Source organism: Fundulus heteroclitus, chromosome 7 (assembly GCF_011125445.2).
Source record: "Fundulus heteroclitus isolate FHET01 chromosome 7, MU-UCD_Fhet_4.1, whole genome shotgun sequence".
In the NCBI taxonomy this organism is placed as follows: domain Eukaryota; kingdom Metazoa; phylum Chordata; class Actinopteri; order Cyprinodontiformes; family Fundulidae; genus Fundulus; species Fundulus heteroclitus.
The window spans coordinates 22,386,292-22,522,712 of NC_046367.1; the positions used below are offsets into that span (position 1 = coordinate 22,386,292).

The 136,421-nt window shown below is 39.3% G+C and overlaps 2 protein-coding genes, 1 long non-coding RNA gene and 1 other non-coding gene across 6 annotated transcripts; 2 read left to right on the forward strand and 2 right to left on the reverse strand.

Moving 5' to 3' along the window:
- Positions 1 to 7,220: 7,220 nt before the first annotated feature.
- Positions 7,221 to 20,139, reverse strand: lrrc58b (leucine rich repeat containing 58b). Its single transcript, XM_012875092.3, has 4 exons — positions 19,251 to 20,139; positions 10,556 to 10,684; positions 10,144 to 10,421; positions 7,221 to 8,769 (listed from the first exon to the last, which is right to left on the reverse strand). Exons 1-4 carry the CDS (start codon positions 19,718 to 19,720, stop codon positions 8,576 to 8,578), a joined length of 1,071 nt encoding a protein of 356 aa, XP_012730546.2. The 5' UTR covers positions 19,721 to 20,139; the 3' UTR covers positions 7,221 to 8,575.
- A 922-nt stretch (positions 20,140 to 21,061) lies between these two features.
- fstl1b (follistatin-like 1b) lies at positions 21,062 to 56,937 on the reverse strand. The gene is made up of 11 exons (XM_021322834.2): positions 56,771 to 56,937; positions 56,595 to 56,651; positions 34,776 to 34,877; positions 34,528 to 34,657; positions 33,330 to 33,362; positions 31,428 to 31,558; positions 28,774 to 28,892; positions 26,855 to 26,967; positions 26,116 to 26,226; positions 25,915 to 26,009; positions 21,062 to 22,308 (listed from the first exon to the last, which is right to left on the reverse strand). The coding sequence occupies exons 2-11, from the start codon at positions 56,649 to 56,651 to the stop codon at positions 22,267 to 22,269; spliced, it is 933 nt and encodes a 310-aa protein (XP_021178509.2). The 5' UTR covers positions 56,771 to 56,937; the 3' UTR covers positions 21,062 to 22,266.
- A 23,509-nt stretch (positions 56,938 to 80,446) lies between these two features.
- Positions 80,447 to 84,806, forward strand: LOC105934892. Of its 2 annotated transcripts, none has more exons than XR_004931378.1 (4): positions 80,447 to 81,085; positions 81,454 to 81,561; positions 84,142 to 84,214; positions 84,592 to 84,806. It is a non-coding gene; the product is annotated as an uncharacterized LOC105934892 (transcript). The 2 variants fall into 2 exon arrangements; XR_004931379.1 differs by having other exon boundaries at positions 84,145 to 84,214.
- Positions 84,807 to 90,873: 6,067 nt separating this feature from the next.
- LOC110369315 lies at positions 90,874 to 111,546 on the forward strand. 2 transcript variants are annotated; one of them, XR_004931380.1, is made up of 4 exons: positions 90,874 to 91,231; positions 91,323 to 91,413; positions 110,991 to 111,063; positions 111,441 to 111,546. It is a non-coding gene; the product is annotated as an uncharacterized LOC110369315 (long non-coding RNA). The 2 variants fall into 2 exon arrangements; XR_004931381.1 differs by having other exon boundaries at positions 110,994 to 111,063.
- The last annotated feature ends 24,875 nt before the right edge of the window (positions 111,547 to 136,421 follow it).

The following is a 136,421-nucleotide window of genomic DNA, read 5'->3' on the forward strand; positions in this document are numbered from 1 at the left end:
AGTACATGATTAGTTTCCAAGTCATTCCCTAGTGGTTAATCAAATTGTGTGTACCTTATTGTAAAGTGTTACCAAGCATTCAATTCAATTCAATTCAATTCAATTGAAATCAATTTTATCTATATAGTGCCAATTCATGAAACATGTCATCTCAAGGCACTTACCAATGTCAAATTCAATCAGATTATACACATTGGTCAAAAGACTCTATCTAAGGAAACCCAGTTGATTGCATCAAAGTCCCGACAAACAGCATTCACTCCTACTGAAGAAGCATAGAGCCACAGGGAGAGTCGTCTGCATTGTCCATGGTTTTGCTGCAATCCCTCAAACCGAGCAAGCATGAAGTGACAGTGGAAAGAAAAACTCCCCATTAATGGGAAGGAAAACCTCCAGCTGAACCAAGCATCTGTGTTGTCAGAAAAAAAAACAATCCCAAAGCCTCCCAGCTCCTCCACTGTACCTGCCACAAGCATCGTCGTGAAAAGCTCCATCTTGGGTTCATCTATCTAAAGCACACAGTCTGAGTTAGAGTCCCAGTAGCGTTTAACAAACTCCACATGTTCACATATGTGAGTGAGACAGAAAAGGCTCTTCATTGACATACTTCCCAAACAATCAGTTAGCAGTAGATAGTAGGTGTTTAATGGTTGCTATATGGACTGACCCTAGGATGTCCCTCTTTGCTGCAGTTCTCTGACGGGGAGCTTTGGAAAATGTTGTTGTTGTTTGGTTTACCTCCCTTACCATCCTCCTCACAACACCTGCTGGCAAAATAAACCTTGCCTTGTCACAGTTCCTTATGGTCTTAAGCCTTTTAATTATTGTTCTGATTGAAGATACAACCAAAATTAGGTTCGTAGCTACTTCCTGGCGTAAATGGCACGCTGTCTTGTCTTTCACGTTTTGACAAGATCCTGTAAGAGACGGGGTTCTGTGTGAGGTCATATTCATAACCTGGGGAAACAGATCCTGGGTTACCAATTAAGAGCTCCAGGACACTATGATCAATTATTACTACAAAAAGACTTCAGCTGTATTGTTTTAAAAACCTCATTTATTGTAGGTTTTTCACACATCGGTATCAGGGATGCTAACAGTGAAAGGCTCTGCAGTTGCAAAATTACAAAGTACTCAACATTTCGAAACGACCTTTGCAAAAGATGCTTTTGTAACTCTCTGTCAAGGTGTTTTATAGGCAAAGTGAGGATGTACACAAAAACAGTGACATACATGGAGAAGAATGGACATTTTCAACCCTGTGTCTTTTTTACTGGTTGCTATTTCTCCGCTGCCCCTCCACCTCCTCCCAGCTGAGGGTGTAGCGTTTCTCGCTGAAGGATTAGCAGAATAACTTTAAGGACAAGGCTTGATTGTTGTCAGGGTGTCTGCGGTGTGTGGCTGTCGCATGCAGCGAGGGGTGACTTCGGAGCTGGTCATGTGTGAGGTCTGGCGTGCGGGTCAGTGCGCACTGACTAAGTGAGCTAATAAGAGCCGGTATGCCTATGACTGGGGCCGATAAGAGGATTACAGTATCAGTGCATCAAAGGGTTTTCCTGCAACACTGTGATCACCTGGAATACTGTAGGTATTGTTTCCGTTGCTGCAGATTTCTCCCCTCTTTGCTTTTTCTGTCACACCTGAATGTCTCCAATCATCAAGGTAAAACTATATAAAAAAACACATCATGAGTTATTCATTAATCCAGTGATGATTTCAGTTAATAATAGAAAACCATTCCAAACCAACCCACTATGTGAAAAAGCAATTGTCTCCTAAACTTAATGGCTGGTTGTGCCACGCTTAGTGGCCAAAACAGTATTTTTGTGGGTCTTTTCCATCACTGTGGATAAATGTTTGCTCACCCTTTGTTTTACTTGTTTTAAATCAGACTTATTGGATGGTTTTTATGTATGAATGGTTGGGGTCATGTCACAGCCTGTACATTTGATGTAGTTGTAGTCTTCGACTAGCCCAATCCAAAGCTTTCATTTTTTTGGTTTTTGAGTCATCCGGTGGCTGAACATGTGATAAAATATTCTTTTCTAAAATACTTAGTTTTATTCCAGGTGCAGTGGGATGCACCTGGAAGTACCGTCTTTCAATTATGTTCTTTTGGGAAATGTAAGAGGGGCCTTTGGCTTCTCTCTAGTCACCAGTATTTTCAACCATAAACCTTTATTAGTGAATCATGCACCTGACTTTAACTGAGGCACAGAAGGTCTGCAGTATGTTAGATGTTGTTCACGGTTCCTCTGTGACCTCTTGGATGAATCACCAAATGAGCTCTTGTTGTAAGTTTGGTAGGCCATCCACTTTTGGGAAAGTTCTTCACTTTTTTTGTTCATTTTTCTCCATTTCTGCATATTGGTTCTCACTGTGGTTTGTAAACCTCATTCCAGAAAAGACAGACATCACGGACTTTCATTCTCACCTGTTCTTGAACTTCTTTAGAGGCATGATGTGCTACTCTTTCAGATAGTTTATCATACTTCATGTTATCAGACAGGCTCTTTGTAAGTGAATTATTGAATATAGAAGTTTGGCTTTTATCAGGTGTGGATGTGGCATATAAAACTGAACTAAAAATGTGGTTAATCAAAGCAATGTTATCAAAGCGACCAGTGATCGGGGTAGCATTTGTCCGTTAAAAACGGAAGTCGTTATTTTGAAACAGATCCTTTGTATTTATTAAAGTTATGTTGGATACACATTTTTGATGATTTGCAACATCTGTTTCCCTAAAAAAAAAAATGTAAGGGGAAAGTTTTTGACAGCAATATGCGTCCCACTTTTGATGTAATCCTAGTTTCCAAGGTGGATGATGATAAATTATTACATTTTCTGTGTAATCAAAACAGAAGGTGATGTGACCTTCCTTATCTGAACACCACTGCAGCTCACCTTGACATCTCAGGTTGCACTTGTAATGTCCTTTTGTTTAACCATCAAGCTAAGCCAAGTGGATGCAGAAGGGTTCACAAGGATGCACAGGCCAGGGAGTGTTTCCTTGGTGCCCGAAATATTGAGGGTGAGAAGGGAAACAGTGAAAGAACCCAAGAACCAAGGGGTGATTTGGCTAAAGACCACTGAAAACAAGATGTGACAACCCTAATGCACCATCTGTGCCAGTCAACCTAAAAAGAAACTGCGAAATAAAAAGAAACTCAGAAAGCGGAGTAAATGGGGGAAAACCGCTGAGAGAAAAGGAAACAAATGAGTTCTGGTTCTTGGCAGGAAATGTAAAGGGATTAACGGACTGTGTGAGGTAGAACAAGCTTGTTCTTGAGTCTATTAGTTCTGGGTTAATGAAAAGGTCAGACTGGAGACTAAACTTCATTTACAAATGAAATCATTTAAGCCAGTAGGTGGTCACTCATGCAAACACGCTGCCTTATGAACAACACCCAAACATTTCTTCATGTGCTTGTGGAGTGGGCTTTGCTTCTGGACATCTAAATTAGAATCTGGCGAGCATGGAGGCTTCATTAAAACATCCAACAGTGTTATTGCGACTTCTACCTTTGACAGGTGACGTTGCTATGCAGGGTGCAGATTAGTCTGCAAAAAAAGGATACAAGAAGAGCTGTGTTACTCTGGATACGTGAATGCTTTGTGCAATTTTAAGTTGCCGTTTTCAGAAACGTCTTAGTTTTGAGACGTTGCATAAACCTGGCACACAGATTCATGGAGTTTTTCCTGTAAGGAGTCAACGAGTCTCACACTGTTAAATATAGTACCCTTTAAAGTATTCACCCCCTTATTCATTTTGTCACACCCTAACCACACATTTCAATGTATTGCATTAGATTGAGCAACGCAAATCCAGTTCCAGCAATAGCCTTCAGAATTCACTTAAGAGTCGACATGTGTGCAAATGAATCTATAAATATGGCTGATCTATGAATTTATCAGAGGTTTACTACAGAACATTAACAAACATTTTCAGGCCCAAGGAACGCAGGTCAGGAATAAAGTTGTGGAAAAGTTTAAAGCAGGGATAGGTTCGTCAACTTTATCCCAAGCTTTGAACATTTTACAGAGTGCTTTTCAATCCATCAGCCAAAAACGGAATGATTAACAGCAAAGCTACCAGGAGATCGCCATCCACCTAAACTGGCAGGCTGGTCCAAAGGAGTATCAGCAGCCAGGAGGCTGACTGTGTCTCCAGAGGAGTTCTGTGGACTTTATGGCAGAGTGGCAGAGAAATCCACTATTAAAACAAAAAAGTGGTCCTGTTTGCCACACACCTTCCTCTCTGTCAAACATGGCGGTGGCATGATGCTGTAGGAATGCTTTTCTTCAGCAAGAAAACGAGTCAGAGTTGATGGGAGTATGGACGAGGATAAATACAGGACAAGTAAAACACCCCGATTTAAAATTTGTTTGCTGATGCTCTGCATTCAGTCTGGTTGAGTACTGGATTCAACAGTGTTTTTAAGAACTAAAACAAGCTAAATTAAATTCTTAAAGGACCTGAGAGTATTTGTAACTGTCTACCAAGTCTTTCATTAATTACGATCAAAGACACATGGTGTTAAGTACCAACATTTCAGCATAACCTTTCTATGCATCTGATACAGTCACAAATGTAGCTTCACTGCCCGTTGAGCTACAGATGTTTTAAGTTTTATGGCTTGAGGGCTGCAAGTTAAAAATGAAACAGACTGCAGTTTTGGAACATCACCGCTAAACTTGCATAAAGGCCAGTTAAATGTTCCAGCATCGACCTGACATTACCTAATTTCGTGTTGCACTATGCAGATGCTCAGTCTGCGCTGGTGAGGAATCGGTCACCTTGTCACTCAATGCTTGGAGTGGCTGTCATGGCAGGGGACTCTGATCTATTTCCTTGAGGCAGATAATTTTTGGACCAAATGGGGACACTCAGACTGTGCACAGGACTTTTAGTTTGAGATTAGCAAGGAAATCATTAGATCAAAAAGAGGACAAAAGGTTGTCATGATGGCAAAAATTACCCTAACAGTAGTAGGGGACAGTTAATGCCCTTCATACAAATAAGCATAGAGTTGTTAAGGATTATGAGATTAGAGAGTTGGAACTGCAGTTGCCAGGGAAATAACTCACAGACACTGAGGACTAGGAGGGGGACATACTTAGGTTGGACAAAATGGACTAAGGAAAACGGGTCAGCCTAGTCACTTCCAGAATATGGTGAGACATTCTCCAATGTCATGTGAAGAACACTCATACAGTACATTCCCTTGCAGGGGAGTACAAACTAGGTTTTATATAACGCTAACATAAGAGATTATTGGGGAGTACCACTTCCTGATTTTACCCACCCTGCATTGTTTTATGTATGTGATTCCAGTACTGAAGCTGTAGCATTCCTCTGGCTTGTTATACTGATGTTAAAGTATCATTCCTGTCTCAAGAGTAATTTCTTACTAAACTCTACAATAAAGACCACTTTTACAGGATGAGGAACATGGGAGGACCTTAACTGGATACGGTTAATTCTTTACAGAATATACAATCAGATCTTTTTATAAGCTTCATACCACTTTATGCTTCATGTAAGCGATAAGGATGATGCTACACAAAATGTACGTCATGTCAAATGCTTAGACCCACATAATGTATTTATATTTAGGTATGTCCACATGGCTTCATGAGAAAATTCAGGCCAAACTACGACACTGTGTTTTACCTGGCTCCAACATATTTGGACATTCAATACAAGTTTTAATAATGTCGGAAAGTTAAAAATAAACAGTGTGACTGCTTTGCAGAGTAATAGGCGTCACATGTATTCCCTTAAAGTTGCTAAAAATCACACACAAACATCACATCAGGTCTAGGTCATTAGAATATCATCATCCGCCATTTTAAAGGAAGTTTAAACCCTGGACATTTGGTTTGGTTTGTCTCTGGCTGTTGGAGAACCAACACAAGTGCAAGATAAAAGGAGGAGTCTAAGGTTGTTGCAGCTCTCGAGTCTGCCAAATTTCCCAGGTCTGGTCATGCAACCAGGCGTCTGTATGCTGAGGGGGTAATTCAGCTGTTTGAAGCAGACAAGATGCAGAACACTGGTTTTTGATGATGGGAGCAGGAGGTTAAAGAAGTCTACAAAACAATTACATCTTCGCTGGTCCTATGGCAGTTTCTTGCTACTATTGGTGTTAAAAGTGCACGCCTGTGCAATCATACAGCGACTGCAGCACTAACCTCTGCGGTGGCGTGGATGACAGAATCACTTGCTATTAAAAAAAAACAAAACAAAAAAAAAAAAAAAACATGGAGGCTACCATAGACTAAAGTTTGAGAAAGCGCTAGCAAACATCAGGACTTCTGGAATAATATACTCAGGACAGATGAGCTTAACTTTTCTTTGTCTTTTTTGAAGACTAGAACAGAGGACGGGTTTAGATGCCACCAAATACACCATTCCAGGTAAAGAACCTCCGGCCATCTGAAGCATGGAGGGGTCATGATTTGGGGATTTGCTGCAGCAGAACTTGGCCAACTCACAATTAGAGATACTAGACTGGGATGCTGTAGGGCAACTTAAAACAGGTTGTACGTACCAGGATCCCACAAACATCTCACAGCTGAATGTGAGGAGTGGAGCAAGCTTTGATCAGACAGACGGCAGAGACTGCTAGATGGCTACAAGAAGCATCTCACTACAGTAAATTCAGTCAAATGGGGAAGGACTAGTGATTCAAACGGGGTAAGGTGCCCAAAGAGTTTGAACTTGAAAACACATTTTTGTTCATATCTTCAAAGTGACTAGCGTTGCATTTTACTGGAATGAAATCAGTTTCTTTAACAAACACATGCACACCCACACAAAAAAAAGATTAGATATCAAAACATTAACAACCCTAATAAGGAATTAAATAGTTAATAGGGTGCCCCGATTGTTTTTTCACACCATCACTCAAGGCAAGATTATTGGTGCGTCTGTGTGTTAAGGTTCTTTTTTACTGTTAGTTTTTTTTTTAGTCCTGAAAGTTAACTTCATTACCTACCTGGATATTGTCATAATTTAACAGTAAAATATGCTGTATAGAAAAAAACAAAACAAAAAAACAAAGCAGTACAAAAGAAGTGATGGAGCCCAACTATCCACAGAAAGTAACAAGAATATACATTTTTACTCATTGTCTTTCATAGTCCTAACGCTACAAACTTAAATATGTATATTTTTTTTTTTCACATTATCCAGACTGTTGAATCAAAATTCATTAGCATTTAGAAGACATTAAATTGCTTTATTGCTCTCCAGTCACTTACATCACGTTAGGAGTAAACTCACATACACTTAACAGATCAATAAACTCTTAAGTGCAGACTATACTGAAGGACATTTAAACTGTAGTTTGAACATTATAAAAACGTTTGTATAAAAGCTCATTTTGTTATAAAAGGTTACTCGTTTTCCACGGGTTAGTTAAAAATATATAACATATTCATTATGATTCTTAACATTAGGTCCATCACATTCGAGGGTGCATATATGTCACAGTTTTTACAGCTCTGATTAATTGTTAAGGATCAGCATTGATAATAAGGCACATCGCCAAAATGTTGGTGCGCTTGTAACAGAGTTATTCTGTTTTCTTAAAAATAAAGAATAAAAATAAAAATAAAAGTAGGTGGGGATGAAATTTCTCGAAAAAGCTTTTTTTTTTTTTTTTTATTGTAAACAGAAGACCGTCATTTAACATTTGTGTTATCTTAAAAAAAAAAAAAAAAAAAAAAAAAAAAAAAAAAAAAAAAAAAAAAAACCACACAAAACAACCCAATGAGATTTGTCTGAATGCACCCAAGAGATGGCCAACAGCCCTAAACACACCAGAGGGCTGAAACCCTTCAGCTATTGTTTCCGCGCTCGCATAGTTTTCCCTGGTCCGCCCCACATTCACTTCCTGTCAGTAAGCCTGTACAAGCACACTACCATACGACCGCGTTAATATAATATAACAAAGCTTCTTCGTCAGCCCTGCTTCCCACCCATGGTGCATCAAATGATCGCACTACCGATAATACTACCGAGCTTAATAACAGGTGGGATATCGCTACGTTTAAATCAGGTCATCCCCATCATTTCAGAACCAGAGCTTCAAAAAAACAAAAACAAATATTTGACCGCACATTTTGATCATTTGGTTGCATAAACAGCAGCAACAATTGTCTAGAAGAACAGATTCAGATCCAAAATAAAAATTAGAGTGACATGTTTACTAAGAAGACTTGTGTTGCAACAACTTCAGCCCTTTAGTGCTTATAGTCCAAAGAGTAATTTTAGCGCCCCCCAGTGTCCAAACACGGGTTGAAGAGGTTGAGACTCGGAAACCCTTCTTTTAGTCAGGGATTAAAGTGATGAGCAGAAAAACAGTTTTTCAAATAACGGATAAAAAAAAAAAAAAAAAAAAAAAAAAAGCCACAAATTGAAGCTTTCCCAGGAGGAGAGAAAACCCTTTAATGTTCTGTGCGTATATGGAGCCGAACGTAAAACCTTTACTGGATTTGTGAGTCTATAGATGCGTGTGCAGCAAAGTCTGAAGCAAGCTCCGCTTTTTTCCTTTCGGATTCTGTGTCGGTTTTATCCCAGCAGGACCCTCTGGAGGCGGTCTGCGGGCACGCTGTTCTCTTCCTCGGACTCGGCGTCGCTCTGAGGGTTGGAGCTGCAGGGGGACGTGCACTCCGGGGAGCACAGGTAGTGCATGAGGGGCAGCCGGTACTTTCCACAGAAGTCAACGAACTTGATCTGTCGCACGCATGAATCAAAGTACACACCTGGAGAGAGACAGAAACAAAGTCACATGTACTAACGTGCATCAAACAATCTGCAGTTCAATGTTCAAACGCCTTATTTAATTTCTACACTCAAAGTTTATTTATCTTTATCTTTTTGTTGGAATCTTCTGTACATTTGAGTACAAAATATGGACTCAATTATAATTGAGGCTCATCTGTAGGTGCCACAAACCATTAAAAACAAAGTGATGCTTAAATTGGCTTCTTGCTTTCTGAATCGGGACCAAAATTGGTCAGAAAATAAAAGTCAGCTTCACTTCAGATCTCAAACTCTCTTAAGGATCTGTTTGTGAACATTAGTACCAATAGTTTATAGCATATATCCCCCAGAAGGCAGTTTAAATGCTGTGTTTAATGTCTTGGATCCAGTTAAAGAACTACAGGTCCAGTTTGAACGGAATTTTATGTAAAGAGTCCAAATATGTAGTGTGAAGAAAAATAAAAAGAAATAAATTTGCCTTTGATTTTTTTTAAATCAACGTGCATGCAATTTTGTGTGTTAAAAACCCCAAATACTGAGGAATAAGATGGTAAATGCTGATGCGGCCAATCAAAGATAATTTAAATAAGTTAAATATAGATAGATAGATCCATTTTGTTCACTAAGCATTATTAGATTATTGCTCTTTAGAAGATAGAGGTAAAAAAATAATAAAAAAAAAGTCTGAAAACCAAATATTTTCTAATCTTAATTCAGCAAATTCTAGAATTTACAAGACTGGGCAAGTTCTCTGGTGATTATGGCTCCATCCACACTTACTTCACATCAACATCATCAAAAAGGCTTATAATAAAATGCATCTTTTATTCCACCTGCATCGTATCCCAGTGGAACATTTACTAAACCCAACCTTTAATGTTAGTAAATTCATTCAGCTGGAAAATACATCACATTAAAAAGGAAATTTCTAACCAGAAATCAGAAACAAAGTTGAAAAAACTAACGTTTTCTATAAACCTGCAGCAGGATTTCATCTAAACTTGTTGATCAGTTTTTAGGGACTGTCAATTTGCAATTTTTTTACTTCCTGTCCTCCTTGGGGTATAAATCTAAAATGACGGAGGCTTATTTCTCTTAGCCGCACTACAAAAATGGGAAAGACAAGAAACAGGGCATTCAACTTTAAGAGCAGAATGGCCTCCTGTGGCCACCAAGTGTCTATAGCAACCATCTAGTGACCAACCCCCATCTGTCCTGGAGCTAAAATTAAAACTTTATGAAAATGAAACGATACTTCAAACCAAAGCACAAACACAAAAACAACCCTTTTTAACAGGATTTTTGCAGCAGTTACAAACTTCCATTAGGTTAGAAACTAATAAGGAGGGGGTAAATAAAAGTGAAATTCATACCAGCGCATTTGGGATTGGGGCACTTGCTGGCAAGGTCCAAATAGCGCTCCAGGTTGGAGGGCATGTCGCACGGAGAGTAAGGAACATTTCTGCTCTTAATGGTACGTCCCGCCAGCTCTAGCAGCGAAGGAGGGTCGTAAATCATCTCTTTGACGAAGCGCACCACCAGAGGGTTGCCTCTAAGGCTGAGCTCCTGCAGGTGCACCAGGCTGAGGATCTCCCTCGGCAGGTAGGTGAGCAGGTTGTTGTGCAGACTTAACGACCGCAGGGAGTGAAGCCTGGGAAAAGACAGGGAGCCACGAGATGTCATCTGCAAAGTTCAACTGCTGGAAGAGGCACAAGTCAGATCAAGTGTTCCTTGACAATAGATAGAGCGGAAGCTGCTAAGAGGATGCAGATCTGCTGGGAATACCTGGCGAGCTGCGGAGGCACACTTTGGATGCGGTTGTCACATAGCACCAGGTAGGTGAGGTAAGGCAGGTGTGCCAGCTCAGGAGGAATGTCTGAGATGAGGTTCCCACCCAAATACAACATCTCCAAACTACAAATGAGACATAAATAACAGAGCGTTTATTTCTCAGGGGAGGAGAGCATCCAAAAGTTAAAAACACCATAAATGGTTTTAGTGTTTTAAGAAAAACAGTGTCACATCTTTAGTTTTAAAATGAGAAAATAGCCCAGATAGACCTGCTAATGTTTTTTTGTTTTTTTTCCCCAAGATGTCCACCTTCACCATCTGGATTTTTAAGAAGAAATGTAGCATTAAAAAAAAAAATGGTGGGCAGTAAGAGGAGTTTGGTTTGCTGCTGAAATTAAAATGCATTGACATTCCACAAGGGGGCGCCAAAGATGCATGAACTTATGCTTCAGGATCAACATGGACCATGCCTCCTTTAAACGGGTCTGCAGACTTTGTTTCTAATATAGTTTAAAAAACAAAAAAAAAAAAAAAAAAAGTAATGGCTGCTTTTTCCTGTGTGTGTTTATCTTCACAGCTCCTTCATGATTGTAGGGAAAAGAACAGGCATTGAACTCAGTAGTGATAACCTCCTGACCAATCTGCAATAAGGCTGACTTTGAATTGGGGGGAAAAAAAAAAAAAAAAAAAAAAAAAAAAAGGGGCCTTCTTTCATTTTTGGGAATCCTTGCAGAATCTGTGCATAACCCTTCCCTGATGAACCTGAAGTACACGGCTTCATCAGGACAAGGCTATAAGCTGCTGCTTCCAAACCGCATTCAGCTTCCGGGATAAAAAAGAAACCTGAAAGTGCTACGGCTCCTTCCAGTTGTAACTAATGACCCGTTTGTGTTACGATGACAACAGCTGCGAGGTTAATGGAGGTATAGAATAGATGGGGGCGGTAATTAGGACAGGCATGGAGAGACCTATGGATGACTAGTCAGCAAAAGTAAAACGGCCTGACCATCTGCCTGCAGGAACTGATGACACAGCATGTGCTGGAGAGGAGGCCATTATGCGTCCTTGTGGCAGAGCAGCGTACAAGCCCCCCCGTTCTGCTTTATGCTGCGGAGACACCCGGGCTCTACTTGCTGCCCACGTCGACGCTGAGAAAAACGATCCCATTAAACTGAACACTAGTCGGATTTGCACCAATACTCCTTAAACACTCAGAAGCTTAAAACAACATTTAACTTACTGAAACTTTTATACAACAAAGATGGGAGTTTTATCCATAAGCCATCACAGATCTCAACAAATAGTTCAGAACGTCATAAAATATTTGTTTTGCCTACATAATTGTAAAAGAAACAGTTATATTACACAGATAAATGTCTCCTTCTCTGCAGTCCTGCTTCTAAAAACATGACCTGTAATAACAAAAGGGAGCAGGGAGGCTTGCCTAATATTTCCCCTCAAACCATTGTGCCAGCTTATATAAAAATACTTAATGCCTAGTGAAGATTGTTTTTCCTATTTTTAAACAGGACAGAATTCACTGTGAGGACGATCTTTCTTTGTAACTGTGCTTCCAACACAAAATAGAAATCCAGGCTACGCTGGGAAACTGCCATCTTTGTATCGATGATGATTTAGAGACGCGCCGAGGAGTGGGCTGGTACCTCGAATCGCTCAGTTTTCAGCTTGATCGGACACAGAAGAGCTGGAAACCAAAGGGGGAAAAAATACTGATGATCCGTTGAGATGACCATCAATTACCAATATTACTGCCATCACAGTTTTTTTTTTTTTTTTTTTTTTTTTTTATATATTGTGCACGCTAGGGGTGGGTGTTGCCAAAGAAGTCACGATTCGAACCACGATTATCATGCCATGATACGATTCTATCACAATACATCATGATACTTGAATTATTGCGATGTATCGCAATTCATTGTGATATTTTCACTAGAAAAAAAATACAGCCATTACCAGTGGCTGACTGGCTGGGTATGATCTGGATAGTGTCTTCAATTGATACATACCGGAAAGAAACTGAATTCATACATAGCTGTATTTATTGAAACGACTTTTGGAGGTATTGCCATGAAAACAAATATTACTATTACTGGACACACTGACAAAAAGTGCTTAGGATTTATAAAACTTAAAATAAGGATAATCAGTGCCGTTTACATGGCCCCAGTGGTCCTTTAAACCAATGAAGTTGTATTCCACTTGTTTCTGGCTGATGTTCGCCAACCACTAATGCAATTTTATTTATTCATTTTTTAAAATTAATAATCGATACTTGCCGTCAAGAATCGATGCAGTAGATCGAGAAAATAAGAATCGCGGTGCATCGTCGTAACGATTATTTTGCACACCCTTAGTGCACCCCAGAAAGGAGAAATCTAACACAAAACTCTGCTTGGCGCATCTCTGAAGTCAAGCAACACATCTGGGCAGTATTTAGACCCCGCTTCCATTTCCTGCAGCTCAGACATCCGGTCTACCGCTTGGAAAGAGGAGAAAATCCCTCTCAGGTTATTTCAGCCTCTGCAGACCAATGGTTCACCGTTTACCATCTGCTAGCCAGCTGTAGCAGCAGCCTAGATAAAAAAAAAAAAAACAGACCACATCAGTGTGTTTGAGGATTTAAAGCTAGCTTCTAGAGCTGAACGTGGCCCCATATAATGAGATTGTTGGGTAGTTGCATAAGGGCAAAGGCGTCACAAGTATAAAAGGTTTATGCAGACCAACACGCCTATAGTATATAAAAGAAGGTGGGATGGCTTAGATCAGAGGTCAGCTCGCCCTTTTTACCCTCCACGTGTCTGATAAATAGTTTGGAGGTTTGATCTTTGTTCTGGTGTTGGGTCACTGACTGTCTGTTAAACTCAACACAGGATAAGATAGAAACCGTCTCATGACTGGCTGATATCCACATCTTCGAAACGCAGAAAACAAAGGCAACCAAGTTTAAAAAGTTACACACGCTTCCCCTCTACGAGTTGCTTTAACAACAATTTGGTTTTCCTTCATATGAACTCATGGTTTACAAATATATCCGTCTATTTGCTGCACATCTTCCTTTTTCCTCAGTTTTATTTAACAATACCTTTTATTAGTCAATACATTTTGATATAATATTCTCTGTGTGCTATAGGGAATAATACATCCTATGATCCCGAAAGGTTTACTGGGATTTTTTTTCAAAGTGTCGAGATGCTGACAGACGATTCTGACCCGTCAAAGCTCAAACAGCTTAATGTTAATTTATGACCCAACCGTGAGGAACACACAAAGCAGATCCCAGACGTGTGTAACCGCAGCACCAGGACAGCTCACGGCGACGTACGCCACATCCTGCACCAGAGTGCAAACCACTTGGACCAGAGCCACGCCATAAGAACTTTGGCTTTTTCACAGGTCTGCCTAAAAAGTGGATCAGACAGCTGCAGCTGATCCAGAAATCTGCTGCCCGCATCCTCACTAAGACAAAGAAAGTAGAGCACATCACCCCAGTTCTAAAGTCCTTACACTGGCTCCCTATATCTCAGAGAATAGACTTTAAAATCCTTCTGTTAGTCTATAAATCCCTGAATGGCTTAGCACCTAAATACATCACAGACGTGTTATCAGTGTATCAACCATCCAGACCACTAAGGTCTTCTGGCTCCAGCCTGCTCTGCAGAATCAGAACCAAACATGGAGAAGCAGCATTTAGTTGCTATGCTCCACTTATCTGGAACAAACTTCCAGAAAACTGTAAAAGTGCGGAAAGCCTGAGTTTCTTTAAATCAAGATTAAAAACACATTTGTTTAGGATTGCCTTTGACTGTTCTAGTTAAATAGTTCTACTGTTCTTAATGTTCTTTTTTGTTTCTACATTCTATCCCCACTTGCTTTTATTCTGTTTTGTTTTACTATATTTTAATCATGTAAAGCACTTTGCATTGTCTCTGTACTGAATTGTGCTATATAAATAAATTTGCCTTGCCTTAAACCAAAGAGGAGATATTTAAAAAACACGACTAAGATCAGCAAGCATCTAACTTCCGAGGAAAAACAGCTGAGCTTACCTGTAGCCGTGAACTAGAACACTATTGACGTTAGCTACGGCAACGCTCCCGCAAACAGAGGAGGAGAAGCTGATTACAACTCTCCTCAACACTGGAAAAGTGACGACTTGGACCATCAAGAACGGCCAGATGATCAGTCAGCCAAATGCAGACGTCCAAAACCTTATCAAGGCCTGGCAGCCTAGTTTAATCCATTCTCACTATATTGTAGGGGTGTTTCTCTGTCAAAAATCGTTTTACACTCACATCATAATTGCACTGTGAACTGATAGAACCCGTCAACCCCTGTTGTTAACCTAATCTCCCTAACAGGAAGTAAACAATACCATCTGGTAAATCAAAACAGCAAATATCACCAAACGAAACCCCTGAAATCACTTCCCATGTGTCTAGAACCAGATGCGCCCCCTGCACTGCCGCCCTGGGCGACTGCCCATGTGGGCCGCATCGAGTGCTGCCACCGGTTAGAACGGCAACATTAACAGATAACAGCGCGACTGCTACCGGTTAATGCGACCCGGTCCATTAAGTAGGTCAAACAGCGGGCCCGGTGCGAGGAAAGTGGGTTTACAACAGCTTGCAACAGATGACGCAGAGTACAGTCAACATAAAAGCTGACTGTGAAAAATAAAAAAGACACCTCATCAAAGCAACGCGTTCAACTGCTTTTCGTACGTCTGCCTTGCACCAAAACATGACAGCCAGAAGATAAGCGAGTCACAATCTGTTCGGTTCAGAATGTCCTGCCAAATTTAAGCTGAAATAAGCTTTTTTTTTTTTTTATAAAGTGTTTCCACTTGCATTACAAAATGTGAAATGACTGATCCGGCCTTCCATTTAGTTTTGATGACTTATGGGGATTTTACTTCTTCCACACTAGTTTTGATGCTTTGCTACTTAGAATAAACAAGCAGTTGAAATCTCCGCAGTCTCTAAAATCTGTCAAAGAAAGTTCTGATGAATTTATGTCGTCCCTGAAGCCCCGAGTCGCTGCCAATAGAGCTGACATGAACCCACAGCGATGGGGCGCTGACTAAACTCTGTGACCCCAGTGTCGTCCTTTATGCTAGGCATGAATGGGGCCTCTTCTCCCTCAGCGACAATCCATCCCAGCAGAGGTGTTCACAGGAGCTAAAACACAAAGCAAGAAATACAAAACTGTCCGCATATCAAGAGTAGATGCTGACTGAAATTAATCGGCCTATCGACAAACTGGCCAATGTCTGTCTTTTTAGGTGTGGATAATCGGTTTGACACGACGCCCTCCACTGATTGTGAAACAGAAGCATCCCTGAGCAGCACAGCGGCGCTTTATAAACGCAACGATGCGCCACGGGTACACCTCAGAGTGACATTATTAGTCTGAGTAATAACTTCTGACAAAACACCACTAAGGCTAGGCAAGGCAGCGTGAACGGCCCAATTCTGACCTTTTCACCCGCCAATAAATCTGATTTGTTTTTCAAAATGTCTGCTGTCTGAAAGTCATGTTGCATTTTATCTTTCTCTCACTATACATCCACATGCAGTAGTAGAAGGTCACCAAGTCTCTTTAGTAGGAAAAATAATAGTTGTAGGTCAAATTTTCATACTTTGAAATTTTCTTCTGGCTGCTTAAACTTCTTTGACTGCTACTTGGCATCTTACGCATGGGAAGTGGAACCCCCACCACCATTAACCAATATCCAACTTTATCCATCATTAGCACTAGATTAATGGAATTAGAGGAGGAAAAAAATCCAAGCAGCTTCAACCATTTCAGCCAAAAACTGTACAGGTTTCATGAGAAGGAAAAGGGCAACATTCTGATCCCAGGTAAGAAAACATTTGGGCAATATAAAATAAGTAGTGTTGACCTAAACTATTGGCAATCGGCACCCAGAATTAGAAAAAAAAAAAAAAAAAGTGATAAGGACTTGGACTGGACATAAAATCGATCGATAGAGGTGTAGTGCAATAGAGAAAAAAAAAGTCAGTAAAAAGTTAAATAGAATAACAATTTTCCTTCCTTGTGCCTTTTATCCATGTAGGTTAATACTACAGTCACCACATCCTCCCAACCAATAAAATACAGACCAAAGAACGCCCATCACCAAGCTCCGCCCCCTTCAGCAGTTACGTGTTTTTGTTTTTAAGCTCGCAGTGTTGGTACAAAGTTTGTTGAACAAAAGGATTCAGTTTGAATTCAGTGTTCTTCATTTAAAAATATGTCATTAAGCTACAGCATAAAATGGTCATGACAATTTTCTTCTGAATTTTTTGATTATTTTATCGATACGCTTTTTTTCCCCCCCTGCACCGTTCAGCCCTAATATAGTCAATAGAAAAACACCATTGTCATATTGACGTTTAATCGAGAGGAAACATCCTTTTTAGACAAAAGGAATGCCCCCATGGGGGGCAAAAAGAAAACAGTATTCTGTATTTTAATGAAAAAAAGTGCATTTTAAGCTGACTGCAGACAGATTGCATGATCAATACAACTCAAAGTGTATAATGAATCACCACAATGATTAATTGTTCAAATTCACTTCAGTTATCTATATTTTGTTTTTCTATGTTGAAATATTGCTACAACTACACAATATAGGAAAAGACACCAGTTGTGACATGCCTACTTTCTCCTTTCCTCTCTTCGTCATCTGTGCTTTCTTCACTCAAGCAGTAATTTATTAACCTGACTCTAGCCAGACGGATTTCGCTCCGCCTAGCTTCACTCACATCCATCTGGGACTGATCCATAGGAATTGCCTTTTTTGAAGGCTGGGCCTTATCAAAAATCCTTGCATATGATTGGATAAGCCACTTGTCTGTCATCTTTATCGACGTGCCATTTCAACCACTCACACCGAAGCTAACCCGTGACGCTGTGAGAGTGACGCAGGAATTTTATTTTATGTTTTTTTAAATATGTTTGCGGCTCTAGTGGCACGCGTTTTATTCACAGTGAGCTGACAGGAAGAGGGGGGAAGACAGGCGGCAAAGTGCCGCGGGTCGGAGTCGATCCCAGGACGACCGCGTTGAGGACTAAAGGCCCGGAAAACAAAACTTGCCAAATCCGGTCGGGAGAAGGGTGAAAACATTGTTTCCACCAACAAAAGCCTTCAGAGCCGTTCTTTGATGTTCTTTTAATGAAACAATATTAGGTAGATGCGAGCCGCCATTGTTGTCTTAATCAAAACAGTCTCACGTCACGGTCGCTTCTCCACTACGTCACATCTATGAAACTCCAGCCCTGCGTCACGATTGGCTGGACAATAAAATTGGTTGGAGAAATCACTCTCTATGGGAGATGTTCCAGTTGGATGTGAGTGAAGCTAGGCGGAGCGACATACATATGGCTAGAGTCAGGTTAGTTATTTATGTCCTCGCTGAACATCTGCTGCCGTGAGATTCTGTCCAGCTGGCCAAATATTACATTATAGTTATTAATTATTGCACTTCTCCACTGATATTGGAATAATAATCTTTAACAATTTTCAGTTTGTTGTGAGATATGTTCCTCAGGCTTTCCTTTGCATCATTTGTGATTTAAAAGCAAAATTTTTCTGTTATTGTGACCATTTGTCATTTTCTACGAATAAATGCCCAAAATGACATTTGGAAGTTACTTGAAATGTCATGTATTTTTGAATAAAACAGAAACATTCTTTATACTGAAACGCAAACATGCATACAAACTAAACTTTGAAGTCTGTAAGCAAGGCCCCAGACAAGCCAAACAATAGAAACCAACTCCAACATTCCTCTTTCACTGATAGGCACAATGTGCACTGATGTTACTAGAGGACTGCTAAACCAAAGAAAAGAAAAGCTTAGTTTAAAAATGGACTATCAGACGTGCAACAATGTTTAAAAGACATACATGACGTCAAAAAAAAAAAAAAACAAAAAAAAAAAACAAACTGAAACAGTTCAGTCAGCATGTCAAAACATGCCTTGCTGCAGTCTAAGCTAGAAACAAAAATAAATATTTGGTAATAATTGTAAAAGAAAAAAAAACCCCCTCTCACTTTTTGTAAAAAACAAAAACAAATTTTTTTGTAAAAATACATAAAGTAAAAGAAAAAAGAAATAAGTGTATAAAACAAATTGTAACCTACAAAAAAAAAAAAAGTAAAAATAAATATAGCAAAAAAAATAAATAAAACTTTTTTTGTAAAAAAAAAAAAAAAGTATACTTTTTTTTGTAAAAGTAAAGTTTGTTTCTGTTGCAAAGTATATGCTGTTTTGTACAAATCTGATCTTACTTCCAACCATTGTGTGCGTGAAAGGGTAATTCAAGGCATTTATTGATTTAAATATCACTTTTTTTAAGGGTACTTTTCCCTGGCATTACTTGCTAATCAGTGAGAGGGGCATTTAAAACAATGGTCAACAGAGAAACAGCACGTCCAGGTCCAGAGTTCTGCTGCAGCTAAATAAATCCTACTTTAAATAAATAAATCCCACTTTAAAGGGAAACACAGCCCCTGTGGATTCTGGGAAATAAGGAGAAGGGGGAATGTGCAGACAGTCTGCAGCAGACTGGCGCGGCATAGGGACCCACTGCCACACCGAAAAGATCACATCAGTGTGAGGGATGAAGCTAGTTCTGCTAGCCGAGCGGCGGTGCTACCGACCTGGTCAGATGCTCGATCTCCGAGGGGATACTTTTCAGCCGGTTTCCGCCGACGGAGAGCGACTGCAGCCGCAGCAGCTTGGTGCACTGGAGCGGGATCTCCTCGAAGCGGTTGCCGCTAAAGTTCAACACCTCCAGCTGCAGCGAGCCGAACTCCTTGGGCAGCGAGAACTCGTCCAGGCGGTTGTTCTTGGCGAGGAGCGTCTTCAGCCGGCCGAGCCTGGTGATGCCCTCGCAGATGGCCGTCAGCCCGTTGTTGCTGATGTCCAGGAACTCCAGGTTGGAGAACAGGCCCACGGACGAGGGCAGCGCGGCCAGGCGGTTGTAGTTGAGGAAGAGCTGCCGGGTGTCCCTCTTCCTGTCCTCGCTAACGCTGTCAGCGTCGAAAGTGTTCAAACTCAATCGTGAGAAGTCGAGCACACAGTCTCTCACTGCCGCTGCTGCCGCCGCCGCTCCTTCGTGGCTCTCCATTTTGGCTGTTTTTCCTCGTTGTTTTTCCCTCTATCCGCGCTCCTTACCTGACGTCTTCCCGCAAAGTTGGAGTTAGCTCCTAAACTTTTGCACTTTAAACGAAGAAGGCATCCCTGTCACCGCACGGGTCGCTAGTTTAACGCAACCAGCCGCTGCGGCCAGAATTTAACGACGCTAAACGCCGTGCGACCCTCTTACGGCGCCGCCTATCATTCACCGAACTTTTACTTCCGCGTTCGAAGATTGGCTGATGACGGCCATTGAGCCCGCCCACCGGAGCGCTGATTGGCTGCTGTTCTTGCCCGTCGGATTACAAAAGTAATTGAGTTATATACATTTACCAGGTTTACTACGACGGTTTATTGATAACTCGCTGCTACGCAAAATCACGCCAGGGCGTGTTATTACCGCCACGATGAGGTTATTTGGTTTTGCAACAGTGGAACAACGCCGGTCTATGATCCATCACACCTGGGGGGGTAAGCCCTCTAGTAATTATGCAACTCCCTTCTGCTGTTGCATTATGCAATGCTCTGCAAATTTACCCAGTGGAGGAGAGACCTGTATGAAATGGGATGTGGTGCAAAGAAAACAAATGGTTGCAAAACGTGCATACTCACCACCATTTCATGTTTTTAATACCCAACTGTGGCGTATACACAGAGTAATACTAATACTTTTCAGTGTAAATTGATAAAGGGGGCACAGAACATAACTTTGCTTTGCATTATGAATGCCAGTCCTTGCCAAACCTCACATTAACATAACATTTTAATTATTTAATGTCCTTTTTTCTGTTTATGGGGGGAAATGAGGGTGTGTTCAGGGTCATGTGCAGTGTTAGATGTCTGCCAGACATGGCATTTTGCATGTGAAATGTTTGTCTCATATGAACAGGGCCTCTTGCAGTGTCCCCTGCAGCGTTTGGGTGCCTTCGTCCTCTGAGGGAAAAGTGTCCACGAAACATGACGCTGCACTATTATATAGCAATCTGCAAACAGAATTTATTCTAATGTTCTTTTAACGACAGCTTTGTCCTCGCCTCTGGTCCATAAAGGTCAAGATTGGTGGTAGTGCTGACTAATAGTGACTAATAGGTAGTGCTGACTAATTAACTAATGTAATTGTGATGCGTAGCCAAAGCAAGGCAGGTTCATTTGTATAGCACATTTTAGTACAAGGACAACGCAAAGTGCTTTGCACGATTAAAACATTGGAAAATAATACCAGAATAAAAGCTCCAGCAAGATTTTCTTTCTCCCTTTTTTTTTTCCATTTCACAGTGTTTGAGAATAAATCAATAATAAATAAAGAGCTCAAAACAAACAGAGGAAGCGGTGCTGTGGTGTAAGGGCTTTATTGGCATACATTCCTTACAGTCTGCACTTTTAGTGGAATAGAAAGATGTAGCTAACGCCTAATAATGCAACATTCACACATCCATTTATCAGACACTGAGTTACAAAGCACTCTCATCCTTTTTAGAGGCCGATACTGTTCGCAAGTCTAAGGCACTGGTGTGTATTGGTCGACGCCTCAGTTTAGATACAAATGAGCGCAGAAAACAAAACCTACTACTTTCAGCTTCACAACACACACGCACATACACTCAGCCACACACGCACCTTATTTGCACCCGGATAACTAGTTGGTCTATGCTACTTCAGCTGAGGCTAGTCCTTCTGGTAGTGATTTTTTTTTAAAAACACAGGTATAGTGTTGTTGCTGGGTCCAGAGTAACGTTTTTACCTGGAAAAGTTTGTACATCATTCATCGAAACACTTCATCAAGGCTTTGGTTTTAGTTTTCACCGCGTAACGCTCAGATCAGCTCTCCTCGAAGGCGCAGCTGGTCCCAGGAAAAGACGGACAGGGAAATGTTCAAACGACAGTCAAAGGAAAACTCGTCCAAGCATCACATGGGAATAAGGTGGGTTCCAACACAAGCTAATAACACGCTGTACACAGAAAAATGCCGCAAATCTATGATTTAAAGCATAAAGCCAAACGAATTTCTGCTTTGCGGTAAACTAAGGGGAGATCCGACGAAAGAAAGAAGTGCAATGGTCGCAGCAGTGGCCTGACGCGGCAGTCTGTGGCAACACAACTGAAATTACAAGTAGCTTTAAAACCACTTGAACCAGTTACCCTCACTTTAACAAGTTACTAACTTTACCACCTTCGAAAGCACTTATGTATATATCCCAAAACAGCGACAACTTCTTTCTGTTATAGTAAATGTAAAAAAAATATATAAAGATAGTAGTAAAAAAAAAAAAAAAAGCCCCAGGTCTAGTGTAGGGGCGCAGTAATACAGTCAAACGTAACAGCACTGAACAAAAGGCGATCTGTTTCCAATCAGAATGCCTTTAAATCTAAGAGACACGGCAAACACTTAAACACTGTAAAAATGTAGAATAATTAACATATCAGAGAAACATAAAAAAAAAAAGTCAGTTTGATAAAACTTGTCCACGAGGGAAATCAAGTATCAGAGAAGGGGGTGAGGCCACTCATCTTCTTCTTTTTTTTTTTAAGTGTCCACACTTAGACTTCTTTTGTGCTGCTCTTCATCTTCTCAACTGTGTCCTGTTTTTAAAGACATAAAGAACAAGACTGAAAAACAAACAAAAAAACAAATCGAACAACCAAACGAGCATATTTGTGAAAGCATGCAAAAAAAAACAAAAAAACTTGGATTTATTTTTTCAGGATGCAGTTCCTGTAAGATGTATTCATCTATTCTTCATAATCATTTGGGGCTTTATTTGAAGACCTGTGTTTTTTTTAAATGTGGGATGATAATATTACATTTCAACCTAATCATTTCTAAGAACAAGAAGACGGCACTCATTTTGCAATATCTTATGTATTTTCTCCTATCCGCACAAGGCCAAGTTATATAAACAGGCTCAAATATAAACACACACACACCCACTAGTGTCCTGTAAGAACGCACAATTACGTTTTAATCATTTCACCGTTAGATGAATGTAACTTTGTAAGAAAGTTGAATAAAACCCAGCAAGCAAAAACATCTCCTGCAACATACTATGTCCCTTTGTTTACAGCAAATTGAGTTTTACATCTCTATAAAAAAAGGGGAATGAGCTGACCAAAATCTAAGCCCTCATTTAACTGAAATCTGCAGCTGTCCACATGGTCAAACCAAATCTCATCTGAGAGGAAAGTTTTTATTATAGATGGAAGAAAAGTGTTATTTGGCCAGAGTGTAACGATTCAGGCTGCTGCCAGACTTTTTCTTTTCCATGCCTGTCCTTGATGCAATCTGTGGGATCAGGTTCACCTGTTCCTCATTCGATCAACCTCCAGCTACATCTGTTATCTGCTGCATATATAGCTCACCTCACTCCCTACCTCTTCGCCAGATTTATTCGACCGCATTTGCCAGTAGAGAGCCAGCGGTTCCTTCCTAACTTCCTGACATTGACCGTTGTTCTTTGACCACGGATTTTGCCCTTTTGCCTAGCCCTTGATGGATCTCAGCAAATTTGATTACCGGACAACGACCCCTGCTCTGCTTTTGGGCACATGATCTTTTCCTGCCCCTTATGGATGAGTGTTGCCTTTTTGCCCCTTTGTGTGACCTTTACCTGTTTACTGGTTCTGTCTTGGGTTCTGGAAATAACATTAAAGGAGTTTTTTTTGTTCTGGGTCAATTTGTTTTAAAGTTATAGACTGAAGAGTCTATAACTGCTTGTTTTGATTCTTCATGCAACGCCCGTACTCCATCCGGTCAAAGCCCTAGAACTCTCCTTTTTCCCTGCCCTCTATGAGAACATTAAAATGACTGCTGTTTGGAGAACTTTTAGTGCCTCCAAGGAGAGTCCTGAAGTTTCAATAAACCTTTTTAATGTACTGTATCTATCCCTGTGTTTTGTCTTTACAAAGAAGAATGCTTGGAGGAGCTATGGAGACATTTTCAAATCAAATTACACTACACCCACTATCAAGCACAGTGTTGGCAGCGTTATGCTGTGTGGTTGTTCTCCTGGCAGTGCCACTGGGGCATTCGTCAGGGTGGATAGAATATTAATACGGGCGAGCTATCTCCAAATTCTTCAGCTGGATGGTTAAAGCTTGGACACAACAGGGTTTTCTAATAAGAAAATGACACCAAAATGACATCAAAACAGGTTTTGGAATGAAAAAAACAGTCGAGCCTTCTGAAACAACAAAGACATCAACCTTCATAATGTGTGGACTTGATCTCCGGCAGGAAACAAATCAATTTGCATGAACACTATTGTTGCTAGCAGCACTGTGGCTTCCAGTGCATCCCTCAATGGAAATTAAAGAATTTGGTCTGTATGTAAATATTTTACCCTGTATTTGTAATTTATGTCCTCTGTGCAAATTAAAGAAAATCCGCAACAAATTAAGAAGTTGTTCAGCAGTTTCTGGTTATTAAAAAATTATTGAAGCCTTTGGCCCCCATGTGACATGGCAGTAAAACAGGCAAGCCCATACATGACGGCTTTGTTCTCGCAGGGTTTCAATAATAATATTGAAATTTAAAAAATAGTATTTTGAACAGAAAAAAATATTAAAAGTTCTTAGTCATAACATTGATGCCCATGTGTCTAATATCATTGATCATTGGGGATATTCAGAATCATATTCAACATTCCACTTTTTTGTTAAAATAGTGGCACTTTATGCATTTACTTATTTTTTTAAGTTAGTTTGACGTAACACAAGTGAAATGAAGCTTGTTCTTAGCTGTATAGTCAAAACTAGTTCATGGTACCATTGTTATATTAGCATTGTTATATAAGCAGGAAGCATTGTTATATTTCCATTGTTTACGATGGCAGGGCCCGCCATTTTATTTCACTAGCGTGTTTCACAGCTTGTGTTTAGTCGCACTTTAAATTCGGGTCAACTCGAGATGACTGAAATAAAATCAAGTTTTTAAAAATAATTTATGTAATCTGTCTTTATGAAACAAAAGGGGGGAAAAAAATTAATTACCTGGATTTTGTATAATAAAATCAGGGATTTTATAATCAGGATATTTTAGCCTAGTGCTCTCCAACTTTATCGGAAAAATGACTGTGGTTTGAAGGTGAATTTGGAGGGCATGTGCCAAAAACGGTTCCCTCAGAGTGACATCTATTTGCCGTGGCCTTACAAAGTGCCCCCTCTGTGGGGTACAGAGTACGTGACGTTAATGACTCAGCAAAAGCCTCCAGTCAGATCCCTGCAGTCACCTTCAGAGAATCAGAAACTCTTATGCACAAGCAAGTGCAGATATACCTTACTGGCATAGCTAAAATAACATTAAATAACATTTTACTAACATGGAATAAGTAACCTGTGGTTTAATTCAACTAATCATACTGAACATCAGAAGGCTGCAGGAGAATAAAGAATGATCAGGGAAGATTTTTTATCTGATGTCTGTTATCTGTTTCATATCTGTAGTCCAGGTTTATTACTCTAATTGAGGCGACATCTCTTTTTCTCCCAGCTTTAGATTTATTGCTTCACTTGATATGCCTGTGGTGATAAAGCTGCTGATACTGAGACTCCCCGCTGCACTAATGTGTTACGTTGGCCCATGGTCACATTAAAGCTCACTTTAACTAGTTCCTTAGTGCATCATGTTGTGCTGGTGGAGAGGTCTGCACTGCAAAAAGGGAACTAAAAGTAAGAAAATGTTCTTGAAATAGGTGTATTTTTCTTTGATTTGAGCAGGTAAATAAGACTATTTGCCAATGGAATAAGATTTTTGCACTTAAAATAGGAACAATTTATCTCCATCATCTCATTTCAAGTGCAGGATGTCTAATTATCTTATTTTAGCGGTAAAAATACAAATTCCATTGGCAAATAATCTCATTTAGCTGCTCAAATCAAGGACAAATACACTAATTTCAAGAAAACTTTACTTACTTTTAGTTTCCTTTATTGCAGTGTGGTCCAAATGTCCTTTGTCTGGAAACAAAACTAAGACCACCTGTTGTTTAATGCACACTAAGTTCAGAGTGTATAGTAGGCATAGTCCGGTCCTGTGAGCAGCTGTTTTTGGGACTGTCAATACGACATTATGAGAAATACTAAACGATGGAGGTCATTTTGTTTCAGAAACGACCTGTGATTTTAATAAATACAGTCACTCATATGACACAGATGTTATCGTTTATAGATTTCCACATTACAGATACAGACCTGGTGTTTGTTGAGCTCAGCCACCCGCAGGTTCCACTCCTCCTCCGTCATCTCTGCTCCAGGATCTGCCAACTCATCCACTGCCGCGTGTTTGTCTAGACCGATCAAAAGAAGAAGAAGTCACAAGAGTCGCGTTTGCTGGTAGAAACCATTCCCTTTTAACTACTCCCAACGATTTTGAGCAATAAACTAGATCATTACCACCGCAGGTCATCGCCGTGCAGACCCAGTTTCCGCAAGCGCAGACGCAGCGGTTGCACTCAACCTGGGTCTCCGCTCCGTCCTCGTAGGTTTCGTCCTCCAGGGCACACTCTGTAGAAACGCACGGAGCAATGAGCCAAGAGCGCAGATTGTAAACTGCTGCAGAGTGATAACAGAACAGCATCGCAGATATCAGCTTTGACAAGAACGGCTTGTCAGCATGTGAGGACGCCGTATCGTCCCGCTCACTGCAGCATCCACTTTTAGCTTAGTCGCCAATGTCGTGAGATAGCCATGAATGTCAGCAAATTTGGCTGCCAAAGATGAGGACCATGAGGTTTTTTTTTTTCTGAAATCATTATCACCAGAAAAAAAAAAAGTGGATCTAAAACTTTCAGAACTCTTGTCATCTAGTGAGCGAGTGTGCACTGAAGCCAGAGTTTTTGAAAAGCTTGTCAGTAAGGCAAAATAATGTTTGCATGCGTTTAAATCTGCTGTATCCACAGGGTTCAGTGCTCCACGCTGACTGGCTGACAGAGTAATGCCTCCGCTTCCTGTGAACTTTATTCCACATATATCCGCAGCAGATGACCGACAGAGCAGACGGCATTCCAGATTCTTGAAAGGGGGGGAAAAAAATAACCGGAGGCTCATTTTCGGGGTTATTTTGGAATCCGTGAGCCTTCAGTGTAACGCTGTGTTTTTTTTTTTTTTCCTCAAAGGATCTCTTTAAACTCACTCTTCTCTGGTGGGTTGAAACTAGGCTTCAGACAGTTGAGGAACTCATCAAAGTTCAGCTTCCAGTCAGCGTTCTCGTCGGAGAGCTCAATGAGGGCGTCGACGCAAAGGCTCCTGGGAGGATCAAACCAGAATCCAAACATAGACAAAAAGATATCAGCCTTCACAGACAAATAATAACAGAGCCTGATTACAGTAGTTTGGAAATGCATTGATGTGCCTCGTTGTTAATCACACTACAACCACAGATTTCAAAGTGTTTTACAGAAACATTATGTGATAGATCTGTGTTGTCAAGTGATAGAAAATTATATATGTTTTTATTACTTTTACAAATATAAAATCAAATGGGTGTAATGTGCATGAGTATTTAGCACCCTTTACTCGGATAACCCTACATAAAATCCAGTTAAACACACTGTCTTGGGAAGGTATGCTCCCATAATCTATCTAGGTATAATTTACTCCTGAAACTGTGGTCTGCTGTTGTGTCCAGCCCGCGTGAGTCACACTTTGTAGAAACACCTTTTGCTGCATTAACCTATGCAGGTTTTTGTTGTTATGCCTCTTATCAGCTTTGCACATCTAGAGATGGACATTTTTGCCAATCCTCCTTTACAAAAAACCCAAAGTTCAGCCAAACAGTTGGAGTCTGTTTAAAGTGCTGCAGCTGGGCTCCTGACTCCTCTTCTTATGCAGCTTCATTGGCTCCCGGGTTTATTATAGACTGCATTTCAAAATCTAAGTTTTGACTAGGAGAGCTCTGCATGGATAGACACCAGTGTACATCATTGGGCTATTATACCCCTACGCGCCCACTAGGGCTCTGAGGTCCATTGATCAAGACCTGCTGATTGTACCCCATGCTAAATTTAAAACTAAAGGAGGCAGTTTTTTATTCTGTGGCTCTGGAAGACTCTGGAACTCCCTTTCTGTGAATCTGAAATCTGCTTTTGTTTAATTTTATTCTGTGCTTTTAATCTTCGATTGTAAAGCAATTAGTGATTTTTATCTAGATAGGTGCTATATAAATAAAGTTTTACTTACTTACTTACTCATTAACACAAACAATTACCTGAATAGTGATGTAGAGATAAAGACAAAAAGACAGCGGCATACTCGGCTATCTAAAACTAAAATACAGTAAATAATAAGCTCTATTTTTAAATAAACCAAAAAATTCACATATTGCACATAAAAATAATGGTTTATTTATTTTGTTTATTAACTTAAGTTAACAATTAAAAAGTTTCAACATAGAATAAGCCAATTTATCATACATTCTTAATGTTCATTTGCACTGTCCAGCCCAAAATGATATTGTTATGGGTGAAGATAAAAATATTAACATCAGGCTTTATCCCTGACCTGTCTGCTGTGTTCCTTGGTCTTCATGATGCTCTTTTCTTCCAAAGATGTTCTTTAACAACCTCTGAGGCCTTCACAGAACAGCCGGCTATATACTGAGATTAAATTAAAGCGGACAAGGGGACTCTTTTTGCAAATTAGATGACTCGGGGGTATCAGAGCCGAAGAGGCTAAACACAAAGGGTAGACACACTTTATGCGTGTTTTAAAGCGGTACAACCATTTAAAACCAGCAGTCTGTGGCTGTAACGTGACTAAAATGTGAAAAGGTTCAAGGGTATAAGTTACAAGTTACTGGAGATGCAAAGGTTTTCATTCTGCAGAGTACAGATGTTGATGCCTCTGTAGCTTACTACACGTGGCTTTGAGTGCTGCTCGCGCTGGTTTTGTCAGGCTTCGTCGAGCTGCCTTAAAATAGCAGCACAGCAAACATAGTCTGGTTCAGGGCACTACTACAAGAGCAACACCTAGAAAAGAGATGTGGTTGTTCTGATAATCCGACCCCAGCGCACCCACTTATGCAAGCGTGTGAATCAACAAACACCCACTGACCTCAGCAGCTTGTTGCTCTCCACGTCTGCGTAGGACTGCAGCTCTCCGACCGACTCGTTGTGCTGGATGAATTTCAGCAGCTCAGAGGAGTCCAGCAGAGAATCGCCGTTGTCGTATGACTGCAGAAACATCAGTCAAAACAACAGCAAAGGCACGATTAATCCCAATGCATGGCCTTGTGTGATCTGAGATAAGGTATAACATGTCCATTGCTGTAAATTCTTAGACGCATATGCTTTAATTCTGATTTGAAATAAACACGCAGCCCCTTTAAGCAAATGCCGTGTTTAAAGCACGCTTGTTCTCATTTTCTTAAGGATGAGTGGGTTGAAGCTCCTTCTGAATGATATCAATTACTTGCATAAAATTGGATCCATGCACCATAACATTGTCAGCCAACATAGCAGGTTTTGTAATACTGTTCCTGTCAGTGCAACGTGACAGAAACAGAGCGAGCGGTGGCCTAGTGGTTAGAGGAGGGTGCTTGCGTCCTGGAGAGGCTGCAAGTTCCTCTGTTCCCACAGGCTGCCACTCTGGGCAAAAAAAAAAATGTAACTACACTAGACTTTTCCTGTTAGTGTTACCAAATTAATTTATAACAAAATTCAGAAGTTTACATATACATACCCTTAAAAAAGTTGGAAAAGCCCAGCTGATGATGCTATGTCTTTGAAAGCCTCTAGGTTAGTATACAAATGTCCCGCAATCACGTTGTTCAGGAATAAGACAGGTTCTGCCTTCTATTAACGAGTTTACTTATGAAATGTCAGGATCAATCCCAGGGCACAAGCAAAAGACTTAGTGAAGATGTTGTCTAAAGCTGGTAGGAGAGCAGTAATAGCCACAATGAAGCACGTCCTGTACCAAAATGGGCTGAAAAGCTCTCAGGAAAGTAAGAAGCCATTACTCCAAAAGCAATACACAAAACCAAATTACAGTTTGCAAATGCACTCAGGATCATATTTTTCATTCTCAGAGCAGGTCTGATAAAGATGAAATTATTACTGATGTTTAAAACATTTAAATGAAAAAAATTGGAAAGTTTGCAAGGCTGAAAACACCAGCTTGAGACATCTTACTGGGGGGGGGGGGGGGGGTTTGTTGCAGGAGGGACTGGTGCACTTCAAAAAACAGGTAGCCTCATGAGGAAACTACAGTGAGAGGTTGATTGAAGGATACCAAAGTCCCAAGTTAAACACTTTACACCAATGGTGTCCGAAGTCGGTCCTCAAGGGCCGGTGTCCTGCATGTGTTAGGAGGTTCCTGATTCATCACAGCTTAACCTAATGAGTGCTTAATTGGTAGGAGAGCTTGATAACAGACTGAAGCTCCATCCGAGCTCCTGTTCCTTTACATTTCATGGGGTCAACAGTAAGAACTATCATGGGGAGGAACGGAGCTTCGGACTGCTGTGCCGATTTCAGATAGCCTTAAACTCATACATGTCATTACGTGACGGAAACGCACATGGATGATTCTAGTCAAATCCAGGCCTACAGCCTTCTGAAAATGAACTATAAAATGTGCGCTCTCTTCTCTCCGGACACTTTAGTTAATATCCGTGAGATGGGCTGTGCTTATATGTTATGTCACACAAAGGATTGCAGGATTCCTTATAGCTCCTTAACCCTGATAAGGGACATCGCAAGGTTCTTATGTAATAGTAGCTGTGAGAGGAAGCATATAGGCCCCTTTTCCTTTCTACTTTTCCTCAGCACTTCAAATTGTTTTGTTACTTAAAAGCATTTTATAAATAAGCTTGCCTTGCCCTACCTCCTTCCTTACTGACTGAACTATTGGGACAGCACTTATCAAGGCGACTGCTGACGCACTCCGGCTTTGGCTAAAGAGTGCTTACCCAAAAAGATGTTTTTGGATGGAGCCTGAGAAGATAAATCATTCATTTCAATTAGAGGTGTTGGAATAGGGACAGATATAAATCGTGCAGGAGACCGGCCCTTCAGGACTGGAGTTGGACATGCCTGGTTAAATCAGTTTAAAAGGATATTCTACCAAACACTAAAGAAATGTATGTAAAGGTATGAATTCAAGTCAGTTAAAAAAAACATTTCCTTAGTTTTTGTGGGGTTTTTTCCAAATAAAAATGAATTTTGAAATTCTAAAAGGCTAATGTTCAAAAAATAATCCATGTATTTTATACGGTTGACATAAATATCAAGTATTAAATGTATACAAGGTATTGCAGCATTGGTACGCTCAGTATTTGCCAAATAGGTGACTACCGTTCATATCTATGTAAAAGCGATGATCTGAAAGCAAGATTGAGATTATGTTTATTGAATTAGTCATGAAAACAACCTAATTTTAGCTCATTTACCCAATCTAGATAAGAACACAAATCAATTTTGTTTCTAACAAACTGTTCCAAGAGCCATCTGCTCTTAAGCTTTGATGTAATTTCAGTCAGTTCATTAAGACACGGGGGTCCTCCTCTGCAGAACAGACATCCTCATTAAATAAAATTATAACCAGCTAACACGTCTGAAATGCCTGCAACAAAAATAATTAGATCCAGTGTGAGTCAGAAGGTGTCGGGGAGGTTGGGGAGAGCTGAACATTACAGTTGGACATGAGAGACACGAGCAAACAGACGACGGAGTAAGATCAGTGCTGAGGACAGAGAAAAAGCCCACCTTGAAGAATTTCAGGAGGGTTTCAGAGAAGTTGGATCCCTTGGTAAACCAGCCGTCTGGGACGACCTCCGTCTGCAGCCACTGGATAACGCGACCCCTCAGCTCGTTGCGGTCAGCGGCGTAGCACACCACTGCAGCAGAGGATAGGTTTCCAAAGGTCAAAAAGGTTTAATTATCCGTGAATGATAAATGCTATCTTCAAAGCGTTTTCACAGTTGACTTCTGTCCCTTTCCATTAAACGTTAAGCTAAAGAAATTGCATTTTACATAACAGGCATAACGTAACATGGAAGTAAAGATCCCTGAAATTAATTTTCATATTGCGAGAACAAATTTACACACAGATTTTTAAAAAAAAACTAATAATAGTGCTGCCAGTACTGGCATTCCTGCTGTTAATACTCTGTACATCAACCCTTTGCCAAAAGGTCAGCGTTTCGTCTTATTCTGTAACATTTCACAAGGTTAGTAGCTGCAGGGAAAGGGCTCTTTGACCATTCCCTTTATACAATCTCTCTATCGCGTCCGGAGTCCGGGTCCTCTCTCAGACAGTCTTATCTTCAGCTCACCCCATAGGACAATTTAGGTTTTGGGACTTAAATGGCTATGTGAGAAAATTGATTTGTGACTTGTGAACCACTTTGGTGGGAATTCATTGGTGGGATTTGGATCACTAAGCTACTGAAAGATACAAAGATGACCCATTTTCAGTTTTCAAATAGAGTCCTTTAGATCTTTGTTTTAAAAGTTTGTGTATTTCAAAGGTTACAATCTCTTCTTACAAGGTTCCACAAATCTTAGGAAGACAATAAAGCATCACGGATCCTCCACTGTACTTAACAGTGAACACAAGCTGTTTTCTTATTGTTTTGCCTAAGACTCACTTGAGGACTTCATTGCTGAAAAACTAAATATTAAGTCACATCTGACCAAAGCACACAGCTCCAGGTAAACTCCCAAAAGATGTTTACAGTTGAAACCATGAGCTTACATGCTGTCTAATAGCAATAACCATATGGTATATATACAAATATACACACACATTTCTCTTGAAAGAATAAAAAACCTGTTTATTTCCCACCAAATTTAGATATGTATTTTTAAAAGGCTGTATATTAAGAGCAAACAGAAGTTAACTTCCTCATATGGTTGCACAAACTTGACCAATAAAGCAGATTCTGTTCTGTACAAAATACAGGAATATACTTGTGTAACAATCATTTCCCCCTCTCTAAGTTGCCTTTCAGCCAATGTTAGTACAGGAATCATTACGTTATAGATAATGAAACTCTCTTACTAATTTCATACTTGGTCTTTTTACTTGTTTAGTCTGATTTATTATCAGACAGTGAAGTACAATGTATGTAAACTTCAGGTTTCAACTGTATGTTTCCTATAGAAGAGCAGAAAAAAGATTTTTCCTGGCTAAGAGAATGTGCGCTCTGGTTCTTGTTATATTTTTAGGGAAACATGAATTTATAGATAAATAGTTCATACACATTTAGAGCCCATTTAAATGATTTAATATGAATTGCTGCTGTGGAAAAAGAAGAATTTATTTGAAGTATTTTTACATAGCCAAAAGATCCTTGGGCTCAAATCCCAGCCTGGGGTGTTTCTGCATGGAGTTTGTACGTTCTCCCTGTCCACATGTGGGTTCTCTCCAGATACTCCGGCTTCCTCCCATGGTCCAAAAGGTTAACTGGTCTCTCCAAATTGCCCTCAAATGTTTGTGTGCATGGTTGTGTTGCTTTGTGATGGACTGGCGACCTGTCCTGGGTGTTCCCTGCCTCTTACCCAATGACTGCTGGACATATGCTCCGATGGATGAATTTTTACACATCTTTACCAGGGAAGCCAATAAATATGCAGGGTGGTGGATGCATACAAATACCAACTCACCTGGGCTGGCAGCTGCTTTGTCTGTTTTCTTTTCTAAAGAAGATTGGAAAAACAGAAACAAACCAGAACATGTCAAACAACAAGCAACATCCATACACCTTGATGCAGATTGGTGGAGAGGAACTTGGGTGTGGCTGAACAAGGAAAGATAAAAATCTGGGGGGAAAAAAAGGGTCAGAGTGACACATCAATTTTGAGAAGCTGCTTTGGATCGTCTGCCTCGGATCAAGGTTCAGGTCAGCAATAAAACGATGATGCTTCGTCGTGTGACAAGTGAAAGGTTCACTCAAGATAAGACGCCGCTGTTTAGTGTATTAATAGAGCTAAAGCTGTGGGCGTGATTCAGTGCAGCGCTTGTGTGGTAGCGTTTTATATTACACTACGAACCCACTCAACTCCCATTATCAGGGCAATGAATATGTGCCAGTTCAGAGATCAAACCTGCTGCTCACTTCATTAACCGTGTGCACAGCTGCCTGCAGCTGCACCACATGCAAGGTCTGCTGAAGAGTGCCGTGCAACCCCGACTAATCTTACACAAATAACTGTAGTAAATCTAAAGCGACGTACGGTGCATGCAGAGCGGTGTTTCTTCTTTGCAACGTATATGTATATTGTATGTTAAATGCTTTAAAAACTAAGAAGTCCCACAGCCTTCTGTGTATAAGTCAACCAACAAGATGCACTTCGATGTACTTTTCTTGAGTTGATAAAAGATTTGATATGTGCTAACTGCCATCTTGAAACGTGCAGAGGAATAGTTTTGTAATTCCTTCGTTTACTGCTAAAGAACCTAGAGCACATTGTTTTCTTTTATGTGTTATGGTCCTTAGAATATAAATAAGAATTGGTCAGAATCCGCTGGCCAGCCTTTAAAGAAAACCAGACATCAAAACTGATGGGGAAACGCTGAATCCAATTATCTCCAATTTGAATAAAATAACGTTGACTGAGCATTAGAAAAGAAATATGTGCGGAGTGCGGATTCAAACTTCATTTTATCAGTAAAGTATTGTATTTGAGGGACCAGTAAAAGACTGTTACATCAAATAGAAATATTCATAGGTCTGCACACAATAAAAAAGTAACATTTCACCAAATCGATTTTAGGTGATGATGGGATTATTTTCTTTATAAAATAGATGTTAATTTGGCAAGAAAACAACAACTAAAGCTTGTGGTTTGTGTTGTTTTATACCTCGGCAATGTCCATCGTGAGCCACTTGGATCTTCAGGCCGCTCAGACAAGCGTCTCTGTGGAGCTCGCAGTGGTTCCTGTAGGTCTTCCCATTGCTACCACACACTGACCTCTTGTGGGGCTTACAACTCTGCAAAGTCAGGAGCGCAGATATCAATAAAAAAAACTAAGCAAAAAAACCATTTAACTCTGTATTTGTAATGTTTAACAGCGCTGCCACATAGTCTAGATACTCAAGCAGTATTTACCTCAATGCAGAGGCAGCTGGGCTCCCCCTTCTCGTTGACGGTGCACTCTCTGCCGGCCCCGCAGAACACATTGGCGCACACTTTGCCCTTGCTCTGCAGCTCCTGAATGAGAGACACAATGTGGAACATTTAGCAATACTCTCTGCTTTCGCGCACTGGGTGGTGCTGTTGCGTTTGGAGGAAGACGCGACGGCGCTGAGAGGCGCACCGTTTGCGTTAGGGGCACAAAACGTTCAATTTGTTTTTTAACAGCATGTTAATAAACTTGATTTGCTCCGCGACAGATATACTGAGCCTTTATAATTTGCTTCACAGATGCTCCGAGGTAAAACAGCTTTTGAAAAACTCACGATAGACTAATCTCATGTACATACAATACCTTAGAAAAGTATTGAAGTATTGAGTATTTTTTCTAAAATCCTTTCATTTTCAGTTGTTTTCTACTTTGTGTTGGTCTGTCACATGGAAATCCAAATATAATTCATGCATGTAACGTGGCAAAATGTGAAAAAGGTTCAGTTGGTCATACTTTTGCCAGTCACTGTATACGTTTTTTTTCCCGTTTTCTCTATGAAGATTATAGTAGAAACGTAACAACCGAGATCAGCGGGATGTCACAGCTTTGCTAAAACGCCCAAATGTCTTCACTTGCAAGCAGTTTCTGTCATTTCCTCATGTGTATATATTCCTTTCATTTGTCGTCTCAAATCCCTGCTCAAGAACATTGCCGGCAGGCTGAAAAAAAAGAAAAGAAATGAGGTCACCTCTGCTGCAGACCGACCAATCACAAGACCAATCACAACTTTACTTGTCAGTGTGTGTGTGTGTGTGTGTTTATGCAGGGTGTTTCCACATCTGGAGTCTGAGCTGTGTTTTCCTTTTCCCATACCCTGAGAAATCTTTTCTGCTCTGTTTGTCTCCAGACTACACCCTCCTCCCGCGCCCCCCGCTCCTCCTCCATAAGCGGCTGTTTCCTGAACGAGCGAAGCGTAAAAGTCGATGCTCTATAGGTGTAACGACACGTGAGACGGATACCAAGTTTCCATGAGCGAGAGTTTATGACAGCCCGGCTTGGTATGAAAAGGCGGATTGTTGTCTCAGAACAGCGACAAGCTGTAATGATAAAGGCAGAAAGGAGGCAGTCTAGGGGCAGTCACATGCAAGCATCACACTTTAACTTGAAACTGGTGAGGGGATTTGCTCAGTTCCATCCATAGTTCACAAACACACACACACACACACACACACGCATGCACGCACGCGCAGAAACTTGCTCTCATAATCTGAGGTCACGGAAAATCTTCAAAGCGATCCGTGTGGCCTTGAGCATGCTGGACTATTGGGTTTGCTCGACACGGATGTGTTTGAGGCCTGTTGAAACCTGCGGAAACACTCCCAGGGTCATGAATAATGGAGGAGCTCTTCGGATGAAGCTGCCACAAGCGTACAAGTCTGTCTGTCCTGTCTGAGCAGAGGATCCCTGACATTTAGCTAATGAACACAGACGCCGTTGATTATTCAAGTGGGTTGTTGCCATAGTGAGCACATGTACAAGCTCTCGTTGTGGAGGTTTTACAGAACTTACAGCCCTGTTGATATGAGGGCAAACTGTGATCACAGCAACATGTCAGATTTTGGGACTGACACGAGTCTGTAGTGGGGCTGGGCGATATGGCTTAAAAATTAAGGCTCTGATTTTATCATACCAAAAACGATTAATCAAGTTTTTTTTCTCCTCCTTTTTGTGTCACAAAAGAAATGAAAGGAAGTATTTTAAAAACTTGCTTATAAGGCAAGCGTGTCGTCTGGGAGTTGACCTGAATTCAAAGTACAACTAAATACAAGCTGTGAAACATGCTTTTTAAACAAGATGGTGGCCCTGCAGTTGTAAACAATGAAACTATGACTAAATGTTTGCTGCTAGAGGTTTTACACAATGAGCTAAGAACAGGCTTCACTTCACTGGTGTACCTTAAAACTAACTTAAAAACAAGTAAATAAGTAAATGAGTAAACTTAAGTGCCTCGTACTATTTTAAAAAAGTTTTCTCTTTACAGTATTTGGATAATATATTTTCCTAAACATATATCCAGCATTATATGCTATCCTCTTCATGGAAGCCCAATGAGTGCATTGCCAAAATAAAATAAAGATTTTCCAAAAATTGTATATAAAACATTGTACATTTGAATTGTAAATTAGTCTTTATATAACAAAGAGGGAAAAATGACTGTTCCACATTCACTAAACAAGAAATGGTGCTCATAGATCCTGACTTTTCAGCTTTTCACTGTGCGTTCAAGAACAAGCAGGTGTAGCTTTTCCTTTACATGCACTATTTTATTGTTAACAGTCTTGTTTCTGGGGGAGTAATTGAGGGGTGATTTGTTTTACCTACGTGGGACCTTATGAACATACAGTAGTTGTTTATATACTCCTAAACATCTGTTACAGCAACCAATTTTTGCTATCATCTGTGATCTTCCGTGTTCTTTCCACTGATTTCAGAAATTAACAGCAGCACCGAAATGCTAAAGTTGAATTTAGATGCACAATACCAGGGTTTTTACACAGTTCTCATTTCAAAATTACAGATTATTCCTGACACAGCTTTTAAAATACCTTCAGACTAGGTTACACGGTGAGGTTTTGGCCTTTCTCCATACAGTCTGTATAGTCTCCGTGTTCATGCATGGGTTCTTTCCTGGTACTCCGACTTGGTCCCAGACTCCAAACATCATGTTAGGTTAATTGTATGAATGCTGTTTGTCTTGTGCTTTCCCTGCAATGAACTTGTGACTCTGGGGTGTGCTCTGCCTTATGGGTTGCTCTGCCTGTGGTCTGTTAATGTTTTCACCTTGAGGCTTGTTTAGCCTTAGAGCCTGTTTTCCTTTACTGGTTTAGCTTCGGTTCAGTATTTATGTTAATGTACAGTCTGGTATCTGTTGGATTTGTTTTTTGTCTGGTTAACGGACGTTCTTATTATTTTAGTAGTTCTGTTAGACCATTATGTTATACTTGCCTTACTTTAGTTCGGTAAACGATCAGTGTATTCTTGTACTGTTAGATTTAGTTAGCTTATGGCCTTTATTATTTATGGATTTCTGTTTCATCTGTTCCTTCTTAGTTTAGTTAAATTCTTCCCCATGTCTGGCCATTATCTTGTTCCCTGTTAGGTTCTGTTATTTCCCGACTCTTGCCACTTCATTGTCCCCCTTTTCCCACAGCCTAATTGTCTTACTCAGTTCACCTGTTCTTAATCATCCACCTATTGTTCCCTCCATCTCTTCCCATATAAGTTCAGTCCACTCTGTCATTCACTTTATCAGATCCTCCGTCATCCAACCCTGCTCTGGTGTTTGTGGTACCTGTGATCCTGTAAGACTGTTTTTTTTTAATAAACCCTCATTATCTGCAACATTGGGACTCCCGAGCTCTTACATTTTGGTCCAACCACCTCAACCCTGACATTAGGCACACCGATCTGCGAATCGGTGCGTGTGAGTTAGTGAATGCGATTGGGGGAATGTGGCTATAGTATAAAGCGCTTTGAGTGGTCAGTATGACTGGAAAAGCCATATATAGGTTCAGTCCATTTATATTACGAGTACATATTTTTTTTATCCTTTCTGTGCTTTTCACAGTTGCTTGCAACTTGGTATTGAAATAATGCACTGCCACTTAAATCCCGCTAGGATATCGGTACCAACTGCACCAGGCCCCGCAATACGAACATAAAATAGATTCAAGACAGTAGATCTAAACATGCTGGAATGCCACGTTGCAAAAACAAACCACATCTTTGCAAAGGGAAGTCCTTTTTAAAAAGTTCTGAACCATCGAAAGATGCGAGTGTGCAAGAACAAACAGCAGCTCTCTATTGCATTTCATTGGCAATAGAGAGCTTTAAATTTGGTCTGGACAAGGTTGTTTGTGAAGACCACTTCTCGCGGACATGTTTTATGACGACATGGATATAAAGATGTCTTGTGCCAAAAAAAAACGCCACACAAAGGCACTGCTTATATGACTATTAAATTACTATGCTTAAATCCTATAGGAGACTAATGGGATGACCTACTCTTGTGGGTCCACTAGGTGGCAAGCAACCCATTTCTGTCAGGGACATTGATGGAAACGTTTCTAAGATTGCAGCCGCGGCGATAAGTGTATTGAGTTAGAAGTGTGTAACTTGCCCTGTTCAATAAAGCTTCAGTACAAACTTGGATATTGTGGACATTACGTTTATTCCACAATATGCACTGACCAGCAGAGCATCACTTTCATGCACGGGATCGTTTGGCTTGTTGTCGCTGTCACTTGAGTCCCTGTTTTTGAACTCTGACTCCCGAGATTCATATTCAGGCTCAAACATATAAGGTTGGATGTCATTTGAAGACATTTCTGCCATTTTGCACACAGAATTTACTGCCTTTTGTCAAATTAAGGCTTGTGAAAAATGCCGACTGACAGCTTGCAGTACAATGGTGTGTTGATACTCTCCTTGGTGCAATTTCTATGTCACTTCCGGTTCAGTTAATAATGGCGATGCTATAGGGTTGCTTATAGTCCGCTATTGCAAATAAGAATATGGCACGTTGTACATGAAAATGGTTGTATACTTTTGTTGGACTTTAATTATCTGAAGATATACAAGGTATAATCCTTTAGATAACGGGTTTGTATTTTTATGTCAAGACAATAATGCTGACAGAAGCTGAAAACTTTCATTACAAACCAATGTATTAATGTCACAGATATCAAGCTCATTTACAGCGATTACTCCTCACTGTTAATTATTTCACTATACCATTGTCTCAAAATGTCTTGCGCTAATGAAGAGGACCATTTGTTATTTATAATAACTGTTTTATTATCTCGAGATATTAAAGCTCAAATATAAAAAGGTTAATTCCACCCAGAAATCATGGCAGTGATGCTAGAAGATGGGTTTAGCTTAAAACATCCATCAAAAGCCTATTTCTGTTATTTATCATCCCCCAGTGACAACAATACTGCATGATGAAACTGACTGCAACACAATAATTGCTCGTTTTTACACCAGAATCACAAGTGTTTGTTTTTTTAAAAAGACGCCTGTCTCTTAAAATAACAACATAGTCAGCTCATGGTGTGGGTAAACATCACATCCAGGAGGTACAGTCATTCCTACAAATACAGTAGTCTTTTTTAGCAATTTATATTTTTAGTCAAATTTTGAGAAAAAGTAACAAATATTTTTCCATATCAAGCATTATTAGCAAACTTCACAGTACTTTTCAGGATAGTGTAAGTTGATGCTTCTTATATAAGGAGTGTTGGTATGTTCTGAGCTTTCGGCAAAGCCTTCAAGTTTTGGTTTTCTTTCTGTTTAATAAATACTAACATGAAACTTTGATTTTGTTACCTTCAGAATAACTTGGAAACCTGGTGAAGATCAGATTATTTATACATACAACCTTAAAACTAGCTCAGGGTTTCCTTTGTTTTTACTAAAACTTCACATAAAAACAAGATCAGAGTCACTGAAGTGTGACTTCTGCTAAAGGTACAAAATTCTGGCATCAATAATCTTAAATCAATAAACCACTGCTTTAGTTTTTTTTATGTCACTTAAATGAACACTAGGGACACTTCTGAGTAGTAAAAGTCTTCAAGTCTTCATTAATCTCTGTAAAAACACCGCAGCAACTCTAATATTTGCTCATTCTGCTACCCAACCAAGTTTATGTCCCCCGTCTTCTTCTGTATATTTGATATGTTTGCAGCTTTTTCATCTTAAAGCCTACTTTCCTTTCCTTTAGATAATTCTAATTATATGAGTGTTATTCTTAAATGTAGTTAGGTATTCAAAGTTGTAGAAAACATACTAAAATACGGAATATTTAAACTGAATTGACCCATATGAACTCTCACAGTTTTGCCCTGTTAATGTTTATAATTTTAAAAGGAAGCAATTTGTCAAATGTAAAGCAAAAAATATTTAATTTAAAAACACTAAGGCATCCTCATTTCAGAATAATTTTATAAACTGATCTACTACTAAAACTTAGCACAAAAAGCTGTAGTTAAATGTTATTATTTCAGTCAGGAAACATTTGTCCCAATGTTTGCCAAAAACAGTTAAAGCCTCCTCTTTATAACGCGTGGATTTGCAAGTTATAATAAACCTAAATGTCAGTACTGGCCTAAAAAGTATGGTTATTTATTAATATTTGTCTTCATCCTAAAGATAAGGACAGAATCATATTGGATAAAGCTAAAGACATAGGCTAAGGCAGAAAAACACCAACAAGTTATTGGAGATAAATATTAGATGAATAGCTTTGGTGAAAAGGATGGCTTTTTTTTACTTGAACTCAAACGTAAAGAGGAACAGAGCAGCAAAAAACTCCGTGAATACCACACATATGCACCTACATGTCCTAGAAATTAATAAAAGATTCGGTCCTTAAGGACTCATGATTTCTGCACCAATGACCCATATTTTGACCAGCGCTGTCCTCCATCATTTATGCAGGTTTTCTAAAGGTGAAACGTGTAATGAGTCGGAGAGATGAGAAGGTTGTTAATGAGTCTTTTCAGCTAGCTTGAAAATAAACCTGTGAGCCTCTGCATGAAGGACTAATAGTGCCAAAGGTGCACGGTGCTCAAAATGCCTACAGACTTGTTGCCACAAATTGTCAAATTGAAAAAATAGTCACAGGCGACAAAATAGTATTTTTTTTTTTATTAAAAAGATCAATGAAATTATTGTGTGTGTGTGTGTGTGTTTTTTCCTGTTAAGCAACAAAAAGTATAACAAACAAAGTTGTTTGTTTTTAGTAGAAAAGGGAAAATAATTTTAGGAAAAAAATATCGGCCAATCAAAAAATAGGCATTTTTCTTTTGAAAACTGCTTGCTATATTTTGCCAAGTTTTATTCATGGATCTGCTTTGAAGTAAAAGTCACATCTGAGCAAAAGTCACTGGATATCTGGGTCCTTTTTGCCATGAACTTGAAATTAAATCCAAAAAGCGTGCAATAGAAGACAAATACTTTGTGTTGTACTCAACATTTTTCATTTTAAGAAGAGTTTTTTTTTTAAATATCTCACATTAGTAAAATATTTCACCCTAACAAAGGGCAGCAAGTGGCCCTCTAGCCGCACTTTGGACACCCTCATATTAAGCTACAGTTGGCAAAGCCAATTAAGCAGCTAATACCAGCTTGTTATACTCATCTTACTGAATAAGGAGCAGGACGATAAAAAAAAGATAAAACTACAAAAATACAGCTAAATTTAACAGGTGTTTATTCTATATCCTTAAGGCATTGTTTCACACTAACAATAAGAAATGATGCAGCAGTGAATTAGTACAGTACTTTTACTTTAAGTTATCATCCCATGAGATTCTCATACTTGTCCATGAACAGCTTTCAGTAGATCTCAGCTCTCTTTCTATTCTCAACCTCACCACACAACCCTTTGGAAAAGGTAATCTGAATTTAAGACCTGCACAACCCTCTTTCCTCAGCAACTCACACTTGGGTGCAGAATAATTCAGACTTGATCTGTTTTAATGTTTCTTAGGTAGATCTCTCTAAAGCTTTTTTTTTTTTTTTTTTTTACAATATCAATATTAGATTCATCTGTGTGCTTGTAGAGAGATATGTGTAGCTCACTGTGAATTAAGAATGATCGATAGGTCCATATTTCACCTACAGACAAAGGAGCAGAACCTATACTCTTCTCCTACCCTTTGTACAGACGCAAACATTCATCAAAATGTTTTATGAATGGTGATTGCAGGACTCTCCATAATCATTATTTTGAAATACATTCTTGAAAGCATTATTATTAACCTGATCATCAACAGAATAGACACTGGGAACAAAGCACAAACAGAATCTGTACCAAAACAGTTCCAGCCACGGGGGCTCGCCTCCTTTACTCAGAGTAAATTATGTCCTCCACCCTTTTCATTTTAATCATAAAATATTGTTGCTCAGTGGATCATAAAATAACAATAAAATGGTCCTACATAAAACAAACGCCCTCATGCTAATTACTGACTGTACACACGCAGAATACATTGCTCATTTCTTCAACGTTCTAGCCATTTTTAGAGTAAGCAGCAGGAAATCATTTAAAGACTCGAGAAGATAAAGACATTCATTTTTTTTTAACCCAGTGAACCTTCCCTAAAGAGCTTAGAAATGAGTCGGGGGAGTAGGATAAGGGAGCTGGAAGAGAATGAAATGGGGGCTGTGATTGGAATACCAATGTTGGGAAGGAAGAAAAAGGTAAGGACATATGAAGATTGAAGGGATTTGAGTCCTGCTGCTCATACATGAACCTTAGGCAAGCCTGGGTAGAAAAAAAAGAAGCCCTGACTGCTGACTGAGATGGAGACTGTAAAAAAACGCAAGGAGAACGAAAACCAGGCAATTACACAACTGGGGGAGAGCCTTTGTTGTGCGGTTACATTTTTAGACAAACATACAGATCAGACTGAGTTATAAGGCTGATTGATCAGTGTGTGCATGCTTTGTGCATTTATGTGTGCATGAAGGCAGCCGATCAATGCTTCTGTCCTGAGGAAGTCGCTTCACAGACGCCATGTATTTGTTCCCACAATGCACCCTGCTCATCATTAGCACAGAAAACATTGATCTGTTGACTGTGAGCATTCGGCTGCTCCAGCAAACACGATAATGATAATGTTACTTGGAGGGAAAAAAAAAAAAAAAGCTCATTAAATACTAAGTGCAGGTCTTACATTGATGAAAAAGGCCGATTTAATCGACTTAAACTGCTTTCTTTTGGCTCAGACAGCAGAATGTCATTTAACAAAAACCATTTCAACATAAATTCAGCTTGTTCCTTTCACATAAACCTTTGGAACAGTATTTCCACCCTTTAAAAAAATTAGCGCATTGTAAACACAAACTTTCTATTGAATTTATATTGATGTTGTGTGATCAACACAAAGCGGTGTGTCTCCTTGTAGAAAACCAATGTTTTCTACAATGTTTTCAAAACATTTTATGAATAGAAATCTGAAAAGTGTGGCATACATTTTTATTCAGCCCCCTTTACTACTAAAAAATATAGCTCAACTAATTGGTTTGAGGTTGTCGTGTGCATGAACAAACATTGACAGAGCACATCATCCTAAAATACCATCCCCATAGTAAAACATTGTGGTGACAGTATTATGCTGTGGAGATGTTTTTCGTCAGCGGGGACAGGGAAGCTGGACAGAGCTGACGGGAAGATGGATGGAGCAATGCTGGAAGAAAACCTTTTCATGCTTAGAGTGCGGGTTACTCTTCCAGCACCACATATTTTTCCTCTGCTTCACAGTCAATAACTACTTTGTGCTGGTCTATCAAATAAAAACCCAATAAAGTCCTTTGAGGTTTGTTGGCGGGACAAGACAAGATGTGAAAATGTCAAACAGGATGAAAACTTTTGCAAGAACTTTTATATGTAGTATGCTTTTTTTTCTTAAATGATTTAAGACATTTAAGAAATGTCTTAAATCATGGTGGAAGCTGCACAGGATTACACGTCTATGGAGATTTCTGGGAAGCTGCAGCATCCCTACATAATATGAGATATTTAAATCCTTGATCTGCAATAACAGAACCAACTGCATGTGTGTTTCAGACTATTGCACCATCTTCAAAGTGATTCTGACTTTTTCTGTTTTTTATTTTGCTCTGCAAGATCATAATTTTGATAAATACTAAATACTATTTTTACATATAGAGTGTTTTCTGAAGCCTAACTAGGACAAATCTGGATCCAATAGATGATAATTATGCACTATAATTTATCCAAACTACAAATGACTATTACACTGTGTGATATACCGCTGAAAGACATGCATAAAAATGACTTCTCAATAGTAGAAACTATAAGACTGTCAAGTCAGGACAAACACATCAGCTTATATCTATTTAAAGACGTTAAGCCTCATCTTTGTCATCAGCAAAACCTTTAACAACGCAAAAAAAAAAAAAACGGAAGGAAAAGGCACATCTCTGTGCATTTGGTTATTTTTACAACTGCTGAGAGATTGCATTCACATGAAGGCCCAAATTTCAACCAGCAACTAGCAAAAAAGAAGATCTCTGAAAATGATCTGGTGCAAAGATAGAGCTATAATAGGGTGAAAAATAGAGCTGTGTTTGACATCCATTTTACAACTAAGATTGGTTTAAAAAAAAAACATGATGTCTATAGATATATTGTCAATAAAGCATGTAGTTATCCATTAAAAACTGCTGTTTATTCTCATAAGTGATTATTATTTCTATTACAAGCTGTGGTGACTGGTCTTGACAGTTTAACTCAATTTCTTGACATACACTCGTTTTTTTTGTTTGTTTGTTTGTCTAAGTATAAAGTATTCAATATGAAAATAAGAAATATTCTAACAAATATTAATGTCCCATCATTGGGAGGGGAGGGAGTACAATTAATCATGTGATTTAAATGCTTATGGCATATTGACATAATTTTAAAACAAATAAAACCAACTAAAATAGTAATATGAGATGTTTTTTCTTGCCAATAACCTATTTAGTTCGTAAACATGCAATTAAACGCTTTGCACTTCTTGATAGTTCAGTAAATGTCATTATGCGCCCTTAAGTTCAATTCTGTTTAATTTGACTGATCAAACCAAACAATTTTAATCATCCTCATGCTGAAAGAACATATCTACTGGTAAGTAGCCACATTTAAGTCAGAGAATCATAATTTTTGTTAACTAAAATTTCAAATTGAATCAGTATTCAAGTTCATTTTTGTGAGTTTCTAATTTTTTTTTTCAAACCTGACCTTTTTGGGTAAAAAAAAGGAGCCGTGTGTGATGGGATGTTTTGAATCAAATAATATTTGCTAGAGGGGCATTTTACATCTACTTTAACAAACCAATGATAAAACTTTATATATTCTGCTCACATTCAGCTGAATTTAAACAAGAATAAATGACTCCAATAAAGAGTCATTTAGGTTTTTATCATCACTGTGTTTTTTTTAAAAAATTGTGTAAACTGGCCGAAAACAGAGATCAGAACCGAACCCAATAGGTATAGGATGTGCAGTAATATAAAATCTTAGGTTAATATATAATTAACCGTTAGGTTGTTATTGTAAATAAGAATCTTTGTTTGAGTAACTTAAATAAAGGTTAAAACATTTACTTGTACAGGTGAGCTGAAGATTGTAAACATTATTAAAACTGTATTAATCATGATTAATGATTTAATAACTATTAATTCCACCAATCATTAAATATAATAAACTACTAAGAAAAATATACATATTTGCAATGGTTATATAAGTACATGGGTACAAAATGGAAGCACAACAGGATGAAAAGGAAACTTGTGGATATCAAAAGCTTTATTTTTTTACCAGATGTGTTTTTTGTTCCCTAAACACAAGACAATGTTTGTCACATTTAAAATCAATTATTTTATCACAAAAGAAAATAAAAATACATTTGTGATGTGGAAATAAATGTGCAGTTTTCCAGCTGTACATTAATGGCAAATAGAAAGAACTCTGTATGCAGGATTGAAAGATATAAATGATCTGGTCTTAACCAGATCCTAAAACTATCCAAATCCGCCTGAAAAGTGTGCAAAACTACGCATTACATGTTCCACCGTGTCATGATTTATTAAACAAAGAAGCCAAAATGTGAAGTCTGCAGAAAAACCACACACAACCTAAAAAACCTTAGATACCAACAACATAAAACCCATAAAATGTAAAGGGCCTTTACTTTTTCCTTTTAACCATGACCATACCTTCAATGAATCCAAACTGAATGAGCAGAAAAATAAAACGTATAAGAGACGGAAACAGGCAAGACTTGGGAGAACGAGAACATTGGGTGGGGGTTGCATTCCTGAGCAATGTTTTGCCTCAGCTTATGTCCAACACTGTTCATCTTGATCCAAGAACTCCTCAGAATCTGGGTCGGATCCTGGAGAGGTGCCTCGGCTCCACCCCTCTGCAAAACTTCCCGTTATTCCCAGTCCATGACATTAACCCCACCCCCCCACCCCACACCTCCACCCCTTCAGCTTTAAACGATCCAAAGCCCTGAAGCTTTATGAGACATGTGCTCATGCTAACAGAGGACAAGACGTGTTAGGGGTTAAACTAAGCCACTCAAAAAAGACATTAAGACCTCCCTCTCACTTCTCTTTAAGCAAGATTTACCAAAAGAGAAGTAGAGCACAGCCAAAGTAAATAAATAAATAAATAAATACTTTGCACTCTCTGAACTACATTCCAGTTTTCTCCTTTAAGGAATTTATGCAAGCTTGTGGCCTAATCCATCACACATGGGAGAAACATGACAGGACTATCATCCGCTCTAGTTTTCAGTCATTACAGAGAGACGTGGCTCAATAATTTACATTCCTACTCTCCCAAACGCTTGGGAACTGAATCTAATGAACAGCGTCTTCGCTCGGCTCATCTTCTGTATCAGGGACCCACTTGAGAACCGCCGTACAGTAAAAGTCTTCAATCAAACCTCAAAAATGACAGAACCCTTCGACATGCTTTCTGTGAGCTCAAACTCCCGCTGAGCTTTTTTATGGATTAAACGACACCTGACTGGCAGAAAAAAACTGGATCCGTCCTTGGAATAATGAGGTCAAAGACGTGAGGACGTTGCATTATCTCAGCAGGCGATCCTAGCCTTGCTCTCTTGGTGGGCGCCAGGTTTGAGCCGAAACCAGCAGAAACAATAGCGCTTCGGGTAACGAGCGATTTACACCCCCCTTCAGTCTTTTCGTGTCTTTCTTCAGTGTGTGAAAGGAATGCAGCAACGAAACGGGATGATGTCACCCCCGGTCTGGAGCCTGTTATTTTACACCCACCCAGGACCCGGTCCTTTTTTGGAGCCCCAAACGTGGTGACTAAACCTCCAAAGAAAAGGCCAGAGAAACTGAAACGCGGCATGAGAAAAGAGCCATAACACGATAAATGTGGAAACAAAGGCAAAGAGAGAGACAAAAGAAAGCAGGGGATAAGTCACAATCTGGGGCTGAGCCTCATCTGCAAGCAGTTAAAATGTCACCAGAGGACATAAAAAAGAGCCCTACCCCCGTCCCTGTTTACCCTCTTGCTCCTCAGCTGTCCCTTTTTTTTCTGCATCTCCTGTCTTTAAGCCAACAAACCTACATCTCTCTCTCTCTTTGTCCCCAACTTTCTCAGCACCCCTTCTGATACTTTCTAACTTCTGCTGTCTTTACTTCCCCTCCAACTTCAACTGACTCTTTTTTGCCATAAAGAAGGTGAAGTGAGGGTGATGGGGAGGGAGGGCTGCGGCTCAGACTGCAACCAGAGGAATGAAAATGTCTGCCCTCCTCTCTGAGGCCAGCGTGAGGGGCTAATGGCTAAAATATGTTTTCAATGGGAAATGCCCCTGTTTACAGACTGCGGGGTGGATTAAACAGTTGTTGGCCTGTAAGAGTGCGCCATACCACACATTAATCCTCTGCAATGTCAACACAATGCTTGTTGGGCAATTTCCAAAGTCCAGTTTTTGTAAGCTTTAACTTTAAATACAGAACTACACCCAATCCCAAAAACGTTGGCAGCTATTAGAAGAACTTTTAAAACAAAGAACACATGATTACAGAAATGTTCTAATCTGACGTTGGGACGTCTGGTCACCCTAGCTTTGCTGCACCACATTCAGCCTTTTTCTTATCTGTTATCTCAGGCTCTCTCACAAACTGAATTAAAAATATGTCCTGATGTGTCACAAGTCGGTTGTGCAATTGAATTTATTGTTTAATTTCATTGTCTAAGTGATCCCAAAAATCTGATTAATCATAATAAATACATATTTTTTGTATGACTAATTCAAACATATGCTCCTTTTTTGTAACATCTTCAGTCTGATGCACACTTCCAGCCTTTTCAGCTAAACCAATGCCCTTAGGGTCATGTTTAGAAAGGTCAGCCATGAAGACACGTGTTGCACAGAGAAACGTTTATAAGAGGTCGAGCCAGAAAAGTCTGAACTATGGGGTCTACAAACTCACTACAGACTCTGCTGGGAAACCAAAGCTGAGCTAAAAAGCTTCTAAACTGTATAATTATCTAATCACGCTTTGATGCTACAGTCATTGTTGGTGGATTACAGTTCCGGATACGTTAAATCCCATAATTGTAGTCTTATACAGGTGGGGTGCAAAAAGCAGTATTTGGTTATGCACCATATGCTATGCCATTATGACCACTTATAAATAGCATGACACTTCTGACCCTGCATTAACATTATGCTCTGCTAGAACAACGTATATCTTTCCATTCACTAGATCTACATTTCTGTATATTAATCGCACCCATCACAATCAAAGCAGCCCCTCTGGAGCAAGACAGTCCGAATTGTTCAGGCGTGGCTCAAAATACACAACCAAGAGCCTTAGGGGATCAGCTGGCTCTCCAAACTCTCCAGACACCAATTTGATGGGGTCTCGAGCATCTGTGGGAGGTAAACCTAATCCCCCAATCAACATGCCCCAAAGCATCTGTTCAGAATGTGGCTGTAGCCACACAACCGATCAGTGCTCCTTTGTTTAACTAAGACAGGCAGAAGGGGTGGCGGGGTGGGGGTCGTCTACGTTCTCTGTACACAGAAATTAAAGTAATTAAAATGCCTGACATTTTAGTGTAAAAAGCAAAACACTTGGAGTCAGCATTGTTGGCAGATAACACACAGTGTGCAAGCCTGAGCAAATGAGAAATTAACACCTCCCTGCAGCTCGTCGGTGTTGTACGTGAGAACAGCGGGGACTATTGCTTGCATCATCATTAGAAGGTAGATAGTTTGCATAAAAAGCGTTGAATTTTTCAGATTTTACAGCCATTTTGAAAAACTGCATAAACAAACACACACGCACACAAATACACAGTATATACCCATACCTGGGTGGTAGGTGGCAGAAACTTTAACGTTAATATTACATCAAAATAAAAAATATAATAATAAAAAAAAGCAAGAACATCTTTAGCATGGTGACAGGTTCTCCCAAAACAAATCGAGCTTGGGCCTTTTGTGGACAGAGTTATTCACTTCCTTTGATCGTGAAGTTGTCAGCACACGTTTAAAGTTTAATAGAGGCAGCATCAGGACAGAGCGAGAGGGAGGAAAGACATGCTCCCGTCCTTTTGTGCATTTCAAGGTAGAACACAATCGAGGCCACGTGTGTAATGCACCAAAGGTAGGACCTGATAATTCAGCCGAAACGCAAAAGAGTGGTTTAAAAGATTTATTAAAGCAACAGGTGTAGGGATGCTGGAAACCAGCTGGCACGCACCCAGGAACCACTGAAAGGAAAGAGGACAGGTTAGTGGCTGTTCAACACACGGTGGTTTGTGTGCACACTGAAATGAAGCCACTAACCTTTCTCGTATCCGGGGTGTGGCAAAGAATCCAAGCAGTGGGTTCAGGCGGCTTGCTGGTTGACCACTTAAGAGCTCGTTCTTTGGGATGGTGACAGCTAGAGAGCTGAGAAACAGCGCTTGGGAAATCCAGGCAGGAGGCCGGCGTCGTACACAGATAAACAGAGGCAGGCGGAGGTTCCAGAGGGTAAGGCTGTGACATTACAACGTGCTCAGGCTAACCGAATGGAGCTTTTAAGTAAAAGGTTCCTGTTGCAAAATATCCGTGTTAATGTGGATAATCGCAAAGTGTAAGACAAAACAGACGCAAACATTAGAAACCGCTTTTGGTAACACTTTATTTGAAGGGGTGTGCATAAGACTGACATTACACTATCATAAATAACTGTTATAAAGTACATCTAAATAACATTTTAAAGTTTTATAATTAGACCTGACATATACATGATAGGTTATTGTTTCTTGGTTAATGTCAAGTTTTCATGACAAAGACATTTTAAACAACGTGAACTTTGCATTAAAAATGTCACAACCTACTGAATGACACTTAATGACAACAGTCATAAACATTCATAAAGACACCTTCATGTTTATGATTGTGTTAGTCTTATGCACAGCCCTTCAAATAAAGGGTTAAACCCCATTAAAATTGATTTCCAACATGAAACACATTTAAACGTTACAACAACAAACTTCAATGCATCTTGTTGAAGTGTGAGGAATTTTAACACTGCACACACCGTCCCAGCGGTGATCATGGTAGTGGCAGCATCGTGTTGTGATGATACTTCCCCTTCAGCGGGGACAGAATAGCTCGTCAGAGATGAAGGACGATGGACGGAGCTAAATAAAGAGCGATCAAGGAAGAAAGCCTGTTTGAGGCTGATGAAGACTAGAGTAGTGCAGCGTCCTAAAGGGACATGAGCATAGCCTACCTATACACAGCCAAAAACTATTTTTCTTTTCATTTTTTTAAACACAGAACATGCCTACACGGTCAAAATGATGTCAGTTATTTTCATAAATGTCGGTATCGGTAAATTTTTGGTTTATCATCCCAGCCCAGCTTGTTCTTTTTTCTTATGTTTCCATTGCTGTTAATTGTGTGTATCTCCGTCTGCGACTCTGCCTTTGTCACATGTGATTTTCCCTATTATGGAACAATGAAGGAATCTTCTTTTAAGCTTTTTATTCGTAAAAATGTGAAAGCCATAAATACTCCTACTCTACTTCACTATTCGACACTACTTTGGGCTGATCTATCATGTAGAAATCCCAGTAAAGCCCAGTGGCATTTGTGGTTACGACATAAAATGTGTAAATTCAAGGGATCTGGGCACTTTTGCTGAATGCATCATCGCCTACCTACTGAAAATGGCTGCTAAAAGGTCGGGAACACCATGACAGAGTGGAAAGTAATTATTTGGTTATGGACATTTAATTTCCTTTTTCTCCATCTCTGTTTTTGATGTGTTCATTTTAGCTGAGTTTCTTTATACTAAGCATATACACACCATACTGAAAGTGTTTAAGTGACTAACTTTGAACTTTGTTTCTAACCCTCCACTTACCTTTACTCCATCTTTTATACCCATTCAGACACTTTAGTGATCTGTCATTTGTCTGAATATGTATATACATGTGCATGGGATAATTTCTGAGAGAAGCTCCTGTGAGTGCGTAATGATAAGACACCGGTACAGCTGGTAAGCTAAATAAGGACTCCTTTGAAGTCAAGCCAAGAATGAGGAGAACACAGACTCCAGGGACACGACACAAAGCACCAACCCACCGTTTTTTCCTCCTCACGCAGCCAAATCTTACCTCACTCCCATTCTCCCCCTGTGATAATTGCCTGACAGCGGCTCCGTCTCCTCTCTGTTTAACATCATGCTATCTCACCGGCCACCCAACACAATTCCTGCTCGGGATCCATGACGGACTGTTGAGCTCCAGTAATTAGAGCAGGCTGTTACAGAGAGAGGACAGAGCGTCCTTCTAATGCTCATGTTCTGTCCACCTAGGCAGATGTATATTTTTAGCCCACCTTGAGTGGGAAAGAACAACCATCAACATGTAAGCGTTGTTGGGTGCCCGCACCATAGGCCACAACCTATGGTGAGAACCTCTAAAACAGCCAGCTTCTATTCTTCGTCGTCCTTGATGAAGGAAAAGGAGAGTGGAGCCTGTGTGCTTTCCTCATTGGGCGTACTTCCTGCTGAAATCTGTTTTCTTTCCCCCTCTCTAAAGCACTGATAACAAAATTAACCACTGTGTCATTCCACCCCAGTTTCCTTCCACCCTACAGAGACACGCTGCATGCCATAAAAACAGCAATCCTAACGTTTCTCTCCCTCTATTTATGCGGCAGTATGTGTGCACGCATGTCCCCTGGGGCTGCAAACTCTTATGACTTCTCCCTTCTCCTGCATCCGACCTCCTTTACATATCAGACTCCCGGTGTGCTTTAGTGAAACATCAACATTTTATCCATGAGATGCATATCTCTCTGCCAGCCTGCAGACAAACACACACACACTCGCACACACACACACACACACACACACACACACACACACACACACACACACACACAGAGCTTTGCATGAGGCCCGACCCTGGCCACCCAGCCACGCTGCATTTCTGAGCAGCTTATCTTCAAACGCAGCAATTTCTCACCTCCAGAAGCAAACAGCCATTCTCCTTGATAATAAATGACGAGCTCGTGTCCTCGGTTGCATAGCCTATGCTCATGCCGATAAATAAAAACATCAGTCAATGCAAAGAAAATTGTATTTTCATCCATTATTCAACACTCTTTTTTTCCCCTACTTTCTAGAAATGTAACACCTATTGTCGTCATCTGAAAACAGCCACAGCACACACCCGCTCCCATTACGCTCCTTGCTCTGAGGGGACTTTGCTCCAACTTGCTGACCTCCTTCGGACGGAACGCCGGTATGTCAGTCCGGGCTATTCCCACGGCAGTCAACAGGCCATATATTATCAAGGTAATTGCCTCTGCAGAATGGATGCCTTTCTAATGCCTCCTCATTTGCTGCATTCAGTACTGCCTGCTGCGTGCTCCGTCTCCTCCATGCCGTTCCTCACAGGACACAAGCATGAATTCGATAAAGGCGGACACGGAGGAGCATTTAGCAGCCAGCAGACGGGAGACGGGAGATAGAAGAAGCAGCGGAAGGTCAGGAGGGAGGGCAACCGCGCCAGACTGTGAGCGATCCCGTTGCGGCATGTAGTCAATAGTTGAGATTCGCGTTAATCTATAAAAATAGACTGGAACAACTAGTGTTTAGCTGCGAGTGGCTGAAATGTCGAGACTCTAATTAGCCAAAATGTTCAGCGATTATTCCTCCTGCTTGTGGTTGTGCATGTCAACAAAACAGTCAGCACAAAGCCAGGTGTTCAAACAGCTGTGTGCTACGAGGGTATCGCCCCCCCGAGTGCCAACTGGTGGGTGGGATTTGGACTTCTTCAAGGAATGTGTTGGAAAATACAGTAACTCGATTTCTTGTTAAGCATTTTGTAAGAAGACCCACAGTGATAGCATCCTAATATAATGAAAGTAACAACAAAATGATCAGAAAACATGATCGTTTATCTAATAGATGGCTAAAGCTACTACTTTTCATGGGAAGCTAGAACTAAGCTACAAAGAAACCAACCAAGCTAAAGGTTTTGGCTGTAGGGATCCTGGCAGCACCTGACTGTGATGAAGTGTAAACTATTAATATGGGCCCAGAATGTGTACGGATGTTTTCATCATTTAAAGCACTTTGAATTGTCTCATTGCAGAAATGTGCTATACCAATAAGCTTTCCTCTCCAGAACAAAAAAGTTGGTTGCTTTAAGTTTGACAACCTGTTGTATCTTGCGAGAAAGGAAATTGAGTTGCCCTATTGTGGTACCTCATCAACAAATATATATGGAAAAAATTGTTTTGAAGAAGTTTCAACAAGGGCTGCACAATATGACGAGAACATGTGGTATTCAATAATGTTAGTGAATTTCCTGACTGCAACAGGACGTTTGGATCGCCACTAACTGCCCCATTGAAAATTCACTTGAGGAGTCATTCAGGAATTGTGGAGCATTTTTAAGATCCCACATAGAGGTTTCCTCCAGTTCAGGCAATTCATCTTCAGAATATTTGTCTCATTTTCCCAGCAACTCACTAAGTCTTAATCTTTAATACCTTTGTGTGTAAACAGACTGTGAGCAGGATTCCAACACATTTTTTTTTCATGTCAGCAATCGAGATTTCCATTTTGCCTCCCAGAGTTCTCAATATATTATGAGATTTTTTTTTTTTTTTAACAGAAGCAGCAAAAAAAACTTCACGGACGGACGGACGGAACTCGATTCCAATGCTGACCTCAGCATTTGGGCCATATACACCTCTTCAAACAAATGTTTAGGTTTTATTTGTTCAAGTTTGCATTATAACACTTAAACATGTTTTTATTACTTTCTTATCGTAGTCCCACTTCCCGCCGCTGATGCTGCAATTATTATTTCATCTTTAGACTCTACCAAAGAGAGGAAGTTTTCATTTCACCAGCTTTCCAAGCCAATAGATTCAGCTGAAAAAAAAATATTTTTTCTACGTTTCATCCAAGAAAACACATATTTTAAAAATCAACAAACTACACCTATAAAAGTCACCTAGTTGGTCAGAGGGCTTAAACGCTTTTCCTTTCATTATAAAAAAGACAGATGTGGCTGTATGAAAACATTTGGGGTAGCTAAATGGACAAACAGCAAAGGCTTTAAAACAAATGCACACCACCCATCACTGTAATTAAGCTAACACTGTTTTAAAACTACAGTTGCCAAGCTAACAATATGACTGTTAAGCAGCTGACTGCGGGCTAAGGATGGGCAAGTATCTTAACATGTAATGTTGTTGTGAAAAAAAAGATTATGATAAGAATTAGTAATCCAATACTAACAATAATGTAGTCTAATTGATTATGTTTGCAAACCCAGAACAATGTTTTATTGATTGTGATTGCTACTTTTACTGCTTGAACTATCCTTCCACCTTAAATACATGAGATCCTCAATGACTCAAAATATGATAGAATGCAATCATTGTGTAATGCTAGAAGGACAACTTCACTCCTATATCAATGTTATAGGGAAAATTTGATAATCTATCATACAATGATAGATTTATACCCACGGAAATTGACACAGCTTTAAACCCTTTGTTATCATCGCTTTTATCCTCATTACAATAAATACAGCAAACATTTTTATCAAAATGTAAGTCATTAAAATCGATCCATAAAGAGCAGAACAACAAATGTGGATGTTACTCTGTGGAAAATTCCTGTTTACTTAAAAACTACCATCAAATCAGCGTGGTGTGTTCCATTTTTAAAAATATTAAAATCGACATAACAATAAATAAATGTTAGGTATAACATTATTCTAACTTGTATTCATTTTGCGGCAACAGAAATAACTGTTTTTTTTTTCCTGTTTAGAACAAAAGCAATTAAAAAATACGCAAACACAAAATACACATATTTGTAATTGCTTTTGTTCTAAATAGAAAAAAAAAACACCTGGAAACTGTGATTTTTGCACTTATTATCTTGCTGCGTGGCTCTCATCCCGACCTTTGCCTCGCTGGAACTTTACCCATCCAGTTCAGGCTGCTTCCCCCTCTGTGTAATAATTACTCAGATGTTCTGCTTAGCGCTGCAGTGTGGTACCCAGAAGGTGAGTTTTTTTTTCTTTTGGCTCATGAGCATGATGCTGTGTGACCCACCAGCACAGTGCCAGTGTGCCATCAGAACAGCTGGCAGCTGGTTTTCACAGCAAAACATCCTACAATATTGATAAAGAGGATCAAAAATCCCCCTAAAAAGCAGCCCACCCATCTATCAGTTTATAGAGCTGCCTGCCACTCCTGAGTCACTTTTTTTTGTTTCATGGGAGCTTTTCCAGAGCTGTTTACAGGACAGCTGACCATAGGAGGAGCCTGGCTCAGAGCCAAAACAAGAAAGATTTTTTTTTTCCTTCCAGTTTCACAATTATCAGAATGCCTCTAATGAAAGGCAGCGCCAGTAATTGAATCAAACCATTAGAGTGCAGACTGGACACAGTTGTGGCTTTATTGCCACTGCTGTAAAGTAAATAAACAACCAAATGGCCACAGGCTCATTTTCACCTAGCGCATTAGTGTTATTTGGACAAATTCTGACTTCTTCCAGATGTGCGCAGGCAGCGCTGTGAACAAAAGCCCCTGCCGTGCGTCTTTACTTGAGGGGCCGTTCCAAAAGTGGGGGAAATGCCAATGTAAGAGCGTCGTTTCACAAAGGCAACACCAAGAAAAAGTTAAAATCTTGAAACTTACCTCGGCTTTACACATGGCCACGGCCAGCAGGAGGAGGACAGCGACGCTTCTCAACATCTGGAAGCAAAAGAGAGAAAAAGTGAGGTTGGGTTTGGTGGAGGAGAGAAACGGCACAAAGAAACGCGTCTTTCCGTTTGTCAGAGCGAAAACTTGAGGGGAAATATTGGCTTGCGCACCGTTTCGGTCAAACAGGAAAAGCGGCTCCGCTCAGCAAGGAAGAAAAGTGGGGCTGGTGGGGATAATTTATCCGGATGGAGTCGGGCTGGAGATCCGCAGTTCGAAGAAATTCGAGGAGAGCCGAGGAATTCCTGCCAGTCCGCCCGTCTCCTCCTCCTCCTCTCTCACTCACCGCTGCGGCCAATGAGAAGGCCCGGAGCCCAGAGAGAAAACTAAGGAGGGGGAGCCAACAGACGCGCAGAAAGTGGCTGCATGCTGGAGACTGGATGGGTATTGTTCTCTGACTTTGGTTGGCCCCATACATTAAGATGTGCATTATTTCTGGTGTAAGACTTCAACATGGATCGTTAAAGACAGAAAACTCTGCTCAGCGCGGCACGAAATGCCAAGAACCAACATTAAATGGGCAGCAAAAATAAAGAAATAACAAATAACGATAATAAAAAAACACAACTCATTGGTAAAAAAAAAGAAAAGAAAGAAAGAAGATTGAAGAATCAAAAGTTTGTTGGACCGTGCGCAGACATTTTTAGGGCAGGTGCGCAAGTCTAAAATAAAAAAGGGGCAACCCTTGGCAAAATTGTTCTTTAAAAAAACTCAGTAGGATATTATTAACTTATGCTTAATTATGTTTTAATCCAATCCAATCCACTTTATTTATATAGCACATTTAAAAACAGAAAAAGTTTCCAATGGGCTGTGCGTAACAAAAAATAATAAAAATGTAATCGAATTAAATAAAATAAATAAACTAAAAGGATACAGAGGACCACACAAATACGCGGTGTTAAAAGGCAAAGAGTAAAAGTGGGTCTTAAGACGAGACTTAAAACACTCCACCGTAGAGGCAGTCCATACATGGAGGGGCAAAGTATTCCAAAGTCTGAAAAGGCTCTGTCCCCTCTGGTTTTAAGCCTCTGGTTTTTACACAATCGATACACAATCAATACACATAATCAAATAGGTTATCAAACTTATGAAACTGAATGAATAAAGGCAAAAAAGGCAGAACAAGGCAATATTATGTATGCATGCTTTTTAAAAACCAAACAATACAAATATCAAAAATATTGTTACTTAAAAAGTTATCAAAACTCTGAATAAATGAAATTGTCAGTTTTCTCAGTCATTTGTTGTTGTGTTTTGGGCTTGCTGGCTGTTGATTCCCTCTGCTCCACTACACTCAGTTAAGTAGTGGAGCAGCTTCACCTGTGCTGAGCTTAATCACCTGTGTGGTTTTCACCTGCAACTCGGCCTTTATATACCTGCCATCCACAGCCAGTCTCTGCCAGATTATCTGCAAGCTTTGAGTGGGTAGCTGTCCAGGGTTCTTATCTGCATTGCTTGTTTTTCCCCCTGTTTTCTCTTTGGAATCTCCTGTCTCACCTTGCCATTGCACCTCATCGGCTCTCTGGACACAACCTGGACTGTTTTTTGGTTGATCCCTGCCTAGTGCCTTGGACCATTCTTCCTCTTGCTGCTGGCTTTTTGTGCCATGTCTCCTATCGTGTGACTGACCTGTTTTCTGCCTCCAGCCCAGTCGGCCTGTCGTCGCCCGCTGTGAGCAGACTGCCGTCAACTCAGTCTATTTCCTGCTCACCCTGGACTCTGCCTACACTTCGTTTTTTTAATTTGTTTTAATTTGTTCAATAGATCTATTAAGCGCAACACCATGTCCGGATAAATTGTCGGGTTTTCGTTTCCAGAGCATTACAGAAATAAAACATCCAATACAGACTATAGGATATAACTATTTATAATGAAGACGAGGCCCTCCATCGAAGGGACTAGGATTGTTCAGGTAGGATTACATTAATAATGTAGCATTACCAATATCAATTTACCTCACCAGACTGTCATGTAGCTCAACCTAAAACCTACCTGCCATTTCACATCAGAAACCCACTTTGGGCAGTTCATGTTAACAATGGGTCTCTTATGCCAATAAATCAAATAGACAGCACAATAACATTTTACTATTTATTAATTCTTTGTATGCTTCTCTATATCATAGAGACAGCAAGAGTTTGGGAGTTTGTCCTGTAACGGGCAGGTTGCTGGTTTGATCCCCCACTCCGACTGTTGTGTCTTTGGGCAAGACACTTCACCCGAATTGTCTCCTGGCGGTGGTCAGAGGGTCCGGTGGCACCAGTGTCTCGCTTCTGTCAGTCTGCCCCAGTGCAGCTGTGGATACTAACATAGCTCACCACTGTCAGAGTGTGAAAGTGTGAATGACTGACTGTAGCGTAAAGTGCTTTGATACAGTGCTATACACATACAAGTCATTTACCATAGAGCAGGGGTCTTGAATTAAAATTGCAAAAGGTCTGCATGGGTGCCGTTACTCCCAACGGAAGTCTGAGCATTACAGCAAAAACACTAAATTGTGGCTTTATTATATAAAAAAAACAGTATCATAAAATCTTTAAAAATGTTTTTCATTCATTTTGTTTTACATTTTTAATGCAGAAAAGTAGCCAAGTTCACATTATTTGCACCATCATAACTTTCAAAAATTTCACAAACTTTCCTTAATGCAGATTTAAGAAAACACATTTGTTTGTAAAAACATCCAGGTAGTCTCCAATCTTTGGGCATCTGTCAAGCTTTACTCTGCAAACCGAGAAAGTGTCATCCACTTTTATAGCTGTCCTTGCATCGCCTGCTCAAAAACCACCTGTGGAAAGCAGTAGTAAACAAAAGGTTTTATGAGCTTCTTTGTGGTTTTGAAGGAAATCTCCTGCATCTGCCGTCAGCTAATTTTTAGGCCGCCGTCCCATCTCATGTTTAACTGTATGGAAAAAAGTAAGTGCTTTTAGCGGGTGAGACACCCAGACCCACCCCTTTCTTTTTCTTTTACCGTAGGAAAAATTGGGCCAACAGCAATGTGTTGTGGTTAGATTGTGGATTGCACAAACACTGTCATTACCTGTGTCTCTGATGCTGCGGCTCAGAGAAATTTGACCTGCAACTCAGTACCGCACTGTAAGACATTTTCATAATGACATAATAAACATATTTATAACGCCAGGCTCAGATTTTGGTATAGGCAATAGGGCTCACTGCCCTGGGGTGCATGGCCTTCGGGCCACTGGGATCCTATGGGAAAAATCTGTTATCAACACCCGACACATTTTCTGTAGCTTATTTTGCATGTCCATTCAATGTGGAATAGTGCATTGTGCAGAGCAGAAGCACATATTCTAAATTAAAGGGCAACTGACAGTTTTTAATGCAAGGAAAGGTTAATTGTATTGCACATTTTAGTGACAGGACAATTCAAAGTGCTGTCCATGAACAAAAAATAAGAAAAGAAAACATTACGGAGGAAAGCACGTTGCAGTTGAATAGTAACAGGAGGAGAAGATAGTTTGGACTACAAACTTAATCTAAAGTTGTAGTGAACTACAACAGTTTAACCTGAACATCAACATTCAAATACAACTCCAAACCAATAGGTTTTTAACCTTCACTTAAAGGGACTCAGAGTTTCAGCACTTTTACTTTCTTCTGGGAGTTTGTTCCAGATTTGTGGAGCATAACAACTAAATGCTGCTTCTCTGTCTTTGGTTCTGGTTCTGGGTATGCAGAGTAGGTTTAAGCCAGAATACCTGAGTGGTCTGGAGGGTTGATTCACTCATAACAAGTCTGTGTTTTATTTAGGAGCTAAGCCATTCAGTGGTTTATAGACTAAAATAAATATTTTATTCTCTGAGATACAGGGACCCAGTGTAAGGACTTTAGAACTGGGGTGCTGTGCTCTAGTTTCTTAGTCTTAGTGAGGACGCAGGTATGATCGACTTTTTTGGCAGACCTGTGAAGACACCCTTGCAGTAATCAATTTGACTAAAGATAAAAGCATGGACTTTTTTTTTTTTTTTTTTAGATCCAGCTGAGACATTAGTTTTAATCCTGGAAATGTTCTGTAGGTGATAGAAAGCTGACTATTTAATTGTCTTTAGATGCCTTTGAAGGTTCGGATCTGAGTCCATCACTACACCCAAATTAGCAGAAGAAGCCAAAGCAGCTTCTGGACTCTGGACTGCATTAGAGTTCAAAGTCTATAATATATTTTTTATGTGAGTGGAGTGGGTCTAAGTTTGAGTCTGATGGTGTCAGGAGTGAAGGTAGAGGAACAGAAGGATTTGTCCCAGGGAACCATTTTAGCAAGAACAGCCATGACACAGCCCTATAACTGTTTCATAGTAAAAAAAAAAAAAAAACTAATTTCAGTTTATTTCAATTTTCATTTATGTGATGGATAGCACATAGCAGTACATAAGTGTGAAACAGAAAATATATATTTTATTGACAAATAAATAAATGAAATTCTGCATTCGTATTCAGATGCCTTTACTCCAACACCCTTCAAATCCACTGCAATCAGGCTATAGAGTTGATCTGTGTGTCACGTAATCTCAGTATGGATGCAGCTGTTCTGTGAAGGTCTCAGAGGTTTGTTCGATAATCTCCTGTAAGGGAACCACAGAAATGTGTGGCATATTGGGGTGCATAACAACAAGCAGACGCTATCATGCGCACCTGTTATTTGGGATGCATGCCAAAAGAACAAACAAAAAAACTTTCCTGTCATGCTATGTTAAATGCTATGTGTGGAGCTGCTAAAAACTATTAGGACTTTCAGTGGAACCACATGCATTGGTCAGATGAAGCTAAGATTGTCCTTTTCTGCAACAACCACAAATTATATATATATTTCTAATTAAAGTGTATCTTACTATTCCAGTTTTTTTTTTGTCTGTCACAACTTTCTGATATTGTCGGATATGTTTAAAAGAAAAACAAATACTTCTAGAAACAACACATTGTGCAGTTCAAACGACAATAGGATAATTACAAATACAGAATAAAATCTCATCTACTGTGTCATCATAACAAAGCAGAGCCAACGTTAGGGGACGCTCATGTTCAAAAGGGAAAACCTACAGTGGTCTCTTTCAGTAAACTTTAACCCCATTTTTAGCCTCATTTCCCAGCAGTGCTTTTTTCATATGCTCAACTTAACTTTTGCCTCTTATTTTCTTTGATAAAAAAGGCCCCTTTTGTGGCTGAAGCTCAATTTTTCTACCCTTATGTTAAATACTGGTCGTGTCAAGAGATTCAGATTTCTGGTTTTGGTGTTATAGATGCTTCCTTTTTCTAAATATATCTGTAACATTTCATGTTGCAGTGTTAAAGAAATGCCTCTTCGCTGACGTTTGAGGCAGTACCTTTCCTCTTTGACCAGCATGTTAGGTTTTTCTAACCTTAGAAAATATCTGTAAGAGTGCTTAATAAATAATAAAAAAAGGCATGCTTTCAGCATTTTAGGGTTACATACCACCACTGGTGTCCACGCTCCAAGATGAGTAATTAGAATAATTAGGAAGGACGTCCATGGCACCGAACACAGCAACACTCTGAATTTTGAATAAAAATAAGACGATAAATTATTTCATGAACCGCACGCCATCAATTATAGCATGACCTCATCCCCTCTTAGTAAATCTAACTATTCAAATGCTGTTATTCCACAACCCAAGGCCTTGTCCCTTTTGTATGTATAATGTGGTTGCCGGGTGAATAATGATAAACCATTTCCCTTTTGTTATCTGAAGCTAGTTTCAAGCTCAGGCTCTCGTTGCTGTTGATGGATATTCTATTTTTCTCCACATTGTCTATTCAATCTCTGGCCTTTGTTTGCGGCTCTGCTGTTTTTGCCGTACAGGAAGCTCTGTTCAATTCAGTTCTGAACTAAAGCAGCATTCAGAGACAGAAAGGCTAAATTTAGCACCATGGTAATAAAGATTATGTTGTGAGAATTTTTTGGTGACATAAACCCTGTCTTTAAGATGTTTTTTTTTACATAAAGCAGAGAACTAGATTCCATATCTGAATAGGAGAATATTGATACAAATTCATATCCAATGCAAAACATTAGATGAATAAATAGATGTGAAAAGTCATGGCCTCCTAAAGGCAAGGCAAATTTATTTATATAGCACAATTCAGTACAAGACAATACAAAATGCTTTACATGATTAAGATATAGCAAAATAATAAAATGTAGATAGAAAATAGAATAAAAGCAAGTAGGGATAGAATGTAGAAACAAAAAAGAACATTAAAAACAGTAAAACTGTTTAACTAGAACAGTCAAAGGCAATTTTAAACAAATGTGTTTTTAATCTTGATTTAAAAGAACTCAGGCTTTCCGCACTTTTACAGTTTTCTGGAAGTTTGTTCCAGATAAGCGAAGCATAGGAACTAAATGTTGCTTCTCCGTGTTTGGTTCTGGTTCTAGGTATGCAGAGTAGGCTGGAGCCAGATGACCTGAGTGGTCTGGAGGGTTTATACGCTGATAACAAGTCTGTGATGTATTTAGGTGTTAAGCCATTCAGGGATTTATAGACTAACAGATGTATTTTAAAGTCTATTCTCTGAGATACAGGGAGCCAGTGTAAGGACTTTAGAACTGGGTTTATGTGCTCTACTTTCTTAGTCTTAGTGAGGACGCGGGCAGCAGCGTTCTGGATCAGCTGCAGCTGTCTGATCCACTTTTTAGGAAGACCTGTGAAAACATTGTTGCAGTAATCAATTCTACTAAAAATAAATGCATGGATTAGTTTTTCCAGATCCTGCTGAGACATCAGTCCTTTAATCCTGGAAATGTTCCTCAGGTGATAGAAAGCCGACCTTGTAACTGTCTTTAGATGCTTTTGGAGGTTCAGGTCTGAGTCCATCACTACACCCAGATTTCGGGCCTGATTAGTGGTTTTTAGTTGAAGCGACTGAAGCTGTGTGCTAACTTTTGATCTTTCCTCTATTGGTCCAAATATTATTACTTCCAATCAATACACATCCACGTATTGATTTCTTCTAGGCATTTACTCAGTGCCTGAACTGGTTCATAGTCACCTGTTGACATGGTGATGTAAAGCTGTGTGTCGTCTGCATAGTTATGGTAGCTGATGTTGTTATTTTTTATTATCTGGGCTAGAGGGAGCATGTAGATATTGAAAAGGAGGGGACCCAGAATGGACCCTTGGGGAACCCCACATGTGATTTTTGTAATCTCTGATGTAAAATTACCTACTGACACAAAAAAGTCCCTGTCCTTTAAGTAGTATTTAAAACAAATTGAGAGCTGTACCAGAGAGGTTGACCCAGTTCTCCAGGCGTTCTAACAGAATGGAGTGATCAACAGTATCGAATGCTGCATTGAGGTCATGCCACCCATGCTCAAGCAATACTGATAACTCTCAATGTACATCATTGTGGAGTTAATTTGGACCACCTTTGTTTGCAGACTTTTTCAAATGTAGATATTTTGGCTTGTCTCTAAACATGAATTGTTGAATGACACAGAACCACATTGAGATTTAAGTACAGACTTTGAGTACGCTGTTCCAAATCCTTTGTTTTTTTACCTATTTTGAAGTGGGTTGCTGTTCTTTTTCAGAAATCCTGTCTGTTTTAGTCAGATGTAACTAGACGTACACCTTCCAAATAATTGTACTTTGTTCTCGTCAGTCCACTCCGTATTTTGCCAAAAGATCATTAAGATGGTTTTTTTTAGCTAAATGTGAGACAGACCTTCATGTTTTTGTTGATCACCAGTGGTTTTGGAGCTCTGCCATCTTTGCCCAGTACTTTTCTAATCGTGAACACGGACCTTAACTGAGACAAGAGAGCCCTGCAGTGCTTTAGATGTTCTTTCCGGGTTCTCCTATGATCCCCTAAATGAGTCATTTGTTCACTTTTAGAATAACTTTGGCGGAACAGCTTCTACTGGGATGGTTTTGTGTGTTTTTTTTTTTGTGCACATCATTATTTTTTCTCTTGGGTTCTCTAGAGCCTCAAAGCCTTAGATATGGCTATATGCCTTTTGTTTGCCACCTCGTTGTGAAGTTCTTTAGATTAGAGTGTGGTGCGGTGTTTTTTTTTTTAGATCTTGTAGTCTCACTTGATATTGGGAATTAATTTGTTTTTGTGTGCCTAATGCAACTAATCTAAGCTTTCAAATATTGTGGTTAATTCCACGTAATACATGATTCAATTAGGCAGGGTGATTACATTTTCAGAAAGGGCCAGCTTTGTTTGGATCAATTTATTTTTGCTGTTAATAAATTATTTTTTAAAAAATTGTTATTGGCAACTCTGCATGTAACAGACATTGTTGTAAGGTCATCTTCAGCAACACAGATGTTTTTTTTTACTTTCTAATCTTAGTTGTAGTTTACACATTTGTGGTTTAAAAACTTTAATGACAACTTAGTTACATTTTCTTCATGAACTATTGAAAAAAGTTAGTTTTTCATTCAGTCAAACAAAAGCTGTGTTGCTAAATTTACATCCATGAGAAATAGAAAGTACTTCCCTTTCAAACTCTAACCCTTTTCCTATTTTGTGTGTTACCCAGTTAAGATTGAGCCTCTGGTTTTTTACTTTTTTCTTTTTGAACTTCCTGTCCATGTGACACCTTATCTTTGTGTTAATGAGATTAATTTAGGACCTTAAGCCATCCTTCTTTGCTGTCTTTCAATAAACCATGTCGTACATCATTTGCCCCACTAGCCTTTTGGGTCCATTTGGATGTCCTTAATTTTCCAGTAGCTTTGCACTGTTGCTTAATCTTTCATTTATTAAACAAAGAAATGGTGGAAACTGTCATGTGTAGCGTTTAATACTTCAAGTTAGATTAAGATAATTTTATAACCTGCTAAAAACCAAATTAATTATACATTACAATCATAGGAGTAACAGACGAATTTACTGTTTAACCAAGGCTATAACTGGAAACCTGCTCTTCTTTCTCTGTTCTGGATAGATATTATTATTATTAGCTGACTGCTGTCCACTACAGGTGGGAAACTCATCGTGGTACTTGTATCTGATTTTGTGAAATGTGTCTTGGGATTACGTGTCTGTGCTAAGTTCTGTTTTCTTGGTTTACCTTTCATTGTGTTTTATTTTGTAAGTTAACCCATGTTCCTTTTTACTTCCTGTTTCATTCTCACCACACCAGTTCTCAGTTTCTAATCCGTTTCCACGCAGCTCGATTTACTGTTTGCACCGTGATCTATCTATGTTTTCTGGTGTGTATAGTTTCTGGTTTTCCATCGCCCCTGGTCTTTACATCCATGCTGTATTGTTGTCCCAAGTTGTCATGAATTTGAAAGTCTGAGTATCTGTCTGCCTGCTTTTGTGCCTGCTATTTGTCTCTGTACTTTTTCCCCATGACAACACTGACAAATCCCAAGCATATCAGATCTCGTCTTGTCTTGCGAGGTGTGTGGTTGTATTGTGAACATTTGTCTCGTTTAGCCACACACTTTAATATTTTTACTGAAATTTTATGTGATAGTCTAACACAAAGCAGAGCATGATAGTGCGTCATTATTATGCTTGCACATTTTGTAGTATCGCCATCTGTCGTCATTCCACACTGTTGATTTTCTAATCTATTGTTGATTTTGTTATTGCTTATTTTTATGTCTGTCTGGGTGCTTCCATGTGCCTGTCATTGTGCTGCTGAAACTGATTAATATACCCACAGGGGGACAATGAAAAAATGCATTGCATATCTAAACATTTTCATATAGGCCTAATTTATTTCATATTAGTTATAGAGGATTTATAAAGATGTCATTTATGGTATTTCCCTTCTGTTCTGTCCAGGGGACCCCCTGCCTGTGTTCACCTACATTTTTAAGATATGAATCATCAAAACAGTTTGATAGTTTTGGTTTAATTTACAATCCACTAAGCCTGGGTTCATGAAACATGATACTAGCAAACATGACCGTGAAAAAGCAGAAAATACACCTTTTTAAAATCTATGTTTTTGCACCAGGACATAATAATGATGTTTTGCTCTTAAACATTTATATGTAACCTCAGTGAACATAAGCTCGCAACAGATCCCACACTGTCACAATAAAACTATGATGGGAGCAATGTGAATAAGCAGTGCGTGGGAAACTTAATACATCCTTGCTGCTTCCTAAGGATTTAAGAAGTGAAGAAGCAGACAGGTGCTATTAATCAAAAGCTCTAAAATAACAGATCATCCTCAGTGGGACCGCCGCCTTTCAAAGCAGAAGTTTTTACTGTTCACTGCTTTTGCAGGGTGCATTTTCAGGAAAACATTTCAATGGCTCAGTTTAATTTCAGACTGAGATGAGGTGATGAAACCTGAAGAGAGATCTGCAAAAATTAATCCCTGTAAATTTCAATGAACGGAACAGGGTGTACAAAATCAGAGATTAACGGTCAAACAAAAAAGCACCACTGAGAGTCATTGCTGAGAAAAGCATAATAGAAGAGAGAGAAGCTTGCAAAAGGCCTTAGAGAAGCTACTTGCTGCACACTTAACTCCTTGAACATTACTCAACAGTGAGCAGCAGATAGGTATCCTGGCTCTATTGGAGTCCGATTTTTATTGCTGTAACTTACAATCTTTCTCTTTCAGAAGTCAGTTTATTACTGTTAACTTTCCCAGCACCAAGCTCTGCTTCCACGCCTGTCAGGGTTTGCACAAAAACAGGCTGCGCTCAGCGGAGCTCTCCCACACACTCTTCACACCTGCACACTCTTTTCCTCGCACAGTCAGGAAACGTACAGAACCTGATTGGATGTATGGGAAAAAAAATAAATTATTACCAGAATAATATGAGGTCAAGGAACATTTTAAGGGGAGTGAAGCCCCGGCTAAAATAGACCTAATGACATCCGTGCTCTTTTTCTTGTGATAGAAAGAAATCAAACTCCTACTCATTTAACGACACAAATATGAAGTTACAATCCTTCAGGAATGAACACATAAAGGTGTGAGGCAAATGTTCTCACATGACCTGTGGTTTTCTACAGCTCCTCCAGAGCTAGAGAGTGCCTCTTTGTTGCTTTTCTTAAGTGGACAACCATGTCTTGGCAGGTTTTCAGTTGTGCCATTCTTTCCCTTTTTTAGATGACAGAGCGAATAACGTTCTGTGAGATGTTCTATGTCTGATCTGGACTCAGATTCTTTATTAGGAAACTTTATTTTCTTCTGCTGAAGCAGTTCTATCTCTGATTCTCAATGATGCTAAAAAATAAAATTCCTCTACATGTTCAGCTTTTCTAGCAGAAACCTAAAGATGTTCAGTCAAAAGTGTTACTTAGAACTGCTCATGATTTGACACAACTTGACTAAAAGTCTAATCTTTACGAAGAAAAGTAACCCCATATCATGATGCGGCCACTGCTGTGTTTCACTTTGGGGTTTTATTTCAATATTATTTCAATATTGATGTTTACTGTACTACAATGTATACATATTCCAATGGAAACTAGAATGAGAAACAATATATGAATCCACTTTAATTTCATTTAACAAGGAGTTGGATTTTTTTCTTGTAACTACATATATATGAAGAGGTATCATAATTACATTTTTGGTGAGACATCGGCTCAGAATCCACATTTGATACACAGACAGATCAAAGACATCCATGAAAAAATCGAACAATGAGCATTCATAAAGAAGACCCTAAAAAAAAGCAAAACATTTAAAAAACAACAAAAAAACCCAACTAAAATTTAAGCTGTACATCGAAAGAGAAATACTCATTAGAAGGGGAAAATTACTATGCAATTGTCAATAGATAATAATAATAATAATAATAAACACTCCCTGTGAAAGAAAAAACATTTAGTGATCACAGCTTCTGTTGTCCGGTGAAGTTTTGGTGCGACAAAGTCCGGTTTTGGTCGTCCATAAAACCTGTTTTTTTTTCTCCAGTTCTAGCAGCTCAGCTGTTCTGTACTGGATTAAAGCTTGCAGTGGTGAAAATATGAACAAAAACACAAAGACAAGCATAAATAGCCGAGAGCCTCTGGCGGCTGCAGACACCCACACCAGCATCTTGAAAATACATGTTTCAACAAACAGCATGGCATGGTTGGATTGGTGCAAAAGCTGGGTACTATGACTGTTAAGTTTTCATCAGATTGCCAGTCCCTGAAGATAAAAGTCCAAACAGTTTGTGTGCAGGATCTGTGGGGAGTGCAGTGATATTAGATGGACTGAGTAATGACCGTGTAGAAAATGACTATCAGCTCCTCTGGAAGGTTGTACTTCTTGAGTTGCCACAGGAAGTGCAGTCTCTGCTGGACCCTCTCCCAAATTGGGTCTATGCATGAGAAGCGTCTCAGGTCCTGAGTGAGGAGATGTTTCTAGGAAATGGAAGAGATCCACCGCAGACACAGTTCAGTTGAGAATGGTGAGGGGAGGCAGTGTGGCGGTTGTCCTCCGGAAGTCCTCCATCATCGCCGCTGTGTGGAACAGGTTAAGAAACAGTGAAGCTGCCAGTTCTCTTCCTATCTGTATGCAGATTTATCATCGTCCTTGGTCAGACCAATGACTGTGGCGTCATCTGCAAACTTCAGGAGTTTCATAGATGAGTCCCCCAAGATGTAACCATTCATTTAAAGAGAGAAGAGCCGTGGGGCTTTCCCAGGTTCAACTGCTGCTGCCAGTCAGTCATGAAGACGGTAATTCACTGACCAGTGGAGGCCAGCACTTTGAGCTAATTGAGCTACATGAGTGTATGGTGGAGGATAAGTCTGGGGTGATGGTGTTGACCACTGTCACTGTCCACAAACCACATTCTGGCAACCATGGGTGGACAAGGTGTTGCAAGATGAAGTGCACCGCCGCTCTCCATGAATGCATGTATTTTATTTTTCTGTGCAACGATTGACTGCTTTATCTGAAGATCTTTTTTTTTATTTTTCTTCTGACTGATACGTTTCTTGAAAAGGAACATTTTCATCATTTGAAACTTGACCTGGAGGTTACCTCAACAAGTCAACAAACCTGTTTCTGTAAAGGTGTTTTCACACTGAGCGCGAATGTGTCAGGCCGAGCAACAGATTTACATGATATCCCCATGCACAGGTGCAATACCAGAGCGATGCGACGCAAACAACGCTAAGTGAGGTCACAGAGACAATTCTAGTGATGCAAAACGTGTGATCTTGACTATTAAAGTGAAGCCAGAGTCGTGACAGAGATATGCTGGGAACTTGAAGTACGTTTGTGGTTTATGAAGGCTTTCTTTAGGTCTATTTTATTTCCAGTGTCTTTACTGTTTGCAAGAGGATGATACGACTCCATCTTGGTCTGTAATCTTTTATCTCATAAACAAAAACCTTCAGTGTACATAACCGACCCGGTGGTTCATATAAAGGTATCAGCAAACCATCACCCAGCCTAGGCTGTGATCAGACTTGACACTCATATTGGCATCTCTGGCGCCCACTTGCTTTGTGGGTTTCACATTCTTCATGTGTTTTTTTTTTTCAGACCTAATTAGTTGCATGAAGGATGATTCTCTTGAAGAAATGGTTGTGAAAATAGCAACATGATAATTAATGCAACAGCATCTGTGTCCCCAGCTCCATGTAAGCTGAAACTGACAAATTTTTGTCCCAGCTACAGCAACCTTTTATGACAAATACGGATTAAAAATGCAAATGCTGTTTTCTTTTTCTTCTTTTTTTTTTTTAAACAAGGACAAGAATGGTGGAAGTTTTGTTGTAGATCAGCAGGTACATGCAATCTCACGGCAATGTAGAACTGGCACGGAAAGAAAAAACAAACAAAAACATATTTATTCATGTAGAGAGGACGTATGTCTGTATGAGCAAACTGCATGGAGGTCTGTTCAGAGGTAGAGTAGCTCCTCTTATGTCTCTCTGTGTTCTGCCAGGGGCTTTCCAACAGGCATCTCAAATATTCACAAACATCCATCAGTGCCTGTGAGGGTCAGAGACAAGATGTAACCACTGAGACCCCCCCCAACCCCCACCCCAAGCAAACACACATATTCATGCAATCAGTTTTTTTTTTTTTTTTTTGCTCCTTAAGATTTCTATTATCATTTTTTTCCATAATCTGAGATATGCAGAGCATTTCAGATGGACTTGCATGTTCATCATAACGTTAAGCACATTGGGAATTTAGAGTAAAAGCTGAGGTACATCTGCAGGGTTGTTGAATCGTGCTTTCAGGTGATTGAAACGTAGCTGCTCAGTCTGCACGAACGTGTGAGAAACCATGTGGTTGAGGCTTGAGGCTTGAGGCTTCCTCTGGTAGATTCATGTGTGTAAGAGAGCCCTGCAGAAACAGATAATAAGATCATGGCTCCTTGTTCGCTGTGAAGTATGCATATTTCTCTGCCTGCTGGATATGATAAATGCAAAAATCAAAGACGGAGGAGGAGAGATTATAGATGAAATCAAATCAGCTAAACGCTGCGAGTCATTAGTTGTTGTTTTTTTTTTCCTGCCATAATGGAAACATAAGATGATTTACATTTTTATAAGTAAGAGCCAATGCTCTCTTCTCAGTTTTCTTCCCCCGACATCGTCATCTCCTGAATGCTCTTAGCCAAGACCTCATCCATAAAAATGCATCTGCCAATGTTAGCAATAAACAGAAGAAACGTAAATAAGCGTGGGAGGAGGTCTTTGTTCAAACACACACGTGTATTTCATCAGACATCGGCAGAGAGCTGGGCCAAGTACACACACTTAGGGGCACAAAGTTGAAACAAGTTTTCCGTTTGACAGAGACAAACAACCCACAACTGTTTTGGGTATTTTTCTGCTTGCCATCACCTCTTAATCATCACCTCTTAATCATCATCACAGGATAACAATTACTAATAGTCGGTAAAAGATTAGTCAATGTTATGCTGTCCTCAATAAAGTTTGCTGCAGGGAACTTCATTTCTGCTATACAGTTGCTTAACATTCTTTATTTCAAGCATGTCATCCTCCAAGAAACAGGTCACTTGTTGTGTTTGGCAGGATTTTTTTTTACAAAAATAAACTTATACAGCAAAATGAGAGTAAATAGAAAGTGCACAATAAGTAACCTTTAGGTACAAAATGCAAAAGATAAAATAAAAAATAATAATAATTTTAAACGACTACATATTAAACACACGTCTCATGACACATTGAGAGGACAGCAGGTATCTGCCGAACGGATAAACTTATATCTAAATTATTGAACTTCGCACAGTGTCAAAATGTGTGAATACATCTTAGGTGTAGGCTATAAAAGCTAACAAATGAACTTGGTATTGTAAACTTTAAGACTAGACTTGAAGATATCACTTCAAAGCTGACATATCATGGTTTTAAATGCCTTCCTTTTCACATTTAAATCATTCAGTTGTGGTCTATTTAAAATGAAACTGCAATGCTTTGGTCTGAATCCCTCATTATTGTTGCCCCACAGCCCCTCTTTTGCCCCTGTAATGAGGTGAGTCTGAGAACAACTCCTTAAATGCAAACTAGGCACTTCCTGCCCTGCCCCTCTCCAGGTTGCAGAGTGCTTTACTCCACCCTTTTTCTTTCGTAATTCATTTATCACAGCATTAGATGGTGCAGTAGTGTGAAAATCTTACACACTGGGGCTTTAAATATGGGGGCGGAGGTTAAACTACCAGCAGGGTGAACAAGCACAATATACAGCCAGAGCTACAGTTGAATCGTATGGGTAAATGCAATATTAATTTTGTCTGTAGATGTACAACTTAATGTGTAAACTCTGATGGAACAGTAAGACAGGCACAGAGGATGATATTTTTTAAACTACTTTTTTAAACACTTTAGCTTAAGAAATTCTGTCTTGCAGACTGTTTTAAACATGGGAAAACATTAATGGGCCTGAAACCTACAACAATCTTCTGTTTTAGGAATCCTGAATATACTCTGAAGCAAACAGGTAAATGGGTGGTGACCTTTGTCGTAAGCCCATGCGACATGTGTTAGTTTCCTTTTCCGGTTCTTTCTTTAAGACTTTCTGTGGGCCTCTTTCAGCGTGAAAGTGTGCCTCTGTGGGCAAGAATAAAGGAAATGAGAAATATACTGGGTAAAAGCCACCACTATAAATGAGAGATACTGTTTATAGTATCTATAATTTTTTAACACAAACCATGGTACTAGAGCTTTTTGCTACAATGCAGAGCACAATAATGCCATTACAACATCACAAAAGACATGAAGCTGAATGAGACAGGCTTCTTGACTACAGTCTCCTATTTCAAGAGCCTTAGGCCGAGAACAGATGAGAAAACTAAGGTTTAGTTGGTTGCCAGATGGAAATCATCAATGAACACCACCAACATTGATAAGTAATCCAAAATATTTCATCCACCTTTCATGCATGTAAAGAGATTGAATGGCCTGTTTGAGGTCATGCCACACCATCCCTATAAGATTTAAGTTCAAATTTTGACGAGGCTTTTTTTTTTTTACTTTACAGAGAATGACTTGTTGATGTTATTCAGATGATTGTTTTACTGAATAACCCAAGCTATGTTATCTTAACCCTTATTAACAGAGGACCGGTAGCTGTTGCATCATTAACTTGAAGACATTTTACTTGCTCAGATAAACAATGCAGTTGCTCACCCAGAGATGTCATTACTGTCTGCTGCCATCGCCAAAAGATCCAGGCGGTACTGTGCGAGTTGCTCCTGCTGAGCTTGTAGCCGCTCACCCTGAAGTCGGAGTGCAGTGCGAACCGGGTCTGTGTTGTCTGAGTCCATGTTGTGGCCGGTTCGTACTGTGACAGGAAGCTGGGCAGGCAGGACTCAAACGACAACTCAGACAGTTCTGAAGATTCAGATGTTTAATAAGGGTCCAAAGGTCGGTACACAGGGAGTCAGTCTCACAGGCAGGTGTATCCAAAAACGTCATACCATAGTCCATCTGAAGTATTACCTTTAGTTCTTGACAAAACAATGTTTTAGTTATTTCTATCTGAAATAATTAAATTTTGCCTATTGCTTCATTAGGGAATTATGGTGCATTTTCACCTCGGGAGAAGTTGGTTGAGACCAATTTCTTTCCCTAAATAAATAATTTGAATAAAAATTAATTTTGTTTTAAATCAGGTTATCTTTGTCCAAGATGAAGATTTATTTTTATTCTCTGAAACATTTAAGTGGGTTAAATAAAGCAAAATAGACAGATCAAATCTGTAAAGAGGGAAAACTGCCATGTTTACAAAGCGCACCTTCTCTAAAAATCTGTTTCTTTTATTTTCACCTCTCCACCACTATGGCAAACACCAAAGAGCTAATGAGGGATGTCAAGGGCAAGACATTAGATCTGCACAAAGCCTTGTCAGGCCCTAAGGCCATCAGCAAGATTAGTGTCATGGTTTGAAGGATTTTGTGCTCTTTTTTGGTTTGTTCTGTAGTTTAGGGTTCCATTTTAAAACACTAAAGACATCTAGGGCTTAAAGGGTGGGGGAGACTCATCTGCCAGCAAGCAGTGGGGTTTCCATTACCTCAGCTCCAACTCTGGGGCTGGTGTGTGCCTGCTGGGTTGGGAGCTCTGGGGGGTGAATGGGGGGGTTCTCTCATGCTTGATGTTGAGTGGTCTTACTGCCAAGGGCACCTGGCCGACCTTGGTAACCAGGTTCTGGGCTTGGTATGCACCAGGGAAAGTGGCAGCAGTGCTGGGTGAGCGGGTTGGGATGGCCTGCATCTCTCCTTGTGCCAGTTTGGAGTGGGGAATGATACTCCTATGAAGACAACTTACCTCTGTGGTTACAGGGCTGCTCAGAAATTGTGTCTGTTTGCCTGAAGGCGCCTTCCAGAGCCGTGTCTACCTGCGAGCTGCTGCTCTGAGTGATGCAAGCTTTCTACCGTTGTGATCATTCAAACAACTTTACACCTCCAGTGTTCATATCACACACACACACACACACACACACACACACACACACGCACACACGCACGCACGCACGCACACACACACACACAGACAGACAGACAGACAGACAGACACACAAACAGATAGAAATGATTGAAATGGTAAAAGGTTATACTTAAAAACAGGTCCCTATTACCACGGTGTGGCCTGTCTACTTTGATGTCAGACTCATTCTTTCAATTTGAACTTCAACCATGTAATTAGGTTACTACATGTCTGCTCTCAGATCATGCGTCAAGTCTTGTCTGCTCGGAGGTGACTTCCGGAGCCGTGTCTACCTACTATTTGCTGCTTTTGGGTGCTAAACACAAGTGTTGCAAGCCATTCGCAAACTTTGCACCTTAAGGTTGCAAATTCGCACATACACACAGAATCCTACAGCTACACACGTGTTCATCCACACATGCACGCACGCACGCACGCACGCACGCACGCACGCACGCACGCACGCACGCACGCACGCACGCACGCACGTACGCACGCACGCACGCACATCCTTGTTTAATGTACATAGTGAGGGCTGTCTGTGTCATGACCTCTCTAGACTTCCATTAATTTTTAAGTCTTTCTATGGCCTAATTCTGACCCTAGCCCTAACCCTAACCTAAACGTAGTAGACATCTTAGTGCTAAACCTAACACCTAGCACAGAAAAAAAGTAAGGATAAAAAAGGTCCTCACTTTACATCAAAGTCCTCACTTCACTAATACAATGAGAAAACAGACTTTTATCGGTAAAGGAATCTGTCTTTTTAACAATGTTACACAATCCTATCCCACTAATTATTATGAACACAGAGCTCCACAGCGACATATGGTGAGGCCAGGCCCCACTGGCCCCAAATGCAGGACGCCACATTCCTCATGGTTCTTTAAAGTATAGGTAACCCGATGTAAAAGCATAACTCAGACAAATTTAGAAAAAATCCACCAAAGAGGGCGGGGCCAAGCTACACTGAGGGGCATGGTCAAGTGTGGGCAGCGGGAAAGTGTTGAAACATGGGGAGTGATCAGGGTGACACTGGTGGTTTTCCCCACAGTCTTTTGAGGGGAAGACCGATCCGTCTGACAGGGGCGACAGGGGCGACAGGGGCGACAGTGGCGCAGGAGCTAGGAGTTCATCTTGTAACCCCTCCTCTAACTGTCCTTTCACCCACTTTGCCTGCTGCCAGTGGTCAGAACGCCCAGTGGCCCCGATAGCCTTGCTTCTGTCAGTCTGCCCCAGAGCAGCTGTGGCTACAATGTACCACCTCCAACATGTGAGTGACTGGGAGAATGACTGTATGCAATGTAAAGTGCTTTGGGGTCCTCAGGACATGATAAAGTACTATGCAAGTACAAGCCATTTACCATTTCTCCCTCTGTATAATGGGTTAAGTGACCAAAATCAAATATAAACAAAAAGCTGCGTTATGAGATCAACTTTCTGGTCCGTTACTTGACAAAACTGTGCATTCTGAGCACATAGCATCTAAAGTGGATCTTAAAAAAGTGGGCGGACCTTTTCACAATATTTAAATACATGCAAATATACTTCATTCATGTTTGCGGCAATGAGTGAAAAAGGTGAATGCCATTTCATTTGTTAAGAAATCCCTGAAGTGAGGACAGCACAGGGGATCGTGGAACTAGATACAGTCCATGCTGCACGAGTCCAAAAACGTCAGACTTATTGCCACAGATCCCACCCACCAGGGAATGCACTGTTTGTCTCACTTCCATCAGGGAAATGATTCAGGAATATTATATCAAAAACTAACAGACTTATTGCTGGCTTATTTCCCAAAGCTGTAAAGTCTATCACCACCAGCTGAAAATCAACAAACCATCAGCCCAGTTCATAACATGTTACAAACACACTACTGGTTACACAGGTTTCTGATCTGATGAAAACCATTTATAATGTCTCTCCTTTGCAAATGTTTATTCAAACACTTGAATCTCTCAGGGACTGTCTGCTTACTTAAGACTGTCTAAGTCTTAGACAGCCATGCAAATTGTAAAATTCTGCAAGTACATTTATTGCACAGTATTCCAGTCTGCTGCCTGACGTTTAACTCAAAACTGAGTCCATATTCTAAGGACTAAATACATTCTTATGCCCCTAAGGGAGTATTGTTGTTGGGCGGTGCAATCAACAGTTTGTCTTGGTTTTGAAAAATGGAAAGATGTCTGCATGCTATGTGTAATTATTTGGATCCTTAGCGATCCAGCCTAATCATAAATGTCATTGTTACAACACAATGACAATAAAACTTCTTGAATCTGGAGACAAAAGATATTTTTCTATTTTATTACAGTGTGAGAAGTTACATTTAACTCTACACTCTACAGACATGCAACACTTTATTTTCTCACCGTTAGGCATGTAAGTAATGAAATGAAGGCAGAGTCTTACTCAAGAACATGTGACGAAGAAATGAAGGTGGTTTTTGAAAGCAAACCACCTTGCGCATGAGCTACAGCTGCAAAGTTAGGTAGGAATACATAGTGCAGGTAATTGTTTACCCTCTTCCATAAACTCTACAGGACGTTACAGTATGACAGATTAAGGGTTTTCACAGAAGGTCTAATCTTGTGGTGTATGAAAGAATGCATCAGAGAAAAAAAGATATTTACTAAATTAGGTTTTGGGAACTGAAACAGTTGATAATAATAATAATAAAACTTTATTGATCTCACAATGGAGAAATTCACTTCTGCATTTAACCCATCACCTTGGGGAGCAGTGGGCTGCCAGTACCGGGGAGCAATCTGGGGTTAAGGGTCTTGCTCATGGACCCAGAGTGGCAGTCTGTGGGAGTTGAACTCAGAACCTCCAGGACCCAAGCACAATGCTCGAACCATTAGGCCACCACTCCCCAAGATTTAACTTTTAAAGTTGGAACTATAAAAGAGTTAAGGTGTCACTGCTAGGATGCAAAAAGCAACAGAAGTGTAAGCTTTCAAAATTATCTAAAAGACGAAACCAAGTTGAACAGAAAAACACTTCAAATCAATTCAATCAGGCTCTGAGGTGCATGAAGGAATCAGTATCAACACCTAGTTATAGGGGTGGTAACTTGGTGTTATGAAAGTCAAATTAAAATTCCACCCAGGGAGGTGCTCTGCGACTGACTTTTCTTTTTTCCACGGAGGAAAACATCTTATGTAACAGTTCATTTATGAGACAGTTTTCTGGGGACCTGCAATAACTAAATCCAGGGGCTAAATTGTAATATAATGATTCTGAATTGAATAACTGCAAATAACTCTAATTGGACTTTGCCTTATAACCAACAAGCTGAAACATGCAGCTTAGACTTAAACTCAGCCTAACAGCAACTAACCACTTCCTTTTCTCAGCACCTCCTCCGCAACATTTAGAACAGACAAAAATGTTCCAGCTCGTCTCTCACTGTCTGATGGTCATCATGTTCAGCCTGAAACAAGGTATTCTGCTCTTCCTTCAACTGTTAAATACGGGCAGCGTCTTTGCAGGTAAAGAGTAGATTTCTGTTTGTGACTCATGGTTTTTAAATTAATATGTCCTCTAATATTTATCTGTTTTCTTTAATGTCAGGGCCTGTAACAGTTGACCACTTGGATGTGCAGGTATCCAGAGGAGACTCAGTCATGTTCACTTGCAACATGTCCAACGAGAACACAACGATGATCCGATGGACCAAAGACAGATATTATTTTTCATACTCCGTCTCTCGTAATCAAACGTCTTCAAATTTTTCCTTCCACAGACTGAGAATAGATACAAATATACCTACTACGCTTAATATTTTTAGTGCTCAACAAGATGATGCAGGACTTTATTCATGCACCATAACTAACCCAAAAGGCATTAACAATATAACGTGGAATTTAACGGTATCTAAGAACCTAAACGGTACGTAGAGCATTACTGAACACTTCTGCAACACATACTGTAACGTTTAAAGTTTAATCTTTGTGCTATTTTGACTATCTTTGTTTTTCAGAATCCAATTTATCACAGCATATTACAATCACATTACCATCTGCTTTTGGATTGATTTTATGTTTCACCGCATTAACAGTCTGCCTCTGCAGGTGAGTAATATGCTCACATTTCAGATTTACAACAAACATGTGAATTTCACTCCTTTGTGTTCTACGAAGGAGCTGCAACCAGTGCAGATATACAACTGATATTATTATAATGTTCAGACATGTCATGATATCGTGCTTCACATTTTAAGAATTACAAATCGTTTATCTCTCATCTCAGTTGGACATGGCAGGTAGTTTTCTGAATAGTTTAGCTTGGGTTGTTGTTATAAGTATGTAACTTTTTTTTTTTTTTTTTTTTTTTTTTTACAAATTTATCTGAGAAACAGGCTGTTACAGTCAAAACTTCCCACATCTCCGGCATCTCTAGCATGATAAGTTAAGTGGGGCACAAAAAATCATCATCTATTAGCAGCAACTCATTTTGTTGTCATGCATACAACCTGCTTTTGATCAATTTTAAATGAAACAGATAACAGATACATTAGCATAAACCAACACACTAGAAATGCCATTTTCTATAAACTAAGTGTAATGAAATTACAAATAAAGGCTCACTACTAATGTTAATTTCGATCATTCAGTGAGCAAGGACAACCAACACTAGATTGTTGCACACTTTCTGGCGGAACGTGAACGTAACGCATGCAATTCAAGTATTCTGCTTGGATAATCCGAGTTTGGGGCCAGAGGATTTGTGCCCCACAGCTATCTACCGAGAGCGTGTTGGGCTGGCATGTGCAACATTTCAGATGTTTATTTAAACAAACGTTGGTATGCCAGCCCCAATATCAAGGTGCGTCAAGAGGATATAACCTACTGAGCTTGTCAGTTTTCTGGCAGACTTATATATAGACACAGATATATAGACACAGATGTTTATAACAGAATTTATTGCTAAGGGAATCAGTCTTTTTTACAATGTTACTCTATAAATAACAATCATTTTCCACTAATAATTGTGAACATAGAGCTCCACAGCAACATATTGTGGGGCCTGGTTCCATTGGACCCAAATGCAGAGCATCACAGCTCTCAACTCAGTTGGACACGGCTGGTAGTTTTCCGACGTTACTGCCTGCAGGATTTTACTTTTCAAAATCAGAAAATGTAAATTTTATCAAATTGCTGTGTTTACTAAAACTGATTTACTGTGTAGCACAAAAATATATATATATCAACTGTTTTGTGGTGACTGCCAACACCACAGTGAAAACGCAACATTTAAGACTAGAATATTGCATCAGACCAATGGCGCCGCCAGGGGTTGGTCATGGGTGCCCATGCCCCCCCCCCACTAGCCACCCCACTGGCCACCCCACTCACTAGTGTAAATTGTAGTAGCATCAGTTTAGCATTTCATCCCATTATGCACAGCCAGCAAGGCAGCCGCTGTTCTTGACCTTCTGTCGTACTTTTATTTTTATCTGCCAGTATCTACTTTCCCCTAGTAATTGTTTTGTTTTTCAATATATCAATAAATGTACACCTTATTCCTAATATAATTACACAATAAGAAATAATTTTTTTTCAACTCAAAATAATAACTGTATTGTTATTGGTCTATGCACATTAGATCATTATTAACATTAAAAATCAAACAACAAACCAAAAGATATTAGTAGCCATTTACTTAAGTCTTTAAGATAGTTTTCTACATGCAGCTTTACTACAACAGTAGAATAAAATCCTGAAATTATGGATTTTAGTTTCAGTGTGCCACCCCAAGACTTTAAATGGCTTCATCTGGCTACTCTTATGAAGCATTTCTGGAGGCGCCACTGCATCAGACCAATAAAAACATTTCTAATACAGAAATTTTGGCTTGATGAAAAGTATATTTAATACCTGCTTACAGGTTGTTACATTCAAAAGTTCATTTTAATCTGAAAACAGTTATTCAAATTTATAGAATATGATTTTATGTGAAGTTCATTAGAACAAAAGATATAAACATAATTCATAGAAATCTCATTTTTAAAGGCCATATATATGTGGGAAAATATTTTAAAAACATCTTCAGTGATGGTTAAATGGGTAATATCAGCTCTTTCTGGTTATTCAAATTAGCTGCTTCGAATAAAGTCCATGTGGGGGAGAATAGACAGCTGCGTGATTCTAACGATCAGAATTAGAATTTACAATTAATGAACCACAAAGTATGGATGCCTTGTTAAAAGGTTTTGGTTGTTTTTTAGTTTATGGTCTAAATGAAATCTGGGATGGACTAGATCGGTTTTCACTTAATTCTTACATATAGTAAACCGGAACAGGAGAATGGGTTTGTTTCTGCTACTAAAATAACTTCAAATTTTTTTCTTTTTAAAATAAAATAAGTATTGTGCAAATTGACATATATGCATCTGCTTTCTGTTAGTTTTGTCTTACAAATTAGAACCTGGTAATTGTATTGAAGGTAAATTGTTCTTGTTTTATTTCAGCAGAAGACATAGCACCAGAGAAGAAAATCAGAAACCGGTCCAAAGCCAGTCTCAGCTTCAATCAGAAGGACAGGTCAGTATATTTTATGTAATTTGGAAAGGTTTTGTTATGTCTTAGATAATGGGGTTTATTTTCAGAGAATATAATAAACTTTTGACATCACTTCCTCCATTTTTGTCTGCTTCTACCGATACTAGATGTGCACAGAACATTTGTTGCCACTTTTCCTAACAATCAACAACTCTGACTCCACAGTCTCGTCAGAGCACAAGAAGCTAAACTCATTCTACAGTAATCTCTGACCCATAGCCTTGTTATATATCATTAGTGCAGTTAATGTTGCCTGATAGGCAGAGTGATTGCTTGTTCTTCTTCTCACTGTGGGTTTTTGCTCTTTGGCTCCCCTGACCACTAACTGTGACTCTGTCTCTATGTTCCAGGATGTCCCCACTCAACCACAAGCTTGTACAGATCGGTTGAGGTACAAAAAGCAGGGGAGAGAGTACATGGAGAGGCTGAATTCAGTTTATGGTCAACTCTGAGCTGAGGTGACTTTTATTCACTTTAAGCAAGAGAACCAGTTTGAAGGACATTAGTTGTTTTTTTGTATCAAAGTAGATGCTTTATAATATCAATAAAAATTAATTCACAAATTATACTTGTCTTTATATACTGTCTAATCTGCAAAATCTTTTTAATACTGACATCCTTTGTGATTAGTTTTTCTTGTCAAATCTGTCATATTAAAGCATCAATTCAATTCTTTCAAACATTAACATGAGTGTTTGAGAGCAGCGGTTTTGGAAATTCGGCTATTATCAAATTAATTTTGTGGAGGTAAAGACAGCAGAGTGCTAGGCAATGGCTTAATCAATGAGCTAATTTGTGAATGATGTCATCACACACACACACACACACACACACACACACACACACACACACACACACACACACACACACACACACACACACACACACACACACACACTAAGGGGTAGTGTACAGGGGGAAGAGTTACAATCCCAAGGGCCCCTGACTGACAGAGGCCCCCAAAAAGGAAATGTTATACATTTATACAAACTTTTGGGATGATTAGGATTATTTATTTTTTTCATGGGGCCCAAAATTCTTGTCAGCACCCCTGCGTGCACGCACATGTTTATCTGTCTGTCTGCTTTCTAGCTGAGCCTCCAGCATCAATTTTCCATCTTACTATTTCTCAGTTCATCCTGTAGAAGAGGTTCAGTGAAGTGTAATCTGGTCTTTCTATAGTTTGACATTGTGTGAAGAACGATAAGGCTCCTTCTAGTCTGATCTCTACCAAACAAGCTGGGTCAAAGTTTCCACCCACTCTCTGGTTACAACTGCCCAACGTCTCTCCCAAGAGCATGAACCAAACATGTCAGTCAGGAAATAACAGATGGGTTTTATTTTTCCAGCAACAACAAAGCCATAACAGCCAAAAATAATGGCTAACATGCACAAGTAAGATAATTTGGATCACCCTGACCCGTTCTGTAACAATGTGCAAAAACATCTGAGCTGTTTTAAAGACACAAAGTGAGCTGGATTATTTTTTATCTATCTGTAACGCTTAATATCTTCTAAAACATTTTCCAGGAAACACTGCATACACATGAAAACCTGAAATGTTCTAATTGTTCCTACACAGATTTAAAAATAGTCTTCAATATTTTTCAAGTCTTCGGTATCTCATGACTGTTTATTGACATCATGGATTAAACCTAACCTGAATACAGGTTCCCACTGTACGTCAGGCTAAAACTATGTATAACCACTTCTGTGTTTTTCTGCACTTCCTCTGAACTGACATTTTGAAACAGACATCAGGACTCCTGTCAGCTTCTGGTAAGTAGATGGTCATCATGTTCCATCTGAAGCAAGCAGCGCTGCTCTTCATTCAGCTGCTGAAAGTGTGAAACGTCGCTGCAGGCACAGTGCAGATTTTCCTAAGTGATCCATGTTTTATACAGACCTAACATGATTATTTATTTGTTTTTGTCATCAAAAGGTAACTCCATCAGCAGACAGCTAGGATGTTTCCATGTCCATAGGAGAGTCAGCCATGTTATCTTGCAACATATCCAACAAAAATCCAATGATGAAGCAACAGACCAAAGACAAATCTGATTTTCTATTCTCCTCTTCCCATAAATGAATCTCTTCAAAGTTTCTCCTGTGACTGAATGAGAATATACACAAACGTACATTCAAGGCTTGATATTTTAGTGCTCAGCACAATGACACAGGACTTTATACATGCTTGACAGAAGATGACGTAGCAATATGTCAATTTAATGGTATTTGAGAACCAAATAGGCATGCATTCTTCAATTAGTTATTAGTTCCAACTGGTGACATACATTCTTCTTTGGCAAGGGCTCCATCAACAGGCATGCCCCCGTCACTACACAAACACTTACAAATAAAAAAAAACATAAAAACACATCCAAGAAAAGCAACTTCACTAAACTGTTAAAAGAAAAACAGGTGTTATTCTGTTGTACAGTGGCACAGTTGGTGGCATTGTTGCCTTTCAGCAAGAAGGTCCTGGGTTTGAATCTCAGCCTGGGATGTTTCTGAATGGAGTTTGTATGTTCTCCCTGTGTACTCTGGGTTCCTCACATAGAACAAAAACAGAACCTGTTAGGTTAACTGGTCTCTCTAAATTGACCTTAGGTGTGTGTGTGGTTGGTTGCTCTGTGTGTCTCTATGTTGCCTTGTGATGGACTGGCATCCTGCCCAGGATGTAGACAATTTACAAAATTTAAAACCATTTAAGAAGAGCTACTGCGGCCTGTTCTGTAAAAAGTTGTGAATCCATAAAATCTATGCTGGATGAGTTAGCGTAGATTCCCATTCATCCAGCACATGGCAAAAATTTGTGTTTTTAACCCTTTCTTTAAATAGTGCTGGATGAGTCTGGAGATCTAAAAGACATCACAATAAGATGATATATACAGTGTTAAAAGCAGAGGAAAAGTCCATAAATAAAAACTGTTGTATGGCTGTGCTGAATCCATGGTTCATATTTAGGTTTTTAATGTTTGATCTGTTTGTTTATTTTTGTCCACAACATTTGGTAAATTGTTCTTGTTTTATTTCAGCAGAAGACATAGCACCAGAGAAGAAAATCAGAAACCGGTCCAAAGCCAGTCTCAGCTTCAATCAGAAGGACAGGTCAGTATATTTTATGTAATTTGGAAAGGTTTTGTTATGTCTTAGACAATGGGGTTTATTTTCAGAGAATATAAGCTTTTGACATCACTTCCTCCTTTATTAGAGCATTTTTGTCTGCTTCCACCGATACCAGATGTGCACAGAACATTTGTTGCCACTTTTCCTAACAAACAAGCAACTCTGACTCCACAGTCTCGTCAGAGCACAAGAAGCTAAACTCATTCTACAGTAATCTCTGACCCATAGCCTTGTTATATATCATCAGTGCAGTTAATGTTGCCTGATAGACAGAGTGATTGCTTGTTCTTCTTCTCACTGTGGGTTTTTGCTCTTTGGCTCCCCCGACCACTAACTGTGACTCTGTCTCTATGTTCCAGGATGTCCCCACTCAACCACAAGCTTGTACAGATCGGTTGAGGTACAAAAAGCAGGGGAGAGAGTACATGGAGAGGCTGAATTCAGTTTATGGTCAACTCTGAGCTGAAGTGCCTTTAATTCACTTTAAGCAAGAGAACCAGTTTGAAGGACATTAGTTGCTTTTTTGTATCAAAGTAGATGCTTTATGATATCAATAAAATTTATTCACAAATCATACTTGTCTTTATATACTGTCTAATCTGCAAAATCTTTTTAATACTGACATCCTTTGTGATTCATTTTTCCTGAGCTAATTTGTGAATGATGTCATGATGCACACACACTAAGGGGTAGTGTACAGGGGGAAGAGTTACAATCCCAAGGGCCCCTGACTGACAGAGGCCCCCAAAAAGGAAATGTTATACATTTATACAAACTTTTGGGATGATTATGATTCAAGGCTTGATATTTTAGTGCCCAGCACAATGACACAGGACTTTATACATGCTTGACAGAAGATGACGTAACAATATGTTAATTTAACGGTATTTGAAAACCAAATAGGCATGTATTCTTCAATTAGTTTTTAGTTCCAACTGGTGACATACATTCTTCTTTGGCAAGGGCTCCCTCAACAGGCATGCCCCCGTCATTACACAGACACATACAAATAAAAAACAACATAAAAAAAAAAATCCAAGAAAAACAACTTCACTAAACTGAGGTGTTATTCTGTTGTACAGTGGCACAGTTGGTGGCATTGTTGCCTTTCAGCAAGAAGGTCCTGGGTTTGAATCTCAGCCTGGGATCTTTCTGAAAGGAGTTTGTATGTTCTCCCTGTGTACTCTGGGTTCCTCACATAGAACAAAAACAGAACCTGTTAGGTTAGCTGGTCTCTCCAAATGACCTTAGGTGTGTGTGTGGTTGGTTGCTCTGTGTGTCTCTATGTTGCCTTGTGATGGACTGGCATCCTGTCCAGGATGTAGATAATTTATAAGATTTAAAACCATTTAAGAAGAGCTACTGCGGCCTGTTCTGTAAAAAGTTGTAAATCCATAAAATCTATGCTGGATGAGTTAGCATAGATTCCCATTCATCCAGCAAAAGGTAAAAATTTGTGTTTTTAACCCTTTCTTTAAATAGTGCTGGATGAGTCTGGAGATCTAAAAGACATCACAATAACATGATATTTACAGTGTTAAAAGCAGAGGAAAAGTCCATAAATAAAAACTGTTGTATGGCTGTGTTGAATCCATGGTTCACATTTAGGTTTTTAATGTTTGATCTGTTTGTTTATTTTTGTCCACAACAACATTTGCTGCTGCATTTCTTGGCTAGGTCCCCTTGTGAAAGAGGTTTTGATCTGAATGTTTTTTTTTCTGGTTGAATAGTTTAAATAGAAAAATAAATAATATAATAAAAAATCCAGATGTTTAGTCATGGTGTCTAAAACATCTCCAACCCCACACTTCCCATGTGGGCAAACTGGTGTGGATCAGTTTGTCAGACACGATCTTCTTAAGCAAGTCACATACTATTTTTCCATGAATTTGCGTAACACTGAAGTCAGGGCCACAAATCTTTGCACCTTTTTAGTAATTGGGATAACTGAAGATTCCTTCCATTGGTCAAGGACACAGCCAAGGTCTAGAAGCAGCTGGAACAGTCTAGTGATATTCCCACTCTGTGCAAGGCACAGTCCTTCAGCACCCTCCCTCTAGACTTTGAAATGGTCTTGTTAGTTTATAATTCACTGAATGGCTTGATTCAATTTCAATTCAATTTTATTTATATAGCGGCAGTTCACAACACGTCATCCCAAGGCACTTTACAAAGTCAAATTCAATCAAATCATACAGTTTGGTCAAAAAGTTTCCTTTCTAAGGAAACCCAGCAGATTGCATCAAGTCTTGACAAGCAGCATTCACTCCTCATGATAGGGACACAGGGACAGTTGTCTGCATTGTCCATGTCTTTGCAGCAATCCCTCATACTGAGCATGCATCAAGCGACAGTGGAGAGGAAAACTCCCTTTTAACAGGAAGGAAAACTTGCAGCAGAACCAGGCTCAGTATGAACGGTCATCTGCCTCGACCGACTGGGGGTTACAGAAGACAGAGCAGAGACACAACAAGAGAGACAAAAAAAAGCACAAAAGCAGACAGGAATCCTATGTTAGATGGTAATAGCAGATGATCTGCCTCCCTGGATGATATCACAGCTAACAGAATGCCAGAACAGGTGTACCTACTATGAAGAGAAGAAAGATACAGAGAAGATAAAGTTAAAAGTTGAAATAACAACAAAAATTGCAAATTGGAGAACAGTAGGAGAACTCAGCAGAGTGAGAAAAATAGACCCTGATGTCCTCTGGCAGTCTAAGCCTATACCAGTATAACTACAGAGGTAGCTCAGGGTAACCTAATCTGCTCTAACTATAAGCTTTGTCAAAAAGGAAAGTTTTAAGATTAGTCTTAAAAGTAGACAGGGTGTCTGCCTCACGCACCAAAACTGGGAGTTGGTTCCACAGGAGAGGAGCCTGATAACTAAAGGATCTGCTTGGATTCTAAGACCTACTATTGGTATCACTCTTTCCTGCTCGAGTTTTTAGTTATTTATTTTTTGTGGAACTGTAAATGTTTGGATTTGAGTTGTTTGTGTTACATCTGCTTATGCAGCTGGTATAGGAAGGTGCCAGGAGGCATTGGTCTCAGATTCAGAGGAGGCCAGGGCTGGGAGCAGGCTTTGGCCTTCCCAAAGGTATAATTACTTTATCTATACTCTAGCTCTCAATGAAATGCTGGAACTTGATTGAATCACCGTTTCCTTAACTAAGGAATCAGTTAATTATTATTTCACATAACAACAGTCTGAGAGGTGGGCGTGGTTTAGAAATCTGAGCCTTCAGGATGTTGCCGTATCACAAGTCAGCCACAGCGGATGGGCGAGCATTGGGGGGCAATGCCCACCTGCAGAGCCAGCCATGCATGCCCTGGACAGAAAGCTGCCTTTTGTTTTGTTGTTTAAACTCAGAGTGGTTCACTTTCTGTTATTCCTATCTCAATTTGTCATTCATACCATTCAACCAATCAAATCAACAACTGAAGGCAATGTGCTAGCCAAAACCTGCCCAACTAAAAAAAAAAGAAAAAAGAAAAAACAAGCCAAATCTCAACCTCTTTTGGACTCATGTTAAAGCGTTGAACTATTAGAGACATAATAAAGAACATGCCATTAGTGCACAACTGCACTGAAGCAAAGAGAAAAAAATTGCACATACAGACTCCCCACAAAATGTACAATCTGGCAACCAAATAACATACACAAGACAATTTTAACAACCATGTTATAGCAACCGTACATTTTTTTGTAAATGTAAGTTGTAAATCTAACTTTCTTTCACAGAGTATAGATCAATCCAACACTTCTCTTTCACACACATCCATTTGACAATTTTAAGTTGATCAGTCAAACTCAACCCCATTTGAAGCGTTTACAACATTGACCAATGCAGTTTCATAGTAACACTTGATTAATCAGAGACTATTAGTCCTTGATATCAGGTCCAACAGATTCTACACATTTAAAATAAATTAACTAATAAAATTAGTGCAAGGAGATGGTATTGTATTAAAATGTCTACGTTTTTAGTTTTCTGCCACACAGTGGCAACTATTTTGATATATTTTGTTTTTAATTCTTCCTAAAAACCCACCAAAGTTGTGAAATGCTTCCCACATTTTTATATCCCACAAATAAACAATTTTTTCCTTCTCAATTTGTTCAAAGGGATCCAAATTTGGTTGGAAACCTATCCAATCTGGCAACACTGACAACACTTTTGCTTTTTTGTTTGTTTAGATTTTGGGATTTTATTGGGATGAAAAATTCTTAGCACTATAGGAATGGTCACAGAGCCACTGTTCAGCCAGATAAAATGTCATATAAAATGTTTTTGAAAAAGCATGCTCCCTTGGCAAAATGGAAACAACAAATTATTAGTCAAACAAGAGCATACAACCATTTACATGTAAAACACGCTGTATTCTTAGTATATCACATCGGTGCATTCATAACTGACACATGCTACATATTAACTCCTGTTAAATCCTCCAAAACATTTGCAATAGCAAATTATAAGCAATCCTTGAGTGTGTTAATTATTAATTGAACTGGAAGAGATGTGCAAACTGCATCAAGGAGCGAGCAAACTATCCCAACACACTTAAATTGTGGGCCCAAGCCCAAAGAAAACCCTACGTGAATAAGTATAAGTGTTTTATTTAAGGTATTACTGCTACTAGACACAGCAAGTTCATGCAGCGCTTACCACTGCACTAACTTCACATGCAAGGAACGCTAGGTTAAACCACAGTCAGTCAGCTCAGTGCACTCCACAATGAGCACTGACCCAGATCTGTGTGTTGTATAGGTGCTGTGCAGGGTGTAGCACAGCAGACTCAGATGTGCTGTCTTATCCTTCGCTCACATAATTAATTTTTTGTTAATGTTAGAGCCTGAGCCAAGTCCAACCCACACTTGACCATCCTACATGACATTGAAATTGACTTTATAAAGTGACTTGAGACAACATGGGTTCCCACTATATAATTGAATTGAATTTAACTAACTTTAATTGAATTGAATTAAAAATACATGACCCGTCCCGAATTTGGCTAAGCTTGGGCTTCGGTAGAAAATCTATACTCTGGTGTAAACACACCATCTGTTTATACTCCAAGCTGTCAGTCAATTGTAATGGCCTGCTGTTGCTTTTTCTTGCGGAATTTTGAAAAGGGACTTCCCTTTGCATACATGGGGTTTATTTTTGTAACCATATGCCTGGCATTCCGGCATGTTTAGATCTATTGACTGGGATTTATGAGCAAAGCCCAAGGTCATCAAATGTGGGGGGAAAAAAGTGAGCAGATGACATTACGAGAAGAACTTGTCTGGTGCATTATTTGACTAAGCTGCTTTTTTTCTGAACAAGCCACATCTAAAGGGGATCTAACAAAACTGGACAGATTTCAGGCTCTCCACAATATTTAAATTCATAGAACTGTGCTTCCCTTATGTTTTCACTAATAAAGGGAAAAGGATAATCTATCCTGCAGATCAATGAAGACATTTAACCCAGCAAGCCAACTCATTTATTAATAAATTCTTGCAAGCTTGGATTTCCCAAATACTGGACACTACATCATCAAGTGCAGCTTTAACACCTCTGACGCATGCTGAACTTTGAGTGAATACAAGGTTTATCTGTTCCATCATACTTACTTTTTTCATGACACAAAAGATAATTCTGTAGTCTTTTTTACAGTGTCAGAAGTTACATACATTAACCCGACATTTGAGGCTGCGGCGTTACATTTATATTTTATGCACATGCAATACTTTATTTTCACACCAGTAAGCATATAAGGAAATAAATGAGGACATGAAGTCTTATCCAAAGCCATGTGGTCAAGAAATTTCACTTGTTTAATAGCATAAACCACCTTGCTCATGAGCCACAACTGCAAGGTTAGGTAGAAATACATATTGTACATGTCATAGTTATGTTACTGCAGCAGGTACCACACGTTAAGGGTTTTTACAGGAAGTCTAACTTTGAGTTGTACAAAAGAAATAAAACATAATTAAAAAAAATAGTTTTTAAAGTTCTCTAAAAGACAAGACCAGGTTGCACAAATAAAATAAAATAAAACAAACAAACAAACATTACAAATAATTTCAATCAAGCTCTGAGGTGTATGAAGGAATCAGTATCAACACCTAGTTATAGTGGTGGTAACTTGGTGTTATGAAAGTCAAATGACTCTGAAGTCTCCCATGTTTGTTTGAGCCTACATTCCAACTTTTGAGGTTCTCTGCATCTGACTATTGTGTATCTGTTCTGGGGAAAGCGTTTTACTTACCTATTACTTAGCAAAACTTTTTAAGACCAAAAATGACTAAATTCAGGGGCTGAATAGCAATATAAACATTCAGAATTGAATACCTGTGTAAATGATTCAAATGGGACTTTGCCTTATAACAAACAAGGTAAGTCTAAGCTGCACATTAGCTTAGACTTAAACTCAGCCTAACAGCAACAAACCACTTCCTTTTCTCAGCACCTCCTCCACAACAACTTTTAAAGCAGACAATTATGTTCCAGCTTGTCTCTCACTGTCTGATGGTCATCATGTTCAGCCTGAAACAAGCTATTCCGCTCTTCCTTCAGCTGTTAAATACGGGCAGCATCATTACAGGTAAAGAATGGTTTTCTGTTTGAGATGCATGATTCTTTAATTAATATGTCCTCTAATATTTATCTGTTTTCTTCAATGTCAGGGCCTCTAACAGCTGACCACTGGGATGTGCAGGTATCCAGAGGAGACTCAGTCATGTTCACTTGCAACATGTCCAACGAGAACACAACGATGATCCGATGGAACAAAGACAGATATTATTTTACACACTCCGTCTCTCGTAATCAAACGTCTTCAAATTTCTCCTTCCACAGACTGAGAATAGATACAAACATACCTACTACGCTTAATGTTTTTAGTGCTCAACAAGATGATGCAGGACTTTATTCATGCACCATAACTAACCCAAAAGGCATTAACAACACAACGTGGACTTTAACGGTATCTGAGAACCCAAACGGTACGTAGAGCATTACTGAACAGTTCTGCAACACATACTGTAACGTTTAAAGTTTAATCTTTGTGCTATTTGGACTAACTTTGTTTTTCAGAATCCAATTTATCACAGCATATTACAATCACATTACCATCTGCCTTTGGATTGCTTTTATGTTTCACTGCATTAGCAGTCTGCCTCTGCAGGTGAGTAATAGGCTCACATTTCAGATTTACAACAAACACGTGAATTTCACTCTTTTGTGTTCTACGAAGGAGCTGCAACCAGTGCAGATATACAACTGATGTTATTATAATGTTCAGACATGTTATGATATCATGCTTCACATTTTAAAAATTACAAATCGTTTATCTCTCATCTCAGTTGGACATGGCTGGTAGTTTCCCGAATAGTTTGGCTTGTGTTGTTGTTAAAAGTATGTATTTTTTATTTTTTTTTTAACCTGAGAAACAGGCTGTTTATGAAGTCAAAACTTCCCACATCTCTTGAAATAAATTTGTGGGTTTGTTCATTCAGAATAAACATACATATTATTTTTGTTACAGATTATCATAGTTACAAGCATTTCCCTTTTTTTTTGCCTGTTAATGAAATTTTTTATTGGCAACTTTGAAAATAAATGTTTAGTTCTCACATGTATTTTTCTTTTGTTTGTTTTTTTCCTTGACTCAGCCCTTAATGAAATTTACAGAATAAAATCAAGCGTTTATATTGCATAACCCACTGAAATACCTAACAGCAGGGACTTTGCATCATGTAACCTGAAATTTATAAAAACACAGAATATATTTTAACAACTTATAGCACCAAATGTATTTAAAGAACAGTCTTGGTGTGTTGATGTCACAGCCTGTGACATTTTACTATTCCAAACCAGAAAATGTTTATCAAAATTTTGAATTTACTAAATCAGATTTCCCATCTAATATTGCATCGGATCAATGAAAATTATCTTTAATACAGACGGGTTGACTTAATAAAAAGTATATTTAATAACAGCCTAAAGTTATTTCCAAAATGTGGATTTAACCCGATAAAGAGCCTCATTGGAATGTACATTCTAATTTATGGAATTTGACTTTATGTGTTTATAAGAAACCAATTTGTTTAATGTAACTCAAAGAAAAACAACTAGAAAAAATGTTGAAGGCCATATATGTGTAATGGAAAAACTATATTAAACTACTTACAGTGCAGGTTAAACAAAATTTCATCGAAGGTTACATTAGAATTATTAATAATGAATTATTTTATGTTAGCAGGAAGAATGGGACCAGAGACCAAAACCAGGATCTGAACAACGGCAGCATCTTTAGTTGTGCGGAGTATAATGTTCAGCTCGGAATAGAGGTTAGAGAAGCTTCATTATTACTTGGTTTATTTTTATTTCCAATACAAAATTGCCGTTTATTGCACAAAAATTCCTGTTTTTCCTTCTCAATCTTGAATCAAGCGTTTCCCCACTTTTTATGTTTGGTAGACAGTTCCTTCACAATTCAAAGTTCCTTCACAATTCAAAACTTCTACAACATGGAGGCGACTTGACAAGCAGGACTGAGGCGGCACAGATCACCAGGAGAAGAAAAAGCCAGGAGAGAGCGCATGACATGAATGAATGAGATATATCAAGAGACAGATCCAGTTTAAAGGGGACTTTTCATGCTTTTTAATGCCCTCCTTTTCACATTTAAATCATTCAGTTGTGATCTATATAAAGTGAAATCTTTCGGTCTGAATTCCTCATTATTGTTGCCCCACGTCCCCCCTTTTGCCCCTGTGCTGACTTCTGAGGTTCATCTGAGAGTAAAGGCTGGTTCACACGGCAGGATCTTTAGTCAGACTTTCACCCCAATTTTCCCTTCCGAGAGGCGTCGATTTTCAGTGTGTCTCTTAAGATAATCTTAAAAGAATATCCTGGCTTGGGAGTCAATGGCGATCGGGTCCGCTCGGTGGAACGTCGGGACTACTCCAACCTCAAATCGGGGATATTCAACATGTTGGATTGTCTTGCCCCGATTTCCTACCATGTGCGGTGTCCTCTGAAGACAACGAGCACGCTAAATGTGATATTAGCCAACCAGAAAGCGAGTTGACGGATTCCCAAGAGAAAACCTCCCCGAAAAACTTGCCTCTGTTTCTCAGTGCAGAACCCCAGGTCTCATTGCCTCTGCTTGTTTAACCAAGGCCTTTTTTATGTGTATATATTGTGTTTTTTCTCCGTTAAAATCAGTCCACAAACTATCGGTGTTATTCTCCCCATCATTTGTGATTATTTACTCTAAACTGATGTTTGATCCTGAGAGGATTCCCAAGATTTCCCGACTGACATTTTAATTATGTTAAGCGAAATCTTTTATCGTTACGTGTGATGTCTCTCAGGCTTTGAAAATCGGCAGACTATTTTAAAATCCTGCCGTGTGAACCAACCTTAACTTGTTTTGGTGCGGTCTCTTTCAATGCAAAAGAAACACTTCACACCCTGCTACCCTCTAGTTCGCAGAACATTTTTGTTGCATGCTGGGGGAGGGTGTAGTGAATTGTGTGGGTTAAAACACCCAACAACTGAACCTTTTGGTTTGTCCACTTAGAGCTTCAGCATCACTGAGGTTGGACTACGCCATGAGAAATATAAATGGCAGATTTGCAACATTTGTTAGCCAGAAGTCCATGACCTTGTTTAGCAGTTCTACAGCAAATACTGTTACTTATTTGTTCAGAAAATGTAATAAAGAATAGAAAAAAGAGAAAACTGAACAGATTGAAAAATATGACTCAGACAGAATATATAGTTATCTATGCAGTACATGGACAAACTAAATTCAACGTATCTGCATTCCTATAGATTCCAAGTACACAATAGAATGTATAATGGGCTAAAAAGTGGATTTTGCAAATGTTCCCTTTAAACTATGTTTTGTTATAATTTTTCAAAGCTGGAAATTCAAAGAAAGAAGGTTGAAATAACCTTAGGGTTAGGGTTGGACCAAAATAACAACTTCATTTTTTACCTAACCAGAGTTTGAAGTTCTTTATTTGTAATCTAAATTAGTTAGCATGTTCTGTTATCATGTTTCTGATTATTTTTTCAATAATGACTTGCTTCATATGATACTTTCTCCTCTATTCTGTTCTGTTTTTTAAAACTATATTTAGAAATTTCCTAAAAGTTTTTAATCGTATTAAAGTAAGCTCCAACTGAAATTTGATGTTAGAATGACAAATTAGAGTCAACTGGAGATTTATTGTAATTGTTTCCAATAGAGGGCATGCGTGATGGTTGCTTAGCTTCTTTTTATCTTAATTTTTACTTAGTACTTTTACTAAGCCTAGTAGAGAGGATTTGTTGATTGAAATATAGTGTTAATTCAGATAAACAGAATTCTATAGTAATGTTCTCTGGATGTTCATTTATTTCTATTAATAAATTCTTGAACTTGAAGAGAAGTCTTCACTCCTTATTCTATATGTGTGCAGAGTTTGCTGTTAAAAGATTGCCAGTGTTCCTTTCAACTATTGTCCTGATAATGGCAAATGGACTGAACTTATACAGTTCAGTCATACTAACCACTAAAAGCACTGTACACTAGAGCCAGATTCACCCAGTCACACACACACATTTATAGACAGCTCAGTAGGCAACAGAGGGTTAGGTGCCCTGGGAAGGGGAAGATGGAACTGAACCTAGAACCATTTGATTGCAAGACAACTACTCAACCCATCAAGCCACAGTCGCCCAGCTAAAATCAGCTGTTTGGGCTGATATTCACCGGACAATACCTAACAGACCAAATTTTGACAAATGTTACACAATAACACTATTCAGTGACTAGTACATAGTAGACCAAGTCAGAAGTTATACATATTGGAATGTAAAAGCTTACGAAGACCAGTCTTGGGAATGGAAAATAGGTTCGACAGAAAGACAGCAACTGTGTTGTGAGCCACAAAGAAATGTCACTATGTTGGCAATGTGGTTGATCTGTCAGTGTGTGACAGATCTGTTTCAAACCAAGAGGTGAACTTAGCAAAGTTCAGAATGCTGCTTTGTTTAGAGGTTAAAGTGTCAAGTAAAAAGTTTAGCTTTTTTTTTGTGATTGGCTCTGTCAGATGGGGGTGAGATAGCTACTAAGGATTACGGCGTTTCGTTTTTTTTTATGGTAATACCCCTTGCAAAGTCACTTTATCACGTCCAAGGCCAAAGGAAAATCCTCTGAAATAGAAAAGGACACTTCTCCGACTGCAAGCATAATAATGGCGGACATTAGCTTGCTCCTGATCAGTCATAAGGAAGCCCTGTCTGCAGAGTTCAAGTTGTCTTTTGAGTCTCTGAACTCCAAGTTTGACAGCATCAACTTTACTTAGGCAGTTCATGGGCAGCGTATTTGCTCGTTGGAAGATGATGCAAATGCCTCGGACGCACATTTGCTGCAGGTAGAGAAAGTGTGTGCTAGTCTTCAAAGGGACAATGAGTCGTTAAGAGCTAAAGTGATGGACCTGGAGGGACGCATCAGGCGCCAAAAATTCTCATTGTTGGCTTGCCAGAAGGCATAGAAGGTCCCTGTCCATCCTCGTCTTTTCTCAGCTTTTGTCTGAAGTCAAGACACACTGCCCTCCCCTCCTGAGACAGACCGGGTTAGGTCTATCTCAGTAAGGACTCTCGCCTTCAAGCCCGCCCTGGGATCCCGTCCTTGCCCTGTCATCCTGCGCTTCCATCGATTCCTAGAGAAAGACCCGATTATCCGTGAAGCCCGCAGGAGAGGTGCGCTGGCTTATCAGAGTCATATGATTCACCTTTATGAGGTACACCTGACCAGAACTTGTGAAGTAGCATGTTGAATACTGTAGTGCCATGTCTGAACTGTACAAGCAGGGATATAAATTGACGTTGCTCTTTCCTGCGAAACACCCTCGAACGGGGATACAAGTGGCTCTCATTGGCCGCAGATTCAGCCAAATTCATCCAGGAATTGGGTTAAGATCAGTAAAAAAAACCTGGGTAATATTATTCTTTTTTTGTCTTGGAAACCTAACTGGCTTTTTTTCCTTCTCCCGCCTGTTTTTAAATAATGTTTAAGTGTTTCCTTAATTTAATGCGGCCTGTTTGGTCTATTTGTTAGTTAATGCTATATTTACATAGCACTGCATAGATCTATACACAGTTTTATTATTTAATGGTGTAAGGAATGGTGTTTTAACCAATCTGTTTCATCATGATGCGGTTGCAAGGATTTAGGATTTAGGAATAAAGAAGTATTAGACTATACTGCTAAGTCTATCAGAGTCCGGGTGGTTGCCCTTTGCAACACCATCTTTTTTGTGTTTTCTTCTTCTCTCTTCCCCCTTCTTATTTTGTTATTTTTTCTTTCCTCTTTTTGTGTGTATGTGCAGTGGGTCTCTCTTTTATTTACAGTTCACTGCTCATTGTCATTTTCATGTATTCCACACCTTGGGTATTATGCCAAGTTCTGACGCCCCGTTGGCACCAGGGGAAGCTGTAAGACTTCTTAGTTTGAATGTTAAAGGGTTGAACTCTCCTATAGTTAAGTGTAAAAAAGTATTTAGTCATCTAAAACGCCTGAACATAAGAATTGCCTTTGTACAGGAAACTCAGGCTCCATTATGGGTGGGTTGGTCAGGTACTCCATTCATCATTTAATAGCAAGGCACGGCAAGGCAAATTTATTTGTATAGCACAATTCAGTACAAAGACAGTGCAAAGTGCTTTACATGATTAAAATATAGCAAAATAAAACAGAATAAAAGCAAGTAAGAATAAAATGTAGATAGAATAAAAAGAACAAAAAGTGGTGATTCAGTTAACTAGAGCAGTCAAAGGCAATCTTAAACAAATGTGTTTTTAATCTTGATTTAAAGGAACTCAGGCTTTCCGCACCTTTACAATTTTCTGGAAGTTTGTTCCAGATAAGTGGAGCATAGGAACTAAATGCTGCTTCTCCGTGTTTAGTTCTGGTTCTAGGTATGCAGAGTAGGCTGGAGCCAGAAGACCTTAGTGGTCTGGAGGGTTGATACTGATAACAAGTCTGTGATGTATTTAGGTGCTAAGCCATTCAGAGATTTATAAACTAACAGAAGTATTTAAAGTCTATTCTCTGAGATACAGGGAGCCAGTGTAAGGACTTTAGAACTGGGGTGATGTGCTCTACTTTCTTAGTCTTAGTGAGGACGCGGGCAGCAGCGTTCTGGATCAGCTGCAGCTGTCTGATCCACTTTTAGGCAAACCTGTGAAAACACTGTTGCAGTAATCTATTCAACTAAATATAAACGCATGGATTAGTTTTTCCAGATCCTGCTGAGACCTCAGTCCTTTAATCCTGGAAATGTTCTTTAGGTGATAGAAAGCCGACCTTGTAACTGTCTTTAGATGCTTTTGGAGGTTCAGGTCTGAGTCCATCACTACTCCCAGATTTCGGGCCTGATTAGTGGTTTTTAGCTGAAGCGACTGAAGCTGTGTGCTAACCTTTGATCTCTCCTCTATTGATCCAAATATTATTACTTCTGTTTTGTTTTTATTCAACTGAAGAAAATTTTGGCACATCCAGGCATTGATTTCTTCTAAACATTTCCTCAGTGCTTGAACTGGTCCATAGTCACCTGGTGACATGGTGATGTAGAGCTGTGTGTCGTCTGCATAGTTATGGTACCTGATGTTGTTGTTTTTTATGATCTGAGCTAGAGGGAGCATGTAGATATTGAAAAGGAGGGGACCCAGAATGGACCCTTGGGGAACCCCACATGTGATTTTTGTCATCTCTGACATAAAGTTACCTACTGATACAAAAAAGTCCCTGTCCTTTAAGTAGGATTTAAACCAGTGGAGAGCTGTACCAGAGAGGCCGACCCAGTTCTCCAGGCGCTCTAACAGAATGGAGTGATCAACAGTATCAAATGCTGCACTGAGGTCCAATAGTACCAGCACGGTGGTTCTTCCACAATCTGTATTTATATGGATGTCATTAAACACCTTGATAAGGGCGGTCTCTGTACTGTGGTGAGCACGGAAGCCTGACTGGAAAACGTCAATTCGGCTGGTCGTTGTTAAGAAGGTGTTTAATTGTTGAAATACAGCTTTTTCAATAATTTTACTGATAAAGGGGAGGTTTGAGATGGGCCTTTAGTTCTGGAGTAGTAGTTTGTCTAAATTGTTCTTTTTCAGCAGTGATTTGATAATTGCTGTTTTTAGGGACTGGGGGAAAACACCTGACAGGAGGGACGTGTTTATTATCTGAGTCAACTCAGACGCTATGACAGGTAAAACTTTCTTAAGAAAAACTGTGGGTAGAACATCAAGACAGCATGAGGAAGAATTTAGCTGCTGAATGATCTCCTCTAAGCTTTTGGAGTTTATTTGGCTGAACATTTTGTCAGGATAAGTCCCTGCTGAATACGGCTTTGGTTCTAGAGTTGGTGTGGATGTACAGACTGATCCTCTAATTTTTAGGATTTTTTCAGTAAAGAAGTTAGCAAATTCATTGCAGGCCCTGGTGGAGTGGAGTTCTGAAGCCACGGACACAGGAGGATTTGTTAGCCTGTCAACTGTGGCAAATAAGACACGAGCATTATAAATGTTTTTCTTGATGATCTCTGAGAAGAAAGATTCTCTTGCATTTTTCAATTGTAAGTTATATCTGTAAAGTCTCTCTTTATAGATGTCGTAGTGAACCTGGAGTCTGTTCTTTCTCCACCTGCGTTCAGCTTTTCAACACTCCCTTTTTTAATTTCTAACTGCTGGAGAATTTCTCCAAGGAGATTTATTCTCCCCGGAAAGACCTTTCACTTTAACTGGAGCAATGCAGTCAATGATGCTTGAGACTTTAGACTGAAAGTTATCTACTAGCTCATCTACTTAGTTGCAGCCCAAGGTTGAAGCAGCACAGTAAGCTTGAATAAAAGTTTCCGTGGCATTGTCCTTAAAGGTGCGTTTTCTTACGATGTCCCTTTGGCTCAATGAGTCACTGGAAATGATGCTTTCAAAGGTAACAGAAAAGTGATCAGATAGGGCAACATCAGTTACATTGACCTGTGAAATTTTTAGACCTTTAGTGATGATCAAGTTTAAAATATGTCCCTGTTTGTGTGTTGGCTGTTTAACATATTGAGTTAAACCAAAGTTTAGTGTGTCACACAGTTCTTTTGCACTTCTGTCTTCAGGGTTGTCAACGTGAAAGTTGAAGTCTCCCACAATAATTAAACAGTCATAGTCAACACATATCACAGACAGCAGGTCACTAAAATCATTAAAAACGTTTGATGTGGACTTAGGGTTAACGTTGAGAAACATAGTTCGTACCGGGCTCTTTACCTGGAGAGCCAAATGTTCAAAAGAGTCAAATTTTCCCAAAAACACCTTTCAATAGCAAGGCACGGGGGTTGCTATCCTAGTGCATACATTTGTTCCCCTCTCTGTGACAGAAGTGATATCAGACCCTAACAGCTGTTACATTATTGTTCTGGGAAGACTTAACAGCAGCAACCTGGCACTAGTAAACATATATGGTCCAAAATGGGATGATGAGGATTTAAAAAAAAAAAAAAAATTCTTCTCACTTCCTAATCTAAATAGCAGACAGCTCAATCTTGGGGGTGAGTTTAATTGATGCCATGACCCTTTACTTCACCGTTCCTAAAACAAATCATATTCGATTTCTAAGTCTTCCAAAATTAAACATACATTTTTGCAGCAATATACAGTCTCAGATGTTTGACGTTATGTCAACCCTAATAGCAATTTTCCTTTTTCTCTCCAGTGCATTCTGCTTTCTCTAGAACTGACTTCTTTCTTCTGGATAACAAACTGCTCTCCTCGGTTAGGTCATGTTAATATAATCCCATCGTAATCTCAGACCATTTTTCCATCACTTTGGCTCTCTCTCTCTCTCTCTCTCTCTCTCTCTCTCTCTCTCTCTCTCTCTCTCTCTCTCTCTCGTGCGCATGTGTGAGCGTCTGCTGCATGTGTGTGGGGTGGAAGGAAAACGAGTGTGAGGTTTTCTAAAGGTTTGAACGTCACTTTTTACAGTGGGTTTTCACTTGTTTCGCACTTTAACACATTTCGGTTTTCACTGGTGTTTAGTGTCTTTTCCGGCAGCACCAAGCTTTTTAGCTTGGTGCGATGGCTGGAAAAGGTTATGGTGCTGAAGGCTTTAGGAGCCTGTCACGTCGACATGGTATAAAAATACCGGTTGGCGTGGATTTTTCGGTTGAGGAGTGTGGTTTGGCTGTTGGGGAACTTGTTGGGTGTGAAAGTGTGAAGGCAGCGTCCAGGATGAACAATGCAGTGGTTATGTTTTTGGACTCGATTGATAAGGTGAACAGCGTAGTTGAGAGGGGGATTGTTTTGAGAAATACGCAAACTACGGTTTTTCCTTTAATGAACCCTGCTAAAAAGGTCATCCTATCTAATTTGCCACCGTTCAACAGCGATGAGGTGTTGCTGAAGGAATTGTCACGTCATGGTCAGATAGTATCAGCAATGAAAATGCTCCCGTCGGGTTGCAAATCAGCAAAGTTGAAACACGTTGTTTCTTTTAGAAGACAGGTGTTTATGATTCTCAAAAATGATATAGAGGAACTGAGCATAGTGATGAAATTTAAGGTTGACGGCTTTGATTACACTATTTTTGCGACAACGGAAACTATGAGGTGTTTTGGATGTAACCAGGAGGGCCATTCAGTTCGTAATTGCCCTGTAAATATTCAAAAAGAGAACGTTCGGGTTAACGAAAATCCAGGGACATCAGCGGATAGTGCGAATGGAGCCACAGTGGGGGTAACTGGGGAGGGAGCTCAGGTGGCTGACGCGGGGGAAGGAGGTTCAGCGGCTGATGCTGTGGAAGGAGCTGAAGAAATTAACGCTGGGGAAGGAGTTTCAACAAGAGAACAAAAGCAGTCAGATGTTTCAGAATGTGACAAGGAGGATGCCATTACTTATGTTGAACAGAGTGAAGAGAGTCAAGTGACTACACAAGAAGGATTACAAGAAGAAATGGATGTTGGTGAATTAGTTCATAGTGAGAGAAATCTGATTAGGGATGATGAAAGTGTTTTTAAAGTACCAAACACTAAAAGAAAATCTAAAGAACCTAAAGGGGTAAAACCTAAAAAGACTCAGTGGAAAGAAAGTGATTCTGAGGCTCTATCTGATTCTGATAGTGACAGAGAATCTTCTGATTCCTCTATTCCTGATGGCCAGAGTACTAATGGATACAGTCTAGAACAGATTAGGAGTTTTTTGGAAGTGACAAAAGGAAAAAGGGATGTAGTTATAGATGATTTTTTTCCAAATAAAAAATTATTTGTTGACTCAGTTAAATGGTTAATGAGACAAAGGACATCTGATGGGCTAAGGGATACTGAAGTTTATAGACTTCGAAAACTGGTGCAAAAGATCAGAGCTCGTTTTAAGTGAGATACATGAAAGCTAAAAACCAGCTGATAAGATGCTGTATTGTTTTTTTTCTTTGGATCTTTTTTTGTGTGATTATGAGTAGATTTAAAATCTCATCTTTGAACCTTAACGGGGCAAGGGATATGAAAAAAAGGGCTGGTTTTTTTTTAACTCTTAAAATCTAAATGCATTGATATAGCTTTTGCTCAAGAAACTCATAGTAATGTTGAAAATGAGGTTGATTGGAAGAAAGAATGGGATGGGAATATTGTTCTGAGTCATGAAACTTCACTAAGTGCAGGAGTAGCTATTTTTTTCTCAAGGAATTTTCTTCCAGTTTCTATTGAAATTGAAGATGTTGTAGCTGGAAGATTGTTAAAGGTTATTGTTAAGTATAAAAATATAAAGTTAATTTTACTGAATGTATATGCTCCTGTGATTTTAATTGTACAATAGATGATTTAGATAGGAATCATTTAGAACCACATATACATCCAAGGAGAATATTGAAACGTATTATTGAAACTTATGATTTGGCGGATGTGTGGCGTTTTAAAAATGGAAAGATAAGGCAATATTCATGGGCTCATTGTAAAGAGAATTATATTACTTTGGCAAGATTAGATAGGTTTTATTGTTTTGGGCATCATTTACAAATATTTAGATCATGCACTTTGTGTCCAGTGGGCTTTTCTGATCATAGTATGATCATAGGGAGTGTGTTTATAAATAATTTAAGACCTAAAAGTGCGTATTGGCATTTCAATACTGTTTTGTTAAATGATGGTTGTTTTAAAAAAGGATTTTCTTTTTTTTGGAAACAGTGGAGACTAATGAAATGTCAGTTTTCATCTGTACAGCTGTGGTGGGATATTGGTAAAATTAAATTTCAGCAGTTTTGTAATCAATACACTTACAATGTTACAAGAGAAATGGTAAAATCTATTGAAGAATTAGAGACTGAAATTGTGGATATTCAGAGTTGTTGTGAGTCCACAGGAAATCGAGGCCATTTTCAGGCACTCAAACGAAAAAAAGCGGCATTGACTGATCTGCTTGGGCTCAGAGCACAGGGAGCTTTGGTACGTTCACGTTTTCAAAATGTCTCTGAAATGGATGCTCCCTCAAAATTCTTCTTCAGTTTGGAGAAGAAAAATGGACAAGTCTCATTCATTGCATTCATTCTGAAGATGGAAAAGAGTTGATGGATTCCACTGAACTGAGGAAAAGAGCTGTTTTTTTTTCAATGTTATACGCAAGTGAGTTTAAACAAGATTCTGTGACAACAAAAGAGTTTCTTGATGACTTGCCAAGGGTGTCAGACCAAAACAATGTCTTCTTGGAGCATGCTCTAACGTTAGAAGAACTGCAGGTGGCACTGTTGAGCATGGAAAATGGCAAAGCTCCAGGAATAGATGGCTTACCTGTGGAGTTTTATAAATCGTGTTGGCCTGTGTTGGCTGAAGATCTGTTGGAAGTCCTCAATAACAGTGTGGCAACGGCATGTTACCCCTTAGCTGTCGAAGAGCTGTGCTCACTCTTATTCCTAAGAAAGGGGATCTTTATGAAATAAGGAATTGGAGACCTGTCAGTTTACTGTGTACTGATTATAACATTTTCTCAAAGGTTCTGGCATGCAGATTGAGGAAAGTGATTGATCAAGTCATACATGTTGATCAGTCTTATTGTATCCCTGGCAGATCAATAAGAGATAATATAACATTAATTCGAGATTATTTGGATGTCTCTAATTTATTGGGTTTAAACGTCGGTCTGATTTCTATTGACCAAGAAAAGGCATTTGATCGAGTGGAGCACCAGTATTTATGGAATAGTTTGAGAGCTTTTGGTTTCTCCTCTGGATTCATTGCTATGATTAAAACCCTTTATTGTGACATTGAAAGTGTATTGAAAGTCAATGGTGGTTTAAGTGCACTTTTTAATGTAAAGAGAGGTATTCGCCAGGGCTGTGCAATGTCAGGAATGTTGTATTCATTGAGCATTGAACCTTTGTTATGTCGAATCAGAAAAAAGTTGCAGGGTGTAAGGTTAAATGAAGTTTCTTTACCTTTTCAACTTTTTGCATATGCAGATGATATTGTTGTGGCAATCACTAAAGAGTCAGATGCCGTTACTTTAATAGAAATTATTGAGTGTTTTGGTAGAATTTCTTCATCCAAAGTTAATTGGAGCAAGAGAAAAGCTTTGTCAATTGGTAAGTGGACAAAACAAGAACCTAAATTACCTGATGAATTAAAGTGGTCAAAAAGTGGTTTTAAATATTTGGGTGTTTATTTAGGGGATCGAATAGAGGTAATGAAAAATTGGGAGGGTTTTGTTGAACTGATGGAAGGTAGATTAAAGAAATGGCACTGGCTTTTGCCACAATGTTCTTATAGAGGTCGTACACTAATTATTAATAATCTGGTTGCTTCAACTTTGTGGCATCGCTTATCTGTTCTTGAACCCCCGCCAGGTCTTCTGGTAAAATTACAGACTATTATTTTAAATTTTTTTTGGGACAGATTACATTGGGTCCTTCAGAGTGTTTTGTTTTTACCAAAGGAAGAAGGAGGGCAAGGTTTGATTCATTTAGATAGTAGGAGAGCAGCCTTCAGACTACAGTTCTTACAGAGTTTTTTGTATGGTGATCAAAATGTTTTGTGGAGACAAGTTACGGAATGGTTTTTTTCCAAAGTTGGTAATTTAGGTTATGGTAAAACTTTGTTTATTGTTGACTTTTCAAAATATAGTGTAAAGTGTTTGTCATCTTTTTATGTTAGTGTATTAAAATCATGGAACCTTATGGAAACGAAGACAGTTGGAACATCCACATCGTTAAATTGGTTGTTACTCGAACCTGTCCTCAAGGGATCTCGTTTGGGTTCAGCTTGGGACAATATGGCTATGATTTCTGAACTGATGATGAAAAGGGCAGTGGTTACATTGAAACATCTGCTTGAACTTGTTGGAACAGGGATGGATAATGTCGTTTCTTTGGCTCGAGGATTGGAGATTCACTCTTTAAGAACTGTAGGCATTATGCTGGCAACATTTAAGCGGATATTATCAGAAGACGACAAAAGACTCATAAAAGGATGGTTTGATGGACTTTTAACTCGTGATAAAGCAGATCCTTTTGTTAAGCTGTGTTTTAAGCCACAATTGGAAGATCTTGAATGTCCTGGACCTTTTTTGGAGGAAGAAAAACATAAATGGACACGTTTGTATTCTGTGAATGGAAAGATAATATATATGAAATGTGTAAAGGCTTTGAACAAGGTAAAATAAAAAAATAAAAAAGATACTCCTTGGAGAGATTTTTTTAAAGTTGATTTTGAGGTGAAACCGGTATGGGGATTACTTTATAAACCACCATTGACTAAAAATGTTGGTGATTTACAATGGAGAATTTTGCATGGTATTATTGCGGTTAATACTTTTGTTTCTATTATTAATCCTGCTGTGTCAGGTAAATGTCCTTTTTGTTTATCAAGAGAAACTATCTTTCATTGTTTTGTTCAATGTTTTAGAATAATGGATTTATTTACATTATTAAGAGATATTTGGAAATCATTTGGAGAATGTTTTACAGAACAGTCTTTTATTTTTGGTTTTTTATATGGCAAGAGAAAGAAGAAAATTGGACGGTTGTTAAATTTTTTTCTTGGACAAGCAAAGTTTGCAATATATTTGAGTAGGAAATTTAAGATTAATAACGAAGAGAATACTGATTGTGTAATACTATTTAAGAGTATGGTTAGAGCAAGAGTGATGCTAGAATATAACTATTATTTAAAAGTAGATGAACTAAATATTTTTCAAAATATTTGGGATTATGAAGGTGTTTTATTTACTTTTAATAATTCCAAACTTTCATTTATGAATATGTTAATTTGACAATATGTTGAATGTTCCAAATGTATCACCACTGAGTGAATAAATTAGTTTTTAAAAATCAATCTCTCTCTCTCTCTCTCTCTCTCTCTCTCTCTCTCTCTCTCTCTCTCTCTCTCTCTCTCTCTCTCTTTCTCTCGGGCAGACCTCCTTTATAGGCTCTATGGCGTTTTAATTCAATCTTACTTAATGATCCTGATTTTGTCAAAACTATTAATGACTGCTTAGACCTGTTTGTTTCAACTAATGTCACTCTTGATGTTTCCACAGCAACTGTTTGGTAGACATCTAAGGGATATTTATGGGAGCGGGGGGTGGAGGGTGTTGGAAATCTGAAATTGTTACTGTTGTTACTGCCACCACCCACTGAAGGAGGGAGGGTAAATGACAACCACACTCAGGAGACAGGGTCCTTGTGAATGTGAAAAAAGGGGATTTATTTTTCTTTGCAAAAATCCAAAAAAGGTTGTACAAACTGTGAGGGAGAAAAGAGACCGTTAGGCTGTGCCAAATAAAGGAAATAAAACAAAACAGGGCCTAATCTAATCTAAGTAAAAACAGAAGCAAAGAAAATCCTACTATCCTAGTCTAACAAAAGACTCTCAAATATTTACATGGGTGGCACTAGTGATGTGCCGAGGCTTCGAGGCGTGTGTCGAGTAATGGAGGAGGCGTTTCCGTAAAGCGCGTATCGAGGCTTGCTTCATTTAGGGGAGGAGCCGAAAACGATGACGTCCGAAGCCTCGCTGCCCGGCTGTACCACGTGACTGCTTCGGGAAGTGGCTCATGATTTTGCCAGATGACCGGTTCATTCAGAACCAGTCATGGCTGCACGCTGGATCATAAAACAGTTCTGCTAACCAGATGCAATTTAAAACGGCACTTGGTCTGTTTATAGGTTTAGTTTTTATTAATTCTGCATTTTTTAACTACACGCACCGTATTTCTGTGCCTCACCGCTTGCTCCTCTCCCCCCTCCTTTCCCTCGAGCAGGTGCTTTTATCACCGTTCACCATTCAAAACGTGAATCGCTACGTTTAATGTCCTCACATCGGTAGCAACGTGTGCCAGTTAAAGTCAATAGGACAGTTACTAGCTGTGTTTCATGCTCTTTTGTTTTTAACAACATAGAATCAGTGGCGCTTCGGTGGGCGTGCTGCCTCGCGCTTTAATTCAGGTGCGCACTTTTAAGGGTCATTTTAAAGAACTTGTAACATCAGGGGCTTCATCTCAGACCTGTCAGTACCCCTGTTCCCTTTATAGAAGCCCTTTACAGTATTTAGTTATGCATTTTCCCCAATGTTTATCCGTCGCACGCAGCGCACCAACGAGGGTAAGATCTGCCCACCGCACCGCCGCACAGACGAGAGCAATAGAAATTTGTCTGGTCAGCGCGGCGACTGACTGAGAAACCTGTCGCTGTGAAAGGTGATGAGAATGTTATAAACTGTAACAGTCTAGAAGTGCATTGAGCTGAAAAGAGGGAGACATCAGCAGCATGATCGTGCGTAAAGACGCAGCGTGAACCTCTGTGTGCTTCAGTGTCGCTGCTGAGGGGAAATTGTTGACCATAACCCCCACCCCCAAAATTAGCATAATCTCACACTCGTAACTTTTGATCAAAGTTGAGAGGTCTGATTATTACACACAATGCCATATCATGTGACACTACTATTTTGGGAATAATTACACACAGAGAATACATTCAAACAATATTTTATTATAGACATATGTGTATACATAATTTATGTAGACAAATGATTTCGTCCTACACCTTTTGTGAAGTCATTCCCAAGAGCCATAATAGACAAAAAATCAATGCATCGCACGTGTTAAGATACAGCTGGCTGTGATTATACACCTGGCCAGTAGGTGGTTTCGTGGGCACATGAAGCTCCAATAAATGAACCCTTTCTCGAACCAGTTGGCTCAAGTGGTTTAATGCCTCATGAGGCTTCATCTCACTATCACTAGGTGGCACCAGCCTACCTAAATAGTGTGTATAACAGAAAATCAACCTAACTGGTGGAAATCAGGGTACCCCAAAGTTACGTAGTCCTCTAACTCCCACCACAACCCTCTACACAAAGGAAGCCAAACACCACAACAAGTGTCAATCAGCCCACATTCTTCCCAGCAGGCCTCAGATGAGTACCTTATATAGGGCTGTCTTGAGTCTTGATTGGCCCCTTTCGATTCATGAGCCAATTAGGGCAATTGGCACCAGCCTGCGGGGAAACAGGAAATAAGAGAGGAAGGAAGAAAAACACCACAAATGGTCCTGCAGACATGTAACACTGTTTAAATTTTAAACTGTCTCTGTAAATAGGACTCCTGCATTTTATTCAGATTGCTCACTCTTTCCACATTGTCTACCATGTCATTTGGTGCTGTCTTTTATGCTCAGGTCACATCTGTGAAAGAAGTCTCAATCTCAATTGACTCTTTTATCTGGTTAAATAAAGGTTCAATGAAAACAAAAACAAAAATCCCAGGGCAATATTGAGTTCAGGGCAGTTTGAGGTTCACAGATTTAGCAGTGCATTTTCTCTACACACTATACTGTTTACATTTTCCAAGATTGACCCTGAAGCAGCAAACATGGAGATGACAGACTAATGATTAAACAGGTTTATTGAAGGTTTGGGTAATGGGAGAGAAGTGAGGTGGGACTGGAGACTGGCCGACTGGGTAGGTTATGGTCGCAAACTGTGGGGACAGAGTGGACAGTAATGAGCACCGGCAACAAGCAGGAAGGCAAGATGGTGCGGAAGAGGCTGACTGAGGTAGAAGCCGGTTTGTGGAGCACCAGAGGTGATGGTCCAGTTTTGTGGTTGGTGTGGCTCGAGGCTTGACGAATCTCAGCGTTGGACGGTGGAAAGGCCTTGCAATGATGGGAGCCGAGGACGCCAGCAGGGTTGGAAGGGCAGTGATCAACTGGAGTGCCAGCAAGTCTCTTGGGAGTACTGGATGCCAGGATTCAGCATAGGGTACCTGGGAGAGAGAACATCGAGCATTAGCCAAGGAGAAGTAGGATCCATGGAATGACTTGAAGCTTGGAAATATGGTCAAGAACCGCTCGGGGTGAGCTAATGCTCTGACACCTTCCATCCGTCTCCAGTCACCATCTACGCTCCTCCTAATGAGCGTAGATGGGAAACACCTGCGTCTGGCGTCAACCTGTTGCACCCTGCTGGAGAGAGGCGAGAACACACACCACACTTCCACAACACAGAACCACATACCTGACATACGCAATGAAATGTAAAGTTTAGACACGTGATCTCTAATTCAGACCTTGATTTGCCATGTGGGCTCAAAGATCTGTTACTGTAATTTAACAACTATTAAAATTTCACCTGCCTTGTAACTCAGGGTGTCGAAATAAGTGAGGTCAGGCCATGTTTTCATGCTGAAAAACCATGGAAGGTAGAAAGATCTAGAACGGGAACAGCCAGGGTTGAGTCTTGACAATATGGAAATCCCACTGGGAAAACCTGAAGGTACACAAAGAAGGTGTGGAAGAAACGGCTAGACAAGACAGGTTTAACCAAAGACAGATGAAAGATGGGGTGAATTCTGAGACTGGTGAGGAGTTTAAGACGAACAACAGAGGAACTTAAAACTGTGTCGATTTCAAAAGGTCCAATGTATTTAGGGGCAAGTATTTTTATTGGCAGCTTTGAGATCGATATCTCTGGTGGAAAGCCATACCCTTTGTCCTGGTATATATTGGGGTGGAGAAATTATTTTTGGCCGGTTCTGTTTTATATATTTTATTGAGTGCATGGATGGATTGTGTCGTATATGTCCTGTGCAGGGTGTAGCATAGCAGACTCAGATGTGCTATCCCACAGAATTTTTTTTTTTTACAGCCTGAGCTAAGTCCAACCCACACTTGACTGTCCTACGTGACATTGAATTTAACTTTGTAAAGTGCCTTGAGATGACATATGTTGTGAATTGGTGTTATATAAATACAAGACACGAACCGTCCTGAATTTGGGTTAGGTGTGGCTTCGGCATAAAATCTATACTCTGGTGTAAACACAGCTTCCATTCATGCTCCAAGGTGTCAGTCAGTCGGCATGTCATACTGTTGCTTGTTCTCACACAAACACATCTTTTGATGGGTAAGGAATCTTGAAAAAGGACTTCCCTTTGCATACATGCGGTTTATTTTTATAACCGGATGCCTGGCATTCCAGAGTGTTTAGACTGGAATCTATATCATAGTCCAGGGCCTGGTGCAGTTTGTACGTCACAATTATGAATATCATCACATGATTTGAGTGACAGCGTGTTATCTAAATGCCAAGATGGTAAGACCCGGGACAAGCACAGAAAGGATAACATATACAGCTTTACTCTATATAGGCACACATTGGTACAAAATTACTAATGATACTTGCAGTTGACCATGAAATAATGAATGAAAAAAAGAACATTGCCAGGGTATTGTTTGACTTTAAAAAGTAATATATTTCTCCCTCTGTATAGAGGTCCCACTAAACAAGTGATCAAAACCCAAAGTCATCAAATGTGAACAAAAGGTGAGCAGCTAGACATTTTGAGAACTTGTCTGGTGCATTATTTGATAAAGCTGTGTTTTTCTGAACAAACCACTTCTAAAGATCTAACAAAACTAACAAATCTAACAAAACTGGACAAACCTCAGGCTCTCCACAATATTTAAATTCATAGATATGTGCTTCCCTTATGTTTTCACTAATAAAGGGAAAAGGAGAATCAATCCTGCAGATCAATAAAGACATTTAACCCAGCAAGCCAAGTCATTACATCAGACCAATAAAAACATTTCTAATACAGAAATGTTGGCTTGATGAAAAGTATATTTAATACCTGTTTACAGGTTGTTACATTCAAAAGTTAATTTTAATCTGAAAACAGTTATTCAACTTTATAGAATATGATTTTATGTGAAGTTCATTAGAACAAAATATATAAACATAATTCATAGAAAAATAACCAGAAACCTCATTTTTAAAGGCCATATATATGTGGTAAAATATTTTAAAAACATCTTCAGTGAAGGTTAAATGCATAATTTCAGCTCTTTCTGGTTATTCAAATTAGCTGCTTCGAACAAACACCATGTAGGGGAGAACAGACGGTTGCGTGAACGATCAGAATTAGAATTTACAATTAATTAACCACAAAGTCCAGATGTGTTGTTAAAAGGGTTTGGTTGTTTTTTAGTTTATGTTCTACATGAAATCTATGAAGGACTAGATCTGTTTTCACTTAATTCTTACATATGGTAAACCAGAACAGGAGAATGGGTTTGTTTCTGCTACTAAAATAACTTCACATTTTTTTCTTTTTAAAACAAAATAAGCATTGTGCAAATTGACACATTTGCATCTGCTTTCTGTTAGTTTTGTCTTACAAATTAGCACCTGGTAATTGTATTGAAGGTAAATTGTTCTTGTTTTATTTCAGCAGAAGACATAGCACCAGAGAAGAAAATCAGAAACCGGTCCAAAGCCAGTCTCAGCTTCAATCAGAAGGACAGGTCAGTATATTTTATGTAATTTGGAAAGGTTTTGTCATGTCTTAGACAATGGGGTTTATTTTCAGAGAATATAAGCTTTTGACATCACTTCCTCCTTTATTAGAGTATTTTTCTCTGCTTCTACCAATACCAGATGTGCACAGAACATTTGTTGCCACTTTTCCTAACAAACAAGCAACTCTGACTCCACAGTTTCATCAGAGCACAAGAAGCTAAACTCATTCTACAGTAATCTCTGACCCATAGCCTTGTCATATATCATCAGTGCAGTTAATGTTGCCTGATAGACAGAGTGATTGCTTGTTCTTCTTCTCACTGTGGGTTTTTGCTCTTTGGCTCCCCCGACCACTAACTGTGACTCTGTCTCTATGTTCCAGGATGTCCCCACTCAACCACAAGCTTGTACAGATCGGTTGAGGTACAAAAAGCAGGGGAGAGAGTACATGGAGAGGCTGAATTCAGTTTATGGTCAACTCTGAACTGAGGTGCCTTTTATTCACTTTAAGCAAAAGAACCAGTTTGACGGACATTAGTTGTTTTTTTGTATCAAAGTAGATGCTTTATAATATCAATAAAATTAATTCACAAATTATACTTGTCTTTATATACTGTCTAATCTGCAAAATCTTTTTAATACTGACATCCTTTGTGATTAGTTTTTCCTGTCAAATCTGTCATATTAAAGCATCAATTCAATTCTTTCAAACATTAACATGAGTGTCTGAGAGCAGCGGTTATGGAAATTTGGCTATTATCAAATTAATTTTGTGGAGATAAAGACAGCAGAATTCTAGGCAATGGCATAAACAATGAGCTAATTTGTCAATGATGTCATGATGCACACACACTAAGGGGTAGTGTATAGGGGGAAGAGTTACAATCCCAAGGGCCCCTGACTGACAGAGGCCCCCAAAAAGAAAATGTTATACATTTATACAAACTTTTGGGATGATTATGATTTTTTTTTGTCATGGGGCCCAAAATTCTTGTCAGCACCCCTGCATGCACGCACATGTTTATCTGTCTGTCTGCCCTCTAACTGAGCCTCCAGCATCAATTTTCCATCTTACTATTTCTCAGTTCATCCAGTAGAAGAGGTTCAGTGAAGTGTAATCTGGTTTTTCTATAGTGTGACATTGTGTGAAGAACGATAAGGCTCATTCTAGTCTGATCTCTACCAAACAAGGTGGGTCAAAGTTTCCACCCACTCTCTGGTTACAACTGCCCAACGTCTCTCCCAAGAGCATGAACCAAACATGTCAGACAGGAAATAACAGATGGGTTTTATTTTTCCAGCAACAACAAAACCATAACAGCCAAAAAATAATGGCTAACATGCACAAGTAAGATAATTTGGATCACCCTGACCCGTTCTGTAACAATGTGCAAAAACATCTGAGCTGTTTTAAAGACACAAAGTGAGCCGGATTATTTTTTAACTATCTGTAACGCTTAAAATCTTCTAAAACATTTTCCAGGAAACACTGCATACACATGAAAACCTGAAATGTTCTAATTGTTCCTACACAGATTTAAAAATAGTCTTCAATATTTTTTAAGTCTTTGGTATCTCATGACTGTTTATTGACATCATGGATTAAACCTAACCTGAATACAGGTTCCCACTGTACGTCAGGCTAAAACTATGTATAACCACTTCTGTGTTTCTCTGCACTTCCTCTGAACTGACCTTTTGAAACAGACATCAGGGCTCCTGTCAGCTTCTGGTAAGTAGATGGTCATCATGTTCCATCTGAAGCAAGCAGCGCTGCTCTTCATTCAGCTGCTGAAAGTGTAAAACGTTGCTGCAGTGCAGGCACAGTGCAGATTTTCCTAAGTGAACATGTTTTATACAGACCTAACATGATTATTTATTTGTTTTTGTCATCAAAAGGTAACTCCATCAGCAGACAGCTAGGATGTTTCCATGTCCATAGGAGAGTCAGCCATGTTATCTTGAAACATATCCAACAAAAATCCAATGATGAAGCAACAGACCAAAGACAAATCTGATTTTCTATTCTCCTCTTCCCATAAATGAATCTCTTCAAAGTTTATCCTGTGACAGAATGAGAATATATACAAACGTACATTAAAGGCTTGATATTTTAGTGCTCAGCACAATGACACAGGACTTTATACGTGCTTGACAGAAGATGACGTAACAATATGTCAATTTAACGTATTTGAGAACCAAATAGGCATGCATTCTTAAATTAGTTTTTAGTTCCAACTGGTGACATACATTCTTCTTTGGCAAGGGCTCCATCAACAGGCATGCCCACGTCATTACACCAACACATACAAATAAAAAAAATCCATAAAAAAACACTTCACTAAACTGTTAAAAGAAAAACAGGTGTTATTCTGTTGTACAGTGGCACAGTTGGTGGCATTGTTGCCTTTCAGAAAGAAGGTCCTGGGTTTGAACCTCAGCCTGGGATCTTTCTGAATGGAGTTTGTATGTTCTCCCTGTGTACTCTGGGTTCCTCACATAGAACAAAAACAGAACCTGTTAGGTTAGCTGGTCTCTCTAAATTGACCTTAGGTGTGTGTGTGGTTGGTTGCTCTGTGTGTCTCTATGTAGCCTTGTGACGGACTGGCATCCTGTCCAGGATGTAGATAATTTATAAGATTTAAAACCATTTAAGAAGAGCTACTGCGGCCTGTTCTGTAAAAAGTTGTAAATCCATAAAATCTATGCTGGATGAGTTAGCATAGATTCCCATTCATCCAGCAAAAGGTAAAAATTTGTGTTTTTAACCCTTTCTTTAAATAGTGCTGGATGAGTCTGGAGATCTAAAAGACATCACAATAACATGATATTTACAGTGTTAAAAGCAGAGGAAAAGTCCATAAATAAAAACTGTTGTATGGCTGTGCTGAATCCATGGTTCACATTTAGGTTTTTAATGTTTGATCTGTTTGTTTATTTTTGTCCACAACAACATTTGCTGCTGCATTTCTTGGCTAGGTCCCCTTGTGAAAGAGGTTTTGATCTGAATGTTTTTTTTTTCTGGTTGAATAGTTTAAATAGAAAAATAAATAATATAATAAAAAATCCAGATGTTTAGTCATGGTGTCTAAAACATCTCCAACCCCACACACTGCCCATATGGGCAAACTGGTGTGGATCAGTTTGTCAGACACGATCTTCTTAAGCAAGTCACATACTATTTTTCCATGAATTTGCATAACACTGAAGTCAGGGCCACAAATCTTTGCACCTTTTTAGTAATTGGGATAACTGAAGATTCCTTCCATTGGTCAAGGACACAGCCAAGGTCTAGAAGCAGCTGGAACAGTCTAGTGACATTCCCACTCTGTGCAAGGCACAGTCCTTCAGCACCCTCCCTCTAGACTTTGAAATGGTCTTGTTAGTTTATAATTCACTGAATGGCTTGATTCAATTTCAATTCAATTTTATTTATATAGCGGCAGTTCACAACACGTCATCCCAAGGCACTTTACAAAGTCAAATTCAATCAAATCATACAGTTTGGTCAAAAAGTTTCCTTTCTAAGGAAACCCAACAGATTGCATCAAGTCTTGACAAGCAGCATTCACTCCTCATGATAGGGACACAGGGACAGTTGTCTGCATTGTCCATGTCTTTGCAGCAATCCCTCATACTGAGCATGCATCAAGCGACAGTGGAGAGGAAAACTCCCTTTTAACAGGAAGGAAAACTTGCAGCAGAACCAGGCTCAGTATGAACGGTCATCTGCCTCGACCGACTGGGGGTTACAGAAGACAGAGTAGAGACCCAAAAAGAGAGACAAAAAAAAATCACAAAAGCGGACAGGAATCCTTTCTATGTTATATGGTAATAGCAGATGATTTGCCTCCCTGGATGATGTCACAGCTAACAGAATGCCAGATCAGGTGTACCTACTATGAAGAGAAGAAAGATACAGAGAAGATAAAGTTAAAAGTTGAAATAACAACAAAAATTGCAAATTGGAGAACAGTAGGAGAACTCAGCAGAGTGAGAAAAATAGACCCTGATGTCCTCTGGCAGTCTAAGCCTATACCAGTATAACTACAGAGGGTAACCTAATCTGCTCTAACTATCAGCTTTGTCAAAAAGGAAAGTTTTAAGATTAGTCTTAAAAGTAGACAGGGTGTCTGCCTCACGCACCAAAACTGGGAGTTGGTTCCACAGGAGAGGAGCCGATAGCTAAAGGATCTGCTTGGATTCTAAGACCTACTATTGGTATCACTCTTTCCTGCTCGAGTTTTTAGTTATTTATTTTTTGTGGAACTGTAAATGTTTGGATTTGAGTTGTTTGTGTTACATCTGCTTATGCAGCTGGTATAGGAAGGTGCCAGGAGGCATTGGTCTCAGATTCAGAGGAGGCCAGGGCTGGGAGCAGGCTTTGGCCTTCCCAAAGGTATAATTACTTTATCTATACTCTAGCTCTCAATGAAATGCTGGAACTTGATTGAATCACCGTTTCCTTAACTAAGGAATCAGTTAATTATTATTTCACATAACAACAGTCTGAGAGGTGGGCGTGGTTTAGAAATCTGAGCCTTCAGGATGTTGCCGTATCACAAGTCAGCCACAGCGGATGGGCGAGCATTGGGGGGCAATGCCCACCCGCAGAGCCAGCCATGCATGCCCTGGACTGAAAGCTGCCTTTTGTTTTGTTTTTTAAACTCAGAGTGGTTCACTTTCTGTTATTCCTATCTCAATTTGTCATTCATACCATTCAACCAATCAAATCAACAACTGAAGGCAACGTGCTAGCCAAAACCTGCCCAACTAAAAAAAAATGAAAAAAAAAAACAAGCCAAATCTCAACCTCTTTTGGACTCATGTTAAAGCGTTGAACTATTAGAGACATAATAAAGAACATGCCATTAGTGCACAACTGCACTGAAGCAAAGAGAAAAAAATTGCACATACAGACTCCCCACAAAATGTACAATCTGGCAACCAAATAACATACACAAGACAATTTTAACAACCATGTTATAGCAACCATACATTTTTTTGTAAATGTAAGTTGTAAATCTAACTTTCTTTCACAGAGTATAGATCAATCCAACACTTCTCTTTCACACACATCCATTTGACAATTTTAAGTTGATCAGTCAAACTCAACCCCATTTGGAGCGTTTACAACATTGACCAATGCAGTTTCATAGCAACACTTGATTAATTAGAGATTATTATTCCTTGATATCAGGTCCAACAGATTCTACACATTTAAAATAAATTAACTAATAAAATTAGTGCAAGGAGATGGTATTGTATTAAAATGTCTACGTTTTTAGTTTTCTGCCACACAGTGGCAACTATTTTGATATATTTTGTTATTAATTTGTCCTAAAAACCCACCAAAGTTGTGAAATGCTTCCCACATTTTTATATCCCACAAATAAACAATTTTTTCCTTCTCAATTTGTTCAAAGGGATCCAAATTTGGTTGGAAACCTATCCAATCTGGCAACACTGACAACACTTTTGCTTTTTTGTTTGTTTAGATTTTGGGATTTTATTGGGATGAAAAATTCTTAGCACTATAGGAATGGTCACAGAGCCGCTGTTCAGCCAGATAAAATGTCATATAAAATGTTTTTGAAAAAGCATGCTCCCTTGGCAAAATGGAAACAACAAATTATTAGTCATACAAGAGTATACAACCATTTACATGTAAAACACGCTGTATTCTTAGTATATCACATTGGTGCATTCATAACTGACACATGCTACATATTAACTCCTGTTACATCCTCCAAAACATTTGCAATAGCAAATTATAAGCAATCCTTGAGTGTGTTAATTATTAATTGAACTGGAAGAGATGCACAAACTGCACCAAGGAGTGAGTAAACTATCCCAACACACTTAAATTGTGGGCCCAAGCCCAAAGAAAACCCTACGTAAGTATAAGTGTTTTATTTAAGGTATTACTGCTACTAGACACAGTCAGTTCATGCGGCGCTTACCACTGCACTAACTTCACATGCAAGGAATGCAAGTTTAAACCACTGTCAGTCAGCACAGTGCACTCCACAATGAGCACTGACCCAGATCTGTGTGTTGTACAGGTCCTGTGCAGGGTGTAGCACAGCAGACTCAGATGTGCTGTCTTATCCTTCGCTCACATAATTAATTTTTTGTTAATGTTAGAGCCTGAGCCAAGTCCAACCCACACTTGACCATCCTACATGACATTGAAATTGACTTTATAAAGTGACTTGAGACAACATGGGTTCCCGCTATATAATTGATTAGTATAAAGAGTTGTATAAAACAAATGCATCAAAGAAAAAAAAACATATTTAATAAATAGTTTTTAAAGTTCTCTAAAAGACGAGACCAGGTTGCACAAAAACATAAAAATAAAACAAGCACTTCAAATCATTTCAATCAAGCTCTGAGGTGCATGAAGAAATCAGTATCAACACCTAGTTATAGTGGTGGTAACTTGGTGTATGAAATTCAAATGACTCTGAAGTCTCCCATTGTTGTTTGAGCCTACATTCCAACTTTTGAGGTTTTCTGCATCTGACTATTGTGTATCTGTTCTGGGGAAAGCATTTTACTTAGTTGTTACTTAATTTTTAGCAAAATTTTTAAGACAAAAAATTACTAAAACCAGGGGCTGAATAGAAATAAAGATTCAGAATTGAATACCTGTGCAAATGATTCAAATGGGACTTTGCCTTATAACCAACAAGGTAAGTCTAAGCTGCACATTAGCCTAACAGCAACAAACCACTTCCTTTTCTCAGCACCTCCTCCACAACAACTTTTAAAGCAGACAATTATGTTCCAGCTTGTCTCTCACTGTCTGATGGTCATCATGTTCAGCCTGAAACAAGCTATTCCGCTCTTCCTTCAGCTGTTAAATACGTGCAGCATCATTGCAGGTAAAGAATGGTTTTCTGTTTGAGATGCATGATTCTTTAATTAATATGTCCTCTAATATTTATCTGTTTTCTTCAATGTCAGGGCCTACCACAGATGACCACTGGGATGTGCAGGTATCCAGAGGAGACTCAGTCATGTTCACTTGCAACATATCCAACGAGAACACAACGATGATCCAATGGACCAAAGACAGATATCATTTTTCATACTCCGTCTCTCGTAATCAAACGTCTTCAAATTTTTCCTTCCACAGACTGAGAATAGATACAAACATACCTACTACGCTTAATATTTTTAGTGCTCAACAAAATGATACAGGACTTTATTCATGCACCGTAACTAACCCAAAAGGCATTAACAATATAACGTGGAATTTAACAGTATCCGAGAACCTAAACGGTATGTAGAGCATTACTGAACACTTCTGCAACACATACTGTAATGTTTAAAGTTTAATCTTTGTGCTATTTTGACTATCTTTGTTTTTCAGAATCCAATTTATCACAGCATATTACAATCACATTACTATCTGCTTTTGGATTGCTTTTATGTTTCACCGCATTAGCAGTCTGCCTCTGCAGGTGAGTAATATGCTTGCATTTCAGATTTACAACAAACACGTGAATTTCACTCCTTTGTGTTCTACGAAGGAGCTGCAACCAGTGCAGATATACAACTGATGTTATTATAATGTTCAGACATGTTATGATATCATGCTTCACATTTTAAAAATTACAAATCGTTTATCTCTCATCTCAGTTGGACATGGCTGGTAGTTTCCCGAATAGTTTAGCTTGTGCTGTTGTTAAAAGTATGTTTTTTTTTTTTTTTTTACCTGAGAAACAGGCTGTTTATGAAGTCAAAACTTCCCACATCTCTTGAAATAAATTTGTGGGTTTGTTCATTCAGAATAAACATACATATTATTTTTGTTATAGATTATCATAGTTACAAGCATTTCCCTTTTTTTGCCTGTTAATGCAAATTTTTATTGGCAACTTTGAAAATAAATGTTTAGTTCTCACATGTATTTTTCTTTTGTTTTTTTTTCCTTGACTCAGCCCTTAATGAAATTTACAGAATAAAATCAAGCGTTTATATTGCATAGCCCACTGAAATACCTAACAGCAGGGACTTTGCATCATGTAACCTGAAATTTATAAAAACACAGAATATATTTTAACAACTTATAGCACCAAATGTATTTAAAGAACAGTCTTGGTGTGTTGATGTCACAGCCTGTGACATTTTACTATTCCAAACCAGAAAATGTTTAACAAAATTTTGAATTTACTAAATCAGATTTCCCATCTAATATTGCATCGGATTAATGAAAATTATTTTTAATACAGACGGGTTGGCTTAATAAAAAGTATATTTAATAACAGCCTAAAGTTATTTCCAAAATGTGGATTTAACCCGATAAACAGCCTCATTGGAATGTACATTCTAATTTATGGAATTTGACTTTATGTGTTTATAGGAAACCAATTTGTTTAATGTAACTCAAAGAAAAACAACTAGAAAAAATGTTGAAGGCCATATATGTGTAATGGAATAACTATATTAAACTACTTACAGTGCAGGTTAAACAAAATTTCATCGAAGGTTACATTAAAATTATTAATAATGAATTATTTTATGTTAGCAGGAAGAATGGGACCAGAGACCAAAACCAGGATCTGAACAACGGCAGCATCTTTAGTTGTGCTGAGTATAATGTTCAGCTCGGAATAGAGGTTAGAGAAGCTTCATTATTACTTGGTTTATTTTTATTTCCAGTAAAAATTGCCGTTTATTGCACAAAAATTCCTGTTTTTCCTTCTCAATCTTGAATCAAGCGTTTCCCCACTTTTTATGTTTGGTAGACAGTTCCTTCACAATTCAAAACTTCTACAACATGGAGGCGACTTGACAAGCAAGACTGAGGCGGCACAGATCACCAGAACAACAAAAACTAGAGAGTGCATGACGTGACTGAATGAGATATATCAAGAGAAAGATCCAGTTTAAAGGGGACATATCATGCATTTTAATGCCCTCCTTTTCACATTTATATCAATCAGTTGTGATCTATATGAAGTGGAATCTTTTGGTCTGAATGCCTTGTTATTGTTGCCCCACGTCCCCCCCCCCCCTTTTGCCCCTGTGCTGACTTCTGAGGTTCATCTGAGAGTAAAGGCTGGTTCACACGGCAGGATCTTTAGTCAGATTTTCACCCCAATTTTCCCTTCCGAGAGGCGGCGATTTTCAGTGTGTCTCTTAAGATAATCTTAAAAGGATATCCTGGCTTGGGAGTCAATGGCGATCGGGTCCGCTCGGTGGAACGTCGGGACTACTCCAACCTCAAATCGGGGATATTCAACATGTTGGATTGTCTTGCCCCGATTTCCTACCATGTGCGGTGTCCTCCAAAGACAACGAGCACGCTAAATGTGATGTTAGCCAACCAGAAAGCGAGTTGAGGGATTCCCAAGAGAAAATCTCCCCGAAAAACTTGCTTCTGTTTCTCACTGCAGCCAGTGCAGAACCCCAGGTCTCATTGCCTCTGCTTGTTTAACCAAGGCCTTTTTTATGTGTATATATTGTGTTTTTTCTCCGTTAAAATCAGTCCACAAACTATCGGTGTTATTCTCCCCATCATTTGTGATTATTTACTCTAAACTGATGTTTGATCCTGAGAGGATTCCCAAGATTTCCCGACTGACATTTTAATTATGTTAAGCGAAATCTTTTATCGTTACGTGTGATGTCTCTCAGGCTTTGAAAATCGGCAGACTATTTTAAAATCCTGCCGTGTGAACCAACCTTAACTTGTTTTGGTGCGGTCTCTTTCAATGCAAAAGAAACACTTCACACCCTGCTACCCTCCAGTTCGCAGAACATTTTTGTTGCATGCTGGGGGAGGGTGTAGTGAATTGTGTGGGTTAATACACCCAACAACTGAACATTTTGGTTTGTTCACTTAGAGCTTCAGCATCACTGAGCTTGGACTACACCATGAGAAATATTCAATTCAATTCAATTCAATTTTATTTATATAGCGCCAAATCATGAAACATGTCATCTCAAGGCACTTTACAAAGTCAAGTTCAATCATATTATACAGATTGGGTCAGATTATACAGATTGGTCAAAAATGTCCTATATAAGGAAACCAGTTGATTGCATCAAAGTCCCGACAAGCAGCATTCACTCCTGGGGAAGCGTAGAGCCACAGGAAGAGTCATCTGCATTGTACATGGCTTTGCTGCAATCCCTCATACTGAGCAAGCATGAAGCGACAGTGGGAAGAAAAACCACCCATTAACGGGAAGGAAAAACCTCCGGCAGAACCGGGCTCAGTATGAACGGTCATCTGCCTCGACCGACTGGGGTTACAGAAGACAGAACAGAGACACAACAAGAGAAACAAAAAAGCACAGAAGCACACATTGATCTAGTAATCTGTTCTACATTAGATGGTAGTAGCGGGTGAGCCGTCTTCTCTGGATGATGTCAAAGTTAACAGAACGCCAGACCAGGTGTACCTATTATGAAGAAAAAGAGAGAGAGCAAGCTGAAATGACGACAGTCATTTCAATGTAATACAATGCAAAACTGGAGAACAGTAGAAATCAGTAGAGTGAGAAAATTAGACCCTGATGTCCTCCAGCAGCCTAGGCCTATCACAGCATAACTATAGAGGTAGCTCAGGGTATGAGCCACTCTAACTATAAGCTTTGTCAAAAAGGAAAGTTTTAAGCCTAGTCTTAAAAGTAGACAGGGTGTCTGCCTCACGGACCAAAACTGGGAGTTGGTTCCACAGGAGAGGAGCCTGATAGCTAAAGGATCTGCCTCCCATTCTACTTTTAGAGACTCTAGGAACCACCAGCAGACCTGCAGTCTGAGAGCGAAGTGCTCTGTTAGGAACATACGGGGTAATCAGAGCTCTGATGTATGATGGAGCTTGATTATTAAGGGCTTTATACGTTAGAAGGAGAATTTTAAATTCTATTCTTGATTTAACAGGAAATCAAGAGAAATTTTGACAATATAAATGGCAGATGTGCAACATTTGTTAGCCAGAAGTCCATGACCTTGTTTAGCAGTTCTACAGCAAATACTGTTACTTATTTGTTCAGAAAATGTAATAAAGAATAGAAAAAAGAGAAAACTGAACAGATTGAAAAATATGACTCAGACAGAATATATAGTTATCTATGCAGTACATGGACAGACTAAATTCAACGTATCTGCATTCCTATAGATTCCAAGTACACAATAGAATGTATAATGGGCTAAAAATTGGATTTTGCATATGTTCCCTTTTAAACTATGTTTTGTTATAATTTTTCAAAGCTGGAAATTCAAAGAAGGAAGTTTAAAATGGAACAAAATAACAACTTCATTTTATACCTAACCACAGTTTGAAAGTTTGATGCCTTCTGGCTCTTTATTTGTAATCTAAATTAGTTAATATGTTCTGTTATCATGTTTCTGATTATTTTTTAAATAATGACTTAATGTTTCATATTATACTTTCTCCTCTATTGTATTCTGTTTTTTAAAACTATATTTAGAAACATCCTAAATATTTTTTAATCGTATTAAAATAAGCTCCAACTGAAATTTGATGTTAGAATGATAAATTAAAGTCAACTGGAGATTTATTTTAACTGTTTCCAATAAAGAGCATGTGTGATAGTTTCTTAGCTTCTTTTTATCTTAATATTGCTTAGTACTTTTAGTTAAGTTTCACTAGCCTAGAAGAGAGGATTTGTTGATTGAAATATAGTGTTAATTCAGATAAACAGAATTCTATAGTGATGTTCTCTGGATGTTCATTTATTTCTATTAATAAATTCTTGAACTTGAAGAGAAGTCTTCACTCCTTATTCTATATGTGTGCAGAGTTTGCTGTTAAAAGATTGCCAGTGTTCCTTTCAACAATTGTCCTGATAATGGCAAATGGACTGAACTTATACAGTTCAGTCATACTAACCACTAAAAGCACTGTACACTAGAGCCAGATTCACCCAATCACACACACATTTATAGACAGCTCAGTAGGCAACAGAGGGTTAGGTGCCCTGGGAAGGGGAAGATGGAACTGAACCTAGAACCTTTTGATTGCAAGACAACTACTCAACCCATTAAGCCACAGTCGCCCAGCTGAAATCCGCTGTTTGGGCTGATATTCACCGGACAATACCTAACAGACCAAATTTTGACAAATGTTACACAATAACACTATTCAGTGACTAGTACATAGTAGACCAAGTCAGAAGTTATACATTTTGGAATATAAAAGCTTTCGAAGACCAGTCTTGGGAATGGAAAATAGGTTTGACAGACAGACAGCAACTGTGTTGTGAGCCACAAAGAAATGTCACTAGGCTGGCAATGTGGTTGATCTGTCTTAGCAAAGTTCAGAACGCTGCTTTGTTTAGAGGTTAAAGTGTGAAGTAAAAATTGTGGCTATTTTTGTGATTGCCTATGTCAGGTGGGGGTGAGATAGCTACTAATAATTACGGTATTTCTTTTTTTTAAGGTAATACTCACGTTATCATGTCCAATCCTCTGAAAGAGAAAAGGACACGCCTCCGACTGGTAGCATAACAGTGGCAGACATTAGCTATCTCCTGAGCAGTCAAAAGGAAGAGCTGTCTGCAGAGTTCAAGTTGTCTTTTGAGTCTCTAAACTCCAAGTTGGATAGCATCAACTCTACTTTGACAGATCATGGGCAGCGTATTTGCTCGTTGGAAGATGATGGAACTGCCTCGGACGCACATTTGCTGCAGGTAGAGAAAGTGTGTGCTAGTCTTCAAAGAGATAATGAGTCGTTAAGAGCTAAAGTGATGGACCGGGAGGGATGCACGAGGCGCCAAAACATTCTCATTGTCGGCTTGCCAGAAGGCATAGAAGGTCCCCGTCCATCCTCGCCTTTTCTCAGCTTTTGTCTGAAGTCAAGACACACGTCCCTCCCTTCCTGAGATAGACCGGGTTAAGTCTATCTCAGTAAGGACTCTCGCCTTCAAGCCCGCCCTGGGATCCCGTCCTTGCCCTGTCATCCTGCGCTTCCATCGATTCCAAGAGAAAGACCTGATTATCCATGAAGCCCGCAGGAGAGGTGCGCTGGCTTATCAGAGTCATATGATTCACCTTTATGAGGTACTACTGACCAGAACTTGTGAAGTAGCGTGTTGAATACCGTAGTGCCATGTCTGAACTGTACAAGCAGGGATACAAGCCGGCGTTGCTCTTTCCTGTGAAATTGCGCATCACGCTCCCGAACGGGGATAAGAAGTGGCTCTCATTGGCCACAGATCCAGCTAAATTCATCCGGGAATTGGGTATATTATAATATTGGGTAATATTATCATTTTTTTGTCTTGGAAATTTAACAGGCTTTTTTCCCTTCTCCCTCTTGTTTTTAAATAATGTTTAAATGTGTTTAAATAATGTCAAAGTGTTTCCTTAATTCAATGCGGCCTGTTTGGCCTATTTGTTAGTTAATGCTGTATTTACATAGCATTGCATAGATGTATACACAGTTTTATTATTTAATGGTATAAGGATTGGTGTTTCTTCATGATGCGGTTGCAAGGAGTTGGGATTTAGGAATAAAGAAGTATTAAACTGCGTTAAGAAAAATATCCCAGGCAGAAGGTATGTCTCTCCCTGTTGCTGGGTAGAATAACATCATGAAGGTTTATTGCCAGAGGGGGGTTGGTCTGAACCAGAAGGATTCCTTTGTTAGAAACAGAGGGGCTCAACCACCCTCCCCCTGAGCTTAGCAGGAGGAGCACTAAGTTGATAAAAAGGATGTCTTTCCAAAACTTACTTCAAACAGAATCCTGCATCGTGCTGTGAAATCATCTTATAATGGTAATGTAATACTCTGTCTCCATATTTAATTTCTAATAAATTAAATATGCATATTGCAATGTTTTACCTCTGATCAACGTATTCCTCATTTACTGCCAAATCTGGAACCGGGGTAAGATGGGTCTTCAGAGATATGCAGCAACAGGCCAGCTCTTAATATTAACAACAACTGATAGAATTATTTTTAAAAAAAATTTTATCAGATGAACAAAAGAGGGATATAAAATTGTGTCAATTTCAAAAGGTCCAATGTATTTAAGGTCAAGTTTTTTTATTGGCATCTTTGAGATGGATATCTCTGGTGGAAAGCCATACCCTTTGTCCTATCATATATTGGGGTGGAGGAATTCTTTTTGGCCGGTTCTGTTTTACATATTTTATTGAGTGCATGGATGGATTGTGTCATATATGTCATGTGCAGGGTGTAGCAGAGCAGACTCAGATATGCTATCCCACAGAAATGTTTTTTTTATGTTAGAGCCTGAGCTAAGTCCAACCCACACTTGACTGTCCTACGTGACATTGAATTTAACTTTGTAAAGTGCCTTGAGATGACATATGTTGTGAATTGGTGCTATATCAACTGAACTGAACTGAATTGAATTAAAAAGACACAACCCTCCCGAATTTGGGTTCGGTGTGGCTTAAATCTATAAACACAGCTTCCTTTCATGCTCCAAGTGTTATGATTCTGGCCTGTCTGCCTGCTCTGCTCTCCCTGTGAGCAATTAAGTCCAGCTGCTGCAGTGCAATCAGCAGCATGCCTCTCAGCTGCTCGCAAGCAGTTATAAGTCAGCCTGTGGCAGGCAGACAGGGCCAGATAATTGCAAGCCGACAAGCCAGCAGTATCCAGCACTTCATGTACCTGACCAAGTTTTTGACCACGCCATCGCCTCACGGGTTTTCCCTTTTTGCCTAGCCCTCGTCGGAATTCTCTGCCTTTTGGACAACGACCTTGTTTCTGCCCCTTGACTTCTGCCTCTTGCCAAGCCCCCTGAATATTAATCCTGAGTTTGGCTTCCAGGACCTCAAGCCTGCTTCTGTGCTCCATGTCACTATCTGTTAAAGGAGCAGTCTGCTCTGTTAAAACTGCCGACCCCTGCTGAAGGAAGGACGCTGAAAAGTTATCCCTGGTCCTCGGCGGATGCACTCCTGAAGTCCAGAGTTCAGAATAAACTGTTTAAGTCCTACTTCTGTGTTTCTGGCTGAAAATTTTGGGTCTTCTGTCTAGTTCATTACACCAAGCTGTCAATCAGTCGGCATGCCATACTGCTGCTTGTTCTCACACATACACACACACACACACACACACACACACACACACACACACACACACACACACACACACACACACACACACACACACACACACACACACACACACACACATCTTTTAATGGGTAAGGCATTTTGAAAAATGACTTCCCTTTGCATACATGGGGTTTATTTTCATAACCATATGCCTGGCATTCCAGAGGGTTTAGATCTATTGACTAGGATCTATTTCATATTCCGTGGCCTGGTGCAGTTTGTACGTCACAATTTAAATATCCTCACATGATTTGAGTGACAGCGATTTAAATGCCAAGATGGTTGGCCACGTACACATTGGTACAAAATTACTAATGATACTTGCAGTTCACGGCTGCGCAGTGGGTAGCGCTGTTGCCTTGCAGCAAGAAGGTCCTGGGTTCGAGTACACCCCTGGGTCTTTCTGCATGGAGTTTGCATGTTCTCCCTGTGCATGCGTGGGTTCTCTCTGGGTACTCCGGCTTCCTCCCACAGTCCAAAAACATGACTGTTAGGTCAATTGGCTTCTCCAAATTGTCCTTAGGTGTGAGTGTGTGCGTGAAAGGTTGTTTGTCCTGTTTGTCTCTCTGTGTTGCCCTGCGACAGACTGGCGACCTGTCCAGGGTGTACCCTGCCTCTCGCCCAGTGAACGCTGGAGATAGGCACCAGCACCCCCTGTGACCCCATGAGGGATTAAGCGGTTTGGACTTGCAGTTCACCATGATATGATGAATGAAAAAATAACATTGTCAGGGTATTGCTTGAGTCTAAAGAGTAATATGTTGCTCCCTCTGTATAGTGGGTCCCACTCAACAAGTGAGCAAAACCCAAGTTCATCAAATGTGAACAAAAGGTGAGCGGCTAGACATTATGAGAACTTGTCTTGTCCATTACTTGACAAAGCAGTTTTTTCTTGGACAAGACACTTCTAAAGATCTAACAATTTAACAAAACTAACAAATCTGACAAAACTGAGCAGACCTCAGGCTTTCCACAATATTTAAATTCACAGAAATGTACATCCTTTGTGTTTTCACTAATATAAGGAAAATGGGAATCTTTATGGCAGATCCAAGAAGACATCTCAAACATTCTGCATGCCAGCTCATTTATTAATACATTCTTGCAACTTTGGATGCTACATTTACCAAAAGACTGAACGTTACATCATCAAAAGTAGCTTTAGCACTTCTGAAGCATGCAGAACTTTAAATGAATACAAGTTTTTTTTGGTTCCATCATACTTATTTCTTCCATGGCACAAAAGATAATTCTGTTGTTTTTTTAATGTCACACCAGTAAACATGTAAGGAACAATTCATTAGCAAGGACCACACCACCACTAAGAAGCATGGGTGAACAAGTTATAAATAGGCTGCTAGGGAAATTGGAGGGGTGGTTTTAGGCATGGTCCAGCTCCAGAACTTAAGTTAACATATTAACTTTGTAATGAACACACCAAATCATGTGGTCAAGAGATTTCACTCATTTAGCAGCATAAAGCTACAGCTCCAAAGTTATGTAAAAATACATTCTGCACATGTCATGGTCCTGTTACTGTAGCAGGTACTTAGCCTGGCCAACCAGACTGGATTACATGGAGCACAGATCAGTCTGGTAAGACTCCATTCTCTCCGGCGCAAAACAGATGGGACCAATCGGAGCATGGGAGGCAGGACTTTATGATGCATCACTGTCAGAGGCAGAATTACCCATAATGCAGTCGTGCTTTTCTGCTACCATAACAGTCACAATACATAGATATTTTTGTTGCTTGGTGCCTTGGGAGAATAAGAAAGTATATGTGAGTACACCATATATACTTTGTTTTAGACAAAAGCAGCAAAAAATCATTCACTGGAGAGTTTGCTCAATGGAAGAACATGTTTCACGGACTACAAATTGAAAAAAGTTTTTTACATGGCAACTGTAGTTATCCGATTGGCGCAAACCCGATGATGCTGACCCTGTTACTCCCGCCATTGAAATCAGGCTCTAGTAGCACTGATACACAGTGTGTACAGTCTTGCTCGCCAGGCTAGCAGGTACCTCAGGGGATTTGGTTTTCAAAGAAAGTCTAAACTAGGTAGTATGAATAAAAATGTGTCAGAGAAACAATATATTTAAAAAAGGGATTTTAGGTACTGAAACAGTTGGAACTATAAAAAGTCTAAACTAGGTTATATGAAATAAATGTGTGTGGGAAAAAAACATATTTAAAAAAGGGATTTTAGGAACTGAAACAGTTATAACTATAAAAAGTTTTGAATGTGTCATTGCTAGACTGCAAAAGACATAACCAGGTTGCACAAAAGCCACGCCAAATCATTTCAATCAGGCTCTGAGGTGCATGAAGGACGCACATGTCATTGTTTATACTCTCCCCTCAGTAAACTTTACAGGACATGTTACAGAGGCAGGTATGACACATTACTGGTTTTCACAGGACTTCTAAATTTGATTTGTATGCAAGAATGCATCAGAGAAGCAAAATCTTTACAATATCAGTTTTTTGGGACTGAAACCTTTTGAACTATGAAAAAACTGACTTTTCACTGCTAGGATGCAAAAAGCAACAGAAGTATAAGCTTTCAAAATTATCTAAAATACAAGACCAAGTTGCATAGAAAAACAAACACTAGAAATTAATTAAATCAGACTCTAAGCTGTATGAAGTAATCAGTATCAACACTTAGTTATAGTGGTGGTAACGTAGGGTTATTAAATTCAAATTAAGCTAAATAGCTCTGAAGTCTCCCATGTCTGTTGGAGGTGCTCTGCATCCAACTTTGTTTTATTTGTGCTGAAGAAAGCATTTTACTTTGACGATACTTAATGGAATTTTAGAAAAACGTTTTAAGACCAAAAATAACTAAATCCAGGGGCAGAATTGCAATAAAGATTCTGAATTGAATAAATGTGCAAATAACTCAAACAGGACTACATAATACACACAACAACCTGAAATGTGCAGCTTTGACTTAAAGTCAGCTTAACAGCACCAAACCACTCCCCTTTCTCAGCACCTCCCCCACAACAACATTTAGAGCAGACAAAAATGTTCCAGCTCGTCTCTCACTGTCTGATGGTCATCATGTTCAGCCTGAAACAAACTACTCTGCTCTTCCTTCAGCTGTTAAATACGTGCAGCGTCTTTGCAGGTAAAGAGTAGATTTCTGTTTGTGACTCATGGTTTTTTAATTAATGTGTCCTCTAATATTTATCTGTTTTCTTCAATGTCAGGTACTCCAACAGTTGAGCACAAGGATGAGATGGTATTCCAAGGCGACTCAGTCATGTTCACTTGCAACATATCCAACAAGAAGACAACGATGATCCGATGGACCAAAGACGGATATTATTTTACACACTCCGTCTCTCGTAATCAAACGTCTTCAAATTTCTCCTTCTACAGACTGAGAATAGATACAAATATACCTACTACGCTTAATATTTTTAGTGCTCAACATGAAGATGCAGGACTTTATTCATGCACCATAACTAACTTATACGGCGATAACAACATAACGTGGAATTTAACGGTATCTGAGAACCCAAACGGTACGTAGAGCATTACTGAACACTTCTGCAACACATACTGTAATGTCTAAAGATTAATCTTTGTGCTACTTTGAATATCTTTGTTTTTCAGAATCCAATTTATCACAGCATATTACAATCACATTACCATCTGCTTTTGGATTTATTTTATGTTTCAGTGCATTAGCAGTCTGTCTCTGCAGGTGAGTAGTATGCTTACATTTCAGATTTACAACAAACACGTGAATTTCACTCATTTGTATTCTACTGATGAGTTGCAACAAGTGCAGATATACAACTGATGTTATTATAATGTTCAGACATGTTATGATATCGTGCTTCACATTTTAAGAATTACAAATAGTTGACCTTTCATCTTAGTAGGACACAGCTGGTAGTTTTCCAAATACATTAGCTTGGGTTGTTAAAATTATTTTTTTCGTTTCAGAAACAGGCAATTAATGAAATCAAATCTTCCCACATCTCTTGATATTATTTTGTATTTCTGTTCTCATTCAGAATATACATACATAATGTTGTTGCTGTTACATATCATATTTACATTCATTTTGTTAAAGTTAGCAATTGCTAATTTCTATTAGCAATTTTGAAAATACATTTTAATTCTCACATGTATTTTCCTTTTTTCTTTTCCTTGGCTCAGCTCTCCAAGAAATTTACACAAAAATAAAGAGTTTAGGTTGCCTAACCCACTGAAATAACTACCTGCAGGAACTTTGCATAATGTAACTTAAAACCTCTGCAAAAACACAGAATACATTTTAACAAATTTTAGCAGAGAATGTATTTAAAGAACTGTCTTGGTGTGTTAATATCACTGCCTGTGATATTTTACTATTCCAAAAAACGGATATCCTGGAGGTCTAAATATTTCTCAGTTGCTTTGTGGTGATTGCTAACACCACATATTAGACTGGAGTATTGCATCAAATCAAATAAAAACATCTCTAATACCGACACTGTGGCTTAATAAAAAGTATATTTAACACCAGCTTAAAGTTATTTCCAAAAAGTTGATTTAAACCAATAAAGAGCCTCCTTAGACATATATTCAAAATTTTTTAACTTGACTTTTTGTGTTCATAAGACCAAAAAATATTAATTTAATTCAAAGAAAAATAACTAGAAATTGTTTTGAAGGCCATGTATGTGTGACGGAAAAACTATAAAAAATACCTACAGTGCACGTTAAACAGGTAATTTCACCAGTACAGCTCTTTGTAGTTATGTCAATTAGCTGCTTTGAACAAAGGCAATATAAGGGAGAAAACATGGTTGCATGATCGTAATGATCAGAATTCAAATTAGACAATTAATGTACCATACAATCCAGATGCCTTGTGAACAGTTTATGTCACATGAAAACTATGACAGACTACATCTGTTTTCATTAAATTCTTACACTTGAAAATCTGAAACAAGAGAAAGAGTTTGTCATGGTAGGGTGGCAGCGAGGACCTAGGCGACAATGCGGCGGAGACAGGCCCATGGGGTTAAACAGGATATTTTAATGGAACAAAGGAACTTAAAAGAAACTCTGGAGCACAGGTGATCGCAGAGCACAGGGGAGGAAACCAGAGTAAATGCAGAAAGCAGAATGACCCGACAATGGGGAAACAAACTGAGGCAACTTAAATACACCACGGGGATAATTAAACGCAGATGAGTCCAATCAACTGAAAACAAGATCACAGCTCAGAGGATAAGATAAGATAAGATAGGCTTTATTGATCTCACATTAGAGAAATGTGAATTTCTCCAATGTGAGAAGGATCCTGACAGAGTTTGTTTCTGCTAAATTAACTTTGTGAAATTTCCTTTTGAAAAAAGCTATAATGTGCAAATTGATAAGTTTTGTTAGCTTCACAAAGTATAACCTGAAAATTGCATCAAAGGTTACTGTTGAATTATAAATAATGATTATATTATGTTAGCAGGAAGAATGGCACCAGAGACCAAAACCAGGATCTGAACAACAGCAGCATCTTTAGTTGTGCTAAGTATAATGTTCAGTTCGGAATAGAGGTTAGAGAAGCTTCATTATTACTCAGTTTATTTTTATTCCCAATAAAAGGTGCTATTTATTGCACAAAAGTTCCTGTTTTTGCTTTTTCTGCTCAATCTTGAATCAAGTGTTTCCCCACTTTTTATGTTTGGTAGACAGTTCCTTCACGATTAAAAGTTCCTTCACAATTCAAAACTTCTACAACATGGAGGCAACTTGACAAGCAGGACTGAGGCGGCACAGATCACTAGAAGAAGAAAAAGCCAGTAGAGAGCGCACAACATGAATGAATGACATATATCAAGAGAGAGATCCAGTTTAAAGGGGACATATCATGCTTTTTAATGCCCTCCTTTTCAAATTTAAATCATTCAGTTGTGATCTATGTAAAATAGAACTGGAATGCTTTGGTCTGAATTCCTTGTTATTGTTGCCCCATGTCCACCCCTTTTGCACTTGTTCTGACTTCTGAGGGTAAAGGCTGGTTCACACGACATGATTTTTAGTCCGATTTTCACCCCGAGTTTCCCTTCCGAGAGGCGCTGATTATTGGCGTGTGTCTGAACATAATCTTAAGAGAATATCCTGCCGTGTGTGGCCTTTTTCTCTCTGTTAAAATCAGTTCACAAACTATCGCCATTATTCTCCCCATCGTTCATGTTTATTTACTCTAAACTGACGTTTCATCCTGAGAGGATGAAAGACGTTTCATCCATCTGACATCTAAATGATCTTAGGTGAAATCTGTCCGTGTTTTGAGTTCTCCATCTGACCGGACACCACACACTGTACGACCAAACCTGTTCTATCTAGCATTTTTTAATCGTGAAGTGTGGTGTCTCTCAGACTTTGAAAATCGGCTGACTATTTTAAAATCCTACTGTGTGAACCAACTTTAACGGGTTGTGATGCAGTTTCTTTCGATGCAAAGGAAGCACTTCACACCCCACTACCCTCCAGCTTGCAGAGCAGTTTTGTTGTATGCTGGGGGAGGGTGTAGTGAATGTAGTGTGGGCTAAAAAAGTAGATTTTGAATATGTTCCCTTTAAAATATGTTTTCTTTTCTGGAAATTCAAAATAGGAAGGTTAACATTTACCAAAATAACTTAATTTTCTACCTACCCACAGTTTGCAAGTTTGATGCCTTTGGGCTCTTTTTTTGGCTTTTCAAATTTTTGTAATCTAAATTAATAATTATGTTGTGTTATCATGTTCTTTTGTGTAACATTTTGTCAATAATGACCGCTGCGGATGCGCCCCGGAGCGGTTAGCGGTTAGCGCGAACCATATTAGGAGGCCTTTAGTCCTCAACGCGGTCGGCCCGGGATCGACTCCGAACCGCGGCGCTTTGCCGCCTGTCTTCCTCCCTCTTCCTGTCAGCTCACTGTCAATAAAACACGTGCAACTAGAGCCGCAAACACATAAAAAAACTGTTTTTTTTCCTGCGTCGCTCTTAAATTAGTAAATTTAGTAAATTAAAACTAAATTGTATCAGCGTCACCGGTTAGCTTCGGTGTGAGGGGTCGAAGTAGCACGTCGATAAAGATGACAGACAAGTGGCTCATCCAATCATATGCAAGGATTTTTGATAAGGCCCAGCCTTCAATAAAGGCAATTCCTATGGAGAGGACTCATATAGATGTGAGTGGAGCTAGGTGGAGCGACATACGTCTGGCGAGAGTCAGGTTACTTGACAATACCTAACAGACCGAATTTTTATAAATGTTACACAATCACATTATTGATTAGTTCATAGTAGGTGAAGTTAGAAGTTATACATTTTGGAATGTAAAAGCTTACAAAGACCAGTCTTGGTATTGGAAAATTGGTTTGACAGACAGCAACTGTGTTGTGAGCAACAAAGAAATGTCACTATGCTGGCAATGTGGTTGATCTGTCAGTGTATCACAGATCTGTTTCAAACCAAGAGGTGAACTTAGCAAGGTTCAGAATGCTGCTTTGTTTAGAGGTTAAAGTGTGAAGTTAAAATTGTGGCTTTTTTTTTTTTTGTGATTGCCTGTGTCAGGTAAAGCCGGGCGTACACTGTACGAGTTTTTCAGTCGTGGTACTTATATATATCTCAAACTGTGCGACGGAACCGCGGGGTTTAAAAAGTTCACCGCTCACGATCTGTGCGGCGCGACGCTCGGACGAGACCGGACTGCTCACACTGTACGTCGTGTCCCCTCTGGGAGCGCTCGCTGTGGTGGCAGAGGCAGGCGAGCGACGGTAGGTGACAGGGACCCAGAGCAGGGGTTCGAGCCCAGCTCTGGCGAGGCCCGCAAGAGGCACCGGGCGTCGGGGGAACGGAGGGGAGAGAGAGGAGAGACGAGACGCATCGGCGGCCGCGTGGCACGGCAGGTCGCCTGGCCCGCACTCCCCCCCCCAGCAAGCGGAGGAGTGCCGAAACAGGCGGCCAGCGCGTTGCGCGGACCGGACGGCTTGCCCTCCCCAACACCGGCCGGAGGTTGCTTCAGGGATGCCCGCTTCCCTCCCTCCGCTGGCGGGGACGGAGAGGAGGGGAGGGCGCCCCCTCGTAGCTCTGCTTGAACAGCAGGATGCGCTCACGAAAACCTCACGACAGCCGACTGAATTTCAAACATGTTTGATTTTCACCGATCGTCCGATTCCTGATCGGGAGGTAGTCGTGAGAAGCCAGTCCCCCCTCCTCCCCCCCCTCTACGATCAAGCTGAAATTCGGTCCGATTCAAAAAATGCTCGCACGACTGAAGAATCGGCCCGAAAAGGGGAAAAACTCGTACAGTGTACGCCCGGCTTAAGGGACAGATAGCTAAGGATTACAGTATTTCATTCTTTTAAGGTAATACTCCTTGGAAACTCACTTTATCATGTCCAAGGCCAAAGGAAAATCCTCTGAAAGAGAAAAGGACACACCGCTGACTACTAGCATAACAATGGCCGACATTAGCTTGCTCCTGAGCAGTCATAAGGAAGCCCTGTCTGTTCAAGTTGTCTTTTAAGTCTCTGAACTCCAAGTTGGATAGCATCAACTCTACTTAGGCAGATCATGGGCAGCGTATTTGCTTGTTGGAAGATAATACAACCGCCTCAGACATATTGTATGACATATATTGTCTGACATATTGTCTGGATTGTATGGTACAATTAATGTACCATACAATCCAGATGCCTTGTGGACAGTTTATGTCACATGAAAACTATGACAGACTACATCTGTTTTTATTACATTGTTACACTTGAAAAACTGAAACAGGAGAAAGAGATTGTTTCTGCTAAATTAACTTTGTGAAATTTCATGTTAGCAGGAAGAATGGGACCAGAGACCAAAACCAGGATCTGAACAACAGCAGCATCTTTAGCTGTGCTGAGTATAATGTTCAGCTCGGAATAGAGGTTAGAGAAGCTTCATTATCACTCAGTTTATTTTAATTTCCAATAAAGGGTGCTATTTATTGCACAAAAGTTCCTGTTTTTGCTTTCTGCTCAATCTTGAATCAAGTGTTTCCCCACTTTTTATGTTTGGTAGACAGTTCCTTCACGATTCAAAGTTCCTTCACAATTCAATACTTCTACAACTTGGAGGCAACTTGACAAGCAGGACTGAGGCGGCACAGATCACCAGAAGAACAAAAAGCCAGTAGAGAGCGCATGACATGAATGAATGAGACATATCAAGACAAAGATCTAGTTTAAAGGGGACATATCATGCTTTTTATTGCCCTTCCCTTCAAATTTAAATCATTCAGTTGTGATCTATATAAAATGAAACTGGAAGGCTTTGGTATGAATTCTTTGTTATTGTTGCTGAAAGATCTTAAGCGAATTCTGTGACTGACAATGACTATTAAACGAAATCTGTGTGGTGTGTTGTGCTTATCGTCTGACCGGACACCACCCACTGTACGACCAAACCTGTTTTATCTAGCATTTTTTAATTGTGAAGTGTGGTGTCTCTCAGGCTTTGAAAATCGGCTGACTATTTTAAAATCCTACTGTGTGAACCAACTTTAACTGGTTTTGGTGCAGTTTCTTTCGATGCAAAGGAAGCGCTTCACACCCCACTACCCTCCAGCTTGCAGAGCATTTTTGTTTATATGCTGGGGGAGGGTGTAGTGAATGTAGTGTGGGCTAAAAAAGTGGATTTTGAATATATTCCCTTTAAAATATGTTTCTTCTCTTGAAATTCAAAGAGGGGAGGTTAAAATGGACCAAAATAACTTAATTTTGTACCTACCCACAGTTTGCAAGTTTGATGCCTTTGGAATCTTTATTTGGCTTTTCGTATGATACTTTCCCCTCTATTCTATTCTGTCTTGTAAAACTATATTCAGAAACTTCCTAAAAGTTTTTTAATCATATTAAAGTAAGCCACCTGAAATTTTATGTTAGAATGGCAAATAAGAGTGAACTAGAGATTTATTTTAATTGTTTCCAGTAGAGGGCATGCATAACTTTAAAGCATTTGATGGTGTTACACAATGAATTTCACTTCCATTGTTGTTACATTTACAAGGAATAATGTGTTGTTAAACTCAGGATTTGCATTGTGAATGGGTTGAAACGCGTACCAAATGTTGTTCTAAATTAGTTAAGCTAATTTGGTCTCATTCCACATTCTTTAAGATGAACTTTAGTTCTCTAACTTGGATCTGGAGTGAACCAGGACTTACTGAATCATTCTGATGATGGTTTTCAAGTGTTTTGTCATTTTGTTTCCTTATCTTCTTTTTATCTTGATTTTGCTTAGTAGTTAGTTATGTTTCA

Excerpts from the sequence above, each read along its gene's own strand:
- lrrc58b (XM_012875092.3), bottom strand. The coding sequence starts at position 19,720 with ATGGAGAGCCACGAAGGAGCGGCGGCGGCAGCAGCGGCAGTGAGAGAC. Across the intron at positions 10,685-19,250 it reads GAGATCGAGCATCTGACCAG|TTTGGAGATGTTGTATTTGG; the intron begins GTCGGTAGCACC and ends TCTCATTTGTAG. Across the intron at positions 8,770-10,143 it reads CCCCAATCCCAAATGCGCTG|GTGTGTACTTTGATTCATGC; the intron begins GTATGAATTTCA and ends GTCTCTCTCCAG.
- fstl1b (XM_021322834.2), bottom strand. The coding sequence starts at position 56,651 with ATGTTGAGAAGCGTCGCTGTCCTCCTCCTGCTGGCCGTGGCCATGTGT. Across the intron at positions 28,893-31,427 it reads CCCTCCTGAAATTCTTCAAG|TCATACGACAACGGCGATTC; the intron begins GTGGGCTTTTTC and ends ATGTTTCTGCAG. Across the intron at positions 22,309-25,914 it reads CTGAGCTCAACAAACACCAG|GACACAGTTGAGAAGATGAA; the intron begins GTCTGTATCTGT and ends CTTTAAAAACAG.